Source organism: Diabrotica virgifera, chromosome 2, assembly GCF_917563875.1.
Source record: "Diabrotica virgifera virgifera chromosome 2, PGI_DIABVI_V3a".
Classification (NCBI taxonomy): domain Eukaryota; kingdom Metazoa; phylum Arthropoda; class Insecta; order Coleoptera; family Chrysomelidae; genus Diabrotica; species Diabrotica virgifera.
The window spans coordinates 83,661,715-83,805,893 of NC_065444.1; the positions used below are offsets into that span (position 1 = coordinate 83,661,715).

The 144,179-nt window shown below is 32.7% G+C and overlaps 1 pseudogene; it reads left to right on the forward strand.

Moving 5' to 3' along the window:
* The first annotated feature begins 19,347 nt into the window (after nt 1–19,347).
* On the forward strand, nt 19,348–20,418 carry LOC114328823 (facilitated trehalose transporter Tret1-like; annotated as a pseudogene).
* The last annotated feature ends 123,761 nt before the right edge of the window (nt 20,419–144,179 follow it).

Consider the following 144,179-nt stretch of genomic DNA (forward strand, 5'->3'; position numbering starts at 1 on the left):
TTTACTGGCAGGGAGAGACCTACGTGACTGGAATCGAGTCGAGAAGTTCGAGCGTCGCCCCATGTGCGGACGGTCTAAGTCTCTCCCCGCCAGTCAAGTTCCTTCGTTGTGGCATTGAGCTCCGTACACGGAGCGTTTAGGGTTGCAAATCTCCTCGTCTTGTACGATTCTCGTCGCTTGCGATCCGAAGCGCACGAGAAAGTTCGAGTGAGACACACGTTTCCAGTCATATAGGTAGTTTATTTTATTTGTTTCCTTCGTTTATTGTTGTTTTTTGCGCTGAATGGAATTTTAGTTTTATTTAAAGATCGGTGCATGTTATGTCGTTGACTGTAGTACTACCTACTAGCTTTGTGGAAATATATTGTTTGTAATATAAAATTCTGAAAACGTTGAACTTCTGTTTCTAGGTGTTTAATATAAAATTCGTTGGGGAAGTAGAAAAATGTCCTCAGTATATTGCTCATTGTATTCAAATATACTAAAAATACAATTGTATAACAATTCCGTACTTTTCACAGATTGAAATAGTCGTTTTAGTTAATATATAAAAAATGCGTTCTTCCTGGTTGGAAGATGTGAGCAAACAGAATCAACTTGTGTGCGGAGAACAATCGCTTGTGCCGCAGGGTTCGTACAAGACGCGCGAACATCGAGACGTGTCTTCGATCGACCCATGTACGGACGGCCAAAGAGTTTTCGTTTTATCAAAATAACTTTACTTAACCAAAATGTACCTTGTGAAAAAATAAACAAAACCGTTTTTTTTTTATTTTCTTTAAGGCCAATAGTAATCGTGTTATACTTTATTAGTTAGCTCTTCTTCGTCAAATGCTAAATATTGTAGTTTTAAAGTCAAAAGACGGACAAACTATGCATTTTTCGAGGATAACTTGTTCAAAATAATTTAAAGTATTTAAAAATATCTATCTAAAAAATTACAAAAAAGTTTCTAGTTTAAAAATTAATTGACTTTAATGAAAAGAATTTCAGTCCCTATTGTTTTTAGCGAAAAAGTGATCGAAAACAACCTCCTAATCACCACGTTAATTAAAATTATTCATTGACCTTATTTGCTCTTCTTTATTTGTGTATTATTATTAGGTTCTAGAAGTTTGACGGGCTTAGAATGATTAGTTTTTAAAAGAATGGAGTTAAAATTGAATAACGAATTTTTGTAGTTTGGTAAAAAATGTCATTTTCTTCAGAATATAAATATTAGCACCAGAGATATGAAAAAATGTTTTAATATGCAATTTTAGCTTATTTAATTTCCAAGAACATGGTGTGCAAGCATTTTTTCTGCGGCAAAATTTGAGTGAGCTGTATTTACAAGTAAAATTTGTAATAACATTCAAAAACCACCTTCACTAAACCTTTCAAAGTCACTTCTTGTTGCGACTGAGGTTTTAAAAAGGATTTAATATTATTTAATAGCCTTTATAGACCTTGTAAAAATCTACAAAATTATTTTTTACCAAACTTTCCAAAATAAAAAATAAAAAAGTTAAGGTTAAAAAATCAATATATTTTTTTTGAAAAAAAAAAAATGGAGAAATAAAATTTGAAGCACAATAATATAAGTTAGCGGTGTTTATTGGGCCTTATTCAGTCTTCTTTATTTATGTATTATTAATAAATTCGAGAAGTTTGACTGGCTTAGAATGATTAGTTTTTAAAAAAGTGGAGTTAAAAGCGAATTACCATTTTTTGTAATTTGGTAAAAAGTGCCATTTTGCAGAAAGTACAAAATCCGACTCGTGGGATGTGACCACTTTCAATCCAAATGTACTTGCTGAAACTAAACAGACGACTAAAAACTATGTGTCATCGCATAGATGAATATAACCAGCGATCCACAATTATTGGGATCAAAGCTATCCGTGCAAAAAAACACGTATGTCTTGTTTTAATATGAAAGGCCGCCGGAGTGTGACGTCACGGCCAACTGCGGCTATATTCAGTGTTGTTATGACGACTTTTCCAAACAAAGAATACAGATTGAAAACACGTTGAAAAGATAAGCATCCAATCTCAAGACCTTTTAATTCGTATAGATCTAAAATGTTGCTTCTTCTGCTACTTTTTATGTTCAATTATAGTGTTTTTTAAGTTGACGTTCGTACACTGACAAGTATTTGTCAAAGTTGACGTAAACTAGAAACTATATCTGAATTTATAATAGACATGCACTGTATAGCTATCTCTGTCGTTCAGAGCCACCTATGGTGACAATAATTTTGGATCACACGTTAGAATAGAAAGCTATCTAGCCACTGTGGCCACTAAATGCAAAATTTCCTTATATTTTAGGCGCTTTAGCATTGTTGGGGTGTAGTACATCCCACCTGTCGGATGCCGGGTTAAACAGTATATATTTATCACCCCGCATGTGCGGGTTACTAATTTGGTTTCTATCTATCTAATCAGCCCTAAACATCCATCCTTGGATATAGGCCTCCTCTTCCTTCTTCCATGCCTCTCTATCTTGGGCAACTTGCATCCAATTTGACCCAGTGTGTTTCTTCAGGTCATCCGACCATCGCATCTGTGGCCTTCCCCTTTTTCGTTTGTGGTTCCACGGTCTCCAATGTATAATCATCTTAGTCCATCTTTCATCCTTCTGCCATAGGGTGTGTCCGGCGAACTTTCATTTAAGCTTTGCTACTTGGGTAGAGACATCTTTCACTTTTGTTTTGTTACGGATCCATTCGTTTCTTTTCCTGTCTGATAGTTTAATCTTCAGCATTTATCTTTCCATGGATCTTTCTGTCTTTGCTATGTTTTCCATATTTTCTTTTGTAAACGTCCATTTCTGAGAGCCATATATGAGAACAGGGAGTATACATTGATTGGATACTCTTGTTTTTAGGTATTGCTGGTATTTTCTGTTCTTTAGAATATAAGACAGTTTTCCGAGTGATGCCCAGGCCAATCTTATTCTTGTCTTTATTTCTTCGGTTTGATTTTCTTTATTTAATCTAGTGATTTGTCCTAGATATATATACTCTTTTACTTGTTCTATTCTTGTTTGTGCCACTGTAATTATTAATTCTTCTTGTTGATTGGTCATGGTTTTTTTTACATCTGGACGAATTTTTGGGCCGTTTAGTAACCGTGAATGAAACGTAGATCAACTACAACACACCGTTGATCAAACAGCAGTCAAAACAGCGGATTTCTCGGGGTAAATCAATGCCAAAAAAGCAAAGGTGGGTGTGTCATCCAATAAATCTCGTACATAATGACCGATTTTTGGGATGCTTGTGGTATAATCCACATTGACTACCTTCAAATGGGAAGATAATCAAGGGCAAATATCAAACTAACTTATTGGGTCTACTCAATGAGGAATTGAAAAAACACAACCGCATTTAGCCAGGAAAAAAGTTGTTTTTCACCAGGACGGACAATGCGCATGTGCAGTTTTAATGGCAAAATATCTATCAATTAGGCTACGAATTACAGCCTCGTCCACCTCATTCTCTTGATTTAGCACCAAGTAACTATTTCTTGTTTCCAAACTTAAAGAATTGACTCGGCGGAAAGAGATTTGATTGGAACGACGAAATTATCTCACAAACAGATGGCTATTTTGATTACCTCGACAGATCACATTTTTCGGAGGGGATAAAAAAATTTAAGAAATGTTGGACAAAGTGCATAGATCTCAAAGGAGACTATGTTGAAAAATAAAATGTAGAAGACATCTTAGACCTTTTTAATAGCCAGTTGCTCTCTTTATTTTAATAACATTTTTCTCTATTTTTGTCGTATTAACTTTTATATGGTATGGTAACGATTGCTTCTAGAAATAAACTCTTTGTAATGAAATTACACAAAACAAACTCACTATGCCCCTTATCTAGAAACTTTTTCCAACTAAAATGTGTTTTGGTGTCTCGGAGTCAACACCCATTCTCAGCATCATCGTGTTGTTTCTTCGGCTTGATTATAATATTGGAAAAGTTCGGCAATATTGGCGCCAACGGGGCTATTAGTGTAGTGAACTGCTAAATTGCGGAATCAGAGCCGGCTTAAGGATTGTTGTTAATGAGAACGAGTAGATTACGGCGTTACAGAGTTTGAAGAGGACCAGTAATTTGAGAGCCCTCGATGATTGCTCCTGATCTAATGATCAATGATTAGAGGAATAATCGACAGATAATTATATAAATTAGGAAGATCGACTGGATTACAAAAGTAATCTGATCCCTTTTCAAAATAATTTTCCCTTACTCGTTAAAGACAGATCATAAAAAGAACTTATGTATAGGGAAGTAAGATTTTTCTCAGGACTTCTCAGAATCCAGGTATCTGACAATATTTTTAGTTATTGTAGACCTATAGAAAAAGTCAGACTTGTTTCGTGTCAAGAGTTCGTAGTGCATTTTAATTATTAACATAATAATGAACAATATTGCAAAACCTCTGAATTTTAAGAAACCGTTTGTTTATTTTTGTCCTGGGGTGGATTTCACCCCTTCTCGGGGGTGAAAAAACATAGTTATGTTCAAAGTAAGTCCAGAACTAGATAAACTATGTAATTCTAAGCAACTTTTGTTCTATAAAGTTTTTCACTGAGTCAATTCTTTGCGAGTGAATATATGTTCTTTTTTAACAAAAAAACACATTTTTATATGGTTTTTCGCAAATAACGCAAAAAGTAAGCATTTTATCGAAAAAAATATTCCTAGCAAAAATATAAAATATATAAAATGGACAAAGGTGTGCATTAGGGTGGAACGAAAAAGGTCAAAAAAATAAAAGAAAAGAAAAATTCTTGTGGCTATCGTTTAAAAGTTGTGTCAGGTGATGAAAACAATTGGTACGAGAGCATTTTGAAATAAAAAAATATCTTGAGGTTCCATATTTGATTTGAAAAGTGAAAAAACAAAAAAATTATTTTTGTCGAAAAAACCAATATGGCTCTAATCAAATTTCAATGATCGTGTTTACCAACTAAGGGTGACATTATAAAGTGCTTTCTCTTTATTCGTAATGAACTTAAGTTGACAAATAATAATAAAGATCCATCTATCTCCGACGTCTTGAATGCCGCTGCAACGAAAGTAGAACAAATATGAATAAAAGCTTCTATTCCAATATTATGGCATAAGTGCATTCAAGATATCATTAAAAATATTTATACAGAGTATCAAAATCTTAAGCGATAAGTACACAAACACTCAGCAAGCATCTGATTCATAAATGGAAAAGATTTGTCAGTTTCGAAAGGTGTGTAAAAAGTTATTGAATATCGCAGCTTGCAAGTGAAACATGACTGGAACTGTGTGTGTTGTGTGTACTTGTAATAAAATCAAGAAAGTACCACAAAATGAGAAAATTTTTCTTCAAGATCAACGATCTTGTCGAAAAATGGCAATTGGACCAGTGGATATTGCAGCATCTGCAGCAATAAGGTAGAAATTAAAAAAAAAACATGAAGGCAAAGGCAAGTTCTCAAAAATATAATACTGACGAAATTGTTCTTAAAGCATGTACCGTTTATTCCTCTAATCCTTCCATAATTAGAAGCTTGTCTCGACTCAAATTCTTCTGATGCAGATGATCATGAAGAAGAATTCATTGCTCCTTTGTCAACAGTTACAGTCCAACCATCTACGTCACAAATACTGCTACACTTCACTTCAATCTCTAGTATGCTTATTTTATTGCAATAAGCTACCTTTACGTCATTTAATTCAGCAGTTAGATTAACGCACAAGTGGACCACTTGGTTTTTCAGGGTCAATAGGGAAACTTCTGGAACGCTGTGAATAGAAGGCTGTTGTCGATTTTGTCGCAATAGAAAACAACCTAGCAGTATTATTATAAACAACAGACCTTAGCACCGATCCGAAGTACTTGTACCAAATCAGTCAAGCAGTTGCTGCGGGAAAATGTCCTAATAATTTGAGCCTTAAAAAACTTGGGAAAATATCACACGCAAGGTGGCTGACAGTTGATAATCGGTTGCTTCGATTGTATGTTGGAACTGAATGTCCCAGCCCCAATTAATTATGTTAGCAAGTTTCATCCAAAAAGTGTATGTACCAGTTTGGTTCTATATAAAACTGCATCCTAGCTATTCTGATGGTTCAAAACATTTATGGCGAATTATACATTATTCACGATTACTACCAGTTGACCAAAGAAAAATTGTCGATGTCGTTATCCAAAGGAATGCTTATTTTGCCCATCCCGAAAATGCATTACTCGGTATAATGAAAGATGAACGAAAACATATACGGGAGCTAGGACTACGCAGAGTGCCGAAAGCTAGAGAAAGTCAGAAAGAAAAAAGATCCGGAGATTCAAAATATCAACATTAAATTTTGTTGCTGTAGATTACAATGACTTAATTTCTATTTCTGGATTCAAAGTTACGGCTCCTCTTTTGCTAAAACATATTTCCAATGAAGATGTAAGGGATATGATTGATTCTGGGAATTACAAAAACATAGAGGTCTTAAACTGCCCTTGTCAAACAAAATCCGTGAAAAGAACTGTTAAGTTAGTAACTGAAGCATCACCTGCTGTTTGTGGAGCAGAATCAAGGGATGGCTTTATTCGTTCAAGGTTGTAGTCTAGAAATATTATGCCATTTTTTAACACAAAATCAGACTACCAATCTTAAAATGTATATTGTATCATAAAACAATTCTTTAGATTCAAAGAACTGATAAAAAAATAAATTTTTTAAATTATATTTTTTTTGTTATTTCCAAAAATTTTAATGTAATATGGAACCTGAAGATAGGGTCCAATACAAAAAAGATTTCTTACAGTTTTATTATACATCAAAACACAACTTTTTCGCACTAGCCCCATAAAAAATAATGACTTCGAATTTTTCGTTCCACCCTAGTGTGCATGTATAAGTCCAAATTCCAAATCGAGTATTTCAACGTGAAATAACCAGCACTTTTCGGGGAAAATTTATGACAACTTTGTTTATAAAGTGATAGGAATAGCTATTTGTATAACAAGGGAGGAAAGTGCTACTTTTCCTCCCGAGAATGAAGTTTACTGCCCGACGCGTAGCGGAGGGCAGTAATCATTCAAGGGAGGAAAAGGCACTTTACTCCCATGTTATACATATGGTTTTTCCACCTTCCTCAAATAACAAGTAATTTTTTCATTTTTACTTAATTTATTTATGTAACTAACCAACAAAATTTATTAGAACTAAAACTAACAACAAGTAGGTACAATATAACTGTCAACTGTCAAATATAAGTCAAATTATTAATGTAAACATTGTTAAATCAAAATATCAATTTACTGTTTTTTACCATTCTGCGAAATACAGGGTGTATTATAAATAAACGTTAAAATGTATAGATGCTTACGTAATAGAAAATAGATATTGTACAGGGCGTCAATAAGTTATATTTCATGAATGAAATACCATGACGTCAGTTTTACTTTTCCTCCCTAGGGAGGAAAAATATTTTCCTCCCTAGGGAGGAAAAGTACAACTTTGCTCCCTACAATCAGGTCCGGAAAAGTATACTTTCGGTAGAGGTAGGTGGAAAAAGACTTTACTTTTATTTTTTTTTTTCAGTTTCAAGCATCAAAAAATAAGCTAGTTACGCTCAATATAAAATTTGGTCTTTTTTGGTAAAAAAATCGTGAAAATCACCCCCTAATTAACATACCAAATGAAATTACTTAGGTATATATTGTTTACATGATCTGTAAGTTTAATTGGTTTAAAGTGCTGTGTTGGGATACACAGCATCTCAGTAAACATCTTCTTAAGGCAAACTCTTTAATAATTAAATGCCCGTGGTAAAAACAAATATGTTTGTTTTTAATAAATACGATTAACCTAGATTACCACATCGATACATGCTAGTATTTGATACAAGTTCAAGTTGCAATAATAATCAATGTATGTTTGTTAGCAGTCAGCAGTTTTGAATCACTCTAACTTTTGCTTACCAAAACATAAAACAAAACAATCGACCTTTAATTATACTTTCACGGGGAACAGATAAATCAATTAGTAGTTGAGATTCCAGCGAGTAACATCACATTAAGCAAATAATATACCACCAGCTACTTACCGTTAAATACTCCACGTATAAATAAATGTATTAACTGTGAGAGTTATTTACTACATCAACCCTTATGGTCGGGGGTAACCAACCCCTAATTATCTAAGGTGGCTCAGAAGCCAGGAGCCACCATAGTGCTTATTTTTAAAAGGGTTGTAGTTGAAAGGGCTTGAACGAGTCACTTATCATGGATGTATGCATATTTTAAACAGACATATCTTAACCAATTTTTGTCTTACAGAAAAACAGAAACAGAAAGTATTCAGAAAATCAAAACCTATATATCTGCCTCCTGATGAGAGACTAGTAAGTTTCGAAACCGGTAGAGGTGCTTGCTGCACTCTCTGGGCTGTAGTTTCGTGTTGCAACGAAATTGAAAATGGTTATTCATTTTTGATTTACATGTTTACTCTGATTGGAATACTAAGGGAACCATTCTCGTTGGAACTTTACCGCGATGAGCAGATGGGGCGTGAATTATAAATTGTAAAATTCCCTCATATTCTTTAGTCTCAGCATCCGTTATGGCTTGCAAATTGTAGAAGCCTCGGAGGTGTAACCGGAGAAGATTCCCATTGTTTTTAGTCTGGTGAGATGTAGAGTAATATTTTTGGCATTATTTTAAGTGCTATTAGATTGAAACTTAGTCTTTTGCTAGCAGTTGCCGCTAGGGTATCCCTGCCATTTCGTCAGTTGCAATGCGTAACTGCATGCCGGGGTTTGTCCTGGTTGGGTCAGAGAGAGCAGCATATGTGCCTCCTGATGAGAGACTAATAAGTTTCGAAACCGGTAGAGGTGCTTGCTGCACTCTCTGTTATTTTGAAAAAATACCATTTTTTTTTTCAAAATTAAAAACAATTTGGTTCGAAAGTTAAAACCAATTTTTATTTCAAACCAAATGTTTTCAAAAACCGTTCATTTGAACAATTTAAACTTACGATCATGTAAACAATACCACAATAAGATATAAATAATGGTAAAGTAACTTGTGAAGCGGTAAAGAATAATTTCATTTAAAATGATAATTAGGGGCTGATGTTCACGATTTATTTTTCCAAAAAGAAGGAACTAACTTGATTTTGAGAGTAACGTACATATTTAGGTGCTAGAAACTCTTTTAACAAATAAAAATGAATCTTTTTTAAACGCTCTAAAAAAGTTATGATGAGATTTTCCCAAAAAGTGCTTCATTTTTTGGTTATTTTACGTTGAAATATTAGACTCGGAATTTGATGAATAAGAACCTACTTTTCCTTAGCTACAACTTTGCTTCTTCTGACTCCACAGACTTGATACATAGGCCATTTTTGCACTTTTTTATAAGCTATATTTTGGTTAAGAATTTATTTTTAAATAAAATACTTAATTTTTTAAGTTATTTTTCAAAAACTGTCTAAAAACATATTTTTCTTTGAAAAATGAACATACTTACTGGCAAATAACTCGAAAACTATTGACTTCTAAGCAAAAGGTGCTTAGAATTAGTCATTTTGTCCTTTTCCGGGAAATAGTTGACCAAAAATTCCAAAATTGATTTTTAGAACATTGAAAAATTTTAAGATGGCGTTTTTGGAAAGTTAAACGGTCAATTTGATGTTATTTCATAATAGGTACTTATTATTACAGTTAAAATAGAAATTTGGTGTTTCATCCAAAGATAAGTATTGTAGTAGTAATACATCCTCAACATTTCTTAATCATCTATGGATTAGTTTAAAAGTTATTCTATTTGTTTAAGGGCCGGTTTCACCATCGACAAATAGCGGTCTATTCAATGAATAAAGTTATTCGACCAATAAAGCTGACATATCTCCGTTTCACCAACGCCAAATAAGACTTATTCTATGAATAAACTCCAAATAAGTTATTAGTCCAATATCGGGCAGATAAATATTTATTCTTAGAATAAGTTGACAGCTAACCTCACTTTAAATATCAATAATAAAGAAAATTCATTAGTTTAACTTGAATTTATCTACAATGTTTTATAACAGGTAAACGTAATTATATCAAACGATTTTGAGTGCTGACAACATGCCTGTCACTTGTATAGGAACTAATAGTGTAAGTCCAACTGATCCGAATAATTTTAATTTTAATTTGTTTTTTGTCGTGATTTTGAGCTTAACATAGTATTTAAAGACATTCATTAGATTAATTATTTTATAAACTTTACGTTTTTGGTGATTTTGAGTGCTGACAACATGCCTGTGACTTGTATAGTAGTGAACTGTGGAAGTCCAACTGATCAGAATAATGCTAATTTTAATTTGTTTTTTGTCGTGATTTTGAGCTTAATATAATATTTAAAGACATTCATTAGATTGATTATTTTATAAACTTTTCGTTTTTGGTGATTTTAAGTGCTGAAAACATGCCTGTAACTTGTATAGTAGTGAACTGTGGAAGTCGAGCTGATCGGATAATGTTAATTTTTTTCGTGTTCCCTCTATAGGGCTTTTCATTCACAGTCATTTGTTTTGAGCTTCTGTCATATGTCGTATAATCCTTGTATAGTAATATTATACACGGATTATACAACATCTAACAGGAGCTCGAAACAAATGACAATCGATGAAAAGCCCTATTAGAAACTCATTTATGTTTCCTCGCCTAACTAAATTATCAAAAAACAGGACGCACTCATGCTAGGAATTATGATTTTTATTAATATTATTACAATAATTATTTATATGTGACACTAACGTAACTAGTGACATTAATTTTAGGCCAATGTGACAAACTTTATTAATACTAAATTTTAACATTTATCCCCTATTTTGTTAAAACAATATTATTTTGTTTTTCATTCTATTTAAAATAAATGCAGTTTTGACAGGGAATTTGTTTTGTTATTTATTTATTCCATATAGACCTGGATCCCGCCTACCAAAAAAAGTTGATTAATAGCAAGCTGAAAATTTATTAATAGCTTAACGGTGTCTAGTCCCACAAACTTTGATGTATGGGAACACTGGAAGTTTTAACTGGGGAACAGTTTAAAAATTTGAAAGGTCAAACTACGAAAATGTTTATGTAATTTGTCAGATAAAACTTCCAATTGATTTGCTACCAATTCATTAAACTCTCGTGCAAAAACCAGACTGGTGAAAAAATCACCAACTGGGCATTTTAATGAGTAGAACACGAAGACCATGTCAAACTACAGGAATCATATTGGTGAGTAATAGCAGTCTGATTTTTGCACGAGAATTTAATGACAGGGTAACAGATCAATTGGATGTTCTGTCTGACAAAATATATGGGATGATTTCGTAATCTGAGTTTCCAAACTGTTTCACAATTAAAACTACCCCTGTTCCAGTGTCACAATATATCAAAGTTTGTCCAACTGGACACCGTTAAGCTATTAACAAATTTTCAGCTTGCTATTAATCAATTTTTTTGGTACACGGGATCCAGACCTAAAGCCGGGCTCAAACGACTCGTGTACTTGGCGAATAATCGTTACTTGCGTTACTTACTATGTCTTTTGGGAGGGTTACTAGAACAATCCTTTGACAATTAATAGTAGTATTAACATTATTATTATTAGTGTTTGACAAATAGTACAATAATTGTACTAGTAACCCACTCACACAGCATTGCCAGTATACGCAAGGGACGATTATTCGCCAAGTACACGAGTCGTTTGAGTTCGGCTTAATAGGTTTGTTCGTAGTACGACACAAACGATTAGCAACTGCTGCCAACCATCAGATGCATGAGTAGTTAACAGTTAGCGTTGTGCAGTTAATAGTTAGTATCCATAGACTACGAATGCACATGTGTCTGATGGTTGGCAAGAGTTGCTGATCGTTTTACGAACAAACCTATCAGCAAGCACAATTTGTGATATCCATGGGTAGTTACTAACAGAAAGAGGCAGGATTCGATTTTTAAAACATTTATTTTAGAGTCAAAACATAGTCATACCTTAAACGATAAATGTATATTATCATTACAAGTTGGTACTAATTACAAAAATAAATACACATTTAAAAGACCAATACATAATTACTCATGATGAAGAAGTACATTATATTTAAAAATGAATAACCATTTTCATATCGCTGCAACACAATGCCAAAGCCATCTCATATTTCAGTTCGTTTAGTGAGCGCAACAAGCACTCTGACCGAACAGTTTCAAAACTCATTAGTTTTTCATCAGAGAATGCATATGTTGCTATCTCCAAACCATGTAGCTGTCACATATGTACATGCATTGGGTTCTTCTTCGTCTGTCTTGCCCTGGGCATACTTTACTATTACCGGCCATATGCATACAATGTGCATTTGCTATGTCATCAGAACTGGCTATCACCCCACCCAAGCATTTAGTCGTTTAGCATTAGCTTTTTGGAAATGCTTCACCTAAAAAAAATATTTTATTTTTTTGGAAATTCTTCAACTACAAAAATTTATTTTTATTAGAGTATTTGCGTTCTTTACAATGATTGAGAATATTTTATTTAAAATCAGACATTCATATAATATAATTTTAGAACAATCATGACAGTAATTCAAATAGATGGCAGTAATAAATCATTTTCAGAGAAATATGGAGTTCGCAGTTTACAGATTAGGACGACGATATGTCTGGTTTCATACAGATATATAAACGTAAATAAATCTAATATTTAGAACCAATTTATCCAAAAGACACTAATACTGTTATCCATATATTTCTTAATGGTGAATAAATAAAATAAAGGCATACCTTTCCAACAATAATATGGAAATCATTAACAATTTTTACTCCATTCAAAACAAATCCAGCTGTAAAATATTTATGTGCCTGAAGGCTTTTGTATGCTTTCATCTGCTGCTTAGAGCAGCAACTGTGAAACTCCACCAGATATGTATAAATATCTATAATAGTAACTTGATGGACTGCACTTAACTGTAAAATCCAATTCTGACTGAATTGCGTATTCAGCTTCAATAAATATCTAAAACAATAAAAGAAATAATGTTATTGCTTGCAAAATTCATCATTATTGATAAATATCGGGGCAAAATGAACAGGAAATAAAAATTGTTTCGTCTACCTTTCTCGCAACATCTGAAGTTTCCAATAATAATTTCCTTAAATAATCACTTTGCATTGTGGTTAAGTTTATAAAGTTCACAAAAACAGGAAACGAAATCCAAATGAATCCAAAATAGACAAAATATGACGATTATAAACAATGAAAAATCATTGAAAAATAGATACCTACAAACATAACCTCTTTGTTCTTCTTCTTCTTCTTCTTCCTTTATTGGGTTATATCCCTCGGGATAATTCGCCCAGCTTACACCAGGGAAATACTCTTGTCTTGCTCTGGGCAGTCGAATATTTCCAAATATATATGTTAAAGCCTCAATTTTTTTTTTAAATATATATTAGCAGGAACATCTTCGTATAGGGCCAGACAGTCCCTACAGGAAAGGCAATATTATACCATAAGGGTTACGGCTTTTATCATTTGGAGGTCCAATAACCTCTTTGTTAGTTTATGTGCGCCAACCAGAGGTCACGTGTTTTGGAATGCCTAATATGATTACAGTGGAAAATAATACAATGTGCTTGGCAAAACACCGAAGAGGTGGAGGCCAACAAACTAATATGAGGAAGAAGAACTTTCATTCGCTTGTGTTAACGAGTACAATCTGTGGAAAATCATTATACGTTGAATTTATTTGACGAATAACTAACTGTGGATTACAAATAGTTATTGAAACGCAATAAAATTTAATCGACTAATAAATCTTATTCGACGAATAACTATTCACTGATTTATTTTTTGTTGGTGAAACCGACCCTAAGTGATATCTTTTTTGCAATAACATAAGACTAGGAAAAGAAAAAAATGATGATAGGGTAATTCTACCGAAGATAAATGAAAGTAGAAGACCTATAATATCAATATATATTAAAAAAAGGTTGGCGAATAGATTTAGTGTCCGCAATCATATAAACGCAAACAAACAGTAAAAAAAGATAATTTTTTTTATTTCATTCGAAAATCCTTATGTAAAATTATAGATACTTTTAGTTTATAAACATTTAGAGAAACTTTTAAAAATATTGTCTGTATAAAAAATCTTTTTACACCAAAAAGCTGATGATTTTTTACAAATTAGAAAGAAATAGGTAGTTTTTCGGGGACGACTAGATGAAAATAGAAATATTTTTGTTGATTTCCACTAATTTGTTTACAACAAATAAAAAAGTAATTATTATCGTTTTAAAGGTGCAAAGACGTTAAAGTTTTATCATATAGTATACGATCATTTAGAATTGAATCAAAAAATATAATCTTCTAGGAAATATATCTTTTAACTGTTTAAAAAAGTTTACTGTTTGTTAATAGTAATATTATTAAAACATTGCATATTTGTAGTGTACGCAAACAGTATCTACAACATAAAAAAAGAGATCAAAATCTATCAACTAGAATCCGAGACAAATAAACTTACAGTTTTGAAGTTAATTAGCATTTTTGAACGCTTGAATTTTTACTTTCCTATTAAAATGGGTCAACTAATTTTTATTTCAGCCTTATTTTTAGCAATCACAGAAAATGCTGTCTTAGCCAGGCCGCACATCAAAGAAACATGAAACGTAAATTACGTTTCATGGAAATAAACCACTGCTAAACAAATATACGTCCGGCCATTTATTAAACTCTCCGAAAATAAAAATGTGTCATGAGCATGGATCACACTCGTTTCATTGGTAGGCGGACTTTGAGATTTGTTTAGCAGTGTTTTCTTTTCATGAAACATGTTTTTCGTTTCATGTTTCATGTTTTTCGTTTCATGTTTCTTTGGTATGCGGCTTGCCTAAGCTTAATCTTATTCCTACTTTTTACCTAATCGTTCTAGAATAACTTTTTTGTGTTTAAATTCGTGTAAAATTGTCAGCTATTTAAATATGGAAAAATAATTTGTCTAAGAATAAAAGCTTATAAGTTATTCCAATTAAAATTTAAAAGGAATCCCCATGTAGGTGGCTTTATACCATAGTTATAACAACTTAATAATGAAGTAAAGGCTTCTGTTGTAAATGGTATATTAAATTTATTATTAAACATTTATTAAAATCCAAATTGATTAGAGACTATGTAACTTATTAATTTTTCTTGTACATAGTCATTCAGCAGCTTATTGTCCCCAATTATTAATAAACAAAACAAATTTTTAAAAATTTATGAAAGCGTTTTGAAGCTTCATCTAGATGGAAAATATAATATTGCGTATCCATCCATTAAAAGAGAAAATGGCTGTGGAGCATTTAAGAGTGTCATAGATCATAAAGGACGTACGATTTATGTGTGAGGATTTTCCCGAAAATTACGACCGTATCTACGTCTCTCGGTCTTGTTTTTCCGTTTGGTGTTTTGTCGGAGAGCTTGAATTATATTCATACGTCGGATTATTACGGGCAGACATTTTATTTATGGGCCAGACGGACTTAATGAACCGACAATAGAGAGAGGTTTATGAAATTTTTATTTGCTAATTGCCCCTAATTGCCGAGGAAGAAATCAAGCGGGCTTGGCAGTCGGTATTCGAAATATCTCACGGGAAAAATGCGGATTTTTAATTAACAACATATTTTTTGCATGTTTAGGAAAAATGGGTTGTAACTTTATAAACGTCACATCTTAATTTATTTTCAAATAATTATTTTATTCCAATTTCTTTATTAGTTCATTGATTTGTTAACCTTTTGTATTGTATTTACCTAAGTTTTCCTTAAAACTAGTTGGCGCCCGATCTCTTTCTTTCCTGTAGGTAAAATCAGGGGTATAACAGAGGCCCCCGCAGCATGAAGCTTGCCATGCATGGGGGCATTATTAAATATAAATAATATAAATTTAAATATATTAAATATATTATATAAAATTATACTACTTATCAACAAAGGGCCTTGTAAATAATTCATAGGTCCTATCGTCTTCGATTATATGAGAGTATAATATGTATACAGTTATATGTATATGCGCAAATTTAATTTACCATGACCCCTTAAAATCCTCCATAATCCCCTCCCCCAAAACCCCCCAACCAATTCTACTTAGAAAAATTCCCTTAAACGCTTTCAAATTACTCCAAACTTGGGAAAATACCCCAATCTGGCAACCCTGACTACCACTATCAATTTTACTTTATCGTACTATATACGTAGTATAGTATAGTGTAATAGATATTATTTTATCGTACTATATACGTAGTATAGTATAGTATAATAGATAAAGTTATAGGATCGTGCAAAAAAATTTTTTTCAGATTTCACTTTTTTTCGACGCTTTGAGTCCCCCTGAGTCTAAAAAGCAAATAAAAAAAACATGTCGGAAGTATGTACGTACGTACGTACGTATGTCACCACCGCCCAGCAAAAACTACCAGACCGATATTGATGAAATTCGGTATGAGTAAATTTAAGAGAATTTTGTCAAGAAACTAAGCTTTAAAAAAAATCCTCTCAAAGGAGGGCCGAAATAGGAGGGTTATTTAGGGCCCATTTTTGCAAATTTTGACCGAAATGAATGAAATTCAACTCAAAGTAAGTTCATCGATAGGTAAATAAAAATACGGAATTTGACATTTCCAAATTCAAAATGGCGGCCAACATGGCCGACCGCCCACCCGACACATTTCCCTACCTATCTAAAAACTTGTTTAAGATAAGTTTAATTTTAAAAAGTCGTTATATAGCCTAAAGGTGGGGCTATAAGAAGAATATTATCTTTTTCAGAAAAAGTTACGGGTTGCCTATATTTTAGGGGGTCAAAATTTGACATAAATTTGAACTAGATTTTCTCAAAACTGGCTCCAAGGAATTTCTTTATTTTTTGATACGTTTTTGATATCATATCGGTAAATTGAATGACATTAGCAAGATTCCTTAACTCCCCATAGGAGGGGAGTTATGACTTTTTTATAAAAAAATATTCGAGTGCCCGTAACTTCCTTCTTAATAGAAACTAAAATTTAAAATTTTGCAAACATATATGGTACTTTATTATCTATTATCACAATAAATTTTACCAAAATATGGCTTCCGGTTGAACCGGAAATGAATAAAAAATCTTAATTTTTTTAGATATGCCCTCTATATTTTTACATATTTTGAAAGAATACAAAATTACCTTTTCAATTACATAAAATTCATTGCTGTAGCTCAAAAACTCGAAAAGTTACGATAAATAGAATTTTTGCTATAATCTTATGTGTGTCCTCTCTCACGCGATCATAGCAGAGCATTATTGTACGGAAGTCAATGAGGGTAATTGGCTCCGAATTCCATCCTACTAAATTGCTGTACTTAATATTTTCACAGTAAGTAGGGAATAGATCAAGAAACAAAATCTACCCTATATACTATGGCGCATTTATCTTGGGGCGGTTCCCACTTCTTCAAGGGGGTGGAAAATTTGTTGGTCAAAATAAGCACGGAAGTTGCTAAAGAACCTATTTCTAAGCAAAAACTGGTATATACTTTTTTTTGAGAACTCAATACTTTTTGAGTTATGCGTAGTTGAAAATTGGCCATTTTCATTAAAAAATGACACCTTTTCGGACGGATTTTTTGTGAATACCTTAAAAACTATGCATCAAACTAAAAACACTATATAAAACATTTTTTAGATTATAAATAATAAAGAGACTCGTTCCTTCGTAAATGTTCTATTTATAATACAAAAAGAGATATGGTAGGTGAAAATAGTTTGTTTTCTGGTGCATGCTCAAATTGGTGTATTCAACTTGAAATAACAGAGGAACGGTATGTTTTAGGTATATAATGCTACCAACACCTTTTGTAGTGTTTGAAAAGGCCTTTAAAACGAGCACCATTAAATGTCGGTTACATACTAACTAAGCGAGATATGGTGCAAAAAAATATATGACTAATGTACTTTAAAGAAAAATGAAAAGTATATACATTTAACTCGCCATCCACCATAATTTAAATGCATTGTTTTTCTTTTGCAATACCTTTTAATATAGTGTTATTTCTACTTTCAAAAAGTTGAACGGGTTTAAAATTAATGGTTTTTGTTAAAAATGTGATCAAAATATAGAATGAATTTTAAATTTTCTTAAAAATCTTCCTTTTTCTCCATGTAATTCGAAAATAAAAATATTTCACCCCTGAGAAGTGGTGGGAACCGCCCCCATGATAAAAGCGCCATAGTATATAGGATAGACTTTGAATCATAAGATTGGGCTATTCCCAAAATTTCATTAAAATCCATGCAGTAGGATAGAATTCGGAGATAATATCTTGTTCTTAATCTCGCGCATTGACTGGCGGCGTAATCGAAATAGAATGAAATGCAAATATTGTAAACTATTCATTTCTCAGAAAAATGAACTCATTTGAAATGAAAGTATGACTATAATATTCTATTGATTTATGCAATAATCTATACATCTATAGTGTGTCCCCGAAATATGGCATCGAACATTTTCTCAAATGCAGGAATTAATGATGCGTAGAACCATAAAATACTTTCAAGTACAGAAGGTGTTTCTAAAATATCAAAATAACGAGTAATTTTGTTATTTTTATAGAATGCCAGTATCTAGTACCATAATGATAATAGATCGGTACGAGAAAGTTCTCGGGCGGCTCTTCCGTCCAGCGTGTTTTTGTTTACGAAAGATGGCGATTATCTTCCATCCTTCCCTGACTACGCTTTCTCATCCTGGCTGCATTAAATTCGCTTCACGTCCATTCCACCAGTATTGACAGTTCGTTGCTGCTTACTTAAATATGGTGTGAGAATCGTTAAAAATTGCTGTAAAGCTGTAAAGAGCTCTCTTTACAGCTGACCGGCTCACATAATGGTTCCTCTACATGCTGAAGTTCTTCAAGATTTTACTATAGAATGAGAACAAAATGTTATAAATAGCTACATACTAATGATGAAGTGTGTGCATCTCTATACTATATAATGTAAACTAGCTGATTCTTGCTCCTTCCTGTTTTCTGGTCAGTCCGTTGTTTTCTATGTCCTGTATTTAAGCTGATGATGGCTTGTAAAAGCCGAAACGCGTCCTTTTATGTTTTTTAAGAATAATAAATAACCTTGTGGTACCTCTTCGAGTTTTTTTGTAACTGGTGATCTAAAACTTTGTTTATATTAGGAATAATAGCGAAGGCCGGTTCGTTGTTTTTACCGAAACTGGCCGATATAATTGGAAGAAAAAAAAGTTTGTGGTTGATGGGGTTTTTTATGTTTATAGGAATTATAGGATTGGGTGCCAGCAGAAGCGTTAATATGATGATTTTGTGGACAAGCATAGCTGCGCCGAAAAATGCAGCTGCATTTTTCGGCGCAGCTATGGGAATTCTTCCAATGTATTTAACAGAAATATGCGAAGATCACAACCGCACAAAATATGGTTGCCTTATGTCTGCCGGTATACCTATAGGACAATTGTATACGTATCTTATTGGTCCCGTGTTTAGTTATACCGTTTTTACAATACTAACGGCAGTTCCAATGATTCCGTTTCTGGTTATGTTCTTTTTTGCTCCAGAAAGCCCTGTATACTCTTTAAAAAATGGAAGAACAGAAGAATGTTCACAAGCATTAAAAAAACTACGGTATAATAAAACTAAAATAGAATTAGATAACGATTTGCTCAAGATAAGTAAGGCTTTAGCCACAAGTAAATCAGAGGGAGACAGTGTTAGAAAACTATTTAGTACAAAAGAAGGGCGTTTAGGAATGCTATTATCTTTATTATCACAATGTGTTCAATATATGTCTGGGATCCCTATTATAATGGTGCTAATGGCACCTATATTTAACGAATCTGGTTCGTTTATATCAGGCAGTACAATTGCTGTTTGTGTAGGAGTCGTAAAAATATTACTTTATACCACTACTTCAATGATTGTTGAGAGATTCGGAAGACGCCCTCTTCTGCTAATTTCAGCTATTGGATCCGCAATACCTGTGTCTCTTCTAGGAGTATTTTTCTATTTAAAACATATTAACTCACCGTTAGTACCTCTATATCCTTAGGTACCACTGGCCTGCGTTTTGATGTATATTTCATTTTTCTCAATTGGACTTGGACCAATACCAATAACTGTAATGAGCGAAATGTTTTCTTCTGACACTCGATCGACTGGTTGTGCAATTGTCACTACTGGTTCATCATTGATTCTTACTATATTTAAGTCCGCATATCCTATTTTGGCAGAGGTGATCGGAACTCACTGGTGTATGTGGATATTTGGAATCTGCTGCCTTGGAGGTGCATTGTTAATTTACTTTTTATTACCCGAAACTAGAGGTAAAAGTGTAGTAAAAATACAAGAAATTCTCAAGAATTATTGATATGTGCTAAGTATTTTAATAAATTGTAAACAAACCAATTTCTTTTTACTGCCTTTATCTTAGAATATAATCTTCTTCTTCATGTACCATGTCCTTTCAGAACGTTGGTTACCATCATAGCTATCTTAATTTTATTCACTGCCACCCTAAATAGCATGCTTGTACCAACACCATACCAATCTCGCAAGTTCTTCAACCATGAGGTTCTTCTTCGTCCTGGACTGCGTTTGCCTGCTATTTTTCCTTGCATAATATTTTGTAGCAACCTATATTTGGGACCTCTCATTACATGTCCGAAGTACTCCAGATTTTTCTGCTTGATGCTTTTTATGATCTCAGTAGTCTTGCTGAGACGTTCTAGTATTGTGGAGTTTCGAATCTTCTCCATCAAGGAAACTTTTAAAATTCTTCTATAGCACCACATTTCGAAAGCCTCAAGGCGATTTAGATTGATTTTATTCACAGTCCAGGACTCGACACCATAAAGTAAGACCGAGAACACGTAGCAGCGAAGTAGGCGGATCCTTAATGCCAATTTTATATCTCTGTTACATAACACCTTGGACATCCTTCTAAAAGCGGCTCTAGCCTACTCTATCCTAGATCTAATTTCGCCGTTACTTTCTGCGTTACAATTTAGTTGCTGTCCAAGGTAAACGATTTTATCAACTTGCTCAAGTTTGGTATTATTTACATATATAGACGGTTTTATATGCTGCTGTTTACTTATTACGAGTAATTTGGTTTTCCGTAAGTTCAGATCCAGACCTGCCTCCCTACAACTCTCAACGACACTATCAAGTAGTGTTTGCAGATCTTCTTGACTAGAAGCTAGGAGTACTCTATCGTCCGCATATCGCAAATTATTGATGACTTCACCGTTCACAAGTATTCCTTCTTGTTTTTCAGAAAGAGCTTTTCTGAAAATTCTTTCGGAGTAAACGTTTAAAAGCAGTGGTGACAAGAGGCATCCCTGCCGTACTCCTCTTTTAATATTAAGAGCCTGTGATTCCACACCATCTACTAAAACTGATGTTGTTTGATTCCAGTATGAATTTGAAATTATTCGAACATCTCTGCCATCCAAGCCTATGTCTTTTAGAGCTTCGATCAGTATAGAGTGCTTAACCCAATCAAATGCCTTTTGGAAGTCAATAAAACAACATCTCGATATCTCGACATCCTTGAGCAAGTACGTTCATTCCAAACAATGCCTCTCTCGTTCCAAACCCGTTACGGAAAATAACCGTGTGTCATCCAGGTATTACTCGCATTTATTGTAGATACGACCATGTACCTTCAGAAAAATTTTCAATAAATTGTTTAACAAACTGATGGTTCTATAATCAGCACAGGTTTTTGCTGTTGTCTTCTTAGGTAGAGCTATAAACAGTGACTTAGACCAGCCATTAGGAAGTTGTCCGCTGGTATAAATGGTATTGAAAAACGAAGTTATAGCCTCTAAAACATTGCTATCATTTATAAGCTTGTATATTCCAGTTGGAATTTCATCAGGACCAGTCGCTCTGCCATCTATTGATGATTGTATGGCTCAGAGCGTGTTATTAGGGGTCCGTCGCAGTTAGTAATATCGGGTGGTGAACTACTCCTATCGGCTTCGAATAGGTTCGTAACGTAATTTTCCCATTCTTTAAGTTTGTCCTTTATATAATACTTAAATTTAATAGTTCTGAGTATTCATCCTTGCCCCCTGTGTTTTGAGTACACAGCCTTGTCACGTAAGTCTGTAAAATATGTTATAATAAAATATGTTAATCATACCTTTTACATTAACGATATTTACAAGAACAATTTTAGAAAAATTTATTATAAAAATAGATGATGTAATCATAAGAAAAATTTTTATTGACTATTCGTGTATTGTTCCCGCGAATGCACATGTCTGCAAATTTTCATTCATTTGCATTGAAGAAAAGTCAGTCAAATTAACGTCTAAAAATTTGATGCTAACTATTGAAGTAAAGAGAAGCGTTTAAAAAACGGCTATTCTTGTAAAATTCTCAAGCAACTGATCAGACTTATATGACGGGAATGTGATAACAGACCGACTAGTTACGTTATTTACAAAAAGATTTATCTGTCTATCTAATTAGCCTTCTTCGGTTCATCTTTGGACGTAGGCCTCCCAATCCTTTTCCATTCTTCTCTGTCTGTCGCTACAGTTTGTAACGATAAGCGTTCATATTTCATATCATTACGAAGGTATCTCAAAATATTTATTCCGATAGGAACTAGGTATGCAACCAACTTTACAGGCACTTGTACTGGAAGTTGCCGTTGATAGACGACAAAGTTGGTAATATTTGGTGAATTAGGGTCTAGCAGTTGGCAATGACGACATCCGGCTGGCGTGTATGTCATATCGGCCAGACCAGCTGTTCGTCACTTGAATTTTAGATCTTGTTAAATCAACAAGCTAATTCTTCCGTGGCCATTGTTTTAAGAATACAATTTTTTGGTTAAAATATTCATGTGTTAGAAGATTGATTTATGTTAGAAGAAGTTATTTTTTGGTTTGGTTTTGTGGAATGAAAAGAAGAGTTTTTGTTTCCAATACTTTTTTGAAAAGCAATGGGTATGTATAAAAAAAACTATCACTTAGCTATGTTTTTGTCATTTCTTTTTCCTGTTAAAAAAAATAACCATCTAAATCATTTTTAATACCATATTTAGATTATATTAAAAGCATTGCTGTTCTTCAATTATCACATTTTTAATTCTTAAATACTTCTAATCTACGTTCTACAGAAAAAAATAGAATTCTTAGAATTATATTTTCACTCTCAAATAAGTTTGGAATCAATGGTCATTTTCATTCTCTCCTTTATATAACTCCATAGAGTAATCTTTGATTGCAATATCCATATTTACTTGTTCAAATACTTCCTTATATTCGTTTAAAAAAGGCTTTTTCCAGTCAAGGATAATCAAGGTCAATGACACTTCAAGCATGTACTACAAACTTCATTTTTTCCTTAGATTTTTTCTATGTCAAGTTCTGATAAGGTGATACACCTTTTTATATAGGCTTTTTATGGAAGAAACAATATCGAAGATTAAGTCAATTTATTCTTTTTTTACCTTTATGGAATTGGATTAAATAATTATTTTGGGATCTCTTTTGGATGGAATTTGGATGTTTTGGTTTTGGTTTCTTTTGGAATAGTCGTTGGGTTTTCCGATACTTGGAAGTATCTCCTTTGATATTGAGTACCTCCCTAGGGTTGAGAGAAAACTGAAGATACCTTATTTGGCGCTCCCCTCATCAATACGCCTACTTTTTGTAGCTACTGTTTACTTCATTATTATTTTTTTTTGTGTTATATTGACGATTTATGTAATTTCAGTAAATAATTGTATTGTTATTGTTTTGTGACTTTTCATAAGCTTTGTCGATAAAATTGTACAATTTTTCATGACAATAAAGCATATTTCTAACTCTAATTCTAATTCTAATAGCGACAGGTTTTTATAATTAAATTTGCATTTCATTTTGTTCTAATAATATTTTTCAATTTTACTACTTTTTTTATGTTAACAACTTTAAAAACAAAACCCTCTAATAGTAATATACATTCATCTTTTCTTAAAATATAGTCAATAATATAGTAATATTCAATAATTTTTCAACTAATTTTATATTCCACCGTTGTATCATTTATTTAACATAGCGTGGGAATTATAAACTATCTGTGAAGGTAATGTGCACAATATCTGGGTTTATATCCTATTTAATAATATTAATTTCATTCGTCAGGTATTGTCAGGTTGTCACTTCCGGTCAGATTCGACATTGTCAGCCAATCTTGTATTCCTCATTAATAATAAGTTTGTACATACATTTTCAGATCAAATAATTTCTTGGTATAATAAATTCATTACATATATTTTTCCCCTACCGTAAAGCCTGCGTTATCGACAGGAGCGTACTAGCCTATTACATCAGATGGTTAGCTAGTGTACAAAAATTTTATATATAAGGTTTATAGGTATCGTTCATTAAATTTGTTGGTTGTACATACATATATGTTTTATTTCCTACCATTCTAGTATCTATATAAAAGTATTAAGTAGTTAATTGCAGCAATATAAGTCACTCGGCGAAGTATTCATTAAATACTTCCCTGGCGCCCCAAAACGTTCTTCTGAATATCTTCTCGGTCAGTATTTCTCTTTATTTTCATTCCTTCTTATTTTAATTTATTTTCTTTAACATTCAAGGACTTCATTAGGTACCGTCTTATCTCGGGCGTGCAAATTCGGCCTGATCCTCTTTTGAGTCACACTGATAAAGTCTCGTAAGTGTCCAGCTAGCCTATCTTCATAAAACTTCCATAACTAGTTAAACTACCCCTTCAAATCTTATATCTATTCTGTAACATCACACCCACTTTGTTAAAAGTTATCCACCTAGAGCCCACGTGCTTCATGATATCATCTACCCATCTCATTTGGGGCCTTTCTCTGCTTCGGTCTCCACGATTACCACGGTCTCCAATTTTATTCCATCGGTCTTCTTTTTGTCTTATAGTGTGTCCGACATATCTCCATTTCAATTTTGCAACTTCTTGTCTAGCATCCCTAACTTTGGTTTTCTCTCTTATCCACTCGTTTCTCTTTTTATCCATGTCTTATATGCAACATTTGCCTTTACATTGCTCTTTGTGTTTTTATGATTTTGTCCATGTTTGCTTTTGTAAACGTCCACGTTTGGGAACTATAAGTGAGAAAAGGGAGTACGCATTAATTGTATAGGTACCTTGGTCTTCAGACCGATGTTTAATATATCGACAACCGACTGTTCAGAATAGCAGCAAGCAAAGTTAGGATAGCCATGCTGATCGCCAACATCCGGAACGGATAGGCACCTTAAGAAGAAGAACGGTCTTAAGATGTTGTGGATATCTTTTGTTTTTAAGGATGTAGCTCAGTTTGCCAAATGCAGCCCATTACAAAAAGATACCCTACGTAAATGACTTAACTAACAATATAATTAATGTGTTGAGTAGAATTCATAAGGTCTTCTTCTTCTACTTGACTTGCTTTACAACTCAGGGTGAATATTCGTCGCATCCACTATAGCATTTCATCTTCTATGATCTTGCTCTTCGATTTCCCATTGTTGTACTCCAATTCTAGATAAATAGGCTTTAACATCACCGTCCACCTTTTCTGGGACTAACCTTCTGCCTCTGCTCTTTCAAAAAACATTGCCTTTAACTCATATCTTCTTCTGATTTTACCACATGACCTGCCCATATTATCTGGTTAGTTTTTGTACGTCTGACGATGTTTTCAGTACCATATAGAGTCACCAATATAGCATTACGGCGCATTCTCCACGCACCTGTCGATTCATCTCTTTGGGGGCCAAATACCATTCTGAGAAACTTCCTTTCAAATACCAGCAGCTTATTTATTAGCTAATGTAGAGTCTATGTTTCACTTCCACATTTATCAGCTGGGCGAATAATTGACACGTACAATCTTAATTTAGATTGTTTTTAGCAGCTTATTAGCAGTTTATTAAGATCTAAATAATGATGATAGGGAGTATAATCCTTTATTTTCTGCAGCTTTCCTTGCTGAGACCTCTTTTCCCCAGATATTTCAACTCTTTTACTACTTCAAGGATGTGGTCATTAATAGTTATGTTCTGCCTACTCTTCGTCTTGAATTCTTGGTTACTAGATTGTATTTCATCTCCTCTTCGCAGGATAATGCAAACTTACTCATAAGCATCTCATTACTCATTCCTCATACCCAAGCACCAAACATCAGTAAGTGTAATATACCAATATCAATAAAACATGTGCTAAGACAGTGGTCGGCAAAATTTTTAGCCAAAGAGCCAAATATGAACATTACAACAATTTAAAAAAAATTGGGAGCCAAATCTGCTTGTTCAGCAAACTTTTATTATGCTAAATAAAACTAAAGGGTCTAGTTGGTTAAGATAGTGAAGAATGCTCCCAGCTTTATTCCAAAAATAAAATAAACCACATGTTCTACATCAAAAAGTATTCGTCGAAAAAAATTTTTAAACCCCTAGCCCCATTCATAACCCCCCAAAACATTAAAACGTGTTTTCTCGTTTTTTGGCGATATTCTCGTTTCTAATTATCGTAGAAATTTCTATTTTCTTACGTTTTGTAAGGTTTTATTTACTAAAACACTGTATTTTTTACAAAACTTTTGGCGCAAAATCAATTTTTTTTTATGTTTATATGTAGGACCGAAAAGAGGAACTAGCAAACGTGAGCTTTTTCAGCTCATCATAAGAATCAGGAATTATATTCCAAGCGTTGAAAAAGATCCTGTCTTCCTTCTCCAGGTGATTCAAAGCAGACCACTTGTGTTGTGAACATTTTTTTCTTTTCCAATGTTTCAACACAATTCAACACAAAGACGTTCGAATTTAGAGCGCCATACCTCCTTATTCTTAAATCCAGAAATTGTATTTCAAAGCTATTAATGCCAATTTCAACTCGGTTATTGTAGCATTAAGAGGATTTTTGGCAAATGCTAAACTTTGTAAGTTTGATAAAAGCTAATTTATCAGAATAAGATGTAGGTAATGTTTTTCCTAGCAAGTTATTTTCAAATGAAAATATTATTGCCCTTTCCGTGAATATTCGTGCCAGAGCCGCACCTAAGGAGCCAAAGAGCCACATGCGGCTCCGGAGCCGCACTTGGCAGATCACTGTGCTAAGAGAACGTAATGAATATGACGTTTACAGTCAATGGATATCTGGATATTTAAACAATTTTTTTTTAACATCCCATTTATTTACAATCTGTAATAATTATTACAACAAGTAAATTGTTTAACAATTAAAAGAGACTTGCAGGAGACTGTCCAGTGACAATAACCTATAAAATCATAATTTTAGTACTTAACAAAATTATTTGTGACTAATAAATAAAACCCTATAAATAAAACTCTATAATAAATAAAATATTTTTGAAAATTTAAAATTTAAAATCTTGTTCGTAGATCGCTTGGAGTGTCGCGCTTTAACCTTCTGTTTGACTGGGTTCTCATTAGGTTCTTCGCTAGCCTGTTGGGGTGGTTTTGTAGTCGGATGTCGTATTTTTGGGCGTAACTGGCAATTTCTTCTTTGACAGTCTTCATTTGGAGATCACGATTGATGTGTTCATTGGGCATGTACCACGGTGCATTTGTGATAATGCGCAAGGTTTTCGATTGGAATCTCTCCAGGATGTCGATATTGGATCTCGACGCAGATCCCCACAGTTGGATACCATAGCTCCATATTGGCTTAATCACTGCCTTGTATACTAAAATTTTATTGTACAAACTCAGTTGTGACCTTTTTCCTATCAGCCAGTACATTTTATTGAGTTTCAGACCCAACTGTTTTCTTTTCGTGAATATGTGTTTCTTCCACGTTAATCTGCGGTCCAAGTGCATACCTAGGTATTTTACGTCATCCTTTTGTTGTAGTACTTGATTATTTATTGAGACGGTTGGGCACGTATCTTTTCGATTAGTGAACGTTATATGTACTGACTTGCTTTCGTTTACTTTAATTCGCCATGTTTGTAACCAGATATTTATACTGTCGAGATTTGTATGGAGCAGTTGCGAGGCGATGTACGGGTTTGAGTGAGCTGCAATGATTGCTGTGTCATCTGCATATGTGGCTGTGATGATGTTTTGGCTTGTAGGAAGATCTGCTGTGTAGAGTAGGTAGAGAACTGGTCCAAGGACACTACCCAGAGGTACTCCAGCGTTGATTGGATATAAGTTAGTGCACTGATCTTTAACTTTTACAAGGAAATGGCGGTCGGAGAGATAGGACTTGAGGATTAGAAAGTAGTTGAGAGGAAGGACTTTTCTTATTTTGTATAGCAAGCCAGTGTCCCAGACTTTATCAAAAGCCTGCGAGACATTCAAAAAGGCTGCAGAGCATTATTGCTTCTCTTCTAAGGCTTTGTTTATGGAATTGCAGACTCGATGAATTTGCTCGGTGGTAGCATGTTGTTGTCTAAATCCAAACTGGTGGTTGGGTATTAGCTGCTTTTCCACGAGGATTGGCTGTAATCTGTCTAGTAAGAGTTTTTCAAAAACCTTTGACATCACTGAAAGTAGACTGATAGGTCTATAGGACTTAACTTCTTCTACAGGCTTGCCTGGTTTGGGTATTAAGATGATTTTGCCACTTTCCACAAAAGGGGATAGTAACCAGTTCTTTAGATTTCGTTAAAAATCTGTGTCAAATATTGCACGCCTTTCTTGGGAAGTTCTTTTAGAATTCTTGCAGTGATTAAGTCGAACCCTGGGGACTTTTTCGGATTCATATCTGTTTGGATTTTGTTGAAAACTTGTTTGGCTGTGAATTTCTCCAACGGTGCTTCTAGTTGGTATGGATATTCTAAATACAATTGAATATTATCTTCTGCATCAGAGTTGTTGTTTTGGGCATGTGTTTGGAACACTTCCTCCAGGTATTTGGCAAAGACTGTAGCTTTTTCGTTGTTACTTTTAGCCCATCGTCCGTTACTGGCCCGGATAGGCGGATTAGAGAGTTGTGGTCTGTTAATCTTTCGTGTTGCCTTCCATAGCGAGTATTCGGAGGTTTCCGTAGCAGATAGATTTTGTAGATATCGTTTTATGTCGTTGTTTTTATTGTTGTTTAACAAAGTTTTTAGTCGCGCTGTAGCTTGGTTTAATCTATTTTTATCCTGGGGTGCACGGGTTCTTTGCCATACTTTCCTTAGTCTTCTTTTTTCTGCGATTTTTTCTTTTATTTCGTTGGGTAAATCTTTGTGTATGATTGTTCTTGGTTGTTTAGGTGTTGACTGCCAGCCAGCTTCCTGAATTATCCTATTTAATTGATTTACTGCTTCGTCAATTTCGCCATCCGATTTTAGTGGGATGTTTAGGTCCAGTCTCTCATCAAGGATAGCCTGAAATTTAATCCAATTGGTATATTTACTACTTAGATATGGTGGAGGTTGTGTTTCGAGGATATTCGTAGATATCATGACCAAGACAGGAGAGTGGTCGGATGAAAGATCGAAACAAGATTGTGCTATCTGGGATTCAAGTGGTATTCCTTTAGTCACACAGAAATCAACCAAATCTGGAATTTTGTTTGTGTCTGTGGGCCAGTATGTGGGTTCGCCAGTAGATATGTATTTAAGGTTGTTGGTTTCCATTGCCATGTATAATTGCCTACCTTTCGGAGTTATTAGCCTGGATCCCCAGTGAGTGTGTTTTGCGTTATAATCGCCGCCTGCTAGAAACCTGTTTCCAAGTGTGTTGAAGAATTCTTGGTATTGATTTTTGGCTATAGTATGTCGTGGTGGACTATATATTGCAGTTACTGTTAAAGGACCGTTCCAGTCTTCTATACTAATACTTGTTGCTTGTATATAGTCTCTTTTAAACTTATTTAACTCGTGGTGTTTTATAGATGACTTAATTATGATTGCAGTTCCTCCATGTGCAGTGCCATCTGGATGTTTGGTGTTATATATTGCATAGTTGGGAATTCTCAGATAGCTTCTATTTGTAAAGTGTGTTTCAGATATTAACATTATGTCGATGTTGTGTATTAGTATAAAAGCTTTAACTTCTTGAGCATGATTTGTTAGCCCGTTGGCATTCCAAATAACTATTTTTAAGAATTTGATCATTTTGTTAATTTAGTGACGACGGTGGTGAGAAGGTTTAACACTGTACCCATTTGTTCCATCAGGACTTTTAACATATTCTTTAGTTCAGCCATGTCATTTGAGGCGGGAGTATTGGTAGTAATTACTTCTGTTTGGTTTGTATTACTATTCGTAATTTGTTGTGAGTTATTAACGATTTGGGCGTAGGTAACTCCTGCTTGGACATGTTGTGCATGATTAATTGGCATGCTAGGCCTGGGTCTAATCGTTGGGAATTTTTTCGTTTGTAGCTCCTTGTATACCCTGCAACCTTTGTAGTTTGCTGGGTGGTCTCCCTCGCAGAGTACACACTTGACGTTGGCACTTCTTTCTTTATTAGTGCATTGCTCTGTTGCATGATCCCCTGTGCACTTTACACATCGTGGTCTAAGGTGGCAGTATGATTTGGTATGTCCGTATCGTTGACATCTAGAACATTGTGGTATCTCTCTTTTCTGGTACGGTGGTTCAATTTTAATCTTATGGTTTAATAGGAACTCAATGTCATATATATTTCTATTATTATCAGAAGGTTCCAAGTCGACGAAAAATAGTGATAGCTGATCTTTAGTTTTAGGGTGTTTGATGTTCCAAATGTTTCTAACAGTGTGGCCTTTCTCTTCTATTTCCTTTTTTATAAGATTTTTGTCCATCGAGTAATGCATGTTCTTAAGAACAACCCTGAAACTGCGCTCGTTTTTTATTTGATAAGTATGAAACTCTCTCTTTTTTTCCGATAGGGCTTTTGTTATTGTATTATAGTAGTCAGCAGATTTTGGCTGAAGTTTAACTTGATCGGAGCTAAGAACTTTTAATTCGTAATTATTTTCAGCAATTTGGTTTAGTAATTCGATAAGTGGGGGTATGTGTTTAACCCCCTTAATAAATATTGGAGGCGGTTTGGTTATTTTCTCTTTTTCACTTGTGCTTTCATTGTCATTTATTTCATCATCTTTTGACTCGCTATTTAGCGCCTCGAATCTGTTAGAAGTGGTAGTCGGCGAGTTCAGCCAGTAATCGTTTATTTTTGTTTGCTTTACAATTCTTTTGTCTGGACTAGTTCGATGTCTTTTGTTGGAGTTTTCGACTGTTTTCCATTCGGTTTGATTTAATGAGGTGGAAGGTGGGTTAGTATATTGGGGTTGCTTTAAGGGTTGAGAGTAAGATGTGTTTAATGGTTGAGAAATTTGCATATTACCTTGTAATTGTTGATCAGTGAACATTTGGTATTTTGGAGCGTACGCCACTGGCTGCTGACTAGTACCCATTGCGTCGCATTGCATAGGTTCGTTAGATTGCAGAATATTCCGATTTATCGCCGTCGAAGCGGAATCCATTTTCGCTTTTTGGGTCCCATTAACAATCGTTTAATTTGTTTCACCACAAAAACTGGATTTTTATTTTTGTATTTATAATTAACCATAGATAAGCAAACTGGTAATATCGACTGTCTCATTCGAAATTCAAACAAAGACTATTTAAACAATATGAAAGACATTCTTAACCTTATAACTACTGACTGTAAATAGCTTTTACAATTCCTTAACAAATGTAACTTATCAAGTGAGATTTATAATGTAGGTAGGTAGTATTATAATACTAAATTCATATTTTCTACGTATAATATGTGCTATGAACTTGACGCTTAAAATGAATCGATATCAGGTTATGGTACAGAGATGCAGAGATGTCTGACATCTGGTTTATAATATGTGTTTATTGTATATTGAACTTGATAAGGCCTTTGATCGAGTAAAACATACTAAGATGATTCCACATTCTTCGGCAGGTGGGTATTGATGATAAAGACCTAAGCATTATTCAAAATTTTTACTGGCATCAACGTGCAAATATCAGGATTATCCGGGAAATTTCTGAAGAGCTTCAGATACGAAGAGGAGTAAGGCAGGGCTGCATTTTTCCCCATAATATTTAGTATATATTCGGAGTTCATTTTCAATAAAGCAGTGAATAATATTCACTGTAGTATAATTTGTTTTGTTTGTTTTGAAATACAATATGTTACATCACAAAAATAGGTAACACTAAGCATTTTTGTTAAACGAGCATGCGTAAGAAGAGTTGTAGTCCAATGGCTATCAACTCCTAGTGGGTTTATTACTAATAACTAAACAAAGTATAGACACTTATTTTCTAAATGATAAGTCAAGAGGAGTTCTAATGTTCAGTCTATTTATTTATTTTTTTTTATTTAGCTAATGCCTCGACAACTAATGGCCATTGGCATGGTAGGTACGGTAATTTTGAACAGTTAGGTACCTAGTGTCATGTGTAGTGTGTGTGTTGAGTAAGTGTCTTGTTACTTTGCAAAGTCGACGTCATTGTCTTTGCAAAGAGACGCTAATTGTATCCGAACGTCTGCGGTCCCTCCGGTGAGTACCGATCCCACAAGGACAGAAACTATATTCATTTATTAATTTACAATAAATGAAAAATTTCTGACCCTGGTGAGATTCGAACCCACAACCTTTCGGATTTTTTCGATCCAAAGGCAGGCGCTCTTACCACTGAGCCACGGAGGGGGTAGTCTATTTATTTGTGTAGAGTTGTCCAAGAAATTCACCGCTAACTCGTTGGGGTGCTTTTCCAGTGGTTTGAAATATTTATCACTGCATTTGACGATCATCTGCTTCACTGTCTCGATCTTCAAGCCCCTCTAAATGTCTGTATTTGGAATGAACCACGGTGCATTTGTGATAGCACGAAGAACCTTGGATCAAAATCGCTCCAGTATTGTCATGTTGCTGTGTGCTGCAGTTCCCCACAGTTCAATCCCGTATGTTCAGATGGGCCGGATGATTGCTTTATACACTAATATTTTGTTACAAAAAGATAAGGTGGATTTTCAGCCGAGTAACCAGTAGAGTCTTTTGAATTTGATTCCTAATTGCTTATTCTTCATCCAGATGTGTGTTCTCCATGTTAGCCGCTTGGTTCTCCACGTTAACCGCTTGTCAAGGTGTAATCCAAGATATTTTACAGTATCATATTTAGGAATATTCTTGTTATGGATTTAAATATTCGGTGTTTCTTTGTGACATTTAGTGAATACTACGTTAACTGATTTTACCTTTGCTCCTCGGGATATATTTTTGCTTCTCAATAGCCTGTTGAAAGCATATACGGCATGGTTACCTAACATAATTCTTCTATGTATTTTTTCTTGGATATTAGAGTCCCTTTTGAAAGTACAATCGAAGGCCATTGAGATATCCACCTATCTCCAAAAGCAATCGCGCTGCAAGATTAAAGTGGTGTCAGGAATAGGGATCGGAAAAACCTACCGGTTTAAATATAAAACCGGTTTTTTACTCCGCAATAACCGGTTTTACGGGTTTTTGTTTTGTCCCAGTTATCCGGTTTTTTCTTTTTAAAGTAAAAACCGGTTATAAGGTTTTTACGGTGATTAGAATTAGGTTAGGTATTATTTTGGATCCCAATCATAATTATTATTCTCAAGTAATTATTCCAAACAAAACCATAATTCAAATTTTATTTTATTTTATAAAATACAGAAGCAAACTGAAAGTGCAATCTCACATCAGCCAGAAAGAGTTATTAAGTTTTATTATAATATTTCCTTGAAAAGGTATTTGTAATCATAATATTTACATAAGAAGTGATCTGATTGAATTAGACGCAAACATCATCTATATTTCACACTTAACTCTTGACATTGAAAGTGGGTGAGTGACTTTTTCTGATTACCAAAAATAATTCTCTGACTATGAATATCGAATTACTGATTACGAACACGAATCTCCAAGAATTTCGCTACGTTTTCAAAACGATACACTCATACAGGAAGTATTAAATGACTTGAAATGTACCTATTCTACAAATATACAAACGTGTTAAAAGTAATACATGTTCTTTCGATAGTACTAATTTTGATCATATTGATATGATATCGAGTCGAATGGAGTATCGCAAACTAAAGTGTATTGTAAATGTAACTTTGTAGCCTATTGGATTAATAAAACCGAAAACCGGTTTTTCCAAAAACCGGTTTTTTTGGCCGGTTATAACCGCCAAGTTAAACCGTAAGCAAATAACCGGTATAACCGAACACCGGTGTTTTGTCAAAAACCGCCATCCCTAGTCAGGAATATTAAAACTAGGATTCAAATGATTGAGTTAGAGCTTTATTCTCCGACAAATCTATTAAATTTGGATTTTATCCAGATCCTGGAAATGCAGAACGGTTAAAATATGTCCAGGACGTTTACACATACATCGAAGTGTCTCAGCGTTTTTTAGAATTTCTTGACACAAGGACAGAAATAAATTGATTCCATAAGAGCATTTCACATTCTATATAAGGTTAAATAACAAAAGTGGAATTGTGGATACAAACATCCCAAATACATTTTCTCTATACTCATATACACTGCGAAGCATAAGTTAGGGATATAGAAAATTATTAGTCTAAGAGCTAGTGAACCCTCCTGCTAACGGTCTTCCTGTAAGGCTAGAAATTTGTATAGTGATAATTCATAGCACACCGAGGCTTAAAACCATGACCTAGCAGGCATCAGCCGTGCACGTGTATCTACCAGGTGAATCGAAAAGTGCATAGTTTAGGGGAAAAATAAACATTCTCCTGTAAAGTTAAAATTTAAGTATGTATTTGAGTACGTCATTTAGAAGAAATGTGTACAATGACAGGCGATTCTGAAGAGCATAAGACCTTGCAGGCGAGGGGAAATATTAAAGGTTTTTCCTAAAATTATTTTTTTTGCATCGAACAAAGCTTTTTAAGTTTTTTGAATCATTAAAAACAGAAATGGTCTTTAGTGACTTTTCTCTTAGGTTAATAGTTTTTGTTATATAAGCGATTAAAAATTTTGAAAATTGCGAAATCGGCAATTTTTAACCCTAAATCGGACATTTAACTAAAAATTTCAATGTTACCAAGGTAGATAGATATTCTTTAAACATTGATTGATGAAATCCCGAAGAGTTTTTTGCAATACAATATCGAAAACCCCTTTGTTTTTGAATTGCTAATCAAGCGGGCGCGACAGTGTAGTACCGGGTGTCCACTTATATTTTCCCCCATTTTAACTGCCTATATCTTCTAAACGGCTCATGATAAAAATATGCGGTTTCCGCTGAAATGTTTTATTTTACTAAAAGTTTTGTCTAAATGGATTGAATTTTTCATATCGCTTTCAAATACGAAAAAAAAATGGCGGCTTTAAAAAAAAAACGTTGTTTACTTTTTTTTAATGGAACTCTCATTATATGTTTTTTAAATTGAAAGAAAGGTCATTCGTCTATCCAGCGATATAAAGTTTTTCAAAATCGGTTGTCAAATCACTGAGTAATTAATTTTTAAATTGAAATGTGCAACATGGATACCACATACCTAAATAACCTACCTAGCTAAGCAAATTGATATTATGTTATGCGATTTCCACATTGCATCTCTCATTTTAAAAATTAATTCCTCAGTCATTTTACAACCGATTTTAAAAAATTTTATATCGCTGGATATGTAAATGACGGTCTTTTAAAATTTTTATCTGAATGACCATCTTTTATATCGCTTTTAAATAAAAAATGGCGGATTTTTGAAAAAAAACGTTGTTGACTTTTTTTTATTAAAATACCCAGTCTATTTTTTTGCAACTTGAAAAAATAGTCAATTACCTATCCAGCGATATAAATTTTTTTAAAATCGGTTGTCAAATGACTGAGTAATTAATTTTTAAAATGAGAGATGTAATGTGGAAATCACATAACATAATATCAATTTGCTTAGTTATGTTATTTAGCTATGTGATATTCACGTTGCACCTCTCATTTTAAAAATTAATTACTCAGTGATTTGACAACCGATTTTGAAAAATTTTATATCGCTGGATAGGTAAGTGACCTTTCTTTCAATTTACAAAAAAAATATACTTGGTGCTCCATTAAAAAAAAGTCAACAACGTTTTTTTCAAAAATCCGCCATTTTTTTTTTCGTATTTGAAAGCGATATAAAAAAATTCAATCCATTTAGACAAAACTTTTACTAAAGTAAACCATTTCAGCGAAAACCGCATATTTCTATCTTGAGCCGTTTAGAAGTTATAGGCAGTTAAATTGGGGAAAATATAAGTGGACACCCGGTATAAGTGAGGACGTTTGTGTTTGCATAAATTCATTATCTCGAGAATGGGCAAATTTGAAGAGAAATCCTCAGACAGGTCGGTTTTTATTCTTAAATTAGGACTTTTTGGCATATATATAATACTAAAGGTTATTTAATTCTCTATTCAGTAATATAAACATTCACCTAATTATTTATACAGGGTGTACAAAACAATTTTTTTTATTAAATTAATTTAGACACAAAAAAGAAGAAAAAAATTTTTGAACACCCTGTATAAATAATTATGTTAATGTTTATATTACTGAATAGATAATTAAATAACTTTTCAAATGAGCTGTCACACAACCCCTACTCTCATTTAAAAAATATCATCGATTACGTCATCACCCCCAGATGGATGACGTCACTAGTATTATATATATCCCAAAGAGTTCTCATTTAAGAAGAAAAATCGACCTGTCTGAGGATTTCTCTTCAAATTTGTCCATTCTCGAGATAATGAATTTATGCACACTCAAACGTCCTCACTTACACTACAGTGTCGCGCCCGCTTGATTAGCAATTAAAAAACAAAGGGGTTTTCGATATTGTATTGCAAAAAACTCTTCGGGATTTCATCAATCAATGTTTATAGAATCTAGCTACCTTGGTAACATTGAAATTTTTAGTTAAATGTCCGATTTAGGGTTAAAAATGGCCTATTTCGCAATTTTCAAAATTTTTAATCGCTTATGTAACAAAAACTATTAACCTAAGAGAGAAGTCACTAAAGACCTTTTCTGCTTGGAATGATTCAAAAAACTTAAAAAAACTTTGTTTGATGCAAAAAAAATAATTTTAGGAAAAACCCCTGATCTTTCCCCTTGCCTGGCAAGGTCTTATGCTTTTCAGAATCGCCTGTCATTGTACACATTTCTTCTAAATGACCTACTCAAACACATACTTAAATTTAAACTTTACAGGAAAATGTTTATTTTTCCCCTAAACTATGCACTTTTCGATTCAACTGGTAGATACACGTGCACGGCTGATGCCTGCCAGGTCATGGTTTTTAGCCTTGGTGTGCTATGAATTATCACTATATAAATTTCTAGCCTTACAGGAAGACCGTTCGTCAGAGGGTTCACTAGCTCTTAGACTATATGCTCATTGTCATATAAATTTTTTCGTGAACAGATTAATGGATTTCGATAATTTTTTTATTAATTTATATTGTTCTTTAGTATTTATGCAGTTGTGGAAAGGTTTACTCAAACTTCTTTTTTTACTTACACCATGTGGAAGAATAGAAATGTTTTTCTTGTGAAAAGTTTGAGACACCCTATAGGGATGACGAGGTACAAGTGTGAGTATACATCGGAAACTTATTGTATTCTTATATTTTGTAAACATCTTATTTTTTGTTGTCCCCGATAGCTTTAAATAAAGAAAATATACAGTTTTATAGTTCAACATGTGCTTTAACCGAAACAAAAGTTTGAAACACCCTCTCGGGACGAAAAGATACAAAGGTATTAGCCTAATAACATAAAAAAAGTCAAAATGTAAGTTCGTACAGGTTGAAACAAATTTTTAATCAAAGTTTAGGTAGGTACAAAAGATATTTTCAAGAAAGTATCCAAATCATACAAGGGGATCATTATTTAATTAATTAAAAAAGGTAATTTTTGCAAAAAAATTACTTTGTTAACTGCTGAGGTCATTCAATTAATAATGAAGGTATATAGGATTGTTTTCTGCAAAGTTGAAGGGTAAATCTTTCACATAAGACTTACTAAATTAAATTTGACCCCCTATTTATTTAAATAATGCTATATAAAACTTTAAAAACAAATTTGCAAAAAATTATTTTTGCGTTTTAAATAAACACTATAAAATATCTTATTTTACAGACGAAGTTGCTTTTTGTTACCAGTATAAAGCAAAAAAAATGGTTGAAAGATATTTAATATTTTGTGAGATATTCAATTTGTTTTTAAATGTTACTATATTTTCAATTGCAAAAACGCGGTTGTTGCCAAAGAAATATTCACCTGAATAAGATCTCATTATTTTTATTTTTATCTATATTTTCGATAAATTTATTGATAAATTCAAATTTCAAATAAACTCCTTCCTAAAAGGGCATTTGAAAATTATTCAAATTTGTTTATAATTTTTTTTTAATAACGTCGCGGGGATTAAGTATTTTGAAAGGCCGTTTCGATAATTGGGTTCCTAAGATTTTTTTACTAATTAACAAAATTTTTTGTCGTTTTTTCTTCTTCTTTTTTTTTTCTTGGAGTTACTACTACGGGCCTTTTTAGCGTTAAATTTCATTATGAATGTCGAATCTCTGAGTTGTAGATTCTAGACCAAAAATATTAAGATTTAACTAAAATCTCTTAAATAAAATGTGGCTACTTACTGAATTACAGGGTGTTTTATTTAAAAATTTAAAAATTATTGTTACCAAGTACTATAAAACTATTTGACGTATCCTTATCATACTTGGCAGAAAGTGTGGCTATTATAATACACCCTACTAAATTGTGATTAATAAACGTTTATAGCTAGTGCCAGAGGCGTACGACAGGAGATAGTGAATGATTGAACCTTCCCGAATTCTACAGCACTGAGTGAATTACTATTTTAGCGAAATTTTTCGATTCTCCAATATTTTGTATGTAAATAACTGTATTGGTATCGATAAAGTCATCAGATTGCGAGATATTGGAAGTTTTAAATGAATGAATGAAAGAATCAAAATAACTATGCCGTTTCATTTTTAACGTCTAATATCTCGAAAATTAATGACTTAATCGTTACTAGTAAAGAGTATATTATTTACATAGAAAGTATTGGGGAATCGAAAAATTTCGCTAAAATAGTAATTCCCTTAGTGGCATAGAATTTGGGAAGTGTTAACCATTAACTATCCCCTGTCGTACGCCTCTGATAGTAGCTAAAAAGTTTTATTTATCACAATTTAGTAGACTGTAGAGTACCCACACTTTCTGCCAAGTATGATAAGGATACGTCAAATAGTTTGAAAGTACTTGGTAAAAATAATTTTTAAATTTTTAAATAAAACACCCTGTAACTCAGTAAGTAGCCACATTCTGTTTAAGAGATTTTAGACCAATCTTAATATTTTTAGGTCTAAAATCTACAACTTAGACATTCGACATTCTTAATGAAACTTAACCCTAAAAGGGCCCGTAGCAATATAATTCCAAGAAAAAAAAAGAAGAGGAAAAAAAGATTTCAAGAGGCATTTCAAAATATTTAATCACCGCGACGTTATGAAAAAAACAAATTATAAACAAATTTGAATAATTTTCAAATGCCATTTTAGGGAAAAGTTTAATTAAAATTTGAATGAATCAGTGCATTTATCGAAAAAATACCTAAAAATAAAAATAATAAGATTTAATACAGGTGAATATTTTTTTGGCAACAACCGCGTTTTTGCCATTGGAAATAGAGTAACATTTATTAAACAAATTCAATATTTTAAAAAATATTAAATATTTTTGGACCAATTTTTTTTAATACTGATAACTTAGCGCAATTTCTCCTGTAAAATAAGATATTTTATAGTGCTTATTTAAAACGCTAAAAATAATTTCTTGCAAATTTGTTTTTGAAGTTTTATCTATAATTATTTAAATAAATAGGGGGTCAAATTTAATTTAGTAAGTCTTATGTGAAAGATTTACCCTTCAACTTTGCAGAAAACAATCCTATAGACCTTCATTAGTAATTGAATGACCTCTGCAGTTAAAAAAGTATTTTTTTGCAAAAATGACCCCTTTTTAATTATTTAAACAATGAACCCCTTGTATGATTTGGATACTTTCTTAAAAATATCTTTTGTACCCACCTAAATTTTGATATAAAATTTGTTTCAACCTGTACGAATTTACATTTTGATTTACATGTAGTGTAATTTTATTTTACTAGACTATATGTATAGTCGGTTCTCTAAATTGAGACACAACTGGCTAGTGATTTTAGTAAATAATGTTGCCAATTTGGTAAAATTGGCAAAAAAAAATAATTACTAAATAGTTAGTAATTTTGCCAATTTTTGACAAAATTGGCCATAAACAAAAAAATTACCTACTAAAATCACTAGCCAGTTCTGTCTGAATTTAGTGAACTGACTATATACATTGGTATTATATTGTAGCCTCATACTTTGTAAATATTAATTTTTTTTAATTTCTCTAATATCTTTAATAACAAAGAAACTAGAGGGATTATATTCTTTTTACTGACGACATGAGCAACGTGAGGAGGCCATTTTTTATTATACCAGTATTGGTATAATAAAATTATTATCTAATTATTAATCAAATTATTTCCTATTTCCACAGAGCCTCCATTAAACATCTCGTCTCTCTTATTTTGCGCTGTACATACCGGTCACTTTAAAGTGTCGACCAGAATTGTTAACGTTATGTGCCTTGTTTTTATAGTTTTGTTAACTGTTATTTTTTATTGTTAATTTAGTTATGTTTCAGTTAAAACACATCATGTTAAAGAATAAAACCGTTTATTTTCTTTGTTTCTAGAGACATCACGGACATTCAAAAAACAAAAGGTTCACAAAATATAAGACTGTAATAAGATTTCAATGTATACCCAATGTCCTCTCTACAGGTAGTCTCAAACTTAACATAAGAAAAAATTTACCACTCGGTAAAGTTCAAAAAAGAAGTTTTAGTATACATTTGTCCAACTATGTAAATACCAAAGAAAAAATCTAAAATAATAAAAAATTAACGAAATCCGTTAATCTGTTCACGAAAAAATCAACTATGAAAATGAGCATAATTTTAGGTGATGCATAACTTTTGAAACTATGTGTATTTTTGATATAAGGTTAAATAATAAAAGTGGAATTGTGAATACAAAAATCACAAATACATTTTCTCTCTATTCATATAGGTATATATTTATTATTAGAATGCGATACAAATTATATCATAGAGTATTTTATAGCTAAAAAGGGACGACAAATTGCCATTAATTTTAATAAATATTATATTATTTTCCATTACAATGAAAGTAGTATTCGATTAAATTACTGCATCCCAATTGTATGTGCCCTGTTACGTTCCAGTTTACAAAAATTCAGAGATATTTTATTTTCAGTCGCATTTTGATGTATTGGAATTTATATTTTAAAAATAAATATGTTTATTCCATTTATGGATAGTTAAACAAATATTTTATTTAAAAATCTTCATTTGCTTTTATATTTATTATTTATAAAATAAATGTGAATATTTATAATTCCTTTGAGGATGGTATAAAAAAATTCAGATGACTTGCAACACATATTCTCAACATTGATATTACAAGAGAGTGAGAATAAATCGTGGGCGTACTGGGAAAATCCACTAACTCACAAAAGTAAAGTTTTGAGAAAAACGCATTTAAACATTGTTCTGGCTTACCTCTTAAAAATCGGTTACACTAGATGTTCAAGTTTTGGTACCTGGATATGATTTTGAAGGATGTTAACCACAGGTGGTGTGGTTGTACATAAAAATATGTGGTTGTACATAAAAAAGGATGTACATAAAAATATTTGAAAAAACATTATTCTAGTCAAAAAAAGTTTTCCTGTAGTTGGCTGTATACCATCAATCACAAAATTGGAAAAGAAATCCTTTGTAAAAGGTATAAAATTTTTTTTATTAAAAATCCCTTAAAAGGGCTACACAACAAAACGTTTTCGATTTTTATAAAAAATCATCATCAGTGTTCGATCTAAAAATAAGTATAACCGATTTAATGAATATAAAGTTAGTATTTCAATTTTGACAAAGGTTAGAGCAAGTTGGTTATACTTACAAACTGGATGCTAGCTGAGCCACAAAAGAAAAATATCTGGGTAAAAACCCTTCACATAAAATATAGATGTCTTAAAAGTGCATACTTCAATAAAAACGCCTGTGATGGTCACATGGCAAACAGGATAATGCCCTAAGGTAAAGTATACAGGTTGGATCCCACGTGTTGGTCATATGGTACTTTATTATCTATTATCACAATAAATTTTACCCAAAATGTTGTTTCCGGTAAAACCGGAGAAAAAAAAAATCTTAATTTTTTTAGATACGCCCTATATATTTTTACATATTTTTAAATAATGCAAAATTACCTTTCCAATGACATAAAACTCGTTGATATAGCTTAAAAACTCGAAAAGTTACAGTAAATAGAAATGTTGCTATAATCTTGTGTGTGTCCTCTCTCACGCGATTATAGCAGAGCATTATTATAGGGCAGTCAATGAGGATATTTGGCTCCGAATTCCATCCTCCTACATCGATGTACCTGATATTTTCACAGTAAGTAGGGAATAGCTCAAGAAACAAAATCTACCCTATATATTATGCCTCATTTATCTTGGGGCGGTTCCCACCCATTCAAGGGGGTGGAAAATTTGTTGGTCAAAATAAGCACGGAAGTGGCTAGAGAACCTATTTCTAAGCAAAAACTGGTCTATACTTTTTTTTGAGAACTCAATACTTTTTGAGTTACGCGTAGTTGAAAATTGGCCATTTTCATTGGAAAACGCCACCTTTTCGGACGGTTTTTGTGAATACCTTAAAAACTATGCATCGAACTAAAAACACTATATAAAACATTTTTTAGATTATAAATAATAAAGAGATTCGTTCCTTCGTAAATGTTCTATTTATAATACAAAAAGAGATATGGTAGGTGAAAATAGTTTGTTTTTTGGTGCATGCTCAAATTAGTGTATTCAATTTGAAATAACAGAGGAACGGTAGGTTTTAGGTGTATAATGCTACCAACGCCTTGTGTAGTGTTTGAAAAGGCCTTTAAAACGAGCACCATTAAATGTCGGTTACATTCAAACTAAGCGAGATATGGTGCAAAAATTATATGACTAATGTACTTAAAGGAAAAATGAAAAGTACATACATTTAACACCTCATCCACCAGAATTTAAATGCATTGTTTTTCTTCTGCAATACCTTTTGATATAGTGTTATTTCTACTTTCAAAAAGTTGAACGGGTTTAAAATGAATGGTTTTTGTAAAAAATCTGATCAAATTATAGAATGCATTTTTAATTTTTTTTTAAAATCCTCCTTTTTCTACATGTAATTCGAAAATAAAAATGTTCCACCCCCGAGAAGTGGTGGTAACTTCCCCCATGATAAAAGCGCCATAGTATATAGGATAGACTTTGAATCATAAGATTGGGCTATTTCCAAAATTTCATTAAAATCCATGCAGTAGGATAGAATTCGGAGGTAATATCTTGTTCTTAATCTCGCGCATTGACTGGGGTAATAGATATATAATGAAATGCAAATATAAACTATTAATTTATCAGAAAAATGAAATAATTTGAAATGAAAGTATGACTATAATATTATATTTATTTATTTTGCTCAACAGGCCATGTAGGCCCTAGGCGTGAAAAACACAATTACATTTTTTTTTACTATACTTATCTAAAATATACAATATTAATTTGTCTATTTAAAAAATACATCATATAAATATATACATATATATAGCTCTCATTTTACAATTCATGGCACATTCTTCTGTTACAATTTCTCTTGCGCTCTTCTTACTACTCCTCTCCATTCTTTTCGGTCTAATACCTTGTTTTTCCAGTTATCTATTTTTAATTCTCATAAATCTGCTTGGACGCTGTCAAACCATCTTTTACGGGGTCTTCCTTTCCTTTTTTTCCCTACTGCTTTCCTGTTCAATATCATCCTGGTCATTCTATGGTTTTCCAATCTTTGCACATGTCCCAGCCATCTTATTCTATGCGCCTTTATTATTGCGGTGATTTTTGGTTCCTTATACAGCTCTTCCAACTGTTTATTTGTCCTTTTTCTCCATCCCATTTGTGTATTTATGCCGCCGTAAATTGATCGGAGAATTTTCCTCTCCCATCTTTCTAATCTTTCTTCATCTGCCTTTCTTAAAACCCATAATTCAGCTCCATATACAACCGTAGTTCTAATCACTGTCTTGTAAATTCTTTTTTTTGTTTTTCTTGAAACAAACTTCGACTTCATTAAGGATCTCAGCATTCCGTATTTCTGGTTGCCTTTTGTAATTCTAGATTCTATTTCTTTATCTTCATGTCCATTTTCCTTTACTTTCACACCAAGGTAAGTAAACTCTTCCACTCTGTCAAAACTGTATATGTAATCTTTCTCCCCTTGTATTTTTATAAACTCTTCATTGTCTTGCTGTGTATCAACCATTATCATGTATTTAGTTTTCTTTTCATTTATCTTCAGACCAAACCTATTTGCTTCTCTTTCTATCTTTTTCACAATTCTTTTCAATTCTTTCTTTGATTTTGCTAATATTGTTAGATCATCCGCAAAAGCAATACATTGATGTTCGTTTTTAAATATGGTTTCTTCCATTTTTATGCTGAAATTCCTCATTATTACTTCAAGAACAAGATTGAACAACGTGGTTGACATCGGGTCACCCTGCCTGAGTCCTTGTTTGATTTCGAAATCCTCTGAGATGTCTTTCCACACTACTTCGCTTTTCGTTTGTGCCAACGTCATTTTAATCAAGCTAATCAATTTTTTGGGGATTTGTAGTTGTTTCAGAGCACGGTACACTTCTTTTCTATTTATACGATCTTATGCCTGTTTGAAATCTACGAACAGCGCATACAGGGTCGTTTTGTACTCACAGCAATTTGCTTGTAATTCTTTTAGCGTGAAAATCTGGTCTGTTACCGAACGGTTGGATCGAAAGCCTGCCTGGTACTCTCCCACAGTATCCTCCATGTATTCGTTCAGTCTTCCACGTATGCATTGTGCTATTATCTTATACCCTGCTCTAGAAGTGCTATTCCCCTATAATTTTCACATGTTTGTTTATCTCCTCTTTTTTATGTATGGGGCAGATTCTAGCCAGCATCCAGTCATTTGGCATTTTTTCCTCTTCCCATATCTTTTTCACCAGCCAATATAGTTGTTCGTACAGTTGTTCTCCCCCTGCCTTTAACATTTCAGCTGTTATTTCTGTTATAAACTATCAATTTATCAGAAAAATGAAATAATTTGAAATGAAAGTATGATTATAATATTATATTGACTTATGCAATAATCTATACATCTATAGTGTGTCCCCGAAATATTGTATCGAACATTTTCTCAAATGCAGGAATTACTAATGCGTAGAACCATAAAATATTTTCAAGTATACAGGTGTTTCTAAAATATCAAAATAACGAGTAACTTTGCTATTTTTATAGAATGCCAGTATCTAGTACGATAACGATAATAGATCGGTACGATAAAGTTCTCAAGCGGCCCTTCCGTCCAGCGTTTTTTTTTTAAATTAGTTTAAATAAAGAAGTACGTTTTTGATTAATTTATGTGTGGACATTTATTGACCCTCCTTGGTCCTCGCTGTTTCTACTAAAAGGTTGGTCCTGCGAGAGTTAAGGATAGCCATGACAAGATTTTGATAAGCAACCCATGCAAGTCGTATTTTTCTATGTATTGAATTTAATAAAAAAAAATGTTTCATCTGGCAAACAGATGGGTAAAGGTCGACCTAGATTAGAAAAAAAGATTTCATAAGTAATTTTATTATTTATTGTGTCTGACGTAATATGTGTTTTACAGGACCATCATCATGTTAATAATTTTTAATAAAGCTTGAGATTAAATAAATGTAATAGGCGATGAACAGATAGTATCAAAGAGAAGACTGCTCTGGGGCTCTGGCCGTTTCTCTTTTTTCAATGCAGGGTTAATTTTTAATCAACGGATTTCAATCCCGATGTCGCCTGCTTCCACCTCTCATTAGAAGCCATAAATAAAGCCCATTATCAGATGGTTCAAAGCGTAAAGCTGTAAAGCAATTATCCGTCCAGCAATTAGCACTGGTTAACACGAGAAGGACCATGTAAAACGTCCCTCTGGCACATAAATATATTTGCCTACAGGGCTGTTTACCAATAACATTTTGCTAGTTGTACTATGTTCGTGCTTTTTCATTCACATGAATATTATAAAATTTTAGTTAATAATTTTTTATTATTCCACTTGCAGTGTGTATTAATTTTTTGAGTTGGATCATATAAAAATATGGAAAATTGAAATATTAGAATAACAGCTTATTAATTATTTATATAAAATGTTACAATTTATGTATAAAAGTTAGAGTTGAATCATCATAAATGTCTATCTATTATGATTAACACATTGAGTGCCACCATGGTTACACAAAAATAGGGTTCCACAGGCCAAAGTTTTTAAAATGAAGAAAACAATAAATATAAAACATTGTCTTAGTATGCCAGTTTAAGAAAAACCTGTAAAAACATGATTTGATTGTTATATTATGACGTCATTTTTAGTATGTATCCGCATTGGATACACGCGGCCACATGTATCCGGCCACACGTTTTTATGTCTTTCAGTATGACAGTTTCTTTTCGTTCATTTTATCGAAAAATACTATCTTTTAATTTGTTTTTTAACCTACAAATGTATTTCAACCCACAAATTGTTTCATTTCTCTTTATTTTGTTTAAAAATATGTCTAGGCAAAAATCATCGCAGTACCTGCAGGCCAACCAGAATTTCGGATTTCGTAGGCCACTACTTACAAGCACCCATAAAGATATTTAGACGGTGTGTATCTGGTGCGGATGTACACCGCTCAAAATACAAAAATACATGTGCATCCACATTGGATACACGCGGCCACTAAATCAGTGTGACGCGTGTATCCATGTTGGATACATGTGGCACTGAACGTGTTAAAAATAGACATGGCAAAGTAATTATTATGCTCACTCCTGCTGTTCAATAAAAAATTTAGAGTATATTGTGTCCTTTCTCTTCTGTTTTTAATATTTTTGTGTTACTTTAACATGCTGAGTACCATCTTATTTTCTTTTAATAATCTCACGACTAATGTCCAGTTGCGATTACAAATTAACGATTGATTTGGATTGCCCGTTTATTGTAAAATATAATTGTCAAAAAACTGTCAAAAATGTCTGTTTTTAATTGACAGTGTTTTGGCAATTATTATATTTTACAATAAACAGGCAATCCAAATAAAAAAACAATCGTTTATTCGTTGGAGCAACTGGACATAAGTCTTGATAAAGGAATCAAACAATCCCGAAAGCTAGACAAGTCAAAAAAGTGTTTCCTTGATATCCTGGCCAAACTGTAACGCTAATAAACCAGTTGTGTGTTGATATTGACAGTCGCTAATATCCAGTAATTTTTGTATATAGTGAGGGGCAAAATTAAGTAATATGTCCATTTTTTCGTGAATGGGAGATTTTGGAGAAAAACATGATTTTTTGACACATGTATCATACTGGTGTCGTCATACATCTGGGGGTGATGACATAATGAGCGTGATGGCCACATGGTAGCCAAATTTTTTTAATTAAATTATTTCACACAAAATGAAGATTGTGTGTAATTTAATTAATTCAAAATACATTTTACTGCTCTCAGAAACTAGAAAAAAAATTGTTTATATGACAAATAAAATTACTTTTCGCTTAAATTAAATATTTAGACTGCCCAGTCGCAAGTGGGTGATAGCTTTAACATTGAACTTAAGCGAAAAGCAATGTTTATTTGTGAAAGAAATATATTTTTCTATTTTCTGGCAGTAGTAAAATGTATTTTGAATTAAATACATTACATACATTCTTCTTTTTGTGTTAATTAATTAAATTCAAAATTTATTTTTTGGCTACCCCGTAAAAATATATGGTAATGTTTATATTATTGAAAAGAGAATTGAATATTCCTTATTTCAACAAATCAATATCCTTATTAAAAACGGCCGCGCCCCAGGGCCGGAAGGAATACCTGCAGACCTACTTAAAAATGGTACTGAAAAATTAGCTAAAATAATAACAACATTCATGAACAGATTTTTAAATGGAGAACCGGTACCACAGACATGGAAAGAAGGATGGATATCATCGATACATATAAAAAAGGTAGTAAACAAGATCCAAATAACTACAGAGGTATTACCGTAACTATTTCACTAAATCGATTGTACGGAAGAATTCTAAAAGACTTCAGAGGAACAAAGCGGCTTTAGAGCAGGTAGATCCACAATAGACAACATTTCTCTATAACTCAAGTAATAGAAAAAAGGCTGTCAAGACGTCAAGAGTTGCATTTACTCATGGTAGATCTAACGAAGGCATATGACACGGTCCCCATTAATAGACTATGGGAAGTACTAGAAAAGACCAGCATAAATGTATCTAATATACAGGCACTAAAAGAATTATATAGAAACTCGACATCCAAAATTAAAAGCGGAAATAAAATATCAAAAGGTTTCCTGCCCACTAAAGGTCTAAGGCAAGGATGCTGTATATCGCCAGTATTATTCAATATATTATATTGTTGAAGCCCTTAGATAATGGAAGAAGTGCAATGGAATGGGACTACCGATAGGATATACTCTACACGCTGCACTATGCAGATGAAAAAATTGTAATTGCACAGGACAAGGAAGATCTTGAATATATGGCAAGGAAACTTATAGAGGAATATAGAAATTGGAGCCTGGAGGTGAATACCAAAAAAATACAATATCAATGCGTAGGACGAGAAGAAACGGAGAACCTGAACCTGGAACAGGAGACAATTACAAGCTGCAATGAATACATATATCTGGGAATAAAACTAACTAGTACAGGACGAAACGAAGAAAATATTCAGGAAAGGATAGTAAAGGGAAAACAGGTGATAGGAGCCCTGAATTCGGTACTGTGGCAAAAAAATATAAGAACAGAAAATAAAAAACGATCTTACAACACAATATTAAAACCAGTGTTAACCTGTGGAGCTGAAGTCTGGCAATTTAACAACAAGTACAAAGATAAATTACTAGCCACTGAGATGGATTTTTGGACAAGGTGAGCAAGAAGATCTAGACTAGAACACATAAGAAACGACGACAGTAGACAACAAATGGAAATAGAAAGAAAAATCATAGATGATATCGAAAGACAACAGCTAGTTTGGTACGGACACGTAAGACGAATGGACGAAAGGAGAATCGCCAAAAAAAGTGTTAGAATGGACCCCCACATAAAAACGAAAACGAGGAAGAGCAGCAACTACATGGATGAAGGGCATCTCCAAGGCGATGTCTAAAAGAAATCTAAGAGATTAAGACTGCCACAATAGAAAGGAGTGGCGATTAGGAACGGAAAGGCGTAGAACGCTATAAAACCGATATAATATAATATAGAATTGAATAATATTTCAAATGAACTATCACACGATTCCTATTCTCATTTTACAAATCATCGATTACGTCAAAACGCCCAGATGGATGACGTAACTAATATGATATATACACCCAAAAATACAATTTAAAAACAAAAATCGACCTGTTTCGAGATTTCTCTCCAAAATTCTCTCCAAATCATTCTCGAAAAAAATATATATCTCTCTCTATACAGGTGGAGTGGGGAGGAACGCCCCAAATTTTAAGATTATACGTAATAATAATTACAAATTACTCATATGTTGTTATTCGATTTTTATTTGTTTCCTAGATACGGGATGTTAAAATTTTTGTTACAAACTGACGATTTATTTATTGCTCTAAAACCGGTTGAGATGTGCAAATGAAACTTGTTGGGTTTTAAGACGTGGTTATTGCTCATTTTTTGATATACAATTAAGAATTTTATATTCACCATTGGCGCGCGTACGGGTAATAGTCTGAAATTTTTTAAAGATAAAAATGGTACGTTACTGAGATATTTCAAATTAAAAACTATTTTTGAATTCCCCGTTGGATTTCTGACAAATAATTTATCTTTCCGTTTGTTCAAGCGACGCTTCATTTTCATGCAAAAATAAAACATCTTAACGCTTACAAAGTCTTCGACGAAGCTTCTTTATGAATGTGTAGAAACTTATTTCGAATACTTTGTAAGCGTTTCAATATTTTTTGGGCATGAAAACAAAGCGTCGTATGAACAAACGGGAAGAAAAATTATTTGTCAGAAATCGAACGGAGAATTCAAAAATAATTTTTAATTTGAAATATCTGACTGGCGTTCCATTTTTTTTGCTTTAAAAATTTCAGACCAATATCCGTACGCGAGCCAATGGTGAATATAAAATTCTTAATTGTATATCAAAAATGCGCAATAACCACGTCTTACAACTCACCAAATTTCATTTGTATATCTCGACCGGTTTTAGAGCAATAAATAAATCGTCAGTTTGTAACAAAAATGTAAACAACCCTTATCTCGGAAACAAATGAAAACCGAATAACGAAACATCGCCGGTCCGGAATAAGAATGATGTAACTGCAAAAAGCCAAATTTTTTTAGGAGAACAAAATAACGATTTTTAAATATTAAAAATAGGGATTAAATGAGGAGTAATCGTCCAGGAGCATCGGAATGGCGTTTATTCTTACAATTTTAGCTTTTAGTTTCATCCCCATTGGTTCGAATTTCATTATCTTAATAGAATCCCCCATTTTGAACCCTATCAACAGTTGCGTCCCTCTTGATCTGAAAATTTTTCTGTACAATAAAAATAATTTTTAAATATTTATTATGCCGTTTATTCTTACAGCGATGGCTCTTATTTTCAGCCCTATTGGTCCGAATTTCATTATCTTAACACTTCTATAGACGTCTAATTTCCATTGATGTAATGTGACACAACGTCTATAGACGTTGAATTTTTCCCTATTTCGTGTTAATTCAGTCCCACCATTTTCAGCTATATTTACAGTTGCGTCATTCTTCATCTGAAACATGGTCTAAAATGGTGCGTATTTCGATATCGACGCAACTACCCTGTGGTGGCTCAGCACATAGTTGCAGTTCTGTCGCTTTTGTATCATCTGTATACAGTATACAAAATTTTGGACAAATTAGGAAGAGCGCAATATTTCAGCACATTATATTTGGCCAGCGGATTTCACCAAATCGAAATGGATCCAAAATCTATAGAGAAAACAGCATTCAACGTAGACAGTGGTCACTATGAATTTCTAAGAATGTTATTTATAAGAACTACTATATTTAATATTTCTAAGAATTTCTAAGTTAATTACGCAATAAACAGGAATTGACAAAATTTGCAGTTACGTCATTCTTATTTCGGACTAGAGATATGAGTAATTTTTCGTCGACCTTAAAAAAGCATTTGACAGGGTCAAATTAAAAGACGTTATCCATTTATTGTACGCATGGGAGGTACCTCTAAGAGTAATTAAAACGATCGAGAATATCTAACAGAATAACACAATAAGAGTAAAAGTAGATGAAGAACTAACTGACCCAATTGAAGCTGGCAATGGAATACGACAGGGAGAGTCCCTAAGACCTCTATTGTTCAACCTAATCATGGATGAAATAATAAAAAAGTAAGAACAAAATAAGGATACCAAATGGAAGAAAAACAACTTAAAATAATCTGCTATGCAGACGACGCAATACTAATCTCTCAAAGATGATTTACAACGTATGCTGCACCAATTTAATATAACCGCTAGAAAATTGAACATGTTAACTTCCTCAAAAAAGATTAAATGCATGGTTATAAGAACAAATGTAATAAGGTGTAAATTTAAGCCGGAGGTTCAGATAATAGAACAAGTCATGAATATTAAATATCTAGGTATCACACTATCTAGCTACGGAGAGCTCGAAACCGAAGTGGAAGATCAGGTGAATAAAGCGAACAGAGCCGCAGGCTGCCTGAATGACACAATATGGAGAAACAAAAATATCGGAAAAGAAGTCAAAGACAGAATTTACAAAACAGTCATCAGACCAATAATGACATGCGCGGTAGGCATGGGAAAAACCTACCGGTTATAACCTAAACCCGTTTTTTTTTAATTCGCAACAACCGGTTTTACCGGTTGTTTTTTTGTCCCGGTTTTTTCTTTTTAAACAATAACCGGTGAAAGCCGAATAAGTTAATTTTGGAAAAAATAATTAATTCAGAGGAAAAATTTCAAAGATTTCAAAAAATCATGGTTCGATCCAAATCATAATATTTAGGTATTCACAATCTTAACATGTCATACAAGAGTCTCAAGTACTCAAGTATAAACAATTATTATATAACGACACCCCCATCGAACAAGGTTGTAACTCAAGTTACATATTTTTTCAGATTTCAACACAGGCGAATTCAGCAAAAAATTGCGCACACGTCAATAAAAACGACATAGTTTAATTTTCAATAGTTTGGCTAATAAGAAGTTGTATTTTAAGTTACGTATGACATTTTACTCCATTTTAGCGTGAAGAAGGCAGTAACACTGGATACTCCCTATGTAAAATATTTACTTTCTTTATACTTGACGATTAACAAAGTTTTTAAATGAGTTACAACTTTATTGCACATATGTTTAATTTATACGGTATTCAAAAATATGGTGCATCTCATAAGTCAAATTATCGAAATAAAAGTAAAAACGGATTTAAGGAGTTTTTGCCTTTTTGGTAGTTACGGTGGACAAAATAAGTATCGAATAGTGTTTGCTACGTACTTCTATGTAGTGAAAAAGTTTAATATTAACATTACACATGTATATTTAGAAATAGTACATTCATAAAACGAGGGTGATTCAATGCATGCCCTTATAGAAAAACGGAAAAAACATTGAGTCATATATGCTCTACACCAATGGATAACCATGACATCTTATGCCAAAGCATCGAGTAAGCCCAAATTCGTAAATAAAATAAATAAAAAGCAAATTCTAAATTTTAACCCATTTAAGGACACACATGTTAATTTTGAAGTAGATATTAATAGTAAAATAATAAAGTAATAAAGTATATAAAAAAAACCGCAATAAAAATGAGAAAAATTTGAGATATTTTATACCATGGTTTTTTCATAGTGATAGAATATAATTGTTGTTGTAAAATTTATAATTTCCAATTAAAATTATGTAAACTGTGAGTTGATATTTTATTTAATTAGTTTAAAAACTAATTTTCTCCTAGCTATATTGCAAATAACTCAAAATATACAACATTTTTATAGTTAAACGGGAAAAATAATCAACATTGAGAGTGTAAAATGGTTGTTAGGCCAGTTACAACCTTTTTATACGAATACTCATGTTTAATCTCAAGGTTGTATCTCAATCAAACTCAAGATTCTCAATAGCTAATAAAATTACAAAGCATACATCTCACAGTAATCCCTTATTACGTTATAAATATAATATCACATTAGTGTAAAAGGGTCTAATCATTTCGCTACAAATTTTTAAAAATTCTTGTTTTCGTTTTTTGCCTCTCCTGTAAAATCGCTAAAAATGAGTTACAACCTTGTTCGATGTAGGGATGGGAAAAACCTACCGGTTTAAATGTAAAACCGGTTTTTTATTTCGCAATAACCGGTTTTACCGGTTGTTTTTTTGTCCCGGTTATAACCGGTTTTTTCTTTTTAAAGTAAAAACCGGTTATTAGGTTTTTACGGTGATTAGGATTAGGTTAGGTATTATTTTGGATCCCAATCATAATTATTAATATCAAGTAATTATTCCAAACAAAATCATAATTCAAATTTTATTTTATTTTATAAAATACAGAAGCAAACTGAAAGTGCAATCTCACATCAGCCAGAAACAATTATTAAGTTTTATTATAATATTTCCTTGAAAAGGTATTTGTAATCATAATATTTATACATAAGAAGTGATCTGGTTGAATTAGACGCAAACATCATCTATTTTTCACACTTAACTCTTGACATTGAAAGTGGGTGAACGACTTTTTCTGATTACCAAAAATAATGCTCTGACTATGAATATCGAATTACTAATTACGAATACGAATCTCCAAGAATTTCTCTACGTTTTCAAAACGATACACTCATACTTACAGGAAGTATTAAATGAGTTAAAATGTACCTATTCTACAAATATACAAACGTGTTAAAAGTAATACATGTTCTTTCGATAGTATTACTAATTTTGATCATATTGATATCGAGTCGAATGGATTATCGCAAACTAAAGTGTATTGTAAATGTAACTTTGTAACCTACTGGATTAAAAAAACCGAAAACCGGTTTTTCCAAAAACCGGTTTTTTTGGCCGGTTATAACCGCCAGGTTAAACCGTAAGCAAAAAAAAACGGTATAACCGAAAACCGGTGTTTTGTCAAAAACCGCCATCCCTAGTTCGATGGGGGTGTCGATAAGATGATGTATTTCGATTTCAAGCAGATCACTTACAGTTTTATGTAAATATTATCATCTAAATAACTGTTCCCAAACTATAATAAAACTTAATTGTTTCATAAAAGCTGATGTAGCACTTTCGTCCAGTTCTTTATTATATGTAGTAAATAAAATTTTAATGATGGTTGTTTAGGTTAATAATTACTTAGCATATTATTTATAATACATATTATGATTAGGAATTTTGATTATGTAATTTTTAAACAGTACTAGAATTAAATACAAACGTATTAAAAATACTACTGAATTATTTTTGATGATAATAGAAATAAAAGATGAATTGGGTTTTGGAATTTATTTTTAAGTTAAATATAAGTTCATTTGGATATTTTTTTAAACTCGGGAATATCTCATTCGGGAATTCACTTTTTAGAATATCTCAATTGACAACGCAATACACGCCGACGCCGTCTACGACGAGCGACGAATCAGAGTTGCCAGATTTGGGGTACTTTCGCCCAATTTCAGGGTAATTTGAAAGCGCCTGGGAAAATTTTTATAAAACGAAATAGTTGGGTGATTTTTCCGGAGAAAAATTGAGCAAACTAAAAAGCAATATAAATGTAACATTTTAACATATTAAGTATTTGCTATTGGTTAAAATTGGTTGGTTAAAACTATTTCTGGAATAACCGGTTTTTTTGACCTGGCGGATATAACCTGGCGTTTATATCCGCCAGGTTAAACCGTAAGTGAAAAACCGGTATAACCGAAAACCGATTTTTTATTAACAACCGCCATCCCTAATGCGCGGCAGAAACACGACCTGATACAGAAAGGACAAAAAGAATGATAGAAACAGCAGTGATGAAAACACTTCGAAAAATCGATAGTAAGACACTATGGGATAGAGCTACATGTGCAGATGTACGACAGAGATGCAAGGTGGACAACATTAATAACTGGGTGATAACAGAAGAATAGAATGGACCGATTACATAAGCCGAATGACAACAAATAGGGTAGTAAGGATGGTGAGAGACGGTTCCCCAATAGGAAGACGATCAATGGAAAGACCACGAAAACGATGGAATGACAACTTACAGAAGACACATTGAAAACAGACAGACAGGGCCTAAGCATGGTTTAGCACCACCCCTGGTGCTCATTTTCTGGGAACCTCTTGGTTATTCGTTTGAGGAATGGGTTTGTTTGGGAACAATGAGTTTGTGATAGTAACTTTCTGCATATGGTGTTTCATATCACAGACATTTAGTCGATGTACTATGTTATTAATTATCTTTTCTTTCAGATTTAGCTTACTGGTTTTTTTATATAACATATTTGTATATTAATGTAATAACATATTTATATATTAATGTATTAGGCTCCCAAACTTATTTACCGTCCTACGGTACGTTACATTGTGTGCACAAGGTAATAAGCCCGGAAAATTAGGTTTGTTATACTTTACTATTGGTTTGATATTTATTTTGTAATATTAATTGCTTGTTCCCAGATATTTTGTTGTGTATTCGCTTTACTTCATTTGTTCGGTCAATTCAAGTCGTTTGTTTAGGTATTTATCGTAGCTTTAATCTATTTCATTTATTTGTATATTTAACTTTGCTTAACTCATTTTCTTGTATTTTCTTTTGTTAGGCTTGTGCCTGCTGATTTAGCTTTTTTCATATTTGTTGGTTTAATTTAGTTGTACACACGTAGCAAGTGTACTGTAACCATATGGTAAAAGGTCTCATGTGAGTTGTACCCTATATACAGGGTGGTTCATCTTATTCGCCTCGGTCTCTGTACGGAAAACCACTTGATATTTAAAAAAAATTTCTTTACAGAAATATACATGGCCTTTAATACTACAATCTAAAAATAATGTGAATTATACAGGTGTGCTCCAAAAAAGAGTGGTATATCAAAGTTTTATTTTTTCTTATGGAATGCCCTATATCTGATGACATTATTGAATTGACCTTAAAAAATAAGCTATACTTTCATAAGAGTTCCCTATACCTAAATACAGGGTGTTTTGATTTATTTCGATTTTTATAAAAATGTAAGGTTCTAGAAAAAAATAAATATCTACGAATCTAAGAATCAGTAACAAATTCTTTCTTGGATCTTAATAATAGATTATTTAGCATACCTACACAGATGCTTATTGTAACAAAATTTCTTACAGGGTGGTCAAAATATGAGATTGTTCTATTAACAAATTCAAGCTGTAATAAGTTACTTATTTTAAATAGAACACCCTGTATCTTACTAGTCTATCGCGTAGGAAATTTACTTAGCTTTCAATTCTTATTAGAGTTTTCTATACCTATCTCCCTTCATTTTTTAAATATTTAAAGATTTCTTATTTTGTAAGCTTTAAAAATTAGAATTAAGTACCTGTGTCGTGGTTATGTACAACACATTATCACCAACACGGGCAATATATTTAGATATCTTAATCAAGACACTTTCATTAATAAAATTCACATTTTTATCATTGAATCACACAGAGTGTTCTTATTTTAAATGACATACACGATATTCTATTCTTTATAATGGAAGATATTTAAAATCTCTTCAATTCCATGTAAACATTCTCAATACACATGTTATTCTGTAAATTACGTCTATAAATTCCCATGTTATTCTGTAAATACCCATTTTTACATATTTTTGTACAATAGGTTCGTTTTACGTTTTCGTCAAAGTAGCCATTGCATTTAATTGTTTGTAATTGCGATTCAAAGATTCAAACAAAAAGTGGTGTTCTTAAAGTTACTTAATAACCGTTGGGTTAAGATATGGAAAATACTTATACGGAATGAAACATAATTTAAATATCTTTCAGAATACGGCATCTAATATAGGGTATGCAGTTTAATATAAACATAAACATATTATTCGATGTCAGATGTAGGCCAAAATCAACTAAAATAATACAACCATATGTGTGATTACATGATAACAATGACAATTTTACTAATGGCAGTATCTTGTCTAAGTAAATTGCCGGTGTTGGTGATGTGTTGTACATAACCACGAAATTTTCTACGCGATAGACTAGTAAGATACAGGATGTTCCATTTAAAATAAGTAAGTTATTACAGTTTGAATTTGTTAATAGAACAATCTCATATTTTGACCACCCTGTAAAAAATTTTGTTGCAATAAGTATCTATTTAAGTATGCTAAATAGTCTATTATTAAGATCCAAGAAATAATTTGTTACTGATTCTTAGATTCGTAGATATTTATTTTTTTCTAAAACCTTACATTGTTATAAAAATCGGAATAAATCAAAACACCCTGTATTTAGGTATAGGGAACCCTTATGAAAGTATAGCTTATTTTTTAAGGACAATTCAATAATGTTATCAGATATAGGGCATTCCATAAGAAAAAATATAACTTTGATATACCACTCTTTTTTGGAGCAGCCTGTATAATTCACATTATTTTTAGATTGTATTATTAAAGGCCCTGTATATTTCTGTAAAGACATTTTTTTAAAATATCAGTTGGTTTTCCGTACAGAGACTGAGGCGAATAAGATGAACCACCCTGTATAAGTAAGAGGTATATAATTTTGTAATATATAACATGACTGTTATTATATTAGATATTATTCATAATAGTATAAACCATAACTTCTGTCATTTTAGAGTCACATAATATGAATTTGGTTTAACTCGGAGATTGTTAGAGATCTAGTAGTTATTTTTAATAAATGTTTACTTATTTTGTATATAATTTATTTTTATTATTTCTTTATATTTACATTTACTTCTATATTATTTGATTATATATTTAATATTTGACAGCAGTGTAAGATACCTGGGAAAATGATCGGCTATCATTTTCTTGGCGCCCATGATTAGTTAGTGTTATTTAATTTGTTCTTCTTTAGCAATTATCCTCCTTTATTCATTTTCAAAACATTATTCTTATTTTAGTATTTACCTTTTCTAGTCATCATCATTACCTACTTTGATCTACTGTTATTTGACAGGCATGCAAAATTGGGCATATCCATCCTTGAGTGTCAAGTTGTTGCTCTCCTGCATCTCTTGCTAGCCAACTCTATTCAGTTTGCCTCCTATTCAAACTTCTATCAGTCCATCTATTTCTGCATCTTATCATTTTCCGCCTACATAATACTACTGCAAAAGGAGTATTTTAGTTACTTCGGCTTCTTCAACGTAGAATCCACACACATGTTTTGTTGTATTAGCTACATCTAGTTACTTTCTTTTTTTCTTATTTCTGTTGGGTTTGTCATCCTCTTTACTTTCACTCCAACAGTAGTTTCTTTTTGGTTACATTGGAGTCAGGTCTACACAAAAAGATGAACAAGAAGAAGAGTAAGTTTTAATAATAATTATTACGTATATTATAAATAATAGGATTTATTTAGCTTTTTAGCTATTACATTACAAATAAACATTTACATATATTTAAATAAATATAACTTAAAAACGAAAAATCAACTAATTCTTAAAATACAATTTTTTTAACCTACCTTTGAAGACTTTAACATTTGGTGAATCTTTTATGCTAGATGGTAGACTGTTAAATATTCTTAGTCCTTCAACACAAAGAGTTTTTTCCATGGCACTTGTATTGAACCTTTCAATATGATAATTATCAAATCTTAAATTATACTGACCTAACAAAAGTGATCTTTTAATGACATAATTATTGAAGTATTGAGGAGCTTGCTTGTTAATAATTTTAAATATTAACACCAAACATGACTCAGTAATAAGCTGATTAACATCTAAAAAATTTAATGTTTCCAGCATAAAGTTTATAGAGGTATACTTGCTACATCCAAGGACAATTCTCATAGCTTTATTTTGAAGCAACTGCCAACGATCTACCTGTTCATTTGAACATGAAATAAACAGTGACATACAATAATTAAAATGCGGAAATATTATTGTATTATACACAACCTTCCTAGACCATCGGGAAAGCCCTTTAGATATTCTAGAGAAATAACCGATTTTTTTACCAATTTTTTTACACAGAAAATTTATATGTTTGGTAAAATTTAACTGTGGATCAAATAAAATTCCAAGATATTTAATTTCATCTACATAACTTATCATATCTTCACCTATTTTAATACTAAAATTTCCTTGATTAAATTTAGAACAATTTATCTTAGTACCCAAAATCATACACTTAGTTTTTTGAGCATTTAGTTTCAATTTATTTGCCATCAACCAATTATTAAGAATATCTAATTCATCATTTATTGTTTGAACTAAATTATTAAAATCTTGTCCAGAGACAGAAATTAATGTATCATCTGCAAACAGATATTATACAGTCTTAAAGTTTGGGGCGTCCCTCCCCACTCACCCTGTATATTATATAAATAACTATTATGTAATTTTACTAAAGCTGCGTCATTTTAAGAGATTACAGCAAAACCATGCAGAGATTCATCAGTCTATAAAGTGTCGGTAAGCCCATTGTAGTTTTTTAATCTGGAAACCGGATTTAATCACAGCACACGATCTAAAAATCAGTTTAACTTGTTTTATAGTCAAACAAAGCACATAACGAGCATTGCCCGTACAATACGTTTTTGTTGGTTCTGAAAATCCATTGAATTAAAATAGGCAAAAAACTGGAAACAAGAAAAGCAAAAATCAAGCGCCAGATATGTATCCCTACATTTACGATCGTGTTTTTCGAATTTATATTACGGGTTTTTTGAGTGTTCGTCGATACATTGGAACATATTTGACTGGGTCTGCAAACAAAAACTGCGAATGTTTAGTCAGGAAAAAAGAACGGAATTTCAAAAATTAGTTCATTAAGCATATTTAATGAAACAAGGGTTATAAAGTTTTAAAATTAATCTTTCTAGCGATCGATTCAGATATGAGGCTAGTTGGAATTCTCGTAACTTTTATTTAAAATGTTAGTTTTAAAAAAACTGGGCGGTAGGCAGTAATGTAGACTAGCGAGAGGCTTCATACCATGTTTTCTCTATTTTTCAAATTTAAAAAATATTTTAAACGTAACAAAATGAATAACGTAATTTTGTTATTTATTTATTATCATTTATAGATTCTTTTATAAGATCTTAGTATTATTACAGTAAAGAAATTAAAATCAGGGGAGAAGTTAGGCAGGGATGTATTATGTCTCCATTACTCTTTAATGTATAGAGTGAAGCTATTTTTGAAGAAGCTTTACTCTCTTAAAGTGAAAGAATAATAATTAACGGAAGATCTATTAACAACATATAGACAAGCCGAAAACGGCGGGTTCGTTGGAAAAAATATTCGCATGAGATTTTTTTGCCTAATCACATTTGCAATACACCCCAGAATAAGGTTCACTAAGTCGCCCACGAGAAAAGTGGTCCAAATTTATTTTAACAATTTTTTTAATCAAATTGCAAAAATTATTATTGTTGATCTGGACAAATTTTTTTTAGGTTTTTTATACCATTCTGGACAAAAAAGGTCTCTTGTATTTTTTCTCTAAAGATGATGGTTTTCGAGTTATAAGCAATTTAAAATTGGAAAAACGCAAAAATGGCCATTTTTAAGACTTAATAACTCGGTCAAAAATTATTATTATTATGAAAGTCAGCAAGTGACTAAATCAAAGTTTAAAGTCCCCCTACATGATCCTGAAGAAATTTGTGTCATTTATTCATTACTAAGCTGTTATTTTTAATTATTAACAATAAGCCGTAAGAGCGTATTGACGCGGCTGTAAATGTGAGTGCGATTAAGATTCCCCATTGGACTACCGGAATGGCATCTCTCTCGCACTCACCATAGACGGCCGCCTAATACGTGCTGGCGCTCATTATTATTACTAAAAAATAACAGCTTATTAATAAAATTATGACAAAAATTTCTTCAGGATCTTGTAGGAGGGGCTTTAAACTTTGATTTAATCACTTTCTGACTTTCATAATAACAACTTTTAACCAATTTATTAAGCCTTGAAAATCGCCATCTTTCGTTTTTTTTTCATTTTAAATTGTTTAAAATTCGAAAACGATCAACTTCAGAGAAAAATTACAAGAGACCTTTTTTGTCCAGAATGGTCCAAAAACCTAACAACAATTTGTACGGCCAACAGTATTAATTTTTGCAATTTGATTAAAAACAATTGTTAAAAAAAATTGGACCACTTTTCATGTGGGCGACTTCTTGAACCTTATTCTGGGATGTCTCACGAATGTGATTATGCAAAAAAATCTCATGGGAATATTTTTTCTAACAAACCCGCCGTTTTCGCCTTGTCTAACAAGATATGCAGATGATACCGTGATATTGTAATATGGACTTGAAAGCCGGACATTGAAGCAAGAACACATAAATAAACTACAGTCATTTGAAATGTGGTGTTAAATAAGAATGTTTAATAGCATGGACACAGAAGAAAACGAACACGGAAGTATAGGGAACTTGACATTTTTTTATTTATTTGTTTATTATATTTTTCTACACATAGAAACAACACATACCAAATATCAACCCACAAATCGAAATATTTAATTTACAATGAATATTTAAAGTTGTGATCGCCAGCTATCCAAAACGAAAAGCACAGCACGTTATGTGACATCACGCTGCTCGTTCCAGGACAATAGAACAACGAACTGGCAATACTGGAAGATTGTTTGTATTTAGAATTGACAGTTCGTTGGAAGGTTAGATTTTGTTTGTGTATAATTTCTTTTTATCTGTGCTTTAATAATATTGGTAATAATAATGGTAGCAACAAAAACAATATTTTACATATTGTATCGTTTCCATATGTGCCAATACCGCTTATAAAACGCCCTGAATACTATTTCTTTATGTACCTCAAAATCGAAAACGTCGTTTAAAATGGTTAAAGGCATGCAAAAGAAATGAGAAAGATATTTCACAGAAAACATGTGAGGAACATTTTAATGTGAGTATGAAAATCTGACTCTATTTTGATCTACATATAATTATACGTACTTATTTTATGTTCACTTCTTTGCTACATAATGCAATAATAATATAATACAATTATATAATAATATAATATATTATATTAGTGCAATATACAATATAATAGCTATTTATTTTAGTATTACAAAGAACCTTATGTTTTTAATACTAATTATTTTTAATTCTGTACGATTTTATGATTCCTTATGATTTTATCACATATTATTCATAATTTACCGTTGCAGCGTTGTAATACTTATCGCTTTCGCCCGTTTATAGGGACGACCAACAAACTGTCTGACGTCACAACCGATTCCGCCCGTTGAAAGAATAATTTAAATTATGCTATTTTTAATTGCTTATAATTATTTTATAATAATAAAATATGAGTTTTTTGTAAACTGGGATTCTTTTAATAGCATTTAATAACTTTTACCAGTAATATTTCTGGAATATAATTTTTATGCAAGTTCCTTATTGTGAGAAATGGGCAAAGAATGCGAAATAATAAACACAATAAAAATAAGAAAGTTACAATATCTGGTACACGTAATGAGGGGACAGCGATATGAAATGCTAAGACTGAAAATACAGGGAAATATAAGAGGCGGAGGGAGTATAGGAAGAAGGGAGTGTCATGGTTGGAGAATTTAAGGGACTGGTTTAAATGCAGTTCTATAGAACTCTTCAGAGCAGCGATAGATAGAGTAAGATAGTGATGATGACATCCAACCTCCGAGTACAGTCTTATTCGTACCTTCGAATCGATCGCAGGCTATCGTTTACAGAGAGAACCGGATTTATCAATTTTTGTTGAATTATTAAAAACTCGTTAAAAATTTAATACTCGATAAAAATAACATTTTATAGTCCAGTGAATTTTTAAATAAATAAATTAAATTGTTTCCCCCATTATGGGGGAACAAAGTTCATTAGGGACGTCCTCTCAGACGACAGACATAGTGAATAATGAAGATAGTGTAATAAAAAATAATAGTTTTTAACCTAGTGCTACTTTGCCGATAGAAAAACAAAAGGATATTAAATATTTCAACTTGGTCTCAGATAAGTACAATTTAGATAATATTTGAGTTTATATTGAAAAAATTGGGAATGAAAGTGGTCTGTCTGGATTGCATCCTATGGCGATAGGCCACCTACTATTTAAGACCCTGAAACTTGCACGTATTAAAGAGATAAAAGCATTGGCCGTAATCGTATAAAAGTTTTGCTGTCATCACGTTTAGAAGCTAATAATCTTGTCAAAAATAAATTATTAGACGCTCAAATTTTAAGAGCTTATATTCCAAATCACTTGTTGGAAGTTAAAGGGCTTGTAAGGGATGTAGACACCCAATTGGACATTAATTATCTTATGGAAAACATTGAATCTACTTCCAAAGTTTTAAATATTTATATAACAAAGCGTAGAATCCAAAAAGAGGAAAAAATTGAATACGTAGATAAAAAAACTATAGTTGTCACCTTTGAGGGTAATATTCTACCCAACTATATAGGTTTTAATAGAGTTTATTTTCCGGTAGAACAATTTATTGGTAGGGTCGTTCAATGCTATCGATGTTTGAAATTTGGTCATGTGTCAAAGCAATGTAAAAGTTCCCAGGAATGTTGTATTCAATGTGGGCAAACTAAAACTACTAATCATACTTGCGATAAAGCTATGTATTGTATACATTGTGAAAGTAATGAGCATGTTACAATATCAAAAAAGTGTTCCTTTTATGAAAAACAAAAAAAGATTAAAAGTATAATGATCGAACAAAAGACTACTTTTTTAGAGGCAAAACATTTGTGTGAACAATCATTTTCTGGTGTTATGAATCAAAATTACTTTTCTTTGCTTCTAAATAATGAACAAGAATTTCCTTCGCTTACAAAAATTAATAAAAATTCTGTCTCCACTCAGCTAGGCCCACAGACCAATAAAGCGCGCTCTCTAATATCTTCTCAATTAAACAATAATTTACATGCATCTGTAGGAAAGAAAAGGAAACCAAACTCTCCTATCATACAATCTCCTATTCATAAACCTATCTTTCCCTTTACATTTGGACCTGCCCAGCCTTACCTGCTAATCCACATAAACCCAATTATAACAAAGTTGAAAATAAAAATCAGTTGACAAAAACTACAACAAAGTTTATAATGAACCTCTTAGAAAATATTCGTTCAATTGAAGATACAAAAACGTTAGACGATAAGACTATAATTAATGAATTAGAACAGGTTTTAAATACTGCAAACAATAATAGCTTCTAATGGCTGTACAAAATATTTTAAAAATTGGTCAGTGGAATGCTAGATCTATTATGTCAAACAAAAACAGTTTATTGTAGTAAAGAAAATAGAGACGCTCTCACAAACAATTTATTTTACAACTGACGACCGGTTTCGCTGTCTACAATATTCACAGCATCTTCAGGTCACGGTAAAAGTAAAATTAAATGCTACAAATAACAAAAAACCAGAGTTAGTTAAGTCGTCTGGTTGAAATCAAAAGGGTAATGATCAAGCCAATATTAAAGTATATATATTTATGCATACATATAAATACTAACATGTACGTAAATATGGTTTACAACCCTCACACTCACATACATGCACGCATTCAAATGTAGTGGCAACAAAAGTATGTTAAGTATAAGTATAAAATATACACTTACTTTCCGGTATAAGGGAAGAATATAGTAGTATTCAATAGCATACTTTTTCAGATCAAAATAAATCAGCTATTGATGTTACTTTCGTTGCAGCAGATCTAGTCAATAAAATTAATTGGTCTATACATACAGACACCTTGGAATTGAATCATTTTATGATCTATATGGAAATTACCGACATTCATTTACCTGAAGAAATTATTCCTAAAAGTAAATGGAATACAAGAAAGGCTAATTGGTCAGCAGGGCAATTTTTCAATAACTATTTAATATTATTTAATATTATAATTTTTAATTACCTAATTGTGTAAATTATGCAGCTCAACTATCAATTCCACAATATAAAGCTTATAAAAACAAATTCAGAAATTCTCCGCCGTGGTGGAATACAAATTGTGATAACATTATCAAGGAAAGAAAAGAAGCACTTTCAAATTATAAGCAAAACCGTAACTTTGAAAATTACTTAAAATGCCAAGAGAGCATGGCTAAAAGTAAAAAAAAATAAAGGAAATAGCTAAAGGAAGTTGGAAAAATTTTGTCTCAAATTTAAACAAAAACACTTCTTCCTCAGCATTATGGAATCAAGCTAGAAATATCAATAGAAAATCAATTACTAATCCAACATGTGTTAGTGATATATTAGTCGACGAAATTTTGGATCAAGTTGCTCCTCCATCAGTGCAATTACTAAAAAGCTACAGCTACGCTTCAAATGAACAAAACCATTTTTTGCTAGAACCGTTCAACATTACAGAATTAGAATATGCTCTTAAAAATCGGAATAACACAAGTCCAGGTTTGGATAATATTAAATATCCCATGATACAACACCTTCCAAAAATAGCTAAACTCTTGCTGTTGTAAATATTCAATGAGATGGTTAAAATGGGAGTTTAGTTCCTCAATTTCAAGATGTCATTATAATACCAATACTGAAACCAGGTAAAAATCGTAACGTGGCACAATCATATAGACCTATATCTCTTATGTCATGCCTTCTTAAAACAGTCGAACGAATGATAAAACATAGATTGGAGTGGTGGTTAGAAAAAAAGAAATTACTTCCCAACCTTCAATTTGGGTACAGAAAAGGAAGAAGTACTTTAGACGCCCTTTCAACATTAGTGGTAGATATACAAAACACATTTACAGACAACAATTATTTACCTGCAATATGTATGGACATAGAGGGTGCATATGATAGAGTCTGTCTAGATATTTTAGTTGAAAAATTAGTCAAGAATTTCCAAATACCAGCCCAACTAGCAGGAACAATATATAATTTTTACTCATGTAGAAAGATATATCTCAGAGCACATAACAGTAGTCTCATAGGTCCACGATACAATAACTTGGGGCTGCCCCAAGGATCAGTATTGAGCCCTTTGTTGTTTAATTTGTACACTGCTGATCTACATAATAGCCAAATTGAAAACTGCACTTTGAAGATTATACAATATGCTGAGGATTTCCTTGTATACTCTTTTTCAAAAAAATATGATAATTGTATACAAACATTAGATAAAATGCACAACTTGTTGGTTCCGACAAAATGGATTTGAAATTTCCACAAACAAATCTAGTGTTTGCATTTTCACACGACACAACTTACCAAATATTGATAAATTAAAATTAAGCAATCATGAGTATAGTTTCCAAACTTCTATCAAATATTTGGGGATGATACTTGACCGAAAACTAACATGGAAATCACATATTGAGTTTATGCTAAACAAATGTAATCAAGAAATAAATTTTTTAAAAGCAATTTCAAAAACGTGTTGGGGAGCAGATGTTGAAACATCATTACTTTTCTACAAAGCTTATATACGATCAATCATAGATTATGGTTGTGTACTCGTACTCTATGGCTCTGCATCTGATCGGGCCCTAAGCAGAATCAACGTAACACAAAATACAGTTCTGAGGATTTGTTTAGGTGCTATGAAATCAACTCCAATTAATGCGTTACATGTCGAAGCTTTAGAGATTCCACTGAAATATAGAAGAGAATATCTAAGTAAAAAATTTATTATGAAATTACAACATAAAGATCCTTCCCTTCATATAAAAATAAGCAAATTGAATGAAGCTGATTTGACGAATAAATAATGGAAACACAAGAATTCACCTCAACTTTGTGAAGCTTTTCGCAGTATGTCAAACTTTGATGTTACTTCAAATCCAGACGAAATCTTAGACTTTGAAGATTTTCCTTCTTTATTACATTTGGTAAAAGTAATTAAGCCAAGTTATCATGAAAATGCAGCTATCAGTCATAACGTCTTAAGAAGTATCTTGGACGTTTTTTCGGAGTCTATAATTATCTACACAGATGCGTCGAAGTCAAGGTTTGGCACTGGATGTGCCTTTTATGTCCCATCAAACAATACAGAAAAAATGTATAAAATAAATAATGCTTTCTCAACATTCAGCGCTAAAGCAATTGCAATTTATAAAGCTTTATTATATTTAACGAATACAGAAAATAAGTCCACAGTAATTTTTTCTGACTCACTCTCCGTACTGACAGCTATTCAGACATTAATATTTCCAAGTCATAATTTAAACAACTATATAGTCCTGTCGCCAGGGGGGGTACAACGGCCTCCTGTATTCAGATGGACTTACTCAAGTTTTTTTTATGTATTTTGACCCGTAGAACACGAATTTTTTGGGTAACACTTGATCCGGATGTCGATAAGATTGTTATAAACAAAGAAGTTGAGGAATTACATAACAGCGATTTCTCGCAAAACAAAACATGTTTTTGTATTTTTTGGGCCATTCTAACCAAAAAGTGTTCCTACAAATTTTTTCGTAGGATGCATAGTTTTCGAGATAAACGCGGTGGAACTTTCAAAAAATCGAAAAATTGCAATTTTTGTACCCGAATAACTTTTGATTAAAAAATAAAATAGCAATTCTGCTTACCGCATTTGAAAGTTCAAGTCAAAGTATATCGGTTTTAGTTATTTGCATTGCTAAAAATTTATTATTTTATTGTTAAACAAAAGTATAAACACCTAGTGCTGGAGTGATGTTTTCAATGATTTCTCATTTAAAATCGAACGAGTAGGTAGAGTAGGTACAAGTGCAAGCGAGGCCATTTCTACGTAGCATGCATGTAAACGCATGTATTAGGCACGGGAAACACTATGTGTTTATAGCTTTTTTTAGCAATAAACACATACATTTTTAGCAATGTATATATTCGAAACCGATAGAATTTGACTTGAACTTTCAAATGCGGTAAGCAGAATTGCTATTTTATTTTTTAATCAAAAGTTATTCCGGTTCAAAAATTGCAATTTTACGATTTTTTGAAAGTTCCACCGCGTTTATCTCGAAAACTATGCATCCTACGAAAAAACTTGTAGGAACATTTTTTGGTTAGAATGGCCCAAAAAATACAAAAACATGTTTTGTTTTGCGAGAAATCGCTGTTATGTAATTCCTCAACTTCTTTGTTTATAACAATCTTATCGACATCCGGATCAACTGTTACCCAAAAAATTCGTGTTCTACGGGCCAAAATACATAATAAAAACTTGGGTAAGTCCATCTGAATACAGGAGGCCGTTGTACCCCCCTGGCGACAGGACTAATATCTTCCAAATTAAAAAAATACTTTATGAAATCTATAAAAAAAACGAAGAGAAGTGCAATTCTAGTGATGAGCAAAACAAGAACAAGACCAAGACCAGGCTAGTCTTGGTCTTGGTCTTGTTCTTGCAAGCTTGGTCTTGGTCTTGGTCTTGCACCTAAAAGGCAGTCTTGGTCTTGGTCTTGGTCTTGCACTAGCCGGTCTTGTTCTTGGTCTTGGTCTTGCTGCAAGAGTCTTGCTGGTCTTGCTTTTTTGGTAGTAATAATTTGAGCCAAACAATTTAGAATACAATGTACATTGAAATAAATAAAGATGTGAAGAATGAAACTATATTTTTTGCTTTAAAATTTTAACAGAATGTAGAATGTAGTTTCAAACGGATACCAATTTTAACATTATACATTCACCTAATGACATAATTATTTCTCTCTATATAAAGAGATTAGAGTATATTTTTATAATGGTAATGTTTATTAGTAGGAAAAACTAGCATTTACAACCCTTGTTGCAATTGCCGTCCTTCGGTTGTGTCACGTTGTGTTTTGCATGCTATCGATACCTGCCGCCTGCCTTCAGACCACGTGTTGAGTCTGGATTATTGTTTATTGCCCCTGTATTTTAACAAAATGTTAAAGAAAAAGAGCTTCTTAAAGGTGCCACAAATGGTCGGGGACCTTCAATTCACGGATTTTACGAAAAGGGATAAACGTTTTATAGTTGTTAACAGATAATGATCTGCTCCTTTTACTCGAACACTGTAGTATTTATCCTACAAGGGGCAGATTTAAGAACATAAATTAAATTTTTTTAAGAGAACACAAAAATCAAATATTTTTTACTCTATTTAATCATTATTTAATATAATTAAATTTTTTTTATAAACTAGCTAAAACATACTTTTTAGTAAATACGTACATATTTACCATACCTATTTATAGACCTAATACAGTCAAACCCGCTTATTAGAATACCGGTTAAAGAATATCCCGGTTTAAGGAATAGAAATTTGAGGTCATGAAACGTTTCTACTAGCCATTAGTGATCGGTTATTAAAATAACCCGGTTAAAGAAATACTTTTGCTTGGCACGAAGGCTATTCCAATAAGGGGGTTCGACTGTACTATAACATAATAACTAAACCTAATGTAATTCTGTAATTTTTTATCGTGCAGTTCTTTAATTTTATTTTAACTAAATTGCTCTCGTAACACGAGTTATTCGCACTTTTTATTTTCACATATTTTTGGATTGAATACCCATTATGACATTTAAAAAGTTGAAAATATTCGGATGTGGGTAGTAAAAACTAGAATTTAAAACACACTGAAATGATGCGCATGCATTTCAAGTGCCGCACATACTATTTGTAGTACTGGCTCTTTCTGGGGAAAACCTAGATTCTTCCAAATAGTTTTCAACTATGAAATAAGTAAAATTCTTTACGGGTGTGTCATCCGGGATTTTCACAAATAATTCAACTTCCAACTTTCGTTGATTGTAAAAAATTAATCCAAAAAATAATTTTAAAAATTTCCCAGTATCGGAATTTTTGTCATTATATTCAGAAACTGAACCTAAGCTTTGGATTTTGCGATACGAAGCTTGACACATTAAAATCGACAACCAGTTATTTTTTATTTAGGCCACAATGCTTTCACAGCATTGTGAATCCCTTTTCAAAATCTATTATGATACTTTTTGTATTAATTTTAAATTTAACGACCTACATTTTTGCTCGATTATGCGAAAAGAATTTAAATAAGTGTCAGTATTTTTATTAGAAAAAAAAGCGAAAACTACTGGTATATAAAAACCGTTTTTAATTGCATTTTTTTTAAATGGATTACCCTATCTATAATTACATTTTTTGTCTTTAATAAAAACCAATTATTCTCAAAAAAGTGCAAGAGTCTTGCAGGTTGGTCTTGGTCTTGCGTGGTCTGGCAAAGTTCGGTCTTGGTCTTGATCTTGTTCTTGCAAGCTTGGTCTTGGTCTTGTTCTTGCAAGCTTGGTCTTGGTCTTGGTCTTGCAACCAAAAGCCGGTCTTGGTCTTGGTCTTGGTCTTGGTCTTGGTCTTGCTGCAAGACCAAGACCAAGACCGCAAGACCAAGACCAGTCTTGCTCATCACTATGCAATTCCTATGGGTTAAAGCACACATAGGTATCATCTGTAATGAACATGTTGATTTATTAGCAAAAAAAGCCATCACACATGGATCGTTAACCGGATATAAACCTTCTAATCCAGATATATGTGCAATTGTTAAAAATGAATTTACGACCAATGGAGACGAACATGGAACGAATCTAGCAAACATAGTTCCTCTTAATATGCGATGATTCAACCTAAAGTGCCTACTGAGTACTGGTTTAAAAATTATTCCGTTCCCCGCAGATATATTACTTCCATTATTAGAATAAAATTTGGGCACGCCTTTTATCCTTTTCATTTGGCGAAAATTAACATTTTATCTTCAAATCTATGTCTAGACTGTCAAAAAGAGGGAGACTTAAATCATATATTTTTTGAGTGCTCAAAATATACGTAACAAACTAATAAACTAATTGAAAATGTATTAAAATATAATATATTTCCACCTTATAATTTATGTTACCTATTTTCTCTAAATAGGAAAAAAATATATGACTGTTTAATGGAATTTATTTGTAAAAGTAAAATCAACCTTTAAGCATTATCCACAAATGATTATTTACCTTTGTTTTATCCCATGTGTATTTACCTCCTGTCCGCGACCTAGTCTAGTTATGTCTAAACGAAATGTCTTGAAGGGGCCCTAGACGAGAAGAAGCAAGTGACCCTGTCTTATTCCTACCTTAACTCCTGAATATAATAATTTCACTATTAACAACCACATTTACGGTAACGTTTCCTTATCTTTCTTATTTTTGTTTTGTTTTATATTTTTGAAATGTATTTAGATTTTAAAATATACTTATTGTGACTGGCTGAGTGGCGACAGCCCATGCCAAAAAAAACCTCCGAGTAGGAGAAGGCACATAAAGAAGAAGAAGATCTTGTCTGGCTTTATAATTCACAACGTCGCGTTGTCGAGGCTTGTCTCCTAAGCTACAAAGGCAATAGGAAGGTCGGTATGAAATATAAAAAAGAATAAAATAAAAAGATGCCAAATGATAAATCCAAAGTTGTTAATTAAATCGTCTTCGAGACCATTATAGACGATTGTTCTCCTCTCAATTTGATTAATTGTTAGGTTGTGTTTTATTAGAATTAAACGATAAAAAAGTAGAACGGTTAATAAAAAATAGTGACCAAAAATATATTATCTATAAATATACTTAAAAACAATTTTTCATGTTTTCGACATATCAGAAATAAAGTTTTAAAAGGCGATTTGATTGATAAAACAGCAGAGGCGAATAAAAAAAGTGAATATTTCATGCGAATTTTAGCGAGCGAGAACAAATTTGACAAACGTATTTCTGGAACATATCGCAGGCAAAAATTCCAGATTTAGAGCCACTTCAAGGTAGACGATTTACGAGCTTTGGGAATTCCCAGCAGATTCTTCCTCATACCAAAGGTGATACTGACCAAATCAACAAAAAACCACAAGGAATAAAGACAATATTTATCCTTCAACAAAAACGTTCATCTCTTGCCCGATCAGTCAAAGAGAACATCCCAAATGAACATAATGAACAATACGGAGTTATTGAAACTCCTTGTGCAGGCCATGCTCCCCCGATCTTACATAGGCCAAACCAATCACATAATCCAAAATAGGATTTATGAATATTCCATATCTGTTAGCAATTCTGATTTAATTTCAGCTCTAGGCCAACACCATCGTCATATAGGTCACAAAATTGACTTTATAAGCTCCAGAACCATAGCCCTCATCCGGTTCTATAAACCAATAATTATTCGAGAAGCAACAGAGATTAAATAGAATAGAATAGAATAGAAATATGCTTTACTGTCATGAAAAATTGTACAATTTTATCGACAAAGCTTACATAAAGTCAAGAAAACAAAACAATAACAATTCAATTTACTAAAATTGCATAAATCGTTAGTATAAATTAAAAAATAATAATAATAATGAAGTTAAACAATTAATCAATTGCAAAATTTAAAAATTTAAATAAATTGAAAACTGCATAGTCTACCTAGTAAAATAATAGTCTCCCGTTTATACCGCACGCGGCTTTGGGAGTATAGCAGGGTAGTCTGCTATATCTAGGGACTACGGTATACAAGGAAGGTAACAGGGCCAGTGCTACGCTTCAACCGCCTATTATTACCCCTGGTTTTACCCAAGGTACTCATTTTATTCAGGCTGAGTCGACCTGGGGCCTATAGACATTTTAAAAATGTCTAGTTGTTCTTGTCGGCGGTAGGATTTGAACTCCGGACCACCGTCATGCGAGGCAAGCACACTACCATCTGCGCTACGCCGGCCCAATGTCTACCTAGTAATTAAGTTTAAAAGTTAAGCTGCTGCATAATATGACACTCAAATACAGATGAAAAATTAATACTACTTGTGCAAAGGGTACTGTAATTTCTTAGTTATTGATTAAGACAATCTTCTACTGCATAATATGGTCTTTCGGATAGGTAGGCTTTTGTCAGTTTACGGAATTTGGGAAAAGATGCTGCAGATTTAAGTTGTAGAGGGAGATGATTGGAAAGTTTTTTTGCGGAATATAATATAGATTTCTCTACTAACTCGGATGACGGGGTCGGTAAATAGACGTCAAAGGTAGAATTTCTCGTGAAGCAGTCATGATTAGGTCTTGATGGAAAGACATGTAAATGTTTACAAATTAAGCAAACAGTTTCTAAAATATATAAAGATGGAAGGGTTAAAATTCTGTGATCTTTGAAGTAACTTCTACAATGTGTTGTTCTTTTGAGGCCAAACAGATATCTTATTGCTATCTTTTGGAATTTGAATATAACATCTAATTGGGCAGCTGTACCAGAACCCCAAAAAGGAAGACCATAACGAAGATGTGACTCGAACAAAGAAAAATATGTTATTTTGGAAGATGCTAAATTGAGTTCATTCGAAACAGATCTTATAGCATAGCAAGCTGAAGATAGTTTCTTCCTTAACAAATTAATATGGACATTAAGGTTGTTGTCTAAACATTGTTGACATATTAACATTTAAGGTTGCTCTCTAAAAAAATACCAAGAAATTTTACAGAATCAACAGTACTGATCTGGCTGTTATTAAGAGGTAAGGGTTGGAGAGTTCCTTTATAAGATAATGCTACTGTTTTTATATACGTTAAATGAGAGTAAATTAGAGTCAGACCAGGTTTTTATTGTAAGTAGATCAGAAGTTATAGTAGCATGAAGAGTTGCAATATTTAAGTTGCTCCAAGTGATACTGATATCATCAGCAAAAAGAAAGATTTTTCCGTCGATTTTTAAACTAGTTATGTCATTAATAAAGATAAGGAAAAGTAGATTACCCAATACTGATCCTTAAGGTACCCCACATACACGAAAAAGAACCAAATCGTCTAAACAAAAGATATGACTGCACACGATTGCCTTCTACATGGAGACCCCTCCTATCTTCACGCCAATCCCTTCCCAAGCGCCACTCCAGCGAGCCACCGTATAAATGAACGGGCCCCCATCGGAAACAACAGTATGCAGTGTCTAGTGAACAGTGTAGTGTCGGGGGGCTCACGAGTGCTAAATTCTAATGCCATCAACAGTTCTTTTGCATTCCATTCCATTTATCCATAACGAAACCATTTTTTATTACCAGAAAATTTTATTCTGCCGTCAATTTCATTATCTGTCAGGTTTTCTTCTGTTAGAATTGAACCATAGAAAAGGAGAGCAGTTAATAAAAAATATATACTATATATAATGACCAAAATGTTTTATCGATGTGCTTGAAAACAATTTTTAATTTTTTTGATATATCAGAAATAAAGTTTTAAAACGCGATTTGATTCATTAAACAGTAGAAGCGAATAAAAATAAGTGAATATTTCATGCGAATTTTAGCGAAATTTTAGTAAATTGAATTGTTATTGTTTTGTTTTCTTGACTTTTTATAAACTTTGTCGATAAAATTGTGCAATTTTTCATGACAATAAAGCATATCTCGATTATAAGAACAAATTCGACAATCGGATTTGTATTTCCGAAACATATTGCAGGCATAAATTCCATACAGAATTCGCCACTTCGAGGTAGATTATTTACGAGCTTTGGGAATACCCCGCGTTCTTCGCACTGTCCCTTTTTTGCGTAAGATAGTAAACCGTACCTACTAAGCGTAACCCACCCATACCAACCGCTACTTGCATGCCAACTCTCATTACCCACATCCACAAATTAGTTCAGTCATTAATACCCTTGTCTTTCGATTAATGCGCCTTTGCGATGATGCATGCAGATGTACTGAACTTTTTTCTTTAAAATAGCCCTAATCCAAAAGAGTTAGGTACCGTGAAAGTCACATCGTTTCCATCTCCGGTTCAATTTCAACCCAGAAACTCGGACCTTGATCATACGAAAGCTTTTCTTCCTAACATTAAAGGTTTTACTGATAAAATCGACAAAAAACCACAAGGGGTAAAGACAAAGTTTACTCCCCTACTAAAACTTTCATTTCTTGTCCGATCAGTCAAAGACAAGATCCCAAATGAACAATACGGAGTTTTTGAAATGCCTTGTGGAGACTGACCCCGATCTTCCATAGGCCAAACCAATCATAGAATCCAAAATAGTATTTATGAACTTTCCATATCTGCCCGCAATTCCGATTTAATTTCAACTCTAGACCAACATCTTCAGACAGGACACAAAACTGACTTTATACACTCCAGAACCATTAAACCATTATGGGCTATGATAGCCCTCATTCGGTTCTATAAACCAAGAATTATCCGAGAAGTCGGAGAGATCGAAAAGCGGTCAAATCTTCTAAACAAAATATATGATAGCACCTGGTTGCCTTCGACATGAAGATCTCTCCTAAGGAAAACATCGTCCGCTCCACCTACCGATATAAATGCCTCCGTCAAAAATATTCGCGCCAACCCCTACCCAAGCACCACTCCAGTGAGCCATTGTATAAATGGGCTCCAATCCAATGGGCCCACTCCAGTGGGCCCCAATCGGAGACAATAGTATGCAGTGTCTAGTGAACAGTGTAGTGTCTGGGGGCTCATCCTCATGAGTGTATGATAATGGCTGCAACAATCCTTTTGTATTCCATTCTATTTATCCAAACCATTTTTTTTGTCAGTAAATTTTATTCTGTCCTCTTATTCTTGTACTTATTTTCCTTTTATGTAGGCAGTATTACCTCTTTCTCTTCAACGGTGCCTTTCACTCTGTCCCTGAATTTACATTCCATCTTTTCCTTGGGCGTCCTATACATATTCTGCCTAACGGTGACTTGTCCCTGGTTATTCTTACTATCGTTGATCCAGACATCCTGCTTATGTGTTGATTCCACTCTTTTTTCGGTTCTTTACCCAGGTATTTATATTGTCTACCCCACATATGCGTCTGTTTTTCTCACTTCTTACCCTGTCCTGTGGTGCTTTTCCAGCAATCCTTCTTAAGATCTTCATTTCGTTAGTCTCTAGATGTCTTTGTGTTTTGCTTGCATCTGTTCTTGTTTCGGCCGTGTAAGTCATAACTGGCCTAATAACTGACTTATACAGGGTGTCCCAAAGGGTTGGTCATAAATTATACCACACATTCTGGGGTCAAAAATAGTTCTACTGAACCTAACTTACCTTAGTACAAATGTGCTCATAAAAGTTACAGCCCTTTGAAGTTACAAAATGAAAATCGATTTTTTTCAATATATCGAAAACTATTAGAGATTTTTTATTGAAAATGGACATGTATCATTCTTATGGCAGGAACATCTTAAAACAAAATTAAAGTGAAATTTGTGCACCCCATAAAAATTTTATGGGAGTTTTGTTCTCTTCAACCCCCCCAAACTTTTGTGTACGTTCCAATTAATTCATTATATCATTATTGTGGTACCATTAGTTAAACACAACGTTTTTAAACCTTTTTTGCCTCTTAGTATTTTTTCGATAAGCCAGTCTTTATCGAGTTTGCGGCTTCTTTTTTAATATTCTTACATAAAAACTTTATGGGGATTTTGTTCCTATAAACCACTAAAAATTTTGTTTACGTTCCAATTAAACTATTATTGTGGTACCATTAGTTAAACACAGTATTTTTAAAACTTTTTTGCCTCTTAGTCTTTTTTTGATAAGTCACCTTTTATCGAGATGCGGCCTCTTTTTCAAAAGATATAGGTCTGGATCCCGCGTATGAAAAAAAAGTTGATTAATAGCAAGCTTAAAATTTGTTAAGAGCTTAAGGGTGTCTAGTCGGATAAACTTTGATATATGGGAACACTGGAACAGGGGCAGTTTTAATTTTGGAACTGGTTAAAAATTTGGAACGGTCAGACCACGAAAACGGTACATTTATTTTGTCCGACAGAACAGACTTAAACTCTCCGAACAGAGATTAAACTTTCATGCAAAAATCAGACTGCTATTTATCACCTGTCATAATTCCTGTAATTTGACATATTCTACATGTTCCACTCATTAAAACGCCCATTTGGTGATAAATAGCAGTCTGATTTTTTCATGAGAGTTTAATCTCTGTTCGGAGAGTTTAAGTCTGTTCTTTCGGACAAAATACATGTTCCGTTTTCGTGGTCTGACCGTTCCAAATTTTTACCTTTTCCACAATTAAATCTTCCAGTGTTCCCATATATCAAAGTTTGTCCGACTAGACACCCTTAAGCTATTAACAAATTTTCAGTTTGCTATTAATCAACTTTTTTTTTTCATACGCGGGATCCAGACCTAATACCTAAAAATGTAAATTATAAATAAATTTTCAGATTATTAACAGGTCTATAATCGTACTTAATCATATTACAAATATGTGGTGGATTCGACAAATATTCAAAATATCGCGATAAACACTGGCTTATCGAAAAAGTACTAGGAGACAAAAAAGTTTTAAAAACATTGTGTTTAACTAATGGTGCCACAATAATAATTTAATTGGAACGTACACAGAAGTTTGAGGGGTTGGAGGGAACAAAACCCCCATAAAATTTTTATGGTGTGCACAAATTTCACTTTAATTTTTTTTTAAGATGTTGCTACCATAAGAATGCCACATGTCCATTTTTAATAAAAAAATCTCTAAGAGTTTTCGATATGTGAAAAAAAATCGATTTTCATTTTGTAACTTAAAGGGTTTTAACTTTTTTATGTGCACTATTTTATATAGGTAAGTGAGTTTCAATCAATATATTTTTGACCCCAAAATCTGTGGTATAATTTATGACCAATCTTTTCGGGACACCCTGTAAATTCGGGCCTTTGTTTCCACTCTTAAATGTTTGTTTTTCCAAATTGTGTCATTTAGGCATCCGGACGTTCTACTGGCTTTTATTATTTGATCTTTTACCTCTTCTTCGATATTGTTGTCGGCTGATAGATTAATTCTCAGGTATTTGAAAGCCATTTCTTGTTGTATACTGGGATGTCTATAGAGTAGATCTAGTAGCTTGGCAGTTATCAGAGCCACTCCCAAGCCCATGTAAAAGTGGAGGGTTGATAGGCGAGGTTAGCAACCTATATATCGTAGAATGACCAGCGCTTAAAGAACTAACGGGATTCTGCCCTCAGTTTTGTAATTTCCAGGTACTATTCTTTTAGAAAGGAGAACGGTTAATAAAAAATATAATCATTAATAATGACCAAAAATCTATATACTTGAAAAAAATTTATCATTTTTCTTCGATATATCAGAAATAAAAAAAGTAAAGCGGTTTGATTGATAAAACAGCAGAGGCGAATAAAAAAAGTGAATATTTCATGCGAATTTTTAGCGAGCAAGAACAAATTCGACAATCGTATTTCCAAAACATATCGCAGGCATAAATTCCATCCAGAATTTGCCACTTCGAGGTAGACGATTTACGGGCTTTGGGAATTCCCCGCGTTATTGGCACTGTCCCTTTTTTGCGTCGGCCAGTAGGATGCGTGTGCAGGTATTTTCAAATACATTTATCAGAAAGAAAGGCAATTCCGCTGGTGAAAAATTGCATTCGTGCGGTAATTTATGGCTCGGAATTTTTGTCCTTCCATTAGGGAAGTAAACGTCTTGATTACAAGATTTATTGTAAATTGGATATTAAACGGATGCTGCCACCGAATAACGTTTGTTTGTGGTACCGAGCAAATTAATCTTTAATTAAAGCAAGGAGTTTTTTACAATATATAACTTGTATAATATACTACGTCGGTCAATAAGTCCCGGGTCTAACCATGAGATGGCGACTCTAATAAATTTTTCCTTTCACCTTAAAACAAACATCGTATCTGGGCCACATACCTAATTCGAAACGACAAATTAATACTCTTTACACATCATCATGCAATAGTACCTTCTTTAACGTTAAAATATTGCAAAACCTCTAAATTTTAAAGAACTGCTTGGATTGACATGAAATTTGGCAAACACATAGCTAACACGTCCGAGAAAAAAAGTTATATTTTGCCGATGTGTGCTTTTACTTTGGGGGTGAGTTTAACCCCCGAGAGGGGGTGAAACTCACCCCCAAAAGTCAAATACATGTCCAAAAATGTTTCAAAAGTCAAATACATGTTTCAAAAATACATGTCCAAAATGAGTGCGGAAATAAATAAAATGACTAATCTAAGCAACTTTTGTTCCATAGAGTTTTTTCACCAAGTAAATACTTTGCGAGTGAATATGTTCATTTTTCAACAAAATAACCACGTTTTTAGACGGTTTATCGCAAATAACTCAAAAAGTAAGTATTTTCTAGAAAAAAACATTCTTAATAAACATATAGCCTGTAAAAAATTGAAAAAAATGGTGTATATGTTAGGGCTCTATACCTAGCAGAAGCAGAGTTATAGCTAATGAAAAATAGGTTCAAATTCGAAATCGAATATTTCAATGAGAAATAATCAAAAAATGAAGCACTTTCTGGGGAAAACTCATTTTAACTTTTTTAAAGTGTTTAAAACAAGTTACGCTCAAAATAAAGATGGTGCCTTTTGTTTTGATAAAAAAATCGGGAAAATCGGTTACCACTTCACAAGTTTTTTTACTCGTATATGTATTGTTTATATGATCTGTAGGTCTCATCGGTTCAAAGTTTTTATTTTTGAAAGGGCTGCAGTTAAAAGGATTTGAACGAGTCACTAATCACGAGTGTATGCAAAATTAGAAACGCCAAATCTTAACCAGTTTTTGTCTAACAGAAGAACAAAAAAATACAAAATATTCAGAAAAGCATAGCCGACTTTTTTTTATTCCTTAAAATTTTTGATATCTCTGATAATTTTTAAGTTATTATGAAACAAAGCATGTTTTTCAAAATTAAAATTATTTTAAATTATATTTTAAAACCAAATTTTTTCAAAAATAAGCACTTTGAATTAATGAAACCTACAGATCATATAAATATAACATAAGTAAAGTAACTCGTGAAGCGGTAACGATTAATTTCATTTAAGTTGCTAATTAGGGGGTGATCTTCCCGATTTTTTGCCAAAACAAAAGGGACTAACTTTATTTTGGGCGTAACTTATTTACTTTTGGTGCTAGAAATTTTTTTATAAAATAAAAATAAAGAGTTTTTTAACACTTTAAAAAAGTTGTAATGAGTTTTCCCCAAAAAGTGCTTAATTTTTTGGATATTTCACGATAAAATATTCGATTTGGAATTTGACAAATATGAACGTATTTTTCATTAGCTATAACTCTGCTTTTGCTAGGTATATGGCCCTACACCATTTTTTTCAGTTTTTACAGACTATATTTTTTTAAGAATGTTTTTTTTAGAAAATACTTACTTTTTGAGTTATTTGCGAAAAACCATCTAAAAACGTAGTTATTTTGTTGAATAATGAACATATTGACTCGCCAATAACTCGAAAAGTATTGACTTTGTGAAAAAACTCTATAGAATAAAAGTTTCTTTGAATTAGTCACTATTAATTTCCGGACTTATTTTGGACATATATTTTTTCATCCCATAATGGGGGTGAAATTCACCCCATGGCAAAAGCACACATCGGCAAAATATCACTTTTTTTCTTTGACATGTTAGCTATCCGTGTGCCAAATTCCATGTCAATCCAAACGGTTCTTTAAAATTTACAGCAAAAACCGTGAAAGAATATACTACAAGGAAAGTAGAAGGAAAAAAGCTTGGGAAGAAACAAAAAAGAGATTGGACTAACCTCAGTGTTGAACAGATATTTCACGTTGCAAAAGACAGAGAAGCGTTTAAAAAAGTGATCGCCAACCTTCGTTAGAAGACTGCACAAGAAGAAGAAGCTTAAAATGTTCATGACCTTGGATTATTATTTACCGAAATATATAAATATGTGTAGCTTTTTTTACAGGCCTTTTAGGCCCAGAGCTTTGTTGTTCTTTTCTATAGCTTTCTGTTATTTGTCAACTTTTCCCAGTCTGATATTATCTTTTCCTTTTGGTCTTCTACTACCGCCTCTCTCCATCGCTCTCGTGGTCTTCCTCTCTTTCTTTTATAATCTGGTACTTTCCATGCTATGTTCTTGACCGCTCTGTCATCGTGCATTCTTTTTATATGGCCCAGCCACTGCAACCTTCTTGATTTTATTACGCTATCTATTTGTGGTCCTTTGTAAATATTATAACTTCATTTTTCTAAATTTTAATCCATAATTTTTCTGTGACTATCTCCACCCCATATATTCATACTGTAACTAAATTTAATAGTCTCACTACTCTTTCTGGGTCCCGTTCATGTTACATTTTAATTATAATCTCATAAACCTCTAACACCAACCCTCTCCCCTATGTTTAACTATATCATACACTGGTATGTTTTGTCGAACTCTTAGAGTTCCAGGCAGTATGCAGGGATCTTGAGAAATGGTCGCATGTATCTTAGCTTGTACTATATATCCCTCCCACATCAGAAATCAGTTCTACATCTCTGTCACCCACACAGTGATCTTTTATGGTACTTGCACATACTATAACAACTTCCAATTATTCTAATATAACTGATAAGTTTAAATAAACATACAATTGCTTTTCTAAGCCCTAGGTATCACATATAAAGGGTTTGATAACGTTTATTAAGTTTTCTGTCTTACGTGTATTGTGGTTTGCCTACTTCTTTCATTACAATATTCTAATATTTGCATCAAGCCTATTTCCATTTTAATAGACTATTTACCACAGTGGGAACGACTGTTTTTATTGTTATTAATTTAACAAATTTTACAATAAATATCACAAAACAACAGGGAAATTATAAATTCCTGTGGAACTGTCATTCTTGTCATGTCGTCATTCGGAATTTCCGTTATCAAAATCACTTGCTTACATACAGCCATGATGTGAACTAGTCAAATTGAGCTCATTGGTACCTCGGGCGTAAAACATTGGATATTTTATACATCCATGTTATAAATCACGTATTTTTCATATGTTTCTATGACGGATCAATTACAAAGGTTTTATACCCAAATATTTTTTACTTTGGTGGTTAGCATGTTAGATTCTAAGTGAGTATAGCCTATAACTTTTTATACCTTAGTAAACATTTTAAATACTTTGCATCATTTTATCTAGTTATACACATTTTAGGATTATACTGATGGTGATCGGTCAACCGATTGAAAACTTGTTATGTCTTTGATGTAGCCCTGTATAGGGATTTTAACTAATATACCTTTTATAAAGGATTTTATGTTTTCATTTTTCTTTCTTGTATACCCTTTCTCTGTTTTCTTTCCTCCTAATATTCTTCTGAGTATTTTCCTTTCCCATATTCTTACTGATTTTTGTTGTTTGGTTGAGTATCCATATGTCACATCTATATGTCGCTGTTGGTCTTATTATAGTCTTGTAAATCCTGAATTTCGTATTCCATGACAGCTGTTTTGATCTTAGTAAATAATTCATGGCTCCCGCAAATCAATTGGCTTTACTTAATCTGGCATCAATTTCTTTCATTTCTTCACACTTGTTTGTTATCATTGCTCCTAGATATACAAATTTGCCTATTTCCTCAAACTTAAACTCTCCTAATTGTGTGCTTACCTTGAACTTTGTCCCGTCTCGCCTTTCTCTTCCTACTTTCATAACTGTGCTTTTGTTTTGATTTATTTGTAGACCCAGCTTATACGCTTCATTTACCAATGTTTCTGTTATCTCTTTCAGTATATTTTCACTCGTCGCTACAATTGCCACATCATCTGATATCCAACTAATTGATTGCTCTTGTACAATATGTGTCCATTTCTATTTAAGTTGCTATTTCTAATGAGCTTTTCTAGTATCATGTTAAATATTAGCGTTGATAGCGGATCTCCTTGCCTGATCTAACTGCAAAATCTTGTGAAGTTCCCTCTTTCACTCTTAGGTTGCATGTCGTATGTTTCAATGTCATCGTCACTAGTTTCTTTAGCGTCGTAGGTATTTCAAATTATCTCATAACTTCCGCAATTTTTTCTCTTGACAGCGTCGTACGTCTTTTTAAAATCTATGAATATTACTATTGCCGGGACTTTGTATTCATAGCAGCTGGTCAGTACCTCTTTCATTATGAATATCTGATCGGTTGTTCCTCTGCCTTTCCTAAATCCTCATCCCACCATACTTCATTTTTCTGCGGTTTTTTATATGGTAATGTTTGCTCAGTAGCTTTCTTTATTATGTCCTCTAATTGTTTCCATTGGTCGTTTATACCCTCTACCTTTTCCTGTTCTCTTTCTTAGCATATCCTTGCAATTCTTTCTCATAACTTTGTTGCACTTTTGATTCCATCAGCTTTTCTACATCAAATCTTTTAATTCTAGTTTCTTTCTTTTTCTTTTTATAAACCTGGACTTATTGTACAATAGTCTTCTTTCCATTCTCTCCGTACCATGCCATTAACAAACGTTGGCTATTATAATTTTATTCACAGCAGCTCTGACGAGTGATAACGAGGATTGAATAAACCACTCACGCACTAAGCTATCATATTCGGGACCCTTTTTCTCACATATTTTGCTGTCATTATGAATATGTAAAACAATACTTTTAGACCTAATTTATCACGCTTTTTATGAAAATAGTTTATCGAATACAGATGTTAAAAGTTTCCGTTCTCCTCATTGTTTGATTCATTAGAGCATGAAGGATAGACGTTTACCTTTCCACTATCTTTTACCATTTTAAGTTGTAATTGACGCGCCACCGTTCTCTTTTTTTATGTACTTTTCGAGCAAAATTCTCAAGCAAATAATCATGCTGAGTGGAATTCCGAAATCATTCCGAATCAATTCACTAGCAGACCTATATGACGGGCAACATGATAACTAACGAAAAGATCCCCTTATTTACAAAAAAGTTACCCTACGTAAATCGATTAACCAACGTTATAACTAAGATGCTGAGTGGAATTCAGAGAATCAAAATAGCTCTATACAACAACATATCTAATTACAGCTGGTTCTCGAAGCTTAAAGACCAGACACCGCTTCTAAATCATAGCCATCTCATTTACCAGCCTGCTTGCAGTAGACAGTATGTAGGGCAAACATCGTAGAGGTTAAAACAAAGGATAACGCAGCATAAAAGTAACTTCAAAACAGAAAAAAATTCTTATGCAGTAGCACACGATTCTAAAACAGCAGGCTACACATTTGATTTATCAGATGTCAAAATCTTGGGAATAGAAAATTATTATAAAATAAAATATTTCTCGAAATATTTCCCTATGATACCATTTGTTATTTTGATTAATATCAATCACATTTTATTGCTAGTATCGGTAAAATTTTACTAAGGAAATTGGTACAGATTACTAAGAAGCCTTACTGAACATAGTTTTCTTTCCATTCTCTCCGTCCATGCCCATTACAACCGTTGGTTATTAGTCCATGGCGCATCTGTTTTGAGATGGACGTTGAGAGGTGACTCAAATTTTTTTGCAGAAATTGCTTGAAAATAACTCAAATAATAATATTTGAATTATCCTCCCACTCAAAATGGTCCGGAACATTGTTTAAATAATCAAAATGTCAAAATATGAGGGAAGAATTCAATTTTTTTCGAATTCGAAAAAAACCATACAAAAACAAGTATTCGTATTTTACGTTTTTCAACCATTTATGCTACACTTAGGACCTTCATATTTTACCCAGAAAAACTTTATGATATAGTAAAACAACACAGTAAATTTAGATATTTAGATAGTAAATTTAGTAAATTGCAAAATAAATTTTGCAATCTAGCTTTTGCAAAAAAAATTATTTTTTTTTAAACGTTGCACGACTGAAAATAAGCAGATAGAAAGTTGAAGTTTTTTTTGCTTATAGAAGTGTACTGTACCTTTCATTTGCAATTTGCAAAATTAAAATCGATTAATTACCACGGCGTCAGGAAATTTTTTAAATAAACATTAATTTTTGGTGCTACGCGCAGGACAGCGGTGTTGGATTCACACAAGTTGATTTCCACCAAAATTTCTTCCAATCTTTATCTAATATATTATTTTCTTACTCTATATTTTGTTGTATTTTAATATTTCAATTCCACAAAAATCAAACTAATTTTATTATTGTTTATGAAATATGGTAACAATAATAAACTTTCATTCTCAAGTTAAAATATATGAAGAAAAAAAGTTTTTGCTAAAAAAAGTGTTACTTCAAAGGATAGAATATGTGTTTTTATTTTGCAATAAACAAATTTATTTATTTATATCGAAATGTAATAAAAATTAAAATGTATTAATCATTATCAAAGGTCATTGGAATGCCCAATCAGAGCAAACTATCCGCTGTCCTGCGCGTAGCACCAATAATTAATGTTTATTTAAAAAAATTTCTGACGTCGTGATAGTTAATCGATTTTAGTTTTGCAAATTGCAAATGAAAGGTACAGTACACTTCTATGAGCAAAAAAAATTTCACCTTGCTATCTACTTTATTTTTAGTCCTGTAACATTTTGAAAAAAATAATTTTTTGTTTGCGAAAGCTGGATTGCAAAATTTATTTTGCAAAATCTGTTGAACCGATCTTAATAAAATTTAGAGTGTTGTTTTACTGTATCATAAAGTTTTGGTGGGTGGAGTATGAAGGTCCTAAGTGTAGCATAAATGGCTGAAAAACGTAAAATTCGAGTACTTGTTTTTGTACAGTTTCTTCGCAATTATTGCTATTTTGCAACAAGGGTGACTATTTTTTAAATTTTTAAGCAATTATACAGGGTGTAACAAAAATAAAGGTCATAAATTAAATCACATATTCTGGGACCAAAAATAGTTCGAATGAACTTAACTTACCTTAGTACAAATATGCACAGAAAAAAAGTTATAGCCCTTTGAATTTACAAAATGAAAATCGATTTTTTCGAATATATCGAAAACTATTAGAGATTTTTTATTGAAAATGGATATGTGGCATTCTTGTGACAGGTGCATCTTAAAGAAAAATTATAGTGAAATTTGTGCTCCCCATAAAAATTTTATGGGGGTTTTGTTCCCTTAAACCCCCCCCCCAAACTTTTCTGTACGTTCCAATTAAATTATTATTGTGATACCAGTAGTTAAATTCACTATTTTTAAAACTTTTTTGGCTCTTAGTATTTTTTCGATAAGGCAGTTTTTATCTAGTTGCGGCTTCTTTTTTAATATGTTTACATAAAAATTTTATGGGGGTTTTGTTCCTTTAAACCCCCCAAATGTTTGTGTACGCTCCAATTAAACTCCAATCACTGCGATACCATTAGTTAAACAAAATCTTTTTAAAACTTTTTTTCCACTTTGTATTTTTTCGAGAAGGCACCTTTTATCGAGATATGGCTTCTTTTTTACTACGGTTCAAAATATACCTAAAAATGTAAATCATACATAAATTTTCATATTATTACCAAGGCTCCATAATCATACTTAACCATATACAAATATGTCGTGCATTTGACAAATATTCAAAATATCTCGATAAAAACTGACTTTTCGAAAAAGTACTAAGAGCCAAAAAAGTTTTAGAAATATTGTGTTTAAGTAATGGTACTACAATAATAATTTAATTGGAACGTACACAAAAGTTTGGGGGGGCTTAAAGGAACTAAGCCCCCATAAAATTTTTATGGGGTGTCCAAATTTCACTATACTTTTTTCTTAAGATGCTACTGTCATTAGAATGCCATATGTCCATTTTCAATAAAAAATCTTTAATAGTTTTCGATATATTGAAACAAATCGATTTTCATTTTGTAACTTTAAAGGGTTGTAACTTTTTTTATATGCACATTTGTACTAAGGTAAGTTAGGTTCAATCAAACTATTTTTGGTCCCAGAATATGTGATTAAATTTATGACCTGTATTTTCGTTACACCCTGTATATTGTAGAAAATTTAATCTTGCAACTTTTATGTCAGTACAACTTTTCTCGGAAATGAATACTTTTAAAGTTATAATCAAAAAACGAAGAAAAAATCGAATTTTTCCTTTATTTGTTCCGGACCTTTTTGAGAGGGACGATAATTCAAATATTATTATTTGAGTTATTTTCAAGCAATGTCTGCAAAAAAATTTGAGTGACCTCTCAACGTCCAAATGTACTAATATTTTTACATATGCGCCCTGGTCTATATTATAATTTTATTCACAGCAGTTTTGACGAGTGATGACGAGAACTTAATAAAAGACTCACGTACGAAGCTAGGATGTTGTTCTTCAACCGGGATCTCCTCTCACATATTTTGCTGTCATTATTAAGATGTAAAACAATAGTGTTGGACCTGATTTATCACGTTTTTTGAAAACAATTTATTAATTCTACTTGGTGAAAGTTTCCGTTCTCACCATCGTTTGATTCTTTAAGATTAGAGCATGAAGGATATTGACGTCTATCTCTTCTACATTTTTTGTCATGCAGCCAAAATAAAACACGAAAACAAAATGACACTAATGTTTGCGAAACGGATAAAAGATTAGCCAAATTGAACCAAAATCCCGTTTAACACGTGTGTTTGCAGACACTCACATAGCCCATATTTTCAGCCAAATAAATGGTTTGTTTAAAAAGATATTATCCACTTTAAAAAATTTCGCCAACAAAGGAAGTTGTAATTGACGCGCCACCGTTGTCATCTCTCACAATCATGCCCATTCCTATTTTTCACGTATCATCATTTTTCTTTTCCGCTTTTGTGTGCTTGTATGTTTTTTTTGACAAGTACTTTCCAACAAAACTGTCAAGCAACTAATCTACAATGCAGACCTATATGACAGGCAACATGATAACTGACCAACATATCATGTTATTTACAAAAAGGTACCCTGCGTAAATGGATTAACTAACGTTATAATTATTAAAATGCTGAGTGGACTTTCGAATACTAAAATAGCTAAATACAACAGCAGATCTAATTACAGCTTGTTTTCGAAGCTTAAAGACCAGAGAGAAATTTTAAATCAGAGTCAACTCATTTACCTACTTTCTTGTCTCGAATGTGATGGACAGTAGGTATGTAGGGCGAACATCGTAGTGGATAAAACAAAGGATAACGCATCCCAAAGTGACTGCAAAACAGAAAAAAATGCTTGTTCAGTAGTACACCAATCTAACAAAGCAGACCACAGATTTGATTTACCCGATGTAAAGATCTTGGGGGTAGAAAATAACTATAAAAACAGATTATTTCTCGAAATGTTTATTTCTGACACCATTTGTTCTTTTGATTAATATCCATCACATTTTGTTGCTAGTATCGTTAATATTTTACTGAGTAAATTGGTACAGATAACTAAGAAGCCTTATTGTATAATAGTTTTCTTTTCAGTCTGTCCGCATCATTCCCATTAGTAAATCTTGGCTATCATAATATTTTATTCACCGCAGCTCTGACGAATGATGACAAAGGCTGAATATATGACTCACGTAAGAAGCTATGATGTTCTTTTTCAACCGAGACTTCCCTTCTCACATACAGACTGTTTAATTTTAAGTTAGATATACGGCCTATAAATGGCAACACTGCTTCCCCGCTACCCAACTAATACACTTGATTCGCGCCGACTCATTCACTTATTCGTCATTCTACAGTGGCAATGCTACTAATTCTCCTAAGCAATTCGCCTATACAGAATCGGAAACTAAACGTATTGTCTTTTGGTCTCAGTAATAAGACATAAAAACAATAGTTTTAGACCTAATTTATCACATTTTTTTATGAAAATAGTTTATTCATTCCAATTATTGCACGTTTCCATTTTTTCCGTACTTTGATTCATTAGAGCATGAGGAATATTGACGTCTACCTTTCCTCCATTTTTACCATGCAGCCAAAATAAAGCACGAAAACAAAATGACACTAATGTTTGCAAAACGGATAAAAGATTAGCCAAATTGAACCAAAATCCCGTTTAACACGAGTGTTTACAGACACTCACACGGCCCATATTTTCAGCCAAATAAATGGTTTGTTTAAAAAGACATTATCCGCTTTAAAAAATTTCGTCAACAAAGGAAGTTGTAATTGACGCGCCACCGTTCTCATCTGTCACATTCATGCCCATTCGTATTTTTCACGTATAATCCTTGTTCTTTTCCGCTTTTGTGTGCGTGTATGTTTTTTTTTGAAAAGTACTTTTCGCGTTTCACGACTGACCGCGACAAGGGAATGTCAACAAAACGAAAAGGTTCTGTTTTTGCTGTTCTCTTTTTCAAAAGTTTAATTAAAAAGTTTGAGCAATGTTTACCACTTTTCGTCCATGTATTTGAATTCATTTTAAGTATGTTTGTCACCATTTCGCGCCCATTGTTGTGCAAAATTGTACATTAAAGTCTTTTCGGCTGGCGTTTCCGGAAATGTATGTTAGGGTGTTGTGTTGATGAGACAATGGATGCCGTGTTCAGAGAGATAAAATGATTTGATGGAATTTTAGCAACAGTACAAATATCACAACAAATACTGAAAATTGCGCTGAGTGCGCACAATTTTGTATAACGTTGAAAATATCGACTGCTCATCAGTAAAACTTAGGAATAAACCCAGAAGTATAATTTAGTAATATAATAGGTGCTAATCTCAGGGGCGGCCCGTCGGGGTAGGCAAGGTAGGCGCCGCCTACCCTCTTCAAATGTAGTACAATAATATAAATTATTAATATAAATTACTTATTTCAAAATTGTAATTTATAAATTTTGACACAATATCTACAATAAAATAGCAAAATTTATCCAAATTATTTTTAAAAATATCCGAAAAATTTTCTCCGTAGTTATAATTATTGTACGCTCCTTGTAGTATCAGTAGTACTGTATAGATTCTATATTCTCCTTGGTCAGGCACTCGGGAACGTAGCCTGAAATAGAACGACGCCAACACCGAATTGACATGCGATCTCTCTCTGTTTACGCTAGCAGGCCTGCTGCAGGTCTGCTCGTAGCGACCGTATTCTACGATTTTGAACGGGCGGATAGGCACAGAGTCTTATAGCCGGACCTACAAAATTTTATCAGTTGCTTCTCTTGTGTCTTGTGAAACTGTTTTAAAATAATTGTTTTTTGATTTTGGCTGTTATTAGTAGGTTAAGTATTGAATAAAACTAGGTAGGACAATTTAAATTTGTTTATGAAAACTGAATAATGTGTTATTAGATTATATAGATAATTAAAAATTTAAAGCGAGGTTAATTGTTAACTTATCAATTTATTCGGATAGTAAATTGTTATTTGATTCATAAATAAAATAAGTAATATTTGACGTTGTTGAAACGTAGGTGTGTTAGTTTTATTGGTGGAAAAACTTTAGTCATCGAATATGAATATTTTAAACGATGTAATATGCAGTTTGATCGAGACGCCTTTTTCAAGGCGCCAAAATCAAGAAAGATTAGTAATTATTTCAATGGGCCGGCCTTTACAAAATTTAACAATTTTATCCACAGATAAGACAAAAGACAATCAACCATTTTCGAGATCGTTTAAAACAATACGGTATGAAAATCATAAATGGCTAAGCGGAAGTTATTTTAAAAATTCACTTTTCTGTTGGCCTTGTCTTCTTCTTCTTCTCCTTCTACGGCACTACAGCCCAAATTGAGCCTTAGCCTCCTTTATTTTTTGCCTCCACCCTTGCCTGTCTGTGGCTGCTCTTCTCCATACACGGACTCCTAAAAGGGCTTGTGCGTCGCTGTTTACTGTGTCTTCCCAGCGCTTTCGTGGCTTCCCAACCGGTCTCTTTCCTTGCATTCTAGCATTCAGTGCTCGTTTTGGTAGCCTATCCTCTCCCATTCTTTTCACATGTCCGGCCCATTGCAATCTTTGTAATCTAATGAAGTCTGACAGGGGCGTTTCCTTATAAAGTTGATAAAGCTCGTTGTTGTATCGACTTCTGAAGATTCCGTTTTCCCTCACAGGTCCTAGTATTCTCCTAAGTACTTTCTTTTCGAATGTGTCGAGTTTGTTTTTGGATGTTTCTTTCAGCACCCAGACTTCACTGCCATAGGATGTTATTGGTCGAATTAAGGTTTTATAGATTCTCATCTTTGTATTTCGGTGGACACTTTTTGACCGAAATATATGGGAGACGGCAAAATAAGCTCTGTTTGCCTGCGTTATTCTCTTCCTTATTTCTCCATCTTCTGATCCGTCGGCATATATTTCTACTCCCAGGTATGTAAACTTTTCAACCGTTTCAATGTCATCTTCATGTATAATGTTTTCTGGGACTATATTTCTTCTCGTCTGAGTCATTATTTTTGTTTTTTCTGTGTTAATTTCCAGACCTAGCATTTTTGTTTGTGTTTTTAACTCTGCATATGTTTCCTGTGCTCCTGTTGATGTTTTACTCATAATATTAATATCATCAGCATAAGCGGCCAGTTGAACCGTTCGGTTGGCCTTGTCTGTTGCTCTCAAATTTGAAGCAAAATGTTTGGGTGAGTCAGGGATATTCAGATGTGAAAAATTTATCAGCTAGTGTAAAAAAACATGAATCTTCGAAAGAACATTTAAACAATTGCTTAGATTTAAAACGGTTAGAAAAAAAATAAGCAAACTACTGACAGTGCTTTCGCTGGACATATTTCTCTATCTAATAAGATATATAATGAAGAAGTTGAAAAAGATTGAAGAAGTTGAAGAAATTGATGTCACAATTCTTTTAGCAAAACAAGAACTTACATTTCGCGGTCGTGATGAGAGCCATAATTCTTCAAACATGGGTAATTTTAAAGAAATTTTTAATTTAGTAGTTAAACGCGATCAGGAAATCCAGGATCATGTTAAAAAAGTAGAAGGGGTGTTCACGGGTTTGTCAAAAACAATACAAAATGATTTAATAGATTGTCTTGCCGATTACGTAAAAAATGAAATTTCAACAGAAATTAATGAAAGTCAATTTTTTTCTATACTAGCTGACGATACTACTGATATAACCGAAAAATCACAGTGTACTTTAACAATCCGTTTTGTTAACAAAGTTGGTCAGGTAACAGAAAGATTTTTAGGGTTTTTTGATGTTAGCGATAATAGATCTGCAGACGCTCTATATAGTTTAATTTCAAACGTGCTTGAGCCATATGATTACAAAAATAAATTAATTGCTCAATTTTACGATGGTGCAAGTGTAATGGCTGGCTCTTTAAACAGATTACAATCAAAAATTAAAGTAGATGCTCCAAAAGCAATTTTTACACATTCTTGCGCTCATAGTTTACATTTAGTATTGCAAGACGGCTCAAAATGTATTACAAACTGTAGGATATTTTTTGTCGCCTACCCGAAGTATATGTGTAGCCTACCCGCATACTGAGGTCACGAGCCGCCACTGGCTAATCTTCCAAGTGAATGTTTGTTGTTCGTTTTAAAGTCCATTTTAAACAAAGAGAAAAATGATCTTTACTTTATAGGTCTGAAAGCAGAAATATTGGTAACCACCTTTAATCTGAATTTTCTACAATATTATCAAGGTAACCAGACCGATAAATAGTAGGCCTGGGAGAATCTACAATATTCAGGTCAAAAAGTAGAAAGTAAAATTCATGAATATTAGGTTTGTTCTAGCATCAGTTTCAAAGGGTTTGAAAATATCAGAAGCATGCGCATTTGTTTGATGGCGTTAAAACACACAAATTACTAGTTTGAAACTACAAGTCGAGCGTTCTAACGAAAGTAAATTTTGATTTGGAAACTGTCTTCAAACGGTCAAAAGAGTTTGCGGAATTTGTTTGGATATTCAGTTTGTGACTTGCACAGTGGAATTATTTGTTTGAGGCTTATAGATTTTAAATGAAAAAAAAAATGATATGTTTTGACTATTACTTACCATTATTTACGTTTAAAACAAAAATAAAGTTCTAATCAAACCTCAAAATTATAAATAAACACAAATATGAACCAGTCACATTTGACGTTGCTATTTTCTCCTATAAAAAGCATTCAAGCGAAAAACAGTCTGCTATAATAATTGACATATTAAGCGTAGACTTGGCATACTCACAAAAAAGCGTTACGCGAAAACAGCATGGAAACAGTCGATCGGTGGTCTATCTATCTTTTTAACCAAACGATCCAGCGCATGTGACTGACAAAGATGGCTAGACCACTCAATCCTATGTCCACGTTACACCCCGATGCAATACCAGTTTTTGGATTGAACATGCGCAGTAAAGCAGTAACATATCTGGTGTCAAACCATACAAAACTACGTGCTAAAACAAACCTCACGGTTCTTAGACATTTACTACGGTTGCCTACTCCGACTGTGGTGTGAGACTTAAAAATCTTCGACTTTCGTCACGAGAGTACTACACAAGACCATTTTGTTTGATGCGGTAATGATCTTTGATTTTTGAATGTGTATTATTGTGTATTATTTGTGTTATTATTTATCTTATTATATCCTAGTTTATTTTATATTTTTGTATTGGAAATTTTGGTGTTGTTTCCCGTAAAAATGTATCTTAAATAATCCATGAAAAGTTATTTATTATAATAATAAATTCATCGTTCCTATTGTAGGAGCTTAAATAAGAATATTTATAAGGTATGTTAAAACGGTAAAATTTCGTTATGTATTAACGTAATAATAATGTTGATGCAATTTTAGAATGCCAGGTACTGGCTGTAGTGTGGCCAAATTTATTACCTATTATTTAAATTGTTACAATAAATTATACAAGTAGTAATTCTAATTCACTTAATCGTAGCTGACCGATAAGGATGGTATCTATTCAATAGTTATTCCAGTATTGATGGAAATTCAGTGTAAACGACAAGTGAATATAACTTGAATAAACTATTTCTTGTTATATTTTTTACAATACATAATTAAGACCGCATTTGCTAATAGTAAGCAAACAATTATTCAGCCTGTACTATCGGTAAACAAAATTTATTTTTGTAAATTATAATATTTTAATCTCGAGTAGTTGATAATTATATTTGTAACCAATTAAAATAAAAAAGGTCGTAAAAAAAGTGGAGTATTCTACTTGCATGTAATGGCTATTACTAACTCTGATGAATAACGACACTCACCTTCGGCACGTGTCGCTTCATCATCGTGAGTAATAGCCATCATTATGTGCTCCTTGAATAATATACTATTATTTAACAACTAATTTTACTATTGTCTATACATCAAAGACATAAGAATACCGATTAATCGTATTACGATTCAAATTACTGTACTCTCGTGACGTAATCGTGGGCTTAATGTTCATTGGTTAGTCGGTGTAGGCAACCGTTGTAAATGTCTAAAAACCGTGGACAAACCTAATATTTACAATTATTAATCTGAAGTTAAATTAAATCAATATTCCTATGTGTCTAACCTTCGGGGGCTCAGTGGAGGTTGCTCTTCAGTTGATTGAAACACCAATAGCACTTAGATAATTTATTTATAAAGACCGACACTAGGGAAGTTACCCCGGCAGAACGATGAGTACTGAATCTGACTTATACGCGAGTCAGTTGAAGACTATATTTGAAGTTACATCTTGACTGCTTGAGTTGATTCTAAAGAATGATTCTAAAATGTATATTCTCTCGTTGACAACATGAATTGGGTCACAGCCCACATGACAAGAGAATAAAGGTTTATACCTAGTCAGCTAATTTAATGTCCATTGCCAAAATATTGTTTATAAATTGTAACAATTAAACAAATGAAATATCCCACACATGTTTAAATATGATAACAAATTGGTTTATGTGATATACGGGTTGATAAAAATATACTGTTAAATATCGGACATGAATAATGAATGTTTGGTATTTACCACTATGCATTCCAGTTGACATTATAGACACAGCGAGACAGAACGTCATCTCGCGATTCTATTGGTTAAAAATCTAATGAATAAGTTCACAATGTGTTCGACGCAGGATTTATCGCTCCGGTTATACATTTTAGTTTGAAATATACTATAAATTAGTCTAAATGAGTTATTTATACTATCCATAAGTAGAAGTCACTTTAATATGCAACTACCCGTCAACGAATGCATAATTTTTTAATTTCTATGTATAATAATCACGGACATATGTTTTCTTCTGTCACTTCTTAGAGAGAATCCGATAAACTATAACCCACTGAAAGAAGGGTTTGGTTTGAACTATACATATAGTTGAATCTTGAATCTATGTTTTTTTACCCGTTCGTCATCATGTAAAGCATACGAAATAAGTCAGAAATTTACTCCACGCAACAGCAAGTGACAGAAAGTGGCTACTACTTCGATCACGGATCTATCTAATCAGCCCTAAACATCCATCCTTGGATATAGGCCTCCTCTTCCTTCTTCCATTCCTCTCTATCTTGAGCAATTTGCATCCATTGTGACCAAGTGCCTTTCTTCAATCTTTAGGTCATCTGACCATATGTATTAGGTCATCGTCATGCTATAAAAACATATTAATGATATTAAATAATGTTTAACGATACTAGACGGTTGACTTATTTACAATCCATTTAAAAAGGCACTACAAAACTTTAAGTTCTAAAAATAACTCTAAAATATTAAGTAAATTTTTTGTACATAAATACTTTAAAAATGTTTTTATGAAAGAAAAAAATATTCAATACGTTTGCAGTAATATAAAATACCTCGTATTTCACAGTTCCTAAAATTCACTATTGCTAATTTCCAGATGTTAATAATCGCTGTATGTACTTACTTCAATTTGCGATCACCGAGAATATCGTAATATTTATTATATAAACATGTTTCGTGAAACAGCGACCGTGAAACTGATATCTAATACTGATATAAATATCTCTTCACTGATCACCGATATCGAAGTTTGCCAGGAACGACAGTTATCAGTGATTTATAAATCACCGTAATTAAATCACTGGGAGTGAAATCACATCCCATCCCTAGACTCAGCTATACACACACTTATACGATTTAGTATAAGCATTATAATAAGCATTCATAAAATTTCACTAACCCACATATCGCCTGGTGAGAACAATAGTGGCGAAACTTCAAAATGAACATTTAGAGATAATCTTATTGGAAGTTTTGATGAAACTGCTAAATAGTATAACTTACTATATAGGTAATCATTTTGCAAAATTTTTCTAATAATATGCTTTCTAGATATTTAAACCCATTAAGATAAGTAATTTTATTTGAAATAAAGATAAACATTGTATTTATTTTAGATTTTTTTTTGCATTACGTCATTAGCGTATTGTCGAGGATGTTTAATTGGATGTTTCGCCACTATACTTTGCTACCATGTACTACGCTACAGCAGTTTGGTTTTTGCATCAAATAACAATTTTGAACATAGGCTTCCCCCAGTTTCCTCCATTCGCTTCTGTTTAGTGCTTTCTGTTTTCAGTGCGTTCCTCCTATCTTTTTAATGTCGTCTCCCCATCTCATCTGGGGTCGTCCTCTTGCTCTCTTTCCTGTCCATGGTCTCCATTGTTGTATCGTACTATTCCACCTATTGTCCGTTTGTCTAGCGTTATGACCTGCGAAGCTCCATTTAAGCCTGGCTATAATTATGTTGGCCTGCGTCTTTGACTTTTGTTCTATTTCTGACCCAGTTGTTTTGCTTTTTGTCTGTCAATTTTACTCCTAACATTGCTCTCTCCATGACTCTTTGTGTCTTCATTATTTTATCTATGTTGGCCTTGGTCAAGGTCCATGTTTGGCATGCGTATGTGAGAATTGGGAGTATGCACTGGTCAAACACTCTTGTTTTTAAGTATTGTTGTATTTTTTTATTCTTTAGGACCCATTTTAATTTTCCAAATCCTGCCCAGGCCAATCTGACCCTTCTTTTTACCTCCGGTGTTTGGTTTTCCTTATTTATTTTTATCATCTGTCCCAAATATATATAATCATTAACCGCTTCTATTGTGGTGTCGTTTAGTATTACGTTTCTATTGTCTTGTCTGTTTGTCATTGTTTTTGTTTTGGCAAAATTTATTTTTAGACCTATTTGTTCGGATTCATTTGCTAGTTCGGTTAGCATGGTTTGTAGTTCTTCAAAACTTGATGCTATGACTACTACATCGTCTGCATATCTTAGGTGGTTTAGTTTCTTTCCATTTATGTTTATTCCCATGTTTGTCCATTCCATTGTTTTGAAAACATCTTCCAGTGCTAATGCAAATAGTTTAGGAGAAATAACATCTCCCTGTCGCACTCCTCTGTTAATTGGTATGGGTTTTGTGGTTTCTTCCAATTGTACTGTCATTGTTGCTTTCTTATATATTATATTATGTATTAGCATTCTGTATCTGGAATCTATTCTACAGTTGTTTATAGCTTTTTCTATTGCCCACATTTCCACGCTATCATATTTTATCTAGTCTATATTATGTATAAGTTTTTAGTTTATGAAAACTGTCATTATACATAGCAGTGCGTGAAGTGTTTAAAGTGTGCGTGAAGTAACAATGTATTTTAAATGGGACTTAATTTTTCGCACTGTTTTTGACACACTTTCATATAATCAAATATCCTTAACTTTCGCGTTGTCATGGTGATGACATAATGAGCAATAAATTACGACAAAAGTTTTGACAGTTTTGTGGTTTGAAAGAAGTTAGAATTTTTAAATGTCAAAGTTCTAAAAATTGTAGGATAAAAATAGATTCCAGTGACGAAGAGTTAAATTTTTTTTATTTGTTTATCATAGATAAAATATTGTATGAAACTGTATGTGAAGTACTTTTTGCGAACTTACACGATGTATAGCACTCGCTCCGTTGTCGCTCTTGCTCTAAACATCGCGTGCGTTTGCAAAAAGCATACTTCACGAACTGTTTCATAAATAACTATATTATTGTAAAAACCAAAACCTTATTCACAAAATGAAACTAAAGTACAATAGAAGTACATAGAAAAATAACAAAATAAGATCTTAAGTAATAATTATTAACATTATCTCTGTTAATAAGAAAACGATAAACATGATAAAAAATGAAAAGTAAGCAAAAGAACTATGAATAGTAACATAAAATTCATTATTTTGTAAGATTTATTTTGTAAGGGACTTTGCAAGTCATCAAACTTCTTTTTAGAAATGGATATTGGTTCTCGATAGAGTGGAACCAAAGAATACTGATCTAAAGTGCATAGTCGCTTTCTTGATTTTCTATTTCTAAATAAGACCGGTTGAAACTGAGTTTCTGTGTACGAAGTTGTTTAAAAAACCACACAAACAAAAAAGACCACACAGGCAAAAGTGCACATTCGCCAGTATTGCACATTGCACTACTATTTTTAAAGATAATAGTTCAATGTTCAAATATGTGGAAGCACGGCGTAATTGGAGGTTCGCCTGTGTTGATATAAAGTTTCGTTACGTTCCCAAAGAAGACAATTTAAGAACTGGCATTTCGTCGTTAATGCATCAAAATATTTGACAAATTCACAATTCCCTAAATACATGTAGGCGCTTTCTAGTAATAAGGAAATTATATAATTGTTCGCCGATAATACAGGGTGAGTCATGAGGAACTGTACATACTCCTACCTCGTATAGAGGCCCCTATGGGGAATAACAAATGACCATTAAAAAGTGTCTGCTCCCATTGTTTAATAATATACAGGGCGAGTTTCGCATTTTGACAGAAATTTGTATTCGTCATAATTTTTGAACGGTCAGATAGATGTGTCTCTTATTTTGGTCAATCGTTACACTATTGCCACCTAATCAACTGATTTACTCAAACTAGAAAAAAATCAGGTCCGGCTTTAAAAAAATTAGTTCGTTTGGGTCTTAGAAAAAATTTCACCCTGTATAAGCTTTTTGAAAACTCTAATATAAATAATTTTACAAATTAGACAAATAGGCAATTAAAATAACATATTTATTTTTTTCCGCACACGATTGCTTAATTTTTATAAAAAAAATCAAATTTGATTATGAATTAAAAGTTTGGTAAAGTGAACCATAGATTTAACAAAATTAACTTTTATTACCAAAATTAATTTTTTTAACAAATATTTAATGTATGTTACCTCTAACCAACTGATTTATTCAAACAAGAAAAAAATCAGGCCCGGATTAAAAAAATAAGTTCGTTTTGTTCTTAGAAAAAATTTTACCCTGTATACGCTTTTTGAAAACTCTAATATGATTTTTACAAATTAGACAAATAGGCAATTAAAATGGCATATTTATTTTTTTTCCCACAAGATTACTTAATTTTTTATAAAAAAAAATCAAATTTGACTATGAATAATTAAAAGTTTGGTAAAGTGAACCATAGATTTAAAAAAAATAACTTTTATTACAAAAATTAATTTTTTTTGAACAAACATTTAATTTATGTTATCATCCAATCAACTGATTTATTCAAACTAGAAAAAAATCAGGCCCGGATTTAAAAAATTAGTTTGTTTGGGTCTTAGAAAAAATTTCACCTTGTATACGTTTTTTGCAAACTCTAATATGAATTTTACAAATAAAACAAATAGGCAATTAAAATGGCACATTTATTTTTCCCCACACGATTACTTATTTTTTATTAAAAAATCAAATTTGACTATGCATAAAAAGTTTGGCAAAGTTTTTGCATAGATTTAAAAAAATTAACTTTTTTTACAAAAATTAATTTGCAAAAACTAAGTTTTTCTTAAAATTAAAAGTTTTACCATTTTTTTTTTCTATAACACGTCTAGATCTAAAACTTCCCATAACACTTCTTTTGGACTCTATAGTTTAACATAGACGTGATCAAATTGATAAATTTTAAATTTTTCCACCTAATTTTTGCGATTTACAAGTTTGCAACTTTTACAAGAAGAAGACTGAAAGTCTACAACAATTTTTCATAGTCTTCACAATGGTAAGAGGTATGTGCTGTAAAAATTTCAGAAAAAAAATATTAAAATGGAACAGAGTTGTAGCGAGTTAAACCGAGAGTTCATTTTTTTTCATATTTAGGTTAAAATTCCGATTTTGACAAATTTGATTTTTTAATAAAAAATTAAGTAATCGTGTGGGGAAAAAATAAATATGCCATTTTAATTGCCTATTTGTCTTATTTGTAAAATTCATATTAGAGTTTTCAAAAAGCGTATACAGGGTGAAATTTTTTCTAAGACCAAAACGAACTAATTTTTTAAATCCGGACCTGATTTTTCTCTAGTTTGAATAAATCAGTTGATTGTATGGTAACATAAATTACTTATTTGTGCAAAAAAGATTAATTTTTGTAATAAAAGTTATTTTTTTTTAAATCTATGGTTCACTTTACCAAACTTTTAATACCTAGTGAAATTTGATTTTTTTATAAAAATTAAGTAATTGTGTGCGGAAAAAAATAAATATGCCCTTTTAATTGCCTATTTGTCTAATTTGTAAAATTCATATTAGAGTTTTCAAAAAGCGTATACAGGGTGAAATTTTTTCTAAGACCCAAACGAACTAATTTTTTTAAAGCCGGACCTGATTTTTTTCTAGTTTGAATAAATTAGTTGATTAGGTGGTAATAGTGTAACGATTGGCCAAAATAAGAGTCACATCGATCTGACCGTTCAAAAATTATGACGAATACAAATTTCTGTCAAAATGCGAAACTCGCCCTCTATATTATTAAACAATGGGAGCAGACACTTTTTAATGGTCATTTGTTATTCCCTATAGGATCCCCTATACGAGGTAGGAGTATGTACAGTTCCTCATGACTCACTCTGTATAAAAGAGGGCATATTTAGATGTCGGTTGATGGACTTAACTCAAAAACGTTGATTTTTCGGTTTCGCCACTATTGTTCTCACTAGGCGATAAAGTAATAACGCGTTATAATAAGTATTCACTCCTGTCGGAAGTCTCCAAGTGCCACGCGCCTTTTTTTTAATATTTCCGTTGTAATACATATAAAATGTTTGTATTTTAACCGAAACCCAGTGAACAACCCAGAGTTAGATTAAAACTTCCAGAAGCTTAAAAAGCAGTAACTTAATGATAAGTTAAACATTGCTCACTTTGTCTCCAGTAATTGGCCTTTCGCTGTAAATGAATAAGCTCACAATTTGTTCGACGCAGGATTTATCTCTCCGGTGCTACATTTTACTTTGAAATATATTATGAATTAGTCTAAATGAGTTTTGGGCGTAGTTAGTAATTGTATCTCAGCCCTTTAGCGCGTTTTCGAAGTTCATGTAAAGGGGTTGAGGTAGGGAGAAATAATATTCCTTTTATTCGGGAACGGAAACTTGTAAGATAAAGAATCTTTACTCTAAAATCTCCGAAAAGTTTACAGGATGAATATCGTAACAAAGGTAATCTTTGTAACTTGCGTTTATTGTTCTAGAGGTAAGGTTAAACCATTACTTTTGGGTAATTAGCTGAGATTATAATATTAAGTAATATTTTTCGATGTATTAGAGGTGGAGTAACCAACTTTTGTTTTAAAAATAAATATACATCCAATCCTGTTACTCTGTGAAGGAGTATAAATCATCTACGAAGCTTCACCATTTCTAGTCCAGGGTAGTAAGGCTTTTTCCATGACACTTCAACAGTCAGGGCACTGAAGCGTTATTTCGACAGGTGATACCTATAAGAACAAATTGTAACTATTTCCTGCGTAGGACCTGGCGGCCATTTTTATTTATAAATAATTTAGTGTCAAAAACGGCCGTGCTTTCTATTTTTTTAAATCAATGGAGAACAGTGAAACTTATGGTTTTTTTAGTACAAACATCTTCCAGAGAATCGAAAAAGCTTTAAAATGGCGTAGTATAAACGTTGATACACTAATTTATTGTTAATATAATTGCGAAAAAGGTCGAAATTGCAAAAAAAATTGGTATAAATATTGTAAAAACTAGTGTACAGCTTTAAAATTTTTGTCAAATGAGTGTTCTTTGGAGCTTAATACGTTACAAAAATTTCAATGCGATTCATTAAATTGCTTACATTTTATTCAAATTGTTTATCTCAGAGAGCCTTTTTTTGCAATAACAAAGTTAGAAAATAATGTTAGAACGATTCTACAGGTGTCAAATGAAAAATTGGTTTAAAAAGTGAATAAAAAATGCATTCATTAGTAATAAATAATTATGCAAAAGTATCGTCAATCTTTCCCTATAAAGTTTTTATTTTTTTTATAATAAATTATATACAGAGTGAGTTTTATGTATGGAAACACTCAATTATCTCGAAAACGGCATCCACGATTTTTATAGATTTTTGTGGGTAGGGGTTTGCTAATGCGACCGATATTATATTGCTAACTACATTGTTGTCATATTTTCAGTTTTTCTGGAAATCTAATGAACTTTCTTATTTCAAGCGGAACATCCTGTATATATTTTGCGTTTTGAATTCCTTAAGAAATACTTATTATTTTTCATGTTATATTCCCTATACCTAAATGCCATAGTTTCGGAGTTACTGCTACATTTATTTAAAAAAAAAATTTAAACAAATTATAAAAATCAATTTTTTTGGCCCGGGTAAACACTATTTTAGGTTATCTGGATCATTGGGAACAAAAAATATTTTTTATAATTTTTCTCTAAAATTAATCTTTTCCGAGTTATAAACAATTTAAAACTGAAAAAAATCGAATAATGACGATTTTCAAGGTTCAAGAACACAAATTAACAATGTTATTTTTGAAACTGCGAAGTACCCAAATTAAAGCTCAAGACTTATTTTATCAGCTACCTCTAAGTAATTTACGATTGTTTCATTTTAAAACACTGTTTTTTAGTTGTTAATGCAGCCCAGCCCGATCGCCCGTCCTTCCATATGCACTTCATTATAAAATTAAAAAGCAATATTATAGAATAAAATGAGGCAAAAAATATTATGGCAATCTATTAGAAGAAGAGTTGGTTATGAATTTAGGTACTTTGTAATTTCAAAAATTATATTTTTTACTTTTGTTCTTGAACCTTAAAAATCGTAATTTTTCGATATTTTTCAGTTTTAAATTGTTTATAACTCGGAAACGATTAATTTTAGAGAAAAATTACAAAATATATTTTTTGTTCCCAATGATCCAAACAACCTAAAATAGTGTTTAACTGGGCCAAAAAAATTAATTTTTATAATTTGTTTAATTTTTTTTTTAAATAAATGTAGCAATAATTCCGAAATTATGGCATTTAGGTATAGAGAATATAACATGAGAAATAATCAGTATTTCTTAAGGACTACAAAACGCAAAAAATATACAGGGTGTTCTATTTGAAATAAGAAAGTTCATTAGATTTCCAGAAAAACGGAAAATACGACAACAATGTAATTAGCACCATAATATCGGCCGCATTAGAAAACTCCTACTTACTTCTACCGATTTCTATAAAAATCGTCCAAGCCGTTTTTGAGATAATTGAGTGTTTCCATACATAAAGCTCACTCTGTATATTTATTACAATTTTTTATCAATAATTATTATGCAGGGTGTTTCATTAAGAATTGTCCATACAGTAACTGGAGATATCTTAGCACAAAATACGAAGATTTAACCTAAAACACTTAAATAAAACATTCCATCTTATCGAGATAAAGAGTGTTTTATTACAATTTTATACAATGATTTTAGCCCATTGTTTTAACACCTTCCAATATTTTTTGTTCAAACTTGACAAACAGTTTGCACATGTTAGGATACTCTTAACTAGTGTTAAAAGATAGTTTTCCGCTGTTACCAGAGGCGTGCTGTAAGGATATATAAGGTACATGCAGCCAATATGGCCATGCTAATACGTTTTATTTTTTTACATAATAATGTTTTCAGTTTTTCAAAACTTTTGATATGCTATAGTATAAACTACATTATTAGACAGATATTCTACGTAATTAAAAGTCAACCGTAAGAACCGTTACAAAAATATGAGTAATATAAGATATAATATGAGTTGGCCATATTGCCAACCGGGTGTATGGCAATAAGGTCATACAAAATATTCATTATATACAGAATTACAAAAAAATGTTATTCGGGAATAATTGAAATAAAAGGTCAAAATAATAACATAAGCTCAAAAATTAATTTATTATGACAGGTCAATATAGGGTAACTGCAAAAACAAATTTTTTATTCATAAAAATGAAATTTTTATCCACAATCTGGACACATGAAAATTTCTATGACATCGTCTTTAGTGAGCCCCATGCACTCCTCATGGACGTAAGCCTTGCATTTAACACATAAGCGCATATATGCTTGTCTATCTTCCCTGCAGAGTTTACAATACCAAGACTCATTTAAAATTTTACATTGTGGTTTTGGTGCTCTAGATATTTTTGATTTTTTTTTGATATTCGTACTTGATACTGAAATATCCTTAAGAATTTTGTTTTCTTTAGTGAACAAGTTTCTTGTGACAACTTGGGCTCTACTGTTCAGAGCAGGTTTTCTGGGTTTCTTAGCTTTTGTTAGTACCATATCTGGAGTTGGTAGCATCTCAGTAAACGAATTGTTCTCGTTCAAGGCAGGATCTTGTACAATTTCTTCGTCAGAATAAGAGTTACTAGATTCATCGTGTACACTGAAATGACTGTCTGAATCACTGCTGCTGTCATCATGGGTACAAGTTCTGGCTCTAGTACCGCTTTCTTTTGTGATCTTACACCAGATGTGGATGGACCAGCTTCTAAAGAAATTGAGCGATCGACATTATTTTCCTTATTCTCTAATAAACCAGATGTATTAGATGGAACTGTTTCTTGAGACATTTGCTGTTGCTGTTGAGGTTCTTGGTCCTGATTTTGACTTGCAGTGCTTGGAGCAAATGCAATCTCTGGAATTGCTTCACGATTTAGAGGATATATCCCTGTTGCTCTGAAGCATGCTTTAATATTTGACATTGTCATTGTTTTATCCCAAACAGCTGAAAATATGCCTCCAAAATGCATCTTACTAATTGAACGTTCGTCTGGATGCGTGGAAAAATATTTTACTACTTACTTCATCGTCCCAGTAATACTCAAACGCCCTAAATACAGCCTTATCCATTGGCTGGAGTTCGTGAGTCGTATTACTGGGCAAACAATACAACGTTATATCAAATCTGTCAGCGGTTTCCAAAATACTGTAGTCCAAGCGACACTTGGCTCCATCAAAAATAAGCAGACATTGACCTTGAACCTTAAACTTTGCAAAATGCTCTATCCAACGGGAAAATGCTGCTTGTGTCATGCTACCTTTTTCGGTCATAAGTACTGAAGTCCCTGCAGGCATTGAATCACTCCATTCTTGTTTCATGCGCTTCCCTTTAAATAAAATTACGGGAGGTATTGCTGTTCCGATAGCATTACCACAGGCTACAATTGAAACATTTTGTGCGTGTTCGTTCGTAACGAGATGTACCCGCCGTGACCCTTTTGCAGCTAACACCTTTTGTTGATGGTGCAAACAGAGCCTGCATCCTTTCTCGTCGATATTATAGATTCTTTCAGGATGTTCCATTATATGTAAAGATCGCAATACTTCTTCTAGCTTGGTGAAATGGTCATTTACAATGAATTTGTTTAGTTTTTGGGCTCTTGCCGGATTTAGATTTTGTACTTTTCTAACTCGAATTTGAGGGTTTCTTTCCATAAATCCCTTTAGCCAATATCGCCCAGCCTTTTCTTTTTCTTCTCTAAAAGGATTTGGAATATTATTCAACTTGGTATACCGGTAAACACATCGAGTACACTTGCAGTTAGCGGGTAACCTACTTCGGATAACCGAATGATTCTTCGACTTAATTCAGCTTCTTATTCTTGAGTTAAGATGGGTTTACGACCCATGGCGGCTTTTCCTGTCTTACCTTGCTCGACATAGCGCCTAAGGGTTCTCGTTGGTAGATTATAAGTTGTACTGACCCTATTTACTAACATACCCGCGTTCACAGCTTGAAGCGCTTGGGTTAAGTCTTCTTCACTCCATTGCCCTCTTATGCCTCTAGAGCGAATACGACCCATCGTTATTCCTTAAACAATAGAGAAAACATTAAAAAAAAACTGGTATGATACATACGCTATTAGGAAAATGTATGCATAGCAATATGGCCATGGTCGTATTGCTGTCTATCGATAATGGCCATATTGCTCACATGAGCCAAATCAACTGTTTTTTTCAAATATAAGGCACTATCATAAACTTATCCAAAAAATAACTGCACTCATTTATCATCGTACCTTTGCACAATCTAAACGTAACATCTACTTAAAAAATACTTACGTGATTGTTGCTGTAAAAAGAGATATAATAAGTTTCACGTTTATAATGACGCACTTACGAGGCACTATTTTCTTCTGTAATGCAGCACACACTCACAATGTCGGCTTAAGACTGATTACTCTAGCGGCTGTCGTATTTGGCGAACATACTGTTTATATCTATTGCGCCATCTACTTCAAATTCAAGGTAGTTACCGAGTTATAAGGAAGTGGCCATATTGCCTGCTTGGCCATATTGGCTGCATGTACCTTACTTCCTTTTTGCCCCTTGTCCCCCTCTCAATCGACGTCACTGTCGTAGTAATAATTTCATTATGTTTTTTTACTCTTTGTTACTTTTTACGTAAATATCATCCTTATGTATCAATGCGATAGAGTAAGTAGTATTCAAGTTATTTGCGTTTAAAAATAGTGGATTCAATAAGATTGTGTATTTTAAACAAAATTCAATAAGATTGTGTTTAAAATACATAATCTTATTGAATTTATTACTTTTAAACGCAAATAACTTAAAAACTACTTAGCAGGGGTTCCCGACCGGTGGTACGCTACCACTATTGATACGCGGGAAGATTTCAGGTGGTACGCCTTTGTAAAACAAGCAATTACGCTGGTCCTCTGTGTGCGAAAGTGTCAGTGCAGTCTGTCGGGTCGGGTACTACTTCCTATACTCTCCTCAGTTTTTGAAGAAAACGAAATATCTCCGATACCAGATTTGGTTGTTGATATAATAATTATTCACTTGGGATCTCTTCCAGAATATACTTCCTTTTTGCCTTTTTCCCCCTCTCAATCGAGCTCACGGTCGTAATAATCATTTCAGCATGTTTTTTGATTCTTCGTTACGTTTTACGTAAATATCATCCTTATATATCAATGCGATAGAGTAAGTAGTTTTCAAGTTATTTGCGTTTAAAAATAGTGGATTCAATAAGATTGTGTATTTTAAACAAAATTCAATAAGATTGTGTTTAAAATACATAGTCTTATTGAATTTATTACTTTTAAACGCAAATAACTTAAAAACTACTTAGCAGGGGTTCCTGACCGGTGGTACGCGTACCACTGGTGATACGCGGGAAGATTTCAGATGGTATGCCTTTGTAAAACAAGCAATTACGCTGGTCCTCTGTCTGCGAATGTGCCAGTGCAGTCTGTCGCGTCGGGTACTGCTTCCTATCCTCTCATCAGTTTTTGAAGAAAACGAAATTTTTCCGATACCAGATTTGGTTGTTGATATAATAATTATTCACTTGGATCTCTTTCAGAATATACTTCCTTTTTGCCTTTTTCCCCCTCTCAATCGACGTCACGGTCGTAATCATCATTTCAGCATGTTTTTTGATTCTTCCTTACGTTTTACGTAAATATCATCCTTATATCTCAATGCGATAGAGTAAGTAGTTTTCAAGTTATTTGCGTTTAAAAATAGTGGATTCAATAAGATTGTGTATTTTAAACAACATTTTATAAGATTGTGTTTAAAATACATAAACTTATTGAATTTATTACTTTTAAACGCAAATAACTTAAAATCTACTTAGCAGGGGTTCCCAACCGGTGGTACGCGTACCATTGGTGGTACGCGGGAAGATTTCAGATGGTATGCCTTTGTAAAACAAGCAATTACGCTGGCCCTCTGTCTGCGAATGTGCCAGTGCTGTCTGTCGCGTCGGGTACTGCTTCCTATGCTCTCATCATTTTTTGAAGAAAACGAAATATCTCCAATACCAGATTTGGTTGTTGATATAATAATTATTCACTTGGGATCTCTTCCAGAATATACTTCCTTTTTGCCCTTTTTCCCCCTCTCAATCGACGCCACGGTCGTAATAATCATTTCAGCATGTTTTTTGATTCTTCGTTACGTTTTACGTAAATATCATCCTTATATCTCAATGCGATAGAGTAAGTAGTTTTCAATTTATTTGCGTTTAAAAATAGTGGATTCAATAAGATTGTGTATTTTAAACAACATTCAATAAGATTGTGTTTAAAATACATAATCTTATTGAATTTATTACTTTTAAACGCAAATAACTTAAAATCTACTTAGCAGGGGTTCCCGATCGGTGGTACGCGTACCACTGGTGGTACGCGGGAAGATTTCAGATGGTATGCTTTTGTAAAACAAGCAATTACGCTGGTCCTCTGTCTGCGAATGTGCCAGTGCAGTCTGTCGCGTCGGGTACTGCTTCCTATGCTCTCATCATTTTTTGAAGAAAACGAAATATCTCCAATACCAGATTTGGTTGTTGATATAATAATTATTCACTTGGGATCTCTTCCAGAAAGTTTTAATAAATATTTCTCTGAAGAATATACCAAACTTGACTGAATCAGAAATTCTTTTGCAGGAACCTCACCAAATGAGTTGGAATTACAGGAAACATTCATCGACCAAACAGAAGAAAGTTCTATGAAAGACAGTTTTAAAGAAAAATTCTTAATTGACTTCTGGATGGGATATAAATCCGAGTATCCAATGCTCTTGCGGTAAGCTATGCTGTTTTTGATGCCATTTATCACTAGTTACTTGTGAGAGACTGGTTTTTCTGATTTATTGTGTATAAGAAAGAGACCAACAAGTATTGAAGAGGACTTTTGCACTATGTTTTTGTATAGCTATTAGTAATAAACTGTAATGAGCATGATTGTTTTATTTTTCCTTTATTGTCAAATCTTATGCATAAACGTATTTTTAAATCAAAATTAAAAAGCATACTTGACAAATAATTATTTTTATTGTTGTCTTGATAAAGTCTTGGAAATGCGAATGAATAATTAAATAATATCATTTTAGAATATTTGTAATAAACACTCTGTATCTTGGTAAGGAGGAATATTATATGTAAGTGTTTTAATTTAAATCTTCGTATTTTGTGTTTAAGGTTTCTCCAGCTACTGTATGGACAATTCTTAATGAAACACCCTGTATACATAACATTACTTGGTAGTTCTGCACCTAACACACGGTAAAAAAATATATTTTCTTGAAAAAAGTTATTCAAAAAGTTTATAAGGAAAAATTGACAATAGTTTTGCATAATTCTTTATTATTACTAAATGCATTTTTTATTCACTTTTTGAAACCAATTTGAAACTTTAGCTCATGCTCTTTCAATAATTTAACATCTGTAGGATGGTTTTAACATTTTTTTTGTGACTTATGTTATTGCAAAAAAAGCTACCTGGAATAAACAATTTAAATAAAATTAAAACAATAGAATGAAAAACAGAAGATGAAAGAGTGGTTAATAAGTTTAGTGACTATTTCGTTGAAACCTATATTGAAGAAACATCAACATTTCCTCCTCACATAAGGGCTGAAAATTCTTCGTCTTTACAAATGACAACAAATGCATGTGAGTCTTTTCACTCTCGCTATAATGCTTCATTATACAACACATCCAAATTTTAACCAGTTTATTTATGTTCTTCAAGATTTTCAATTAGATACTTATATCAAACTTCAAAGAATAGATACCGTTGTGAAAGTGTACGATAAAAAAGTGATATTGAGAAAAAGTTTAAAGAAAATAATTTGAAATAACTACAAAATAACGGCCTTACGAATTTTGAATTTATAAAAAATATATCAAATATATGTTGTAAAAAAGTAAGCGGGGCAGTTATAGCAATTTCATATTTACTCTAATGTATGTATTCAATGAAACTTAGTGACCAAATATTAACAAGAACATAACAATGAAACTTTGTTTTCTTGAATTAAGTATTACCAAGTTGCATTTTTAAAAAATCATCCCAATTAGATGTAGATGTGCAAGAGTGCAAGAACGTCTAATAAGAAATATACTTTTAACGAATGATTTGTCAACAGTGTCCAGATTTTAAGGTATAATATAGTATATTAAGTATGGAGAACGCTAAGGGTTTTATACCGATCGAAGACAATTGTTTGGAGGAGGAGCGGAGCGACGACCCCAATTATTGTCTGAGATTGGTTACCCTTAACGTTCGACATGCTTATAACGTTTTTTGCACGATTGATACCATTATAAATTATAAAATTAAACATTTTCGTCATATTGACTAGTTTCATTCATTTTATCAAGATAGATACTTTGGTTGTTAGGTAGAGGTTATTTTTTAGTTAAAATTTCACTCATCACTTTCGTTCCAAATATCACCCGAAAAATAGTCCCCAAACTGCTTTGTTAAGCTCCCCCAACGAATACATTTCAAGATTAGAACATGACATTGTAAAAATGTGCCACATTATTTTTTGCTACAATAAAAGCTTACGAACAGAAAATTAAGATTCTAATAAAACGATTTTATAATCTTTTTAGCTGCTTTTTGCCGGATATTAAAAATGCTTCATTTTTATCTCTCGCCTTTTTTCATCGCGAAATTTTCCCTATTAAACTCTAGATTAACTTGCCCCGGACTTTTCTTATATTCAATAAATTAAAAAACAGGTTGATAAAGACCTTTAAGCGTCAGGAGCAGATTTAGGAATTTTTTTGGCCTGGAAAATTAACTATTATACGAAATTGCTGGGGTTTCCTACTGAGAGAATTCGTGGAAAATTTAATACCTAAAAACATATATAGGGCCTCTTAATCATATTTAATAAGGTCATTTAGAATTTATAATACAGAGTAAACCTCTGAAAACAGTCTGCCCTGAAAATTCAGCGTAAAAACGCTGAAAAAGGTCAAAATAATAAAGGGATATATCATTTGTTAACCACTTCTCTGCTAGTTATTCACCCCTTAAAAATTCATATTGAATGATATGATCGATGATACTAATAAAAAAACTAATTTACAGTATAAGACAGAAAGAATCCAATTTTTAAATTTAGGATGTACAATTGATCAATGATGATATTAAAACTACATTATAACACGTGGCAATGAAAGGAGCAGTTGGAGGAACGACATGAAGATGCCAGTGCTTCGAAAAAAATTCTTTTCAAAATGGAAATGACCTCATGGCATTGAAAGACAGTCTGCAGATGAAAAGAAACTTCTAAACTAAAATTAAAGAAAATTCTACAAGGAAGGATCAAATTAAAAAAGGCTTCCCAGAACATTTTATACAATTTAGAAAAATATAGATGATCTAGAAAGCAGATTAAAGGAGAAAAAATATAGAAATTATAATGGCTTCTAGGGTTCCAACGATAGATCTACCAATAAGTGATGCAAAACAGAGACCCAGGAAATCCAGGTTCATAGGAAAATCTACACATCATACGAGATTCAAATTGCACCCTTTGATAAGAAGCCCTCTTGATCCAAAAATTTAAGGTTATTGCAACGGTCAAGAGTTATACAAAATGCAAAATGACAAAAAAGTACAGTTTGCGTAACCTTTTGATTTAGGTCTGGTATTAGGGTTTTCAGCCTCGCTAGAGGGATTCAACCTTGATGCAAACAAACTATCACTTAAGAACTTTTAGTCAGTCCTCTCTTTGGTATATCCTCAATCATGCTTCAAGAGCATTACGTTCTTTTTAGGAAGTCATTTCTCTCTGATACACACACCCACAAAACACACACCACAAAACATCAACCCGTTTCTCTCTTAGACTTTCCAAATATTCACAGGTATTCCATCAGGTCCTACTGCCCTACTTCATCCTATTTAAAGCCTTAACAGCCTTAAGAGTGTGATACCCCCAAACCTCATTTGGGGGTATCACATCCTCTGTCTCTACTCTGCTATTATTCATTTACCAACTTTCTAAAGAATATATTTTTAACAAAGTAAGTCATCAATCGAAGTAGCACAGAAAACGACAATAAATATCGTCTCCATACCACCAGATTGACAACAGGTGGAATACTTTCTTTGGTTACAACCTCCCGAGATTTTCAAAATTTATAAATCATACAGGATGCCGAGAAAATTAAGATGGGAGAATTTTAAATAATTCACAACTCATCTGCTCAGCGTGGTAAAAGCTGAAACAAGAAAGAGTCCTTAATATTCAAACAAAAGAGTAAATGAATTAAAAATGTACCAACATTCTCAATTTCTTTGCAACACGAAAATGCAGCAGCTGCATAATACTATGGTCAAATCTGAGAGTGCAGGAACAATCTATACCGGTTTCGGGGATTGTTTCCCCCTCATCAATAGTCCCATATCATCCCATCGCAGATTCTTCCACGTACCACACTTTGGGCCTTTCCGAATTGCAAGGAAAGAAATGTCACAGATCAAAGTAGCAGAGAAAACGACAATAAATATCGTCTCCATACCACCAGATTGACAACAGGTGGAATACTTTCTTTGGTTACAACCTCCCGAGATTTTTAAAATTTATAAATCATACAGGATGCCGCAGCTGCATAACACAGAATTACTCTTAAATCGGGACATTTATTTCATTTTAGAGGAGAAGAAGACACTTCACACGGTGGAGTAGGATTCATTATACATAGAAAACACACTCAAAATATAACTAAAATTAACAGCATAAGTCCCAGGATTGTATACCTCATCTTCAAACTAAATGCAAGATATAAACCTTAAGATAATCCAGGCATATGCTCCAACGACTGGCCATTCCGATGAAGAAATTGAAAAATTTTATGATGACCTGAAAACAGCATTACATATTACACCAGCATATTATACAATAATTATGGGCGACTTTAATGCGAAAATTGGCTTCAAACAAGATGATGCAGAAGTAGCAATGGGCAAGTATGGGTATGGCGACAGAAATGAACGAGGACAAAGATTGCTTAATTTCTTACACCAGGAAAATTAATCCATGATGAACTCTTTTTTCGATAAAAAGCCTCAGCGTAAATGGACATGGATAAGCCCAGATGGCAGTGTCAAAAATGAGATAGATTTTATCATAACAAACAGAAAATAAGTAATTAAAGACATTGAAATACTTAACAAATTTTCGGTAGGAAGCGACCACAGATTATTCCGAGCAAAGATACGATTAAATGTCAATTTCGAAAGAACCAAGATGATCTTCAAAACACGAAAGACGAAATGAATTCCCCCAGGAAACAACAACCTCTATGAAGATGTACTAACCAGACGTATACAAGACCTTGAAAACGACATAGAAGACATTGAACAAGCAAATAATGTCATAACGAAAGCACTAAAAGAAACAGGAAGGGAGTGCTGCCCGACTGTCCTGACCCATAAAGAAAAATTAAGGCAAAATACCAAAGAGTTAATAAGTAAAAGAAAACAGTTGACGGAAAAATACGACTCCAACTACACAACACTGAAGAAATTAAATAAAGATATCCACCGATCAATCCGAAAAGACATAAGAGAAAACAACACAAGAGAAATAACTCACATAATTCAAGAAAATAAAGGTTTAAAAGTTTTGAGGCGTAATACGAATAACATCGGTTACAAACATATGTACAAAATCAGAAACAAAGATGGCAACATTGCCACGGATAAAGCCGAAATCCTCAAGGTTGTCGAATCGTTTTATCGCGAAATGTATGAGAGCACCAACGAAAGGCAAGATCAGCCCCTGCCCAAAATCACAAACCAGGGATCAGAATTAATGCCAGAAGTAACACCACATGAAGTTAAAAAGGCACTTTCAGAAATGAAAAATAATAAATCCCCTGGCGATGACGGAATAGTAATCGAGGCAATCAAACAAGGTGGAAATAAAATTATCCAGGCTTTGGCCAAACTTTTCACCCAATGCATTTACCAAGGAAAAACTCCTTCTCAATGGAACAATGCAGTCATTGTTTTATTACACAAAAAGGGTGACATAACAGATCTGAAAAACTACCGTCCTATCAGTTTGCTATCACACATATATAAACTTTTCACAAAAATTATCAAAAAAAGACTGGAGGCTAAGTTAGACTTCTATCAACCTAGAGAACAAGCTGGATTTAGATCTGGATATAGCACTAACGACCACTTACTGGTAATAAAAAACCTAATAGAGAAGTCTGCGGAATACAACAAACCATTGGCACTGATATTCGTGGACTACGAGAAAGCATTCGATACCATAAGCCAGCAGAAAATGTTAAAAGCATTGACAGAATGCCGAATAGATCATCGCTACATTAACATGATCAAATATATCTACCAAACGGCAACGGCTAGCGTAAGACTGTCTGAACAACAAACAAATACATTCTGTATACAGCGAGGAGTACGGCAGGGAGACACCATCTCACCAAAGCTGTTCACAACCCTTTTAGAACACACATTTAAGAAGGCAGATCTAAACGAATGTGGTATCAATATAAATGGAGAGAAGCTCAGTCATTTGAGATTCGCAGATGACATCGTTCTTATAGCCGATCGTATGGATGATGCAATAATAATGTTGAACAAATTATATTACGCTTCCTTAGAGGTCGGACTAAAGATTAACATCAAAAAGACGCAAATAATGACTAATCTGGTGCTAAATCGCAATATTGTTGTTGATGGAACGGATATTGAGCAGACTGCATCTTATAAGTACTTGGGACATGAAATTCGGTTGGGACGAGATAACCAGACGTGCGAACTCCCACGTCGCATAGGATTAGCCTGGGCAGCGTTTGGTAAACTTAACTATGTATTTAAATCAGACTTGCCCATATGCCTCAAAAGGAAAATTTTAGACCAATGTGTGTTGCCTGTACTCACGTATGGAGCCGAAACATTAACACTAACAAAAAAGGTAGTGAACAAGATTCGCGTAACTCAGAGGGCTATGGAGCGCCAGATGTTGGGTGTCTCCCCGAGAGACCGAATCCCAAACGAAGAAATACGCCGTAGAACAAAAACAATAGACGCTGTCCAAAAAATCGCGTCGCTTAAGTGGAATTGGGCAGGACACGTCGCCAGATTGCCAGACAACCGATGGACAAAAGGTATGGTCGAGTGGAGGCCGCGAGAAGAACCACTACGGAGCAGAGGACGCCCACTAACCAGATGGGCCGATGATTTGAAACATGTTATCGGTAACTGGATGCAAGCCGCACAAAATAGAGATGAATGGAAAGAGCTGAGGGAGACCTATGTCCAGCAGTGGACGCGTACGAGTTGATGATGATGATGATGACAGAATGCCGAGGAAATTAAGATGAGAGAATTTTTGATGAGGGGGAAACAACCTCCGAAACCGGTATAGACTCTTCCTGCACTCTCAGAATTGACCATAGTATTATGCAGCTGCTGCATTTTCGTGTTGCAAAGAAATTGAGAATGTTTATACATTTTTAATTCATTTACTCTTTTGTTTGAGTATTAAGGAATCTTTCTTGTTGGAGCTTTTACCACGCTAAGCAGAAGAGGTTTTGAATTATTTAAAATTCTCTCATCTTAATTTCCTCGGCATCCTGTATGATTTATAAATTTTGAAAATCTCAGGAGGTGTAACCAAAGAAAGTATTCCACCTGTTGTCAATCGGCTGGTATGGAGACGATATTTATTGTCGTTTTTTGTGTTACTTCGATTGATAACTTATTTTGTTTTTCGGTAGATGGCCCTAGTTTATCCGTGACATTTCTTTCTTTGCAATTCGGAAAGGCCCAAAGTGTGGTACGTGGAAGAATCTGAGAGGGGAGGATATGGGACTACAGATGAGGGGGAAACAACCCCGAAACCGGTATAGACTCTTCCTGTACTCTCAGAACTGACCATAGTATTATGCAGCTGCTGCATTTTCGTGTTGCAAAGAAATTGAGAATGTTTATATATTTTTAATTCATTTACTCTTTTGTTTGAGTATTAAGGAATCTTTCTTGTTAAAGCTTTTACCACGCTAAGCAGATGAGTTGTGAATTATTTAAAATAAATTCTCTCATCTTAATTTCCTCGGCATCCTGTATGATTTATAAATTTTGAAAATCTCAGGAGGTGTAACCAAAGAAAGTATTCCACCTGTTGTCAATCTGGTAGTATGGAGACGATATTTATTGTCGTTTTCTGTATTACTTCGATTGATAACTTACTTTGTTTTTCGGTAGATGGCCCTAGTTTATCCGTGACATTTCTTTCTTTGCAATTCGGAAAGGCCCAAAGTGTGGTACGTAGAAGAATCTGAGAGGGGAGGATATGGGACTACAGATGAGGGGGAAACAACCCCCGAAACCGGTATAGACTCTTCCTGCACTCTCAGATTTGACCAGAGTATTATGCAGCTGTTGCATTTTCGTGTTGCAAAGAAATTGAGAATGTTTATACATTTTTAATTCATTTACTCTTTTGTTTGAGTATTAAGAAATCTTTCTTGCTGGAGCTTTTACCACGCTGAGCAGATGAGTTGTGAATTATTTAAAATTCTCTTATTTTAATTTCCTCGGCATCCTGTATGATTTATAAATTTTGAAAATCTCAGGAGGTGTAACCAAAGAAAGTATTCCACCTGTTGTCAATCTGGTAGTATGGAGACGATATTTATTGTCGTTTTCTGTGTTACTTCGATTGATAACTTACTTTGTTTTTCGGTAGATGGCCCTAGTTCATCCGTGACATTTCTTTCTTTGCAATTCGGAAAGGCCCAAAGTGTGGTACGTGGAAGAATCTGAGAGGGGAGGATATAGAACTACTGATGAGGGGGAAACAACCCCCGAAACCGGTATAGACTCTTTATGCACTCTCAGATTTGACCATAGTATTATGCAGCTGTTGCATTTTCGTGTTGCAAAGAAATTGAGAATGTTTTTACATTTTTTTTTATATATTTTTAATGTCTTTGACATCAAATCTTAATATTCTTCCATCCGCACTCTTAATTTGCAACACATGAATCAAGTCCTTTGATGACTTGTCCCTTGCTTTAGCAGTATTGCATAACTTTTTTGTCTCCTCGAATATTTACAACTCTTCATACAGCTTTGCAGACGATGTTTTCTTAGCTACAGCTACAGCGCGCTTTGCTTTCCTCTTTGATACCCTGTATATATCCTGATCTTCCTCTCTTTTAGACATCTTATACCTCTTTCTGGTCTCTTTATTCTCCTTGCCCTTCTATTGCACTTCTCCGTTCCACCATCAAGTTTCTTTGTCCCTAGGAAGCACTTTACCAGATGGTTTTTCTAGCACTTCCTCTCTCACTCATACCATAATTTTGCTATTGGCTTACCACCAATCATTTGTTCTATCTTTTTCATCAAACGGCATTCTAGTCTTAAAGAGTTTTGCTAAATATTTATCTTTTAACTTCCACCTTTACTTTCTGACGCCCTACTTGTTTTCCTTTTCACCTAACCTTTATCTTTGTATCTACTATCGTCGACGGTGTTGTCTAGCTACACACTCACGTTTGATTACATGCGGAGTTGAATAAAACAGTTATTGTAGTTTATTTTTAAATATAATAGTCAAATATAAAACAGGTGACAAGATAAAAATACCACTCAACTCACAAAACTCAACTCACAAAAGGCTCCAGGTTATGACTTAATCTCGGCACAAGTACTAAAACAACTTCATCATAAGGCCATTATTATGCTAACAGTAATATTTAGTCGCATGTTAAGCTTATCATACTTTCCAAAAATATAGAAATTTGCGGATATCATAATGATCCTTAAGCCAGGCAAAGCGCCCAATGAAGTAACATCTTATCGACCCATCAGCCTACTCCCAATCGTTAGCAACGTTTTTGAAAGATTGCTGCTACAAAGAATATACACAGATCATGAATTCCTAACATTACTACCAGAATATCAGTTTGGTTTTCGGGAAAATCACTCTACTACACAACAAGTCCATCGAATAGTAAATGAAATATCAAAAACTCTCGAAGAAAGGAAATACTGCAACGCTGTATTCCTAGATATCTCACAAGCGTTTGACAAAGTTTGGCACAGAGGTCTGCTTTACAAAGTAAAATTAGCACTATCTAGTAACTATTTCCTCCTAATCAAATCCTACTTATCAAATAGATATTTTTCTGTAAAATTCAAAGACCAACAATCCAGCCTCTGTCCTATTAACTCTGGAGTTCCGCAAGGAAGTGTTCTCGGGACGCTGCTTTTCTCACTCTACACAGCCGATACACCAGAGGCTCATAATACTACGATAGCTTCCTTTGCTGATGACGTAGCAATACTAGCTGTAAATGAAGATCCCATAGAAGCCTCACAAGACCTGCAACACCATCTGGACGTACTCAGTGAATGGCACACAAAATGGCGAACAAAAGTAAACAAAACAAAATCATCTCAAATAACGTTTACCAACCGCCACAACACATGCCCACCTGTATGAATTAAAAATGTACGAATACCAACAGTAACAGACGCTAAATACCTTGGCCTCCATCTTGACCAACGTCTTACTTGGAAGAAATATATCCAGACCAAAAGAAGATAGCTAGACTTGAAATTTCAGCAAATGTATCGGCTCCTTGGGCGCAGATCAAAACTTAACATCCAAAACAAAATTCTTCTGTACAAAGCAATACTCAAACCTATTTGGTACTACGTACTACACCTCTGGGGCTGTGCAAAGTCAACATCACTGAATATCATCCAAAGATTTCAGTCTAAAGTTCTAAGATCAATAGTGGATGCACCATGGTACGTAAATAATCAAACAATTCACGAAGACTTAAATATAACTTTCATCAGAGAAAAATTCTATCGAGCCACGGAGTCACAAAATGAGCATACCATTCACCATGAAAATGAGTTAGTAAGGGAATTATTCCATAATGGCCCTGCCACAAGGAGACTAGATAGAACCTGGCCTCAGGACCTATTTTTTTTTCCTTTGAAAAATGGCTTTGGCAGAGCCAATTAGCCAGACTTGTTTGTGATTGTTTGCATATTCATAGTCATAAATTTCTTATTTCATAACATAAGTACATACTGCAATATTATTTTTAGATACATAGGTACATTGTGTTGCTTTTTTTATTTTGTTTTTTTGTTATTTTAATTTTACTGTTTTTTTCTTAATATATATTTTAATTTGTGCTAAACACTTTTTTTACTTTCTTTTTTTATTTTTCTTTTTTTTGTTATTATTTTACTAGTATGTTTTTTTTATATATTTTTTTTTTGAAGATATTCTACTTTAGCGGCGAATCGATTGAGGGTAAAATTTGATTGATCCCCGCGCATGCGCACACCGACATTATGGTATTAGTGGTTATACGGACTCTGATTGGGTGTTGAAATTTTGAAATGATCTGTCAATAATTGTTCAATATGGAGTTTATCGGTAAACAAAAATATTTTATAATATTAGTTTTTATTGATGTGTGGACAGATATAAAATCAAATTTATAATTATAGTGATTTTAAATAGTTTTGAAAAGCCGCAGGTACGTAATTCTAAATGTTTCAGTTGGAAATACCTAATAGTTTCAATACCTATCTATTTGGAAAATGTAAACAAAATAATGTAGTTACCTATTAGTAGGCAATGCTTTAATTTACATAATCTGATTACGAACAAATCTTCATCTCATATATCGTTTTCTTACTCTATATTTTGTTGTATTTTATTTCAACAAAAATCAAACTAATAATTTAATTAAATTCATATAAATTTATGGTGTAAACGTTTAGTTTGTGTATATTCCCACATGACGTATACGAGAGTTTGGTGCAGTTTGAAATTGCGTCAACTTTCGTACGGCGCGGTAGACGTGAAGTGGGTTCGAGCCCCAAGCAAGTTATTATTTTTTTTATATAGATTTTATGATTGTAAGTATATTATTATATAATTTTTGAAGATATTCTTCTTTTTTGAAAGTGGTAAATAAGAAAGTTAGTTTGATTTTTAAATAAAATAAGTACAAATAACCTTTTAAGTATATTTACTTCGTTTAAATTACCTATTATATAATAGAAGATTATCTTCTTACGTGCGTAAAAAGTACACACACATTCTTTTTTTTAATTTTTTCAAACCACATTAACAAAGTATACCTAATTAGTAGGTATATATATTACATGTACAACTTGTATTTACATAATTTTACATGTTGTTCTGAAGCTATTTTCTTGTGGCATTTTTATAATCAAGTATATTCAAAGGGGAAATAAGCCACAATTTTACCTAAAAATGATTTTATTAACGTTTCGACGCCCAAGTCGTGTGTCGTTGTCAAAATACAAAATAATACTAAATAAACAAAAATGTTGTTGCTTAGTAAAAAATTCTTCTAATAATTTATTTAATCTGACTCATTTATATCGGCAATTCAGACACGTATTATACATTTTAAAGTAGACGACTTTAAAATGATATTGCCAATATTGATGAGTTGCGTCCCTGGGACGACTTTACTAAAAGATAGTTCATTCGATTACATGAAATCAATCCCAACTCAAGAATATCCGCCACAAAAAATCATAGCATGTGATCTGTCTTTAAAAAGACAACCAAATGCAACGGTGGCACTGAAATTCTCGCGTTAGAGATTCCATAGTAAATCACGAGGGAAAACTAGGAAAAAAACCTCGTGATACTATCCCGACATCGTAAGTATTTGGGTTTACATTTAGTTCACTCTCAAAAATTGGCGTCAATTATTGGCGTCGAAACGTTAATAAAATCATTTTTAGGTAAAAGTGTGGCTTATTTCCCATTTGAATATACTTGATTATAATTTTACATGTTTATAAATGAGATGAAGAACTTCCATATCATTTGTAAATATTAAATGATATGGAAATTCTTCATCTCATTTATAAACATGTTAAATTATGTAAATACAAGTTGTAAATGTAATATATACCTACTAACTATTTAAAAACATAAACATAAATAGAATAAGATGAGACAGCATTGGAAGACTCTTCTTCATGCCCAAAAACATGGAACAAATTTACTTAATGCTCTTTTAATGATTTATATTGTAAATAAACATAATTACATAAAAAAAAGAAATATAAATATTTTGGAAGAAAATACTATGTATTTTATAGCATTCTCTAACACTCACTGTGAATTTGTCGGTAACTCTGTCCTTAATCTCGTCCTGCACACTTTGTGAATCTTTCTAGTTAATTTTCTCTCTCATCCAATGTCCCGACATAACAAACTTTTATTTTTATGAGCTGGGAAAAATCACAAATAGTATCCTTCAAGAACGTACTTTATTCCAGAAATTTTATGTGTCAGAACTTTATATCTCAGCCGGGAAATGATCGAGCCGAGTATCTTCCCGTGTCCGGCGTCCTAATCTAAAAATATTTCCTCTCGACAATCCAATTTGCCAACTATTTTATTTCTTCGCAATGTTTTTAGCCGTGTAATTTGATAAAGAGCAATCACACATAACACAATTTAACATTTTCTCGAAGGAGAAGAAGACCGAGCGACGGAGCAAGCGGCAGGCGAGTCGATGTTGTGAGTTAAAAAACAAAGTTTCGGGTCGTAGAAACAGTACGTTCTGAATCGCGAAGTGCAATTTACTCGAGAATCGGATTTAGGAAAATTCGAGGTCAGAAAGAACTAGAACAAGAATGGAATTTAAAAGGAGCGTAAAGTAGACGTTTAAGTTTAAGAAAATGGAATTATTCGCTTTCTAGTTTTTTATTTATCGTTTTAATGAGGATTGTACGGTGCAGACACAAACAATGTTAATATTACGTGACAAGAACAACGTAAATTATCAATCGAAGTAGCACAGAAAACGACAATAAATATCGTCTCCATACCACGAGATTGACAACAGGTGGAATACTTTCTTTGGTTACACCTTCTGAGATTTTCAAAATTTATAAATCATACAGGATGCCGAGGAAATTAAGATGAGAGAATTTATTTTAAATAATTCACAACTCATCTGCTCAGCGTGGTAAAAGTTCCAACAAGAAAGATTCCTTAATACTCCTACCAAAGAGTAAATGAATTAAAAATGTATAAACATTTTCAATTTCTTTGCAACGCAAAAATGCAGCAGCCTCATAATACCCTGATTAAATCGGAGAGTGCAGGAAGAGTCTATACCGGTTTCGGAGGTCTTTTCCCCCTCATCAGTAGTCCCATATCCTCTTCTCTCCGATTTCTCAAAGTATCATACTTTGGGCCTTTCCGAATTGCAAAGAAAGCTGACTTACTTTGTTTTTCGGTAGGTGGCTCTAGTTTATCCGTGACATTCCTTTCTTTGCAATTCGAAAAGGCCCAAAGTGTGATACCTGGAGAAATCGGAAAGAACAGGATACGGGACTACTGATGAGGGGGAAAAGACCTCCGAAACCGGCATAGACTCTTCCTGCAATCTCCGATTTAACCAGAGTATTACGCAGCTGCTGCATTTTCGTGTTGCAAAGAAATTGAAAATGTTTATGGGTCATTCCATTTCAAATCACTCAATTTTGGAGCAAAAAAAATTTTGGACCTCCGATTTGTCTGGAGATTGGTATATAGCTTTTGCGGGACGTATAAATAAGATACTTAAGGTCAAAAAATCTTCTTCTTCTTCTTCTTCTTCTTTTCTCAAAATGTTATTTTATGCGATTTTACAGTGATTTGGTGTTTATTTATACAAATTTGCATTTTCTATCGTAAAGTATCAATGGAAAACATAATATTTTAATAGAAGGGACGCAAAAATGTCATTATATGGCATTCTAACAAGTTACTTTGATTCAAAACAAGCTTTTGATCAAATTTTATAGTGTAGAAAACGTTAAAATACCGTTTTTACATTTTTCTCCATTCCCAAAATACATCATAATCAATTTGGCTGAAAATTTGCTCACAGATAGACAATACATAGTACTTTAAGTGGTGAGAAGGATTTGAATTATATTACAATACCAAAAAGTTACATGCAATATTATAGTGAAAATTATGGGCGTCTACTGTAAGTACAATTAACTCGAAAATATCGACCTCACGACAAAAATTGTTAAAAATAAATTATAATAATTGTAAATACGATTTATTTGGAACAATTTCAGTTTCTACCATTTTTGTCGAAAAGTTAAAAATGGCGGAGATATTGAGCAAAACAGGTTCTCCTTTAAAATCAAGATGGTGGCTAACGTAACGGAGGAATTCATTCGTGATTTTAAATTTAGGCTACTATTGACTCCCCTAAAGATCAAAAAAATAAAATTTTGGGCACCTCGGCATTCAAGGTCAAATGCTATCCCGACTGGACTAATATATACTTTTGAGTCTGATATTACTGCATGTAACTTTTTTGGTATTGTAATATACTGTTCTTACGATGTCAGTTGGACCAGTATAAAAACAAAATTCGACACCGATTGTCGGCACCGTTTGTAAAACATAGGCGGCGCAATAGAAATTAATGAGTAAACTTTTATTTTTAAATTATGGTTCAATATTTGTTAAACAGTAATAATGTTGTTAATTGTTCACATTTCTTTATGAAATTGACACCAAAGATAATTAAAAATACATAATACAAATGAAATTTAACGTGCTTATTAATTTGAGAACTAAATAAATAAGACTACACTTTGAATATACACATAAAATACATGAAAACGAACAATTCCTCTTCCAGTCGAATTGTCTAATTCATGAGTAATGAAGAGATTACTTTTACTACTGTATAGTATTTTTACTACAAAAGCGATATTACGTAGGTCAAAATTTTTGACGTAAGAGAACTGTCAAAACATTAGAATGTGACTCTTCATTATATCCATGTTTATAATAGCATCCTACATCCTACTCATCAAAGCCTCTCTCCGTTGTGCAGCTTCAAAACTATCAGCATACCAGCACCAATTCTCCAACAAGCCGGGTCTCTTTTGACACGTACTCGATTCAAACAAAACTCCAAAAATTCTCTGCTCTCCTTCTCACAATAATACAGAATCAAAGAGGTATTTCGTCTCAATTTGATCTGTCTCTCGTTCCACTTTTCAACACTATTCTCCACTATCAAAACAGCCACTGGTATCTGCTAACTATCTGTCCACTTAACACGTCGAACCGCTCCTTAGCGATGCCAAAAACATATTGCCTTCCTTTTCAACCTCTCTCAATCATTCTAACTACTTTTCCCCTTCCACATTTCCAATAATCAGAAACATCGACTTTTCCATTCGAACAAACAAAACAGTCACCCTCAAAATTATTCCGATCATCCTAATTACTTTCTGAGAACTATACAATATTTACTCGTGTTGAAACAAAGATACTAAAATTCCAAACTTTCTCCATAAAACCACTTTTCTAGAAATTGATAATTACCTCTAAACTAAACAATCTTTTTCCATTTTAAATCGAAATACATCGTTATTTTCACTTTAATTATTCACAAAAGTCTTTAATGGTTCATCGGAAAGCTCATTAAAAGAGAAATCTACTTACATCCAAACTACATTCTAAGAAATATCTACAGCTCAATATACAGGGTGTATCAAATTTATGTGCCCGCATTATTAAAAAAAAAAATTTAATTTAATTTTCATTTTGCTTTTGATTGATAAATTGAAAACACAATAGTATATATATATTGTATTAAAACAGAAAATAGTGAAGAATTACCAAGAATGATGGAAGCACTAGATAGTGAATCGACAAAGATGGGACTGAACATCGCTTACAGTAAAACAAAAGCCATGACCAATCAACAAGGAGAACCAATAATTACAGTGGCACAAACAAGAATAAAGCAAGTAAAAGAGATATTCTAGGACAAATCACTAAATTAAATAAAAAAAATCAGACCGAAGAAATAAAAAAAAATAATAAGATTGGCCTGGGCATCACTCGGAAAACTGTCTTTTATTCTAAAGAAAAAAAATACCCCCAATACCTAAAATCAAGAGTCTTCAATCAATGTACACTCCCTCTCCTCATATATGGCTCTTAGACATGGACACATACAAAGGAAAATATGGAAAAAATAAAAATATGAAACATGAAAAATTCCATTAATTACATTATTCAATCAGCGGAATGAGCAAATTGACGTCATTAAATCTCGCATAATATATGGGACATCCTGTATAAACAATACAGTTTCAGTATAATACAATACAATAAAATTTAAAATTGATCATTAAAAGTATATAATACTTACAAATGCAATTTAATGTGCTTATTCATTTTTTAAGTACTAAAGAAATGAGACAAAAAATGTATTATAAAAATAAAATAATTGTAAGTTATGACGACGACACTGTTTATTTAGTGTTTATATTGCTTGCCGCCTTTGAAACATGAGAAGGTATTTTGACCAGATAACGATATGATTTGAGCCTAAGCACTTCCGAACAATTTGACCAATTACTCTTCAGTATTGCCCAATAAGATACGTTAGATTCTAATAGAAAGGACTCAAAAATGTCATTATATGGCATTATAACAAGTTATTTTGAATCAAAACAAGTTTTTGATCAAATTTTATAGTGTAAAAAACGATAAAATACCGTTTTTTACATTTTCCTCCATTTCCGAAATACATCGTCATCGATTTGGCTGAAAATTTGCCCACCGATAGCCAAAAGATAGGACTTTAAGTGGTTAGAAGGATTTGAATTACTGTTGTTACGATGTCAGTTGGACCAGAAGCATTTTTGGGGTCCGGTCAATAATTCTACGAAGAGCATAGAAATAAAGATAAACCATATAAACATTTGCTTGCTTCAAAATTGATCACTCCTTGTATTAGTCCACATGGACGTGGGTGTGGCTTACTACTTTCTAACGGTTAGAAAGTAGTAAGCCACACCCGCGCCATGTGGACTAATACAAGGAGTGATCAATTTTGAAGCAAGCAAATGTTTATATGGTTTATCTTTATTTCTATGCTCTTCGTAGAATTATTGACCGGACCCCAAAAATGCTTCTGGTCCAACTGACATCGTAACAACAGTAATTCAAATCCTTCTAACCACTTAAAGTCCTATCTTTTGGCTATCGGTGGGCAAATTTTCAGCCAAATCGATGATGATGTATTTTGGAAATGGAGGAAAATGTAAAAAACGGTATTTTATCGTTTTTTACACTATAAAATTTGATCAAAAACTTGTTTTGATTCAAAATAACTTGTTATAATGCCATATAATGACATTTTTGAGTCCTTTCTATTAAAATATTATGTTTTTCATTGATACTTTACGACAGAAAATGCAAATTTGTTTAAATAAACACCAAATCACTGTAAAATCGCATAAAATAACATTTTGAGAAAAAAAGAAGAAGAAGATTTTTTGACCTTAAATATCTTATTTTTACGTCCCGCAGAAGCTATATACCAATTTTCAGACAAATCGGAGATCCAAAATTTTTTGCCTGAGTGATTTGACATGGAATGTACCTTATACATTTTTAATTCATTTACTCTTTTGTAGGAGTATTAAGGAATCTTTCTTGTTGGAACTTTTACCACGCTGAGCAGATGAGTTGTGAACTATTTAAAATTCTCTTATCTTAATTTTCTCGGCATCCTGTTTGATTTATAAATTTTGAAAATCTCAGGAGGTGTAACCAAAGAAAGTATTCCACCTGTTGTCAATCTGGTGGTATGGGAACGATATTTATTGTCGTTTTCTGTGCTACTTTGATTGATAACTTACTTTGATTTTCGGTAGATGGCTCTAGTTCATCCGTGACATTTCTTTTTTTGCAATTCGGAAAGGCCCAAAGTGTGATACCTGGAGAAATCGAAGACAATAGGATATGGGACTACTGATGAGGGGAAAAAGACCTCCAAAACCTGTATATACTCTTCCTGAACTCTCCGGTTTAACCAGATTATTATGCAGCTGATGCATTTTCGTGTTGCAAAGAAATTGAAAATGTTTATACATTTTTACAAGACAAGCGTTTGACAAGGTGACATTGAAATGGAGTGGAGAATAATAGAAAAAGTTATGAAGGAAGAAGCTCAAACAGTTAGGTTAAGTCAAACAGAGAAAAGGTAAATAATAGTTTCAATTCGAGAGGAAGACTATCGGAGCCCTACACAAACTAATAAGAGCAAAAAACATCTCCAGAGGGGCAAAATTGAGACCATACCGAATAGTACTCCAGACCACAGTACTCTACGGAAGTGAAGTGTTCTAAAGAAGATATTCGAGGGATTAAAAGACTACGAAGACGTTTGGAGGAGACAAGCACATGCAAAGATCAGAGAGCTCTACGTGAAACCAGAAATTAGCCAGATCGTCAGAACAAAGAGACAGATGGTTATGTCATCCTGCGAGAATGGCTGACGAAGGGTGGGCAATCGACTCGCTGCTGAGAGGAGAAAGATAAAAGGGAAGAGAACGACCACGGAAAAAGTGGCTAGAAACCTGTAAGGAAGACCTGGGAAAACAATCAACAAGGAATCGGGAAAACAAATTGGAGAACTGCGGCCATGTACAGAGGAAAATGGAGAGAAACAGTGGAAAAATTCTAAGCCATGGGCCTTTAAGAGCTGTTGAGCGGTATATGTATAATTTTATAGGTGTAAATCACACATTTAACACAATTTAACATTTTTCAAAGGTGAAGAGCGAGCGACGGAGGAAGCGGCAGGCGAGTCTGTGTTATGAGTTAAAAAACAAAGTTTCGGGTCGTAGAAACAGTACGTTCTGAATCGAGAAGTGCAATTTACTCGAGAATCAGATTTAGAAAAATAAAATTCGAGGTCAGAAAGAACTAAAACAAGAATGGAATTTAAAAGGAGCGTAAAGTAGACGTTTTATATATGACATTTAACATATTTTTAAAAGGTATACCTTAATATTATTGGGTGGCTAAGCATGTTCTTGTAACACTGATGATATTCTTGTTAGAGAGCGAAAACGTTTTGTTTTAATATTTGTAGCCCTTTTTGGGCTTTTTAATTTAATATAGCTTTTACCAAGACAAATTTTTTATTAAATTTACTTGTAATTAATGGTATACAGCCAGCTACAGGAAATTGGACATGGAAAGCTATCAATACCAGAAACCGACTATGATATTATTTATAGACTTGGAACAAGCATTTGATAAAGTAAAAAGGAAAACAATTGGATATAGTAATTGAGTCAATACTCGCAATCTTTAGTTTGTATTTTTATTGGATGTTATATAATCATGGGGCAACCGGTTTCGAGTCTTACAATATATGACTCATCATCAGGCCCAGTACAAAAAGTCTTCTCAATACAAACTACAAGCTAAAAACACAAAACGAGAGACATGTATTTATAAAACATAAAAAACAACTTTGTCTTGGTTTCAATCACACACAACAAAGCCAAGCAACTGTATAATATTGAACTCAACAGTCTATAGCATGTAAAAATGAGACACTTAGTCATTGGGAGCGACCAATCTGATGAAAAGTGCTTGGTGTATAATTTAATATATATACTACCATCAATCCTTAACTAGTCAAGGGTTGATGGAGTCCTGATAAGATAGTATGCGATTAAAAGACATAATACAAAGTTTTTAGTGATCGGTATGTACTTACATAACAGCCATAGAAACTGTTCCACAGCTAAAGATGTACCTACAAGTCACCAGCCCCATAAGAAGAGATGACTAATCAAAAAAAATTTGATTGTCATGATTTGTCAAAGAGATGATTTGTTTGATTGGTCATCTCTTCTTATGGGGCTGGTGACTTCTAGGTACATCTTTAGCTGTGGAACAGTTTCTATGGCTGTGAGGTAAGTACATAGTACATACCGATCACTAAAAACTTTGTATTATGTCTTTTAATCGCATACTATCTTATCAGGACTATATCAACCCTTGACTAGTTAAGGATTGATGGTAGTATATATATATCAAATTATACACCAAGCACTTTTCATCAGATTGGTCGCTCCCAATGACTAAGTGTCTCATTTTTACATGCTATAGACTGTTCAGTTCAATACTATACAGTTGCTTGGCTTTGTTGTGAGTGATTGAAACCAAGACAAAGTTGTTTTTTATGTTTTATATACATGTCTCTCGTTTTGTGTTTTTAGCTTGTAGTTTGTATTGAGAAGACTTTTTGTACTGGGCCTGATGATGAGTCATATATTGTAAGACTCGAAACCGGTTACCCCATGATTATATAACAACCAATAAAAATACAAACTAAAGATTGCGAGTATTGACTCAATTACTATATCCAATTGTATAATGGACTCGCATTGGCAACCCTTTCATCATTTTAAAAAGGAAAACACTTTACAAATCACTTGTAGAACTAGTAATAAGCATAAAAATTAGAATGATACAACGAACACTAAGGCGAACTGAAAACCAAGTAAAAGTAAATAATGAAATATCAGACAGTGTTCTGGTAAATGAAAGAGTAAGGCAAGATAACACACTCTCATCAAATCTATTTTCTTTAGTCTTCTCCTGGAAACGTTCTGTGGGTAGCCAATATAAATAGAAAATGAATTATACATAGTGTGACCAACTAGCCCGAAAAATCCGGGACATGGCCCGAATTACGAAGTCGTGTTCCGGCGTCCCGGACAAGGCTTTTGGGCCATCCGAATTTTTAACGTTTTGGTAAAATTCTATTTTGAAATTTTGAATACGTTGTTTTTATATAAATTCACATCAAATTGAAATGGTGGGACGAAAGAAATCGACAATTTCTAGAGTGTAATATTCTAATACCACATCAAAAATGCATACATTTTTTATGGTGGTATTATGTTTCATTGCAAGACAAATGTGATTTTAAGAAACAAGCTACAATAATTAGAAATAATCAACATAAAAATGTTCTGGAACTGTTTTCTTTTGGCATGTTTGACAATTATATTTTTGATGGGATTAAGTTGGAAGTAATAATTATTTCATTCATAGGAGATTCTGACCAATAGAAAGCTACAGATATAAAAATTAAATTGATTATTTTTTGATGATTTTAACTTCCAATCGTATAGTAAGATATTTGAATACGTGTTTAATTCTGTCCAATCAGATTAAAATTATACTGAGAATTATTATTATTATTAGAAAATTACCGATAGAATTTTTTTAAGTAGATTGTTTCTGTTTAATGGCAACCAGTTTCCTAGTTTGACAACTGTCACATTTAAGAAAATATCCATAATATACAGGGTGTCCCGGAAAGTAGTGCGTTCCTTAAAGGTATAGGTAGAAGGCACCATGTAGAACAAAAAACTCTTATAACATTTTTTTCTAAATGCAACCGTTTGACCAAAAAATTAAAATATATTTTGGTAGGCACATTTAAATCTGACAACTATGTGCGGTACGCAAATTTAAGTATAGACAGTCCCATGTCTTAATATGCATCCTTAATAAATAGATAGAAGATAGATAGTAAACAGATAGTTTTAAAGGATCCTGTTTAGTGTCAATGCCGAAAATGTTTTCGAATAGTGAGTGTATTACCTATTATGTTATTACCTATGAATGGTGTTTGTGAAAGGTTACTTGAAACATCTATTCGGTATAATAATTATTTTCAAGTAAGTACAACTTAGTTATTTCAGTTCACAAGTAAATAAATTACTGAGACATTATCTGGTGTATTTAAGTTCCACTGTAAACTATTAAAACTATGTAATTCAGTTAAAGCCCTCAGCAATACTCAGCATTCAACCCATTTAAACCTTACTAAATACATAATACTAGTTCAGTTAAAAGATGTGTTTTTATGTTAAAAGATGTGTAATTCGTTTAAAATTATGCAATAGGTATTTCAATACATTTCAAAAGAAAATAATTTTAGTAAACAAATAGTAAATACATAAGTATTACCTACTATTAGGTTGGATTATTTTAAATACTGTTAATCACAATCACAAACGAGTTCTTATTATGTTATTATTCCGTAGTGCGTACGATGTTGCCAGTTTATTAAAATTTCCAAACATTAAAATACAGGTATATGGAAAACAATGTTAACTTTTTTTGGAAACGGTTAACTTTAGAAAAAAATGGTATAGGACTTTTTTGTTCCAAATTGTGTATTCTCTCCATACCTTAAAGGAACGCACTATTTTCCGGGACATCCTGTATGTATTAAATAATAATCGGTCAAACTAACGTCAGAACGTGTAAGTATCGATCTATAAATTGGTGCCGAAATTTGTAATTATTACTGTAAATACCAGTTATCAAAATTAGTTTTCGCTCAAATAGTGACTATTAACAATTGTGTAACGTGTTTATAATCAAGAACAAGCTGTACCTTCGGTCAGTAAGAGGTGTTTTACTTAATAATCTTCCAACTTAAACCCATTCAGTGTCAAACTGTCAATAGTTTTTCACTGTTGCTATCCCGTCCCAACGGACTCCAACGGATAGGCAACCAGTATTGTAGTGAGGTATCCAAGGTTATCACTTATTTCCAGATATCCAAAGCGTTAATATAAACAAATTCAAGTTACTTTTGACTACATGAGTAACAATTTAAATCAATGTTTCCTCACTGTTAGCAACACCATGTCTGGACCCAATTCCTCCAGTAATCTTACTAGTTCATATGCAACTGCTACTATGACTAAACAACGTCCGAATTATCCCAAAAAGACCGAAGCAATTTTATAATTAGTTGTACGTCTCTATAGTATCCAATGATTGTATATCCAATTTTTTTCTTCATAATTTTTACCTAATGTTATTTAAGATTTAGAAATTAACTGTTATAATAATTAGTTTTAAGTCCTTATTGTAATTAATTATTGTATAACCAATATTGTTTGTGTCAATGGCCATTGCTGCCGAGACACATAAATTTAAATAAAAAAAATAATAATCTTATGAATATCACACGACAGTAAGAATAAATAAGAAAATAATGCTTCATTTTTACTCAAATTTGTTGTCATTGGGCAATAGCCACTCGAGCCCTGCGGGCTCTCGTGTCTATTGCCAGAGAGCAAATTTTCGAAAAACTGTCGCATTATTTTCAATTTTTTCTCACTCTCTTGTGATATTATACCCGATAATTTTTGATAATTTCCCGTCGTCAAGTATATTACGTCAGATGCCCTTCGTTGCTACGAAAAAATACATTCAGTGACATTAATGACAATTAATGTTTTAAAAATTATAAAAGTGATGATTTTCAACCGTAAAATATTTATAACAACTGTGTGTTTAATGGTACTAATTTGTACTTACATAAATAAATTACAATAAAATTTTGGTTTCGAACAGTTTTATTCATGAACTAATCGCAACAAATTGCACTCGATCTCTAAAATTAATATAGAATTTTAGAGCTCTTGCGCAATTACTACTGATTATTTCATTCATAGGAGATTCTGAACAATAGAAAGCCACAGAAATCTGAATTAAATCGATAATTTTTGATAATTGCCCATCGTTAAGTATATTACGTCAAATGCCCTTCGTTGCTACGAAAAAATACATTCAGTGACATTAATGACAATTAATTTTTTAAAAATTATAAAAGTGATGACTTTCAATCGTCAAATATTTATAAAAACTGTGTGTTTAATTGTACTAATTTGTACTTACATACATAAATTACAATAAAATTTTGGTTTTCAACAGTTCTATTCATGAAATAATCGCAACAAATTGCACTCGAACTCTAAAATTAATATAGAATTTTAGAGCTCTTGTGCAATTACTACTGATAATTACATTTTTATTTCCAACAGCAGTTGATTTTCTAATTTTTCTTTTTTTTGAGAACAATTTCCGGATTGGAAGTCGAAACGTCAAAAACTAACAAGAATGTTATCATTACAACCAATTTTGATGGGCAACATAAAAATGTTAAATAATTAATAAAATGATAATATTAAAGTTCTATATTAAAAATATGGCCCAATTTTCATTGAAAAGTCCCGGATTTCAAGTATTCTTTCAGCCTTGTCCCGAATTCGACTGAATTGGAGTTGGTCACACTAATTATACATCATAACAAGCAGGCTGGCGTTCGCTGGATATCTGGGGAGCCCAACATAGTAGGAGTAATAAAAACCTAACGACTGAGGTGTCTAGAATACAGAGGATGCCAGAGGTTAGGCTGCCTTTGATTGTGCGGGCGTACGGATCACTCCTAAGAAGTACGTCAAGTACTTGGGAGTGGTCTTACATACGAATGGTAGTTGGGGAGAGCACGTCCGGGAGGTGACCAGTAAGGCACCGGAAAGAGCGGCTGCGCTGGGGAGAATAATGCCTAACATCGGGGGACCTAAATCCGAAAGAAGGAGTTTTCTACACGGTGTTGTTCAATCTGTCATCCTCTACGCGGCACCAGTCTGGAGTGCAGCTGTGGAAATACAGGCATATAAGAGGCTTTTGGTACGCGCGGACAGAACTAGTTTGCTGCAAGTAGCAAGTGCTTACAGAACTCTATCTGCTGCTACCCTGTGGGTGATCACCGGCTGTGTCCCCTTACATGTGTTGGTGAGTGAGGGAGATAGGATGTTCCAGCAGAGAAATAGGGAACTACAAGGGGAGAACGTTAGAAGAGATTAGAGGGCCACATCTATTGAGATGTGGCAGGCCGAGTGGGATGTAACGGAGCATGTAACGCAGTGGAGGAAGTCACTGATACCGAATCTGCGAAGCTGGCTGGACTGCGGACACAAGCACCTAGACTATTATCTGACGCAAGTGCTCGCAGGACATGGGAGCTTCCGTAGCTACTTACACAGATTCAACAAGACCGAATCGGACAATTGCTTGTAGTGTGGGACTTCGGACACTGTGTCACATACCCTTTTGTAGTGTGTCAGGTGGCAAGGGAAATGAATGAGCTGGAAAGAGTGTTTGAGTCTGTGAGAGAGATAGTAGAGAATATGGTGATGGATGAGCGATGGTGGGACAAAATCCACAATTATGTGAGAAAGGTTTTGTCGATAAAAGAGAAGAAAGCGCGAGAGCTAGACGCAGTTCTAGCAGGTATCGAGGAGGCAGAACTGGGCCCGCAGAGGTAGGTTGACAGCATAGGATTAAAGGACGTGGTGGTTGGATGAGTGCGAGAGACGGAAGCTGATACGTGATGACGAGCGACTGAGAATCGGGCAAAAGAAGGACATCAGGGAGAAGTCATGCCCTAACGGGCGATTTCACCCTGATGCCCTAGTATGAGAGGGGTGGGGTTTAGCTGGTCCCTGCCACATCGGAGTTACGGAGGGCAGGGAGGTCCGATTTAGGGTCAAACTAGTCGACGTCACACTGATGAGGTTTCAGCTCAGGAACCCAGCACTATCGGAAATGTTTACCTCCGTCGTCTGTTTGCCGATTCCCCAACTAGTGATGGAAAAAAAGAGGTTAGACTGCCGAAAATGTTACCGTAAAGAACAATTGCAGAATGTCAGAGAAGAGGTCGGCCCAGAACAAGATGGAAAATGGATGTAGAAGATGATTTAAAAAGACTCAACGTTACAAATTGAAGGATGAAATGGTCAATCAAGCCATGGGTCTACTAGGCTCGACACGATAATAGTATTAATTATTGGTATTGATCTGATAAAGAGAAATTACACATAACACAATTTAACATTTTCTCGAAGGAGAAGAAGACCGAGCGACGGAGCAAGCGGCAGGCGAGTCGATGTTGTGAGTTAAAAAACAAAGTTTCGAGTGGCAGTAAAACAAAGATTCAGAACCAGTGGCGTTCTGATAGATCAGCGGGCCCTGGTTCCAGTTGGGATGCCGGACCCTACCCAAAGCATTAAATATAAATCATCATATTATATCGTAAAATATATCATAAAAACTGACGCTAATTTATCATTTACTCAAGGTTTTTGCTATAAATTTTAAAGAACTGCTCGGATTGAGATGAAATTTGGCATACACATAGCTAACATGTCAAACAAACAAAAGTGATACCTATTATGCCGATGTGTGCTTCTCCCTAGGGGTGTTTCACCCCTTCTCGGGTGTGGAAAACATACTTTCAAAATAATTCCGGAATTGGATAAACTGACTAATTCTAAGCCACTTTTAAGTTCTATAGAGTTTTTCACTAAGTCGATGCTTTTCCAGTGAGTGAACATGTTCATTTTTCAAAAAAAAATACGTTTTGAGACGGCTTCTCGCAAATACCTCAAAAAGTAAGTATGTTACCGAAAAAATTATTCTTCCTAAAAATATAGCTTATAAAAAAGTGAAAAATATGGTGTATATACAAAGTCTTTAAACCCAGTAGGTCATTAAATGTGGGTTCTTATTCGTCAAATTCCAAACCGAATATTTCAACTTGAAATAGCCAAAAATGAAGAACTTTGTGAGAAAAAGTCGTCACAACTTTTTTAAAGTTTTTAAAAAAGCTAAATTTTTGTTATTTTTTAGTTTCCAGCATCCATATTCAATATTAATTATGTAACGCTTAAAATAAAGTTGGACACTTTTTTTGTAAAAAAATCGTAAAAATCACCCCCTATAAAAGAATTCGGTTTGTTGGAGGGTAGTTACCCGGAGAAGAGGGTTGACTTGGTAAAACACTATTTGTTCATACTTTATTTATTGAACACTACTAATTAGAACAGTAACTAGTTGGTGGACGAAAGTCTATATTCTAACTACATTGATGGTTGAATAATGAATGCTGAATAATGAATGATCTCTTTCTTTACTTGTTACGTATCTATAATCAATCCCAATTGTTTATTATGATTTTTGACACGATTCGACCTAATGAAATGATTTTATCAAAATAGCTGACTAAGGTGTTCTTGAAACAAGTGCATTATATTGGGAAATCTGTGTCACCTAGTTATTTACAACAACAGGCAATGTTTGTTTTAAGATATTTAAAAATTAAATGAATATGAGTTACTTTTATTTTGGAATGATAATATAAATCCTGTACATCCCCTACCCTTACAAGAAAAATTTTCTGAGAGATGTACCTTATTTTCTCTGCCTTTCCGACAAAGAAGAAATTTTTTCTAAACAACGTCACCAACTCATTACTGTGTTAAAGATTGATCCAAATATATACAACTATAAAATACAAATGTAATATATACAAATATACAACTTATTACCCTATAAAAAAATTAGTCCTCAAACATCATCTATTCTTACTTATTACTTCCTTATATCTCGCGACATTCTACACTCAGAAATTGTAATGTATATTTTACCTTTTCCCTACTTAAAATAAAATTATAACTTTAATTCTTAGATTTGAACTTACTTTTTAATTATACTTCTTTCACTTTTAAAATAATTATTTGATTTTCTGACCTTTTATATATTCTTCAATTAAAAAAATTTCTCCGTTTTCTTCCTCTTCTTCTTGTCTGGTACTTTACTAATACATATTTTCATTTTCTTTATACTTAGTACTTTCTTCATAGTGTACTATTAAACATATTTCTTCTTCTTCATATTTCTTCATTAAACTCGTATTTACTTCACATATTCTTCCTTTTCTAACCCTTACCTACTCGGCGGGTTTTTCGCAGCTTTAAATCCTTGTATTTGCTTCCGGTCCTTTCTCCACGTCCTTAGTCGTGGGAAGGTTTGTTCCAAAAAGACAAAATGGATAGTTGTGCGCTTACAAAAAAAATCTTCTACATTTTGCATCCCTAAATTCCTGTCTGATCCGAACTGCTCAGTCTTGATGAGAGTCGGTTAGCTTCAAAACATGAACTGAGCATGCTAAAATCTTCTGATATCTATTTGTACCTTTTTTTCTTGACAAGAGTTGGCTTTTTATTGTTTATATTGTTAATTAACTTTGCTTCTAATATATTAAAAAAAATCAATTGTCTACTTAACTCATCATAAAATATTTAAAAAATCATATTTGTACTAAAATTCAACCGATATTAAAAACTTGAAATCAAAAATCTTATTGTCGGTATCAAATCTTAACATTCAATAAAAATTCGAAAGAAAGTGGTAATAAAAATAGACTATATTTTATTAAAAAAAATCACGAAAAATATATTTACCTATCAATATTTTATCTAGCTAGGACTATTCTTTTTCAATCCTATCTATCTATCTAACATCAAACACTTATCTATCTAACATATATCTAGCTAACATCTATCTATGATTATTTTCTTATCTCGGTTATTTTCCTTATCTAGGTTATTTTTCCAATCTAGGTTATTTTTCCTATCTAGGTTATTTTTCTTATCTAGTGTGGTATTATAATATCACCCTGTACAAAATATGTTTAAAACTCATTCAAAGTCATTAATCCATGTAGTATCTGTTCTTGTATCAATAACCGCAAGTAACATTGAAGTGTCATGTTTTGTTATTATTTAAATGTGTATATAAACATTAACTCGGTGGAGAAAGATTATTGTACTCAGTATTTAATTATTGTACTAGGTCGTTACTGTTATATGTAAACACGTTGTTATAGTTAGTCATTGATGGACTTGAATGTAAATATAATGTATCTGAACCAAGAAAGAGAGTTGTAATTAATTGGGACCAAAAAGACATTAACATCACACTATTTAATACATGGCTGATCCTGCAGACTAGAGGAGGTCTTCTGAAAGGAGCAGGGATGGCGGCACCAGCTTGGAAACGGAGACGGCGAAGATGGACCAGGACGAAGATGCAGAGAACCCAGGGAACAAAGACAAAGTGATAAAATGTAAGTAAGAATGTCTATCTTTATTAAAAATGCTTCCCTCGTTTTTATATTATTATTGAACATTGAATATTTATCTTTGCTGACTTTTGAATAATTTATGAAGTATCGATTTTTTTTTAAGAATATCTATAAATTTTGAAATATGAAGTGATTTTTGAATTGAATATTTTTATCGAAGTTTATTATATATGCTATTATTGAATTTTGAATTTTTATTGAATTTATTTGAAAAATCTATCCGATTTCAATTTTTAGTACGGTTATTTTTGAATATTTTATGGAATATCGAATTTTTCCAAAAATTTCTATCGAATTTTGAGATATAAACTTAAATTGAATATTTTTATCTAAGTTTTGCATATGCTATTTTTTTTATTGAATTTTTGTCGAATATGTATACTATTATTGGATTTTTATTAGCCATTTTGTTTTTATTATTGATATTTATTGATTATATAGATACATTTTCATCGATTTTGTGTTAAATTTTGTATGATATGAACCTGAATTAATAATTTTTGTGTGATAAATGATATATAAATGATTTTTTTTAATGAATAATGATTAGTGATGACATACGTTGATAAACATTGCTATAAGCAAGAGATTTATTTTTAACGAACCGACCTGATGCGTCGAGATAAGGAATTTGGAGAAGAACTATATAGATAAGAAGAAGAACTAACAATAGTATTAGCTAAATATTATGAGACAACTTGAGACAATAAGAAACCCACTGCTCTTGTCAAATGGGAAGGTACTAAATGATTTATAGAAGCTTGAAAGCTTATTAGTGACCCACTCTGTGTTTTGAGAGTACCTATTTTATTCATGATTATTCGTGAATAAACAACGGCCTCAAAGCAAGGGATTGAGGTTGTGATATTTTTAGAAGAATTTGAACCGCATAAAATACCTATTTCGTGTTTTGAGTTAACTATACCACCTTAATGGTGCGTACAGATCAGGGCGAAAATTCGGGTTAATATTGGCGGAGAACTAAGACATCCGAGTGAAACCTCTTTTATTAAGGTAAAACGAAGGTATCGGAGCTAGTATATGAAGTGATGATTATGATGTTATATGAAATGATATATGAGATAAATGATATATGATTGTTATATGAAATATGTATATGAAGATGAATTATGTGCACTGTAGAAGTGTTATATGTGGAGAAAAATGAAAAAATATATAGTGTAGTACCAGACAAGAAGAAGAAGAGAAAAAAAGAGAATTTTAGTAAAATATGTGGAAAAAATGAAAGAAGAGACATAAAAATTGCAAGAAAAGAAGCAAAATTAAGAATAATATCAAATAAGTAGCTAATCATTGAATTATGTCTAAGAATTAAAGCTGTAAATTTTTTTTTCTCTAAAGTAACGTAAATTATAAATAACTTATTTTTAAATGTGTAGATAATGAATTCAGGTTAAATTTTCGCGGAAAATGGAAGTATTTGAATTAAGGATAGACAATATCTTACAATAAGTTTTAGTAGATAGTAAGCAAAGGGACACAGAAAGTGAAATTTTTAGACATTCAGAAACATACATTAAATATTTATTATAGGTACAAGAGAGATATTGAAAGTTTTATAGAGACATTTTAGAAGTTTTTAGAGAGATTAAATCTTTATTATAGCTACAAAAGAGTTATTAGAAGTTTAGAGAAATATTAGAAATGTTTAGAGAGATTACATTTTTATTATAGGTACAATATTTTAAAGTTAGTAAGGCGTATATAAATAAATCAAAATAAGACTGAAATAATAAGATGAAATAGTAAAGTAACGTTAAATTCTTTTTTTATATACCACTTAATAGAAGTTTAGGTAATATTTAGCTTAGCTTAGGAAGTATTAAAGTCGAGATTTTATTACAATTAGATTAGTTACGGCTTATAGGCACTAAAAGACTATTTAAAAGTTAGGATCAATTTCATTCACTGTGGACACTGTTTTGATGAAGTGAATTAGTGAACGAAAAAAAAAGGACAAAAAGACACGACGTGAAAGTACGTGAACTAGTAATAGGTTATAAAATACCAGTTTTAGTATAGGGAAAATATGAACTTTTGTGTAAAATAGGAAAAAAAATATACATGTTTAGGGAAAAATTGATTGATCTGAAATGTACCATGTTACAGTTAGTTAGCATAGTTAGGAAATTTAATTTTTCAAAATAGTATTAGGTAACCATAAACATTTTTGTAAAAGGGAAAGAGGAGCATCACATGTTAAAAATATGTAATTTTAACAAAACGGGGAGGTGTGGTATTATAATATCACCCTGTAAAAAAATATGTTTAAAACTCATTCAAAGTCATTAATCCATGTAGTATCTGTTCTTGTAATATAACCGCAAGTAACATTGAAGTGTCATGTTTTGTTATTATTTAAATGTGTATATAAACATTAACTCGGTGGAGAAAGATTATTGTACTCAGTATTTAATTATTGTACTAGGTCGTTACTGTTATATGTAAACACGTTGTTATAGTTAGTCATTGATGGACTTGAATGTAGATATAATGTATCTGAACCAAGAAAGAGAGTTGTAATTAATTGGGACCAAAAAGACATTAACATCACACTATTTAATACACTAGGTTATTTTCCTATCTAGGTCATTTTTCTATCTAGGTTGTTTTTCTTATCTAGGTTATTTTCCTATCTAGGTTATTTTTCTTATCTAGGTTATTTTTCCTATCTAGGTTATTTTCCTATCTAGATTATTTTTCTTATCTAGGGCCCTATACTATGTGCACGTCTACTACCTATAAAATTAACCTAAAAGTTAAGAACGAGAAAAACTTATGAATAAACGCTAAATAAATAATGTGAGTTTTTGCTATCTACTAAATAATAATTTTTTCTCACTTAGTTCAGCTTAGTTCGGTTCGGTTCGGTTCGCGAATGATCACTAATTAAGTCACAAAAAAAAAGTCTCTATTTCTCTAATTGAGATACAGTCTTACATGACTTCATTTGACTTAAATAAGTATTTTTATATTATAGACTTTAAAGTTAGTTTACATTATAAAAATTTAAAGTAACTTTATATTATACTAATTATTGTCTATATGTTACCTGAAGAAATACAAAGTATTCTTCTTAAATAGTACTTTTTACCTTACAAAAGTCTCTTCAATTGTTCGGTTTTCCGTATCTTTGTCATTAAATCTTCTTAACATTAATCTTAATAACATGTCTTTCATTATGATAACTTTTAAGTCTTATATTTGTCAATCTTCTTTTGTTCTTTTCCCTCCAATGGGATTTCTTGTTAATATATAAATTTCCTTACGTCATTATAACTTATATGTCTTTATTTTTCTTACATCATTACTTTTACATCATTTTCTTACATCATTTCTTCATAAATTCATTGTATAAAAATTCTTGTATATCCTTGTATATAAATAATTTAATTTCTTTTCCATAGTCATATATTTAATTTTTTTCGTCTTTAATGTTTCTTTGTCTTGTCCTTGGTAAAAAAATTCTCTAAATCTTGATTCATCGGTCCCATAATATCGGAACTCATATTTTCCGTGAAACTTATTCATGTCCATCATGTTTGTATTTTCCTTTCTTCTTCTTTAAACGGTTTATTTCGTTGTCGTTTCTTGTATTCTCAATAATATTATTTCAATATATTCTCAAAATTCTTTATTATCGTAATTCCATTAAATTCTAATTCACCTTTCCTAGTGTGTAATTTCAGTAATTTTTTATGTCTTATGTAATGCGTAAAACTCTATTCAGCAAATTCCTGATGTATGTATTTCTGACTCGTAATTTCAGGGTCAGGTAACCACAATATAATATACTTTATGCCAAATAAAAGCCTGGTATAGCATTTTGATCCGTTCAAGTTAAAAATAGATTTATGTATAATATGTACTCGCATTGAGTTAAAAATAGTTATTATGTAAATAAAAATCGTAAACACTTTTTAAAAAGTTCCTTCTAGGTATTTAAATCAAAGTTCATCTATTTTCAAAAAAAAAATAAAATGTAACATCACTTATGTAGTTAAAATATCAAGTAACTGGTCAAATAAATGCTTCTTGAAATGAATATTACGAAATACTAGACCTAATTTACTAATTGTATTAAAAATAATTAATCCGAATTTATCCCAAAATAACTATATATTATGCATTTCACTATATTATTAATAAAAAAAGAAAATTATACGTGTATGTGAGACTGTATGCAATGAAAAAAATAGCTTAAAAGTTGCTCACGTCTACACTATTGTCATTGTCCACTACTGTCTATGAAGTCTGGTCCTCTTGACGTTGGGCGTGGCTCCCATGTCTCCAAACCTCGTTCCTGCCGACGTCTGCTACTGCGACCCTGGCTAGGTCTCTCCAACTCCATATTTCCCTCGCATACATTATACCATTTAATGTGAGGATGTATACGTTACCCCAAATTTTCTGCGCCTCCATTTCCAGTTTCTTTTCATCTTTCTTCCTGTATCAGAAGTCCAAAGGTTCTCTCCAAAGGATCGTCATATAAAAGAATTTGGTTTGTTGGAGGGTAGCTACTCGGAGAAGAGGGTTGACTTGGTAAAACACTATTTGTTCATACTTTATTTATTGAACACTACTAATTAGAACAGTAACTAGTTGGTGGACGAAAGTCCATATTCTAACTACATTGATGGTTGAATAATTAATGCTGAATAATGAATGATCTTTTTCTTTACTTGTTACGTATCTATAATCAATCCCAATTGTTTATTATGATTGTTGACACGATTCGACCTAATGAAATAATTATATCAAAATAGCTGACTAAGGTGTTCTTGAAACAAGTGCATTATATTGGGACAGAGTTATTTACAACAACAGGCAATGTTTGTTTTAAGATATTTAAAAATTAAATGAATATGACTTGCTTTTAGTTTGGAATGACAATATAAATCCTGTACACCCCTAATTAGCATCCCAAATGAAATTAGTCGTTACCGTTTCACAAGTTACTTGACTTATGTATTGATTATATGATCTGTAAGTTTTACCGCTTCAAAGAGCTCATTTTTGAAAAAAATTGGTTTTAAATTAAAAAAAAAATATAATTTTGAAAAAAAAATTTCAAAATAACTTACTAATTATTGGTGATATCAAAAATCTCAACTAGTGTAAAAAATGTAGGATTTGCTATTGTGAATTTTTTGGATTTTTGTTTTCCTGAAGACAAAAATTGGTTATAAGATATGTCTGTCTAAAATTTGCATACACTCGTGATTAGTGACTCGTTTAAGCCCATTTGACTACAGCTTTTTCAAAAATAAGCACTCTGGACCAACGAATCTTACATATTATCTAATAAACAATAAGTAAAGTAATTTGTGAAGCGGTAACGATTAATATCTTTTTGAATTCTAATTGATTTTCACGTGATTTTCACGATTTTTTTTACTAACCAAAAAAAAGATACCAACAGTATTTTGATCGAAATTTACTTTTGATGTTAGAAACTTTTTAAAAAACAATAGACAATTAAAACAGTAAATTAATATTAATCCTTTCGTTTTTCACACTAACATGACTGATCACTTTACGCCAGGCGTTTTTATAAATAATAAAACTCAAAAATTTTCTACATTCAAATCTCTAGTCATAATTTAAAACCTCTTAGGGCCGGTTGTTCGAAAGCTAATCAACAATGATCATTATCAAACATTTAATTACTGTCACCAACTGTCATTGTCAACTTTGTTTGGGTTGCTGAAAACATAATATGAAATTACTTAATCAATTATGTTAATAATTGTTATGTTAATTGATTAACTAATCTCATAATTTTAATCAATTATGTTTTCAGCAACCCAATAAAAGTTGACATTGACAGTTTTGGTGACAGTAATTAAATATTTGATAGTGATCATTGTTGATTAGCGTTCGAACAACCGGCCCTTAATATCAGAAAACTAACACAGCTTTTAAAAAATGAACATTGGAATGAATTTTTTATCAACAAAATAGACTCTCAAATTGCATATGATACATTTATAAATAAGTTAAATAATTACATACAAACCTCTAAGGAGATAAAACGGTTAAATAAAAAAATATCAAAAAAAACCTTGGATAACGGTGAGTTTGCTATATTTTATGAAACGACGAGATTTTCTTAAAAAGAGATTAGTGTCTATATGTACAGGATCTTGTTATCCTTACCACTATTGTCTACATTTAGAATTAAATTTCAATTTTTAAGAATTACCTACCTATATAAAAGTACAGGCTGAATGATGACGGTTTTATAAACACAAGTATCGAGCCTATTGTATTGGGAT